Consider the following 144,179-nt stretch of genomic DNA (forward strand, 5'->3'; position numbering starts at 1 on the left):
ATTTTAATTGAGTTAATTTCTTAACATAATGATGTGATATCAGAATTTAGAAGCAAACAGGACATATAAGTCACATACTTGAATTCCATCCGCCCCTCGTTCAAGTTGAATATTTATAAGCCCTATGTATATTATTAGGGTATGCGTTGCATACACTTCTAGGCTAGTCGAAAGAGTGTTCGTGTGAGGGGGCGTAAATCATAATAGAATATCAAATATATTATGGAGATTCAACCATTAACTTGAACTTTTGATAGAGTTGATTCATCGACAATTATTAAAAACATAAACTATTTTGTGACAGAAAAAACACTCCTAAATGATTTTCTATTGACGATTGAAAATATTATTCATTTTCGACAAAACATGATCAATTGTGTGGCTAGCATGAAAATAAGGTTTTTTTATAGAAGTTTTCATGCAAATTTCTATGAAAATATTTCAATCTAAATTAATTAATTGTAATTTTTTGCTTCTATAAATTGATATTCAAAACAAAAAAAGCAGAAGAAAATAAAAAATGAGTATTGAAGATTATTTTGATGATGTAGTGGTTTGAACTTCAAATTTTCTTTTATCATCATATATGACTAAAAAATCATATAAAGCAAAAAATATTGATTATTTGGATCATTGTCGTTTATGTTATGTATATAAATGATATTGTGTTCAAGTCATAAGAAGCGTATTATTTAATCGTCTAAGCCTCCTTTAGACTATGATCATTCGATTAAAATTATTACGATATTAAACTATATAACATACTTTTCTTTCCCTTTGAATAGTAGCAAAGAAATTAAATTAGTCATTTTTAGTAAAAAGAGATTTTTTAGTAGTAAATAAAAAAAAAATTAATTGTATTGATCGATAAAATTAAAATTAAATTAAAATGTATAAATCAGATTAAAATTAAAAAAGCAGTGGACATTTGGGCAGAAAGAGTAACACTTAAGAACAAAAGTCTAGTTATATCAGTTCAACACACATTTTGAGTTGAGTGTTCGATTTATCTATATTAGTATTTTGAATTACTACTAAAAATAATATTTCTTTTTATTTTTAAATATTATTTTTATAAAAAATATTCATGAAAATTTACATGCTTACTGCTTAAGGATACTCATTCAAAACCAAGGAAGTACAATTAAATTGTCGGCTCTTCCTTTTTCGTGCCGTCTGCACCCAACCCTAAAGGCCTAAACTGATATGCTATAAAGTATTGTTAGGAAGTACTTCCTCCGTTCCATTATACTTGCTATATTTGACTTTTTATGCAATTTAATATGCTATTTTATTCATTTTATATGTTGACTTATGCACTTTTAAAAATTATAAAAAGTTAATATTATGAAAGTATACAATTAGACGATTCGAACAAGATCCCGCTTGACTATATTTATACTTACATATTAGCCACAATATACAAAATAAGCTTGAACGATGAATAGTGCCCGAAATGAAATGTAGCAAGTATTTCAGAACGGAAGAAGTATATAAGTGATGTACTATGCCTACCCTAAGGACTCCAACTAGCTGGTCTTCTGCTCATGGTTATTACTTTTTCCAATTTTAAATAATTGCTATAATTTTTATAGCAATTATTGTTTATTAATTGATTTTATTTGATATATATTTTTCCACGTATAATGTAAAACATAGACAAGAGGATCTTATTTGATTCGTCTTAATGTTCATAATATTATTTTTTAAAATTTTTTATCATATAAAATTAAAGATATTAAAAATTTATATAGTATATTAAATAGCGTGAAAAACAAAATACAACAACTATTAAAAACCAAAAAAAATATTTTTTTTCATAAACTTTTAAGTTTGCACCATTCACATACTTTAATAATCCCAAAATTAAAAGGTTTGTTATTATTGAAGAAATGACAAGTATGCATGTATCTCCCTTAAGCTATGACAAATATTTAGGGCCCCTCTTATGATGATCACTTTATTTTTCTTGCTGGAAACCATTCATTTATTCTTTTTTTTATTTATTTTTTTTTAATTTTTATTCTGGCTCAATTATATGAAATATTGAAATTGTAAGTGTACTATTACTCAAAAAAATAAAATAAAGTTGTAAGTGTATTAAGGTCTTAATAATCTTAGGAAAATATGGTTTAAAATTACGAACTTTATCTCATTTGCTTTTAAAGATTAGAAATTTTGTTTATTTCTTAAAGGCTTAAATTTTGGGGCCAGGTGCCCTCACTTTTAAAAGTTCTACCTGTTTTAGTAACATGGAATATGAAATTACCATCTCCTTAACCTGATTTTTCATCGGCTTCTTTCTTGGTCTACCTATGGAGTCCCAAGAACAAGTACTAAACTCACTACAAAAATCCCCAATTCTACTCCAATTTTAAACAATTCTTCCCTATAAAAATCTAATCAAATTCATCTCATAGAAGTCAACATCCTTCTAAAAATCACTTCTTTTTTAAAATCCTTAATTTTCAAAAGTTAGGTTTTTGAATTAAAATTTAAGGCCTTTCATATTTATTTGAATTAACCTCAGCATCAATGTTTAAAGTGAATTAACCCAGAAAAACAATGGTGTAGGATTACAATTTTAAAATATTAATTAATGTTAAACAAGATTAAAATGAGATTAGCAAAACATAAATAAAACCTAATGTAAAACTAAAGAAAACCCAAAAGAAACGTTTGTTGCCTAACTATTCTAATCAACTCTTTAAACAGTAGAAGTTCTGGAAATTCGCTCATCGAGGTGACATTGATTCAATTGATTAAAATAAACAAAAGTTCAAACCTTTAAAAGTAGATAAGCTTACAGCTTACATCTTTTCATCTATCACTTTTGTACAATTATAGAAACTATGACAACATTCATTAAAAAAGTAATCATGACGGATTTTGAAACGTAAATTAGAGCAGACGATTAAAATTATTATTCAAATTAATAGAAATAAGTGGTAAAAGTTTGAACTCTAAAACTATAATTTTAGCTATTAAAATTTAAACCATATCTTTCTATTATATTAGACAATAACAAAAGGAATAATTTGCATTCATATGACGAATCAAACTTTATTAGAGGTTCGGTCTGTTAAGGTTTACATGAAAATCAACCACTAAAAAGTAAAAGTACGAAGATTGATAAATTTCTTATTGAGCTTGTATACAACAAGATCCTTATAACACGAGAGTTAACTGCACACAAACACGATGAAGTTCAATCTTAAAACCAATTAACGATAGAAAAAGTAATCCATAAAGCTTATATATTAGTCAATATCTCTTTGCATCTTCAATATAAGATCATATATAAATTATTTTACCAACAGTGATAAATAATAACATTGGAGTATAAATCTATTGTAAGTATGTTTACGAGTTGAATTGATAATACGAGGTCGCTTAATATTATTGTTTGAATGACAATATTTGCTAAATTAATTAAAAAAAAAAAAAAAAACTACATTTACCTCAAAGAAAAGCTATTCATTGCTATGTTTTCACTATTGAAATACTGATAGACGTTCAATTAATCGAAAAGTTCAAATATAACAAACATTTTTTTTAATAAAAATTAAAATAAAGAGAGAATCTTCTATTGATAACGTTAATGTTAAGATACTTTAAAATAATTTATTTGGTGGGTTCAAGAGAAATTGACGATTGGATTATGATAACCTAACTGTCTCATGGAGTTACTCAATCATAGTTAATAAATCACTCATTTTTGATTGAGACTGTCTCACGATAAGACCATCTTTATTAGACTATTCCAATATATTTTTTGTCTTAAAATAATCATTTATAACGTTAAAGATATCAATTATAATTTTTATATAATTACTTTTTATAGTCTTAGAGTGATTACTTATAACTTTAAAACGATTATTTATGATCTTAAAGTAATCAATTGAAGAAATAGGCTATTATATGGATTCGTCTTATAGTGAGATGGTCTCATACAAGATGAGCTAATAATAAATATATGTAATTAAACTAACTTCATTAATTAGATGAACAATCTTTATACTCCTTTCGTCTCACAATATATATTAGTTACGTTTGATAGCTTACATTAAAAACTAAAAATAATTTTGAAATATTTTACAACATGTATTTCACATTGAAATTATAAATCTGAGATTAATTTTGTTGTGCGGTTGATTAATTTCTGATTTTTTTATAAACATTAATAAAGACCGTTAACATTCATGTAATCATTCATTGAATTAATGAGCTAATGAAATTATTTTATTCGTTTTCAACTCTTATATAATAGAAAAGATTCTAAATGTAAAAAAAAAAAAACACCCAAAATAAAATAAGTAATCAATATTGTGATTTTTGAAACAAAAGTAGTATATTATTATCATTAATTAAATATGAAATTAAGATGTACCTAGTCGACTTCTTACATTGTATAATAATAGTCAAACCCTCGACTTATCCGGCCCTAATTATATGGTGGGGTGCCTTGCTAGCTAGCTAATCAATTTTTTGAATTGGAAAGATACATGAACAAGATAGAGGAGAGGGTCTTTGCATGAGAAAGTTTGTTCACTTCCAGGATAAATTATCCACTTAAAATAATATTAAAGATATAAAGCTGATATATATTTATCATTCACCAATTATCTATCTAAATACATATTTAATTATCTATCAACTAATAATTAATTATTGTCACTTCACACGGATAAATTACTCGATGAATAGATGTGACTAAGCTTAGTTTTTGCAAGGAATAATAATTTGTAAACCTAATTAATATCTTGACTTTTGATCAAAATTTTACAAGAAAATTAGAGGTTTCGTTCTCACTTGTATTTTGAAGTATAATTTTAGAGTTCTAAGGGCAGTACATAAAGCAAAACTTTTGTATTTAATTTATATAATTTAATATATTATATTTACTTTGGAAACATAAACATTTAATTATACTTTATTATTTGACCATTTATTCTTTCTTGAGAAGCTAAAATCTTATATAAAATACTAATTATTTTCCAATTTCTAAATTAAATCTCTTAAAAATTTAAAATTATTAATAATAAAGAAAATTTGTTAATTTTTATATATAACCCTATTTAATAGTATTTGGAGTATTCATTTATTATTGACATACTATTTACCTCATACTAAAACATGACTTTTTAAATTTCACTTTATAGCTAACGTGTTATTATTGACATACTATTTCACCTTATTTCTTTTTTGTTTGTTTGTATAATTAAGGAGTTTGCATGACCTTTGTTAATATATTGTTAGCTCTAGTCCAATATGTTTCTATAATACGCCTCTTCCCGGCCCTTAAAATCTTACTATACATTACACTTAAAAAAACTCTTAATACAATTTACATAGAACAATAGGATTACACAAATTTGTTCAAATTAATATACCAAAGGTATTAAGTATGATTATTATTGTAATCCACACTTACTATAAAACTACGAACATTACTATATCTATTAACTAGGTAAACAATCAAACAACAACAATAATATATCATTAGCCCAGTATCATTAAGTGGCTCGCACCTAAAGTGTTGGGAGAATTGGATGTGCATAATTTTCCTTATTAATAATAAAACTAACAAAAAGGTTGTTTTCAATTCATACTTAATAGTGAATTTCATGTACTTCACATAGATAAAACAACATGATTTGATGAGTTATCTGACTTTAGCCCATTATAATCTGAAACAAAAACATTATACATTAATAAACAGTGAAATCTAATCCACCAATAACAAAGATATTTTATTTATCTATTACTATTAACTTAGTGAATATCTTACTCATCGAATCAACTAATTTTTTTTAGATAAACACATATATATTCTCCTTCCTCTTAATGAGTTATTGAAAAAAACAAGCAAAAACTAGTGGAAGTAGAAAGAGTGATGAAAGCATGAAATTATTATATAATTGCAACATGAATGTAGAGGATGAGGGTGCTTTCATTAGTAATACCTTCCTCACAGCATAGTTGGATGAGCCCTCTCATTATTGGGTGACGAATGCAAAAGTAAAACCATAATAATGGCTTATCACTTATATCAAAATTCACTTATGTATTAAGCCATTGGTTCACTAACATTATCATCCTATATGATGAAATAATTATTAATTATTAATTATCATTGCTTTAATCATTTCAATAAAAATATTAATAAATCTTTTATGGTAATAAGTACCCATTTATTCATTCATCAATCAAATGATAAAGTTGCCACAAATTAGCCACTAATGACATATTTAAATATAAATAAAACATTTTAAAATTTTTGAAAAATTCACAAGTGAAATTTAAATAAGGGATTTGTATTATTATGAAGGTGGAAGAGAGTATAGAATAGATTACTTCCAAGTTTAATAGAACTTTTATTATATTCAAATCAATGGCCGTGGTATAAGATATATGTTGGGAAAGAACTGGTGGATTTATGGCTACGATTTTTAGTTACTTTTTAAATATTTAAAATAAATTTTTTTATAGATTATATGTTATTTAGATATTAAGTAAAAAAATGTCAGACTGAAATCGCGAAAATGTTTTTAACAAAATTATTATATAATCTTGACCAGCAAATTAATAATGAGATTATTAAATCAATTTTTTTTCAAACTAATGACTAAACTCCACGACTTGTGAGGAGCTTTCGTAGCCATTGGCTAGCTAAGGGCATGGAACATATATGGACCCCTTAATTAATTCTATATTACATGTCATTTTCTTCATTAGTTTTACATTATTATTATATATATATACACTCCCTCACCCTAGTATTTTGTCATTTCAAAGGCTAAAAAAGTCATCCATTAAGATATAAATATAAGTAGATTTTAAAGAGTTATTGATCAGAAGAAATAATAATAATAATAATAATATAATGATATTTTGCCTAAATTCCAAAGACATGATGTTATGTTAGGTAATTTAATTAATACAACTATTCAACTAATATAATTAATGTTTATATGATTTAAAATTTAAAACAGTTTTTCACATTAGGTATATATATTTAGACAACAAAATTAATAACTATTTAGAATTTCATTTAGAATATTATTTAATTTAAAATACACCATATATTCTTATTTGGTATTTAAAATTAATTTATGTCATCATTAACAAATGTTTGTTATGTTCATTGGCAAAATCTTTCTTTGAGTCGCACTCTTTTAAAAAATGCATTTTTTTTAAAAAAATGTATTGCAATTTAGAAAATACCCAAAATTACTAAATAAAAAAAATTTAGAATGAACTTTTATCTTTGACTATAAGACATACTCTAACGGAGACGAAACTCAATTCTCATATACTTTTATTTAAATTGACATAACTATAGAGAAGTGGTATGAAAAAGAGCTAAACCTAATCACATCCTATTGTATATACCAATTAGCAATAGCTTGCTCCATTATTTCAACTATTAAGTGGAGTTTGATCAAATAATTATCCATATAATTAATTGTTATTAAGACTAAATAAGAGGTTGGATAAGCTTCTCATTAATTGATTTAGATTAGTAGTTAAGTTAGTTAACCATACATCATTACCACTATCAACAATCAATTCACAAATTACATCAAATAAATTAATTAGTCTTAATCGATCCCACCACTTTTCACTTGATCGAGTAACAATTTGTGGCTGATTGAAAACCCTCATAATTGACCTTGATTTGCCAATTGAAAGTAATTTATTAATGTCGAATTGAACTTATAAACTTTTTTTGTAAATAATTTATTCTATTTTTAATCTGAATTATAAATTCATACGTTTGTGATGCATTGCACCAAAGAAGAACAGCTATGTCTATTTATTTTAAAATTTGTTGTATGAGACGGTCTAACCGAAGGATTAAATAGTCCATCTAATACATATAATGAAAAAGACTCATTATTTAAGGTCATTTCACCCAGACTCGGTCTCTCACTACTCACTACAGTAGCTCATTTTCTTACATTATTTTTTAATTACAAGATCGACGAAGAGAAAGACAATACCCAATTCTGTATAAAAAATAAGAATCGAACTCAAAACCTTATAGAAAATGCTCCAACAAAGACAATACCCAATTTTGTATAAAAAATAAGAATCGAACTCAAAACCTTGTATAGAAAATGCTCCAACAAAGACAATACCCAATTCTCTATAAAAAAATAAAAATCGAACTCAAAACCTTGTATAGAAAATACTCCAACAAAGACAATACCCATTTCTGTATAGAAAATAAGAATCAAACTGAAAACCTTGTATAGAAAATGCTCCAACAAAGACAATACCCAATTCTGTATAAAAAATAAGAATCGAACTCAAAACCTTGTATAGAAAATGCTCCAACAAAGACAATACCCAATTCTGTATAAAAAATAAAAATCGAACTCAAAACCTTGTATAGAAAATGCTCCAACAAAGACAATACCCATTTCTGTATAAAAAAATAAGAATCAAACTGAAAACCTTGTATAGAAAATGCTCCAACAAAGACAATACCCAATTCTGTATAAAAAATAAGAATCGAACTCAAAACCTTGTATAGAAAATGCTCCAACAAAGACAATACCTAATTTTGAAAACTCCATCTACTTAATTATCCTTGATTGTAACTAATTACAAGTGCAAATCAACTAATTCTATATATGATTGTTTGGGAACAATCAAATCCAAATTTTCATTATTTACTATAACAATTTTGGTGAAATTTTATTAATTGTATTATCATTATCATCCAAAATAATCATAAGAAACAAAAAAAAATTTCAATTAAATTCTCAACCATAAATAGAGGAAACATCATTCATAAAATTTAAAATTTATAAAGACATATCTAAAACATAATATAATTAAAGTAAAAAACTTTATCAATAAAAAACTTAATAACTTATCGAACTTTTACATTTAATTTCTATACAAGACAATAATTGTATCAAACATTATTGATAAATCTGATATTAATTTTAACGTGTAGAGAAAACATTATTCATAAAATTTTAAATTTATGAAAACATATCTAAAACATAATTAAAGTAAAAAAACTTTATCAATAAAAAACTTATTAACTTATCGAACTTTTACATTTAATTTCTATACAAGACAATAATTGCATCAAACATCATTGATAAATCTGATATTAATTTTAAGGTGTTTAATTGAAGTGATCGAGTTATAATCATCTCCATCGCTTCAGAAGTAATGGATGGTCCATTACCTAATCTAAGGTTAGATTGTCGGATTGAGATAAATAAATGAAATTTTAAAATTTTATGTATGATATAAAAATAAATGTCAAAACCATAAAAAAATATTAGAGAAAAAGTAATGAAGATGATTCTAAATCTATATATATATTGACCGAAAAATTATCATCTAAATAAAAAATAAGTCCTTTCACATTCAAACCAACCAATAAAGGATTACATTGGATCATTAGTTTGCTACACTTATTATGCCATATCGTTCTCATTCTAGTCTCTCCTATTAGGCTCCTTTCTCTATCCTTGCAATTCAGACAAAAAGGACGCCTTAAACTGGGCAAATTATAATCTTTTCCACAATTTTATTTTTTATCATTACAAGTCAAATTTAGAGGGACCTTCTTAGTTGTAATATCAAATGGTCAAAACAATTGAAATTGACCATACAAAGCATGAGTTGTTCATTATCAATATTATTAATTTTTGTTTTCACCCAAAAAAGTATAAATTAATTTTTTCTCATTCAAAAACTTAGGATATAATATTCGATGAAAAAAATTATTAAATGCCATATTAAATGGTCAAAACAACGCGAGAATCATTTTACACTATTTTAGATTTATCCAGGAAAAATGAGATACAATGTGATTAAAGCTTGTAACAAAAAAGAAAAATAATTTAAGAGTATTTGAGAAGATACTTGAGTCATAGAATGCATGAATTTAGTAATTATTGCCATTGGAGTTGCAATATACAAGTATAAATGTACGATAACAACTAGAAATAGGTAATAAATATAGCGGGACAATGAAGCATGTGGGTTGTTTTTGGCCATTCAAAATAGTTGGGACTTCAGGCCTTCAGGGTGGTAGGCATACAATTTAATTGCCACTCGTGCAATTTCCTTTCATTACATCAAAATTCCCATCTGGTAAAGGGAAAATGACTTCTATATGATTGGGATAATAAGGATGAAATTCATTAATAAGTTGGATATATATATATATATATATATATATATATATATATATATATATATATATATATATATATATATATATATATATATATATATATATATATATATATATATATATATATATATATATATATATAATTTGTCATATGGTTTTATGATACCTATTATATTAAGTGGGCTTAAAAAATGCGAGTTAAAGTTAATAACAAAATCAACGTCGTATAATAAATAAAAATTTGCAATTTGTCAATTAATTTTCAGATTACTTTTTGTCTTTCTCGCCCTCTCCTTAAATCCTCTATCAATTTTCTTTTTTATCAGTTCGCTAATACTCCGCTTTGCAAATACCAAAACCATCTAATTCATATTTTCCACATCATTTGCGACTCCTTAGGCTAAACTCTTCATTGGATCTTCGTTTCGAATTCTATCTTTTAAGATACAACAACTCATTCACTAAAGCATTACATCTTTGTTCCCCTCCATTACTCACTATGATCTTTTATAAAAGACCGACATTTCAATCCATATAGTAGCGCTGATTTGCCCATTAGCTTTAATGGCACAATTCAACCACATATAATCTTGGTAGCTACTCTGTTTTCTATCACTCACTAATTTTATAAGTCACTTCTTATTAGATATCACCTTTAATGATATGAAATATGAACCAATGTACTTAAAGCATCTACTTGGACCAATAACATGAATTTAGTGCATCACTACATCTACCAGTAATTTGTTTTAGAATAAACCCATCTAACTTATGCATGATCACAAGTCACCATTTCTATCAATAAAAGGCGCAATAGGCTTTTAGAATTATAGTAATCAATATGAACTTTTAGATAAAAGGAAATTGAAGAAAAAAAAGGGATAAATTTAAAAGGATGAAGAATCGCTTTTTTGAATAATAAAATGAGAGGAAGAGAATTTAAAGGAATTAGATGGATGTTTTTTGTTAAGGTATTAATCTTTGAAAAATACTTTATTAAGACCGTTTCATCGTGAGACGGCTTAATATAGGCTAGCCTAAAAACTAAAACAGTTGATTACCTTTTCAGTTTCATTAATATTTTCTCAAAATTACATTTTAATTTTTGGAAAACTTGTATGGGCCCATCTCACGGTAAGATGGTCTCATACAAAACTTGCTAATAATCTTTTTAAAGTTGAAAAAATTTGAATGAAAAATTCTTATCTTCTTTTCTTTTCCTTTCCTTCCCTCCTAAATGAACAAGAGTTTTTTCCCTTTCAATTCTCTTCCCTCCCTTTCTCTTTTCTTTCTTTTCTCTCCAAAGTTGCTATCTAACCATAGTATTAAAATATAATTTTGGAGCAATATTAAAAAAAAAAAGTATTCCATTTTGGGGCTGAAATTAAAAGAATGATCCAATAATATGGAGTCATATCCAATTAAATGAAGATAGCAGAAAGCCAACTCACAACTCACAAGTGACAAACACACGAGTATGAGAAATCGTTCTATTCTGTATGTCACTTTCTAATTTCATAATGTAGATGAGCACTTGTAAGTTGTAATAATGATATGAAGCATTTTGTTTTTTGGACCAGTAATAATAATACACATCAATAAACATCAAGCTAGCTGCAAGACCATTCGAGAGAAAAAAAAAAGGAACAGAGAAGCATACATATAGACATCATACCAACTTTTGCATTGACATAACCATCGGGCCCTTTGTCCTTCTCATTTTACTTAACACTTAGTGCGCAAAATGAGTGAAATTCGTGGAAAGAAGTTAAAAAACAAGACAAAAAACAAGTGAAGAAAAAAAAATATAATTAAAACGAAGAAAAAGTATGATTTTGTAGATGATATTAAAAGGAAAGTTGGACAATTACCAAAAGGGAAATTATTACATAATTAGTGGAACAAACTAAAATAAAAAGTGGTGCAAAATGAGAACAATAAATAGAGTAATAAATTTAAATTTCCATTTAAATACATTGTTCATTACTTACTATTTCTACTCTGCAAATTTAGGCAATTCCACTTAGGCACTTACGCTTTTATAAAAAAAATTAGTGAGTGCCAATATAAGGAAATAGATAAGGTGATTTTCCCTATAGAGTTGAGAGGAAGTAAAAATTAACCTTCGTGGTGTAATCTAAGTTTCTATCACAAGGGTGGAAGGAAAAACATTCAACATTTTAACTATTAAAACAACCTATAAATTTCCTAAAGGCACGAACTATTAGTCAGCGCAGTTCATATTTCTTCGGTTTTCATTTGTTTTTCTCATTTACTTTTTTGCGAATCCCAATGTAAACTTAAAGGTCAAATAATTTAAATTATAAGTTTTTAAAAATTTTAAAAAGTTAGATATTTAGAAAGTATATATTGATATGAATCTATCAAGATTTCACATAAATATGTTTAGTCTTATATATCAATGAGAAATCATAGTCAAAGTTTAACACTAAAAGTTGAAAATTCGTAAATTGTATTGGACAAGAACATATAAAAACGAAGGGAGTACAATTTAGACCTATTCAACATAGATTCTATCTTCTCCAACAAACTCCCCACGCCAATCTTTTCTCCTTACTACGTCTAAACCTTACCCAGGCCCATCAATCTTCTAATATTAAGGCCTCAACCCTAAATACCTATGTTTCCTCATTCTATCTTCCCTTCCCTACAATCAAAACATGTCTCATCATCCTTTCCTTTGCAAAGTGCCAAAAGCACATGACCTATCCTCTCCCAACTTCCCTCAACTGGATCGTGATACTTGGACACGTATCAGTCTGTTAGTCACACACAATGCTCCATAATCTTAGTATCATTTTAGGTCGTCGCACCCATGATAATTCATACATCATACAAGTGACAACCAAACAAGTATCGCTTATTAATATATCATACATTGAAGAATGAAAAGTGTGGAATAAAAGTAGTTATCAATCTGATAACTGACATACTTGTGCAAATGTGAAAGTAATGGGCAAAATTGAACTAAATCGAAAATAAGTTGGATAGAACATGCCCTGATTGCAAAGTGGCACATAATATGGAATGAAGAGAGGTAAAGAATTATGTTTAAGTGGAAAAGGCAACAATCTATTTAAACCAAACAATCTACATTAATTAGCAGACTTGGAAGTACAAATTCACACAAAAGGCTTGGTTCCTAAGATGCTATAAACATCACATATAGGACTTGTTTGGTAAACAGATTTTGAGTGTGATTTTTTTGGTTGGTTTTTGGCTTTTGGCTTTTAGCTTGTTGACTAGTCAAAAAGCAAAAAAAAAACGTATTTGGTAAATGGCTTTTGGCCAGCTGAAAAGCTGGATTTTAAGCCCAAATGAATAGGCTAACTTTGTTGGCTTTTTTAAATGATGTTTTGCTTGTTATTTCACTTTTCCTCTAATTTTACCAAACATATCGCAAAACAATTGGTTTATTCAGCTAGCTTAATTACCAACAAAATTAGTCAATACTTTCAGTTGGTCAAACAAGCCAACTAAAAAGCCAACATCTAACAATCACTTGCCAAACAACCCCAAAACACAGTATATTGGACACAGGAGAGCAAGAAGAAAATTACTGTAAGCACCAAAAGTTTCTGTATGAACTGCAACAACCAATGACATCTTATACTTCAAATACTCGATTTTATGTATTGCATATCAATCTCGACCCCTGTCATAATAACCCCAATGTTGAGTCATCAATGCCCAAATCCATGATTGCTTTCGCAAGTACCAGTAATGCAACAAGAAGGGCAATACTTAGACTGTGATTTGAAAGTGGAATATACTCCGTCCCACATAAAGGCGAATGTGAAATCTTAGCTTGAGCCACCTTGTACTATCAATGAAGATATTGTAAAAAAAAAAAACAGGGACAGCATCTAGTAGAAACAGTTTGAGACTCCAAGCAGTAGACCTCAAGAGTTAAACAGCAAATGCGAGTACATAAATGTTATCTGTTAAAAAAAATTATAACACCATCCAGAATAATTTCAGGTTCCAAGCTGGCAATTATGTATGTTTTCTGAATTGAAACTTATGAAATAAGTATTACAAAATGTTCCCTCATATAAATTTTTTAAAAATTTGAGCCAAAAAGAAGAAAAAAAGGGTGATGCCCCTCAAGTAGAGGAGGCCGAATCTCAAAACTATAAAGCCTTACCCTTACAATAACAGAAACAATTTTTGTAATAACAATGTCAAAGCTTTAAACCCAACATACTTCATTGGAAAGCAATTCCAATGATCATCCACATATATAATTTTGCATCCCAATTTTCCATGTCATTCTTCCTTCGTCACCTAGAGCACATTCCGCCTATATTTCCTTGCACTAAGCTTCTCAAAATTTCAATTTTCACTTTCTAACTAATGAATTTTGTGGTCTTCTTATCAAGTGATAAAACCCACATAAATGGTTTTCTCTCATTTTGTCTTCAGCATTTGTGACTTCAAGATCCTTTCTAATGCCTTCATTTCAACTTAAAATTTAGAATTCATGCACTCTTTCATGTTAACAAAGATTCTAAATACATTCCATAAGAAGAATCTAACAAGCTAAGGTTAGACAAGATTTGCATCTTAGACTCTTAGCATCTCCAGTAAGACAACAATGCACCACTGGAACGAGACATGATGCCGTCCTCCAAAGGCTCAGGAAGCCTAAATTAATAGCTAGAAATAGCAGTAAAGCTAATTCTACAGCCAACTGTACCTGCACGGGCTGCACTATAAAAGATAAAGTGCTCTCCTTCTCAAGTGGCTAGACAACAAGCCAGTTTTAACAAGAAGATCACAGGGGTTGTGGATGATCAGGATTCAGGAGTAGATCATAGAGAATGTCAAAAGGCAGTTAACCCATATTAACATAAGGACAAGATGAAGCCTGAAAAGGAGCTAAGTTGAAAGTAGGAAGATGTTTAGAATGAAACAAATGTCCCACCACCCTTGTTCAGTCTACTAATCTTAGCAAGTGTACCAAGTACCAACTACATGCCATAGACTTGCAGAATCAGTGTATACAGATACAGTTACTTTAAGGCATTATATTTTGGAGGATGAAAAGCTAAAAGTGTAAAAGAAAACACATCCAAACAGATCATACAACAAAATGGTTCAAGAATTTTCAACTGAATTTAACTATTTAAGTTTCTGTAAAGACAGTAAAAGAAAGTTTTAGTACTTCTGATATAAAACTGATATTGTAGATTATGAATGAGTTATATAATTTGCAAATGAATGCTTTGATTGTTACAAACATAATCTGCACTCTGATGCAACTCATTTCAAGGATTACTAATTTAGCATCCTCGTGTCCTTCAATTAAAAGTTCTACTACTCCAAAATTGCATGTTTCATTTTATTTCTTGTGTAGATACATAAAGGAACAAAGGAAATGATGGATTCATCATGACCTTAATTTTGAAAAGCTTGCCTAGGCACACATATAACTAGCACCTTGGGCAGGAGATGGGTTGGCACCTGAAAATGGTGAAGCATGTGATTCCATAAGGCGAGCACCTTTTAGCGACTAAAGGCCAAAGGTCAGAGCCCCAAAGCGCCCTAGAGCGCTAATTGGTCTCAGCTTAGAAGATTATTTGATACGAACACCCGTATATTTCTCTTCTTTATTTCTCTTCTCTACTTATTTTATTACCCTTCTGTTTACGTTTTAGGATTTATTTGGGGCTTGATTTTTTTTTTTACTGAAATTTGAGCCGCCAAACATCTAAAAGCTAGCACCTTCGCCTAAAGCCTAGAACCTAGGCTCTATAAAACCCTTAGTGCCTTGCACCTTTTAAACTAAGATCATTATAAAAAAAACAGGGATCTTATATAACTTAATATAAATACTTACCTTTGCATAGTATTTTGCTAGGTTTTCCACACATCTTAAAGTTGTCAGAAGATCAAAAGCAAAAATTCCAGACGTCTCTTTCTTAACAGCAGCAAGGTGTACCATGCCTCTCCTGGTTATAATTCTTATGAGCATATCCTCATCAGTTCCCATTCTCTTCTCCCCAGCTTTATAGAGTCTCTCCATCATTCTATCAACTTGAAACCTTCACAGTGCTATATGCCTGCATATGCAAGCAAAAGCTGCAACAATGTGATAATATTATTTGACAGCATCATACAGTTAAACTTAATGTTTTGATCATAAGACATTGTAATTTCTATATCAACAGTTTGACACATAAGAGAGACGATACCTCCAGAAGCATGATTTTACTGATCATGCTCTTGATAGGACGGTAGGATCCAAACTTTACGAGGTCGATCTTCTTGCAGGTCAGTATCTGTGTAGATGTACGAGAACATATAGCTTCAATAACACCTCTGAGAATATTCACAAGCAATGCCATCCTCACAACAACAGCATCATGCTATGCCGAATCTTCATCCAGAGCAATACTGCATTCTCCACAGCATGTGCTTTAAGTTAAAATCCTTCCCAATGACAAATAGTAAAATCTCACTATAGACAGTGACAAGGGCCAGGTAGAGGTGAAGAAAGCATGGATAATGATAAAGCAAATCGATGGTCAATAAAATACAACTCGCCTCAATATTAGGTTGTACTGTAGAAGCATTTGTTGTGAATACAAACTTTAAATTATTTTCGAGAACAAAACTTGTTCATTAAAGATGTATAGTTCTTTGAATTCTGATTATGAAAGCAGCCTATTTATTATTGAAATGGTAAAGTTGAGTACATTCAACCCTCCAAATAGGCAAACACAATCTAAGTAGAATCCACCTAATGGCATGGCATTAAGGTAATAGAATGTAACCGAAAAACTCAAAAAAGAAGGACAATCTTGATTCAAAGCATATATCTGTTTTGCCAATGAGCTCCGTCTCAAAACATTTGAAAATATCTTCATTGTACATAGTTCTATATTCCTGTTAGAAGTTGCACTATGCATTGCATCACAATGACCATATACAGCAATCACAGTATAAACGTCGCAGATCACAATCAAATGCTGGTGAGATTTTCAGACTATATTTACCACAAAACAAAATAACGCAAACCTTCCTTCAGAATCTTAACAGACCCTTGTGCTTAAATACAATCATGATCTTACTACATTACATGGACTTTTCATTACTATTTTCCTTTGACATCGAACAAACCATATAAAACAATACACTCCTTCCGACTTTGCCATGAGAATCGGATTTTAGACGATGATAATAAGAAAACAAGTTAAAATAACAATATTTATCCTTATTTGATCGGGAATAAACAATCAAAATTTGTTTTTGTAACTAAAAGTATAATTTATTACTTGTTTATTCTCCTTTCATCTCAGTATCACCGAATAAGAGACCTTTTAAGTCAATTTCATCTGGAATATTATGTGATTTACTATAAAAATCAACTTTCTTACAAATCCTTGAACATATTTTCCTAAAACACATCCAATAAGCGATTTCCAAGAGTTCTTTTTTTAATAATTTAACCAATTAACAAATTTCAACAAAATTACAGAGGCAAATGTAAAAATATTGAAGTAATGAATCGAATAATTAAGAATTGAAATTAGTTCAAAAGGTGATTACTGATTAGTGCCTTGGGAAGACAGACAAAATTTCGTCTGGAGAAGAAATGGCTGGATATCGCTTCGTACACAGAATTTTTTAGTTTCTAAAAGTGTCGAGATACTATGGGTTTTCAATTACGAACCCTAATAGCGCACGGTGATGGATCGATTTGCGTGGGTGGCTGGGTTCACTATGGTAACAAACTTAAGTTACAATCGGAGTTTAATTCATTTGAAGTTATATCATTTCACAAATTGTCATTTAACAAGATTTTATCCTTTTAAAACATTAACTAACATAAAGTACTCTTTCCAAAAATTTTAACATTAATAGGTACTTTAATCTATTTTCAAAACATATTTGACATAAAATGTATTGAAAGATGTAGAAATGTTAAAAAAATTATTGTTAACTTCACCTTTAAATACAAGTTTTTAAACGCGTGAACGATGAGACTTGTGTTTGCATCTAGATTCAAATCCATATGTATTTGAACTTGGATTTTACAGATTTGGGCCCCGCATGGGATACTTAGCTAGGAGATCATCTCAAAATTTCGCAAAGATATAGTATTAAATGCATGAATGTGTTGAAACTGCGTATCTACAGTAGGAATATAGCTTGCGTGAAAGAATAAAGACATATTTTAGCTAACAAAGAGCTAGCTTGGATTGAGTATAAAATAGAAAGTAATGAAAAATTGATAAAAAAGCAATTAGTTATCTTATATTGGGGTATAAATTTACCATAGGGGAGGGGAGGAACTATTTTATCCCAAATTAGGGAAATCATTATTTTTTTTAGTTTACTCTCATCACATCTCTTTTACAATTACTTCATTTGCACCATTACTTATCTTTATTCCATTAATTTAACTTTTTACCCCCTTAAATATTTATATCTAATCCAAGCGAACCCAAAGTATGAAAACTTCCACAAAATGGGCAAAGAGTTAAGATTATATTAAATGCCCTATTACACATCTAATGAGAAGTTATCACGTCCGAAATCGATTGACTATACTCATAAATAAAAAAAAAGTGTACGGGACCACATACGACAAACCAACCATACACATGAAGGTCAAAAAGGACAATCTTTACTGATTTTGGATTTCCACCGCCCTATGTCAATCATGAGATATAAATACTATTATACCCACCATTGTCAAGGTATTTGAAATTAACCTCAACTCACTTATTGCTCTCGGTAATCTGACGTCAAGCATTCACTATCTTAGCATTTACTCACGTGGTAAATAACATCATGTAAAATCTCACGCTACAAAGAAACCTAACTTAGTTTCTCTTAAGATAAGGCCACAATGCACTAAGATTAAGTTTACTGGGTACTTTATTTTACATACTCTTTGACTTAAAAGCCAAAGTAGGTCGTTATTAAATACACAATTCAATTGGATACATCACAGTAAAATATAAGCCAAATCTATAAATAAGCCATAATGCACTTGGAATAATATCATGTTAATTGGACACACTAAAGTATAAAAATAAATTTATTAGACACGCTAAAAAATTAGAAAATAAGCCAAATTTATTAGTACGGACGACTATTACGTTCGGTTGGAGCTTGAAAACAGTCGGGAGTATTTCCAAACCCTATCATGTTAAGCATCGAGTCATTTTCCTAGTTTTCTTCAAGTCTTCAACCCAGAAAGTCTTTCCTGATTTTAACAAGCCATTGTTGCTAACTTGCCAACAATGGCTTTCATTCATCGAATCAAAGAATTGAAACCCATTAAATTCATCCACCATTTCAAAAGAAATTACTTTCACGTTCCCCCTTCTACATTAATCAACCAAACAACATCACGACCATTACAATATCATCATTTCCTCTCAACTACTCCCAAAATTCGAGGTCTTATTCAAAGTCAGGAAAATTTGTCATTTGTTAGGGTTCGGTTCTTTGCTGCTCCTGTTCAGGTTCTTCCCGTGCGATTAGTTTCCCGTAAGATATTTACGTATTTTTAATTAATTGGGATAATTGGGTTTTAATTGATTGTTTTGAATTTCGGGTTTTCTCAGTTTCAGCAGAAGAAAGAGGATGTGGTTAATCCTAGTAGACCAAGGCTTAATGATGAAATCCAAGCTCAATTTTTACGGCTTGTTACTGATGAAGGTATGAACTTGATTTGTATGGTTTTGATTGTCTTGTTGGGTTTTAATCTAATTTGCTGATTTTGGTGTTAGGAATGTGTTTTTCCTTAAGTTCTGATGATGTTGTGCGTTTGAGTCTCACATTTTGATGATTGTTGTGTATTCTCGATTGAAAACAATATCTTTGTTGCAGCAAGTAAAGTTGCCTACATGATCTAACCGTCATACCTTTCTCATTCTAGATTGGGCTAACGTCGTCAATGTATTGAGTTGATGTCGTTTCTATGTATTTATGTTGATATTCAAACATTTGTATTCTGGACTATAGAGAAAAATGTTTGGGTTTCTTTCGGATTAAAGCAAAATTACACAATAATTTGTTAAACGCCATTTATTTTGTACTTCTCAAAATTTTGGGCTAAAAACAAGTAATTAAACCTAAGCAAATTTAATCTATTATTATTTTTCGACCTCTGTCGGGCACCTTGTAATATTATATATAGTATTCGACAATCCCGTTATTTCCCCCCCCCCCAAAGGGTATATCTTTAGGCCTTGCCTAGAATTGAGATACCTATTACAGGGTTGTAATATTTAGTGGGAACGAAGGTGAATAAAACCATCAAGGACGGGAAGGAGTTATTATTAATTTTATGGTTATCACTTGTTTGGTACTAGTATGAAAAGGAGAGAGATTAAATGAATAATAAGAGGATAAAGAAAAGACAATTGGTGAGTTTAAAGGAGTGGAAAGAGAACTGTTAATTCAATTTAAAAGTGGGGTTTTAGTGATCCTCACCAAACGTAGACACTTATTCCACTCTCACGAAAAATAGTAAGTTGAATCTGATTTGAACACTTCAAAAATGGTTGCCAAATATAGGCTAGGGGGGATTTTTGTGACCTGGACTATGGAAAGGAGGAAAATAATTGGAAAGGAGTTGGGGTTTGAAGAAGAGAGGGTAATGGATAATCCATTATGGATTGCTTACTCGATCCTTCTTGGTTTGAAATGCTTACAAGTCCAGATCTCACTCTCAAGCACATGATTCAAACAGTCAAGCCTAAAATCTTACTTCCCTAACCCCCGCAATCCTTTATTGTGAACTTTTCAATGTTATCCTTGTTCTCCAATTTTGCTATTGTGTTCGCATTGCTATGTCCGTGACAAGTGCAGGTTTCGGGGGATCTTTGAATATTATAAATTATTGAACCAAACGTTATTATTTAATTATTCGTTTTCAGGCAAAAGCACTAAGAATTAAGGGATTGGAAGAATAAAATAACCCAAAGAGTTTTTGAGTATGGGTGGGACTTGGGAGGAAATGTTGTCTTTAGATGTTCAATAGAGTTAAAAATGAAAGGCTTATTAGTTTTCAACTTTTCGTGATGGTTGAGTTTTATTTGATGAACTTGCTTGCAGGACATTCTGTTGTTTCAAGAAAAGAAGCTTTGGAACGTGCAATGAAACTCGAACTCGACTTAGTTGAGGTAATGTTCTTATTAGTATCGTTTTACTTTTTGTTTAAACTATGAGGGAAAAACCATTGAAGATCCCGTAACGTGTTTCAAACCATTTATACTGAAACAATAATGAAACTCTATTCGAAACACTAAATTTACTTTTCCCGTTTCTCGTTTGCATTAAGATGGTGAGACTCGTCTTTTTTTTTTCTTTCCAATATTATCTTGTAATTTTGTGATACAAGACTTTGAGAAATGATTGGTGTAATGTTTATAAATCCTACTTATAATCAATGCATTTGGACAGCACCATGGCCCTATCTTAGCTTTTATTGGATGATATTTGGTTTCCTAAGTTTCGAAACATTAGATTAAGATTTCTCATTTCTTGTTTTGTTTCTCTTTTCAAATTGAATTTCGTGTAATATTGGGAAAAACAATAAAATGTTTAATGTAATGTGCATCATGTTTGATGGGGAAATTTTTTGGTGTAAACCTTTCTTTTGACGGGTATTTTGATTGTATCTCTAGTTTCTGACAGTATTTTAATAAGAAACAAAGCTAAATTTGTTATGACCATTCAACCACATGTTTTTTGCTTGTTGACACAAGTCACATGTATATTTATAATTCTCACAACTAGCTTCTGTTCTCTTGTTTTGACTTGTGGGTGTATCAAATTTTATGGGAAGACAGACAATCAATAACCATATAGTTGCTGCTTACATATGTGGGTTGCTTTACCCCAAAATCCCCAATTTTAAGTTATAGTGCCTTACTTTGATGAGGTGATTGTCTCATGCCTAGGCTCGAGGACGTCTATTACCTTATTGCACCTTACTAAACATTGCTCAAGAAAATGGTAAAACTTATAAAGCGGAGTGTTGAAAGTTTTAATTTTGTTTCGAATGCCTTTATTTTTTTTGGTCGGATTAATTGACAAAGTTCAATTTGAATTTTAGATATTGTTGTTAAAAAAGATTTATTATGTGTGAGTTCACAGGTCAATCGCGATGCAAAACCTCCTGTTTGCAAACTCATGAACTATAGCCGCGAAAAGTACAGGAAACAAGTTCAGGAAAAAGAGCGAGCTAAACAAAAGGTGGGGGATTCTTATTTGTGATGACATCTCCCTTCTATTCGTCCTTGCGTGTATTAGTACTGCTTTTGCTTAAGTAGGTTAAGTAAACTCTTAGATATTTTCATTTTTATTGTATGATGACTCTCGATTACAATTTTTTTTGTCACTCCGACTTTATCTCAAAAATATTTGTTGATCAGTTTTGTAATATTTGTATGCGCTTCTTATTTTGTAGGCAGCTGGGAGTCTTAAGAAAGCAGCCACTAAAGAAGTCCGTATATCGGCAAAGACGGTTAGTTGTCATCTAGAAAAGTGCTACTTACTAAAGCAAGTAGTATAAAAGCTCTTAATTTGGTTACTTATGTTGTTAATTGCTGCATAGGATTTAAAGGTTCTAATATAATTTGAGTCTTTTGACAGATGTCCAATATTGGCTCTTATACTTTAAGGGGCCTTTTGGTTAGTGGGTTGGAAAATGGAAGGATACAAGAGAGAAAGGAAAGGAAAGAGAAGTAAATCCCTCAAATTACCATTTTTTTTGGTTAGCTATGAGTAATGTTTACCTTTCTTTATGTCTGCTTAGCAGTTTATGCAAATCTTCATTCTCAATCAAACTTAAGCCACCAGTAACAACATCCATGCAGCCTCAGCTACAGTCAGTCTCGAGGCCCCACTATCACATTATATCTCTACTTCTCCCTTTAAACAAAAATTACTTCACCTTCATTTCAAGTACACTTTTTGTTTGACATCAACTGTCAAAGACATCCAATACTGTTGGGATTTAAGTTTTGGCGTTCTTGTTGTCGTTCTTTTGTGGACCAGTGGTGGGCTGGACTAGGCTGTAATTATTGATATGTGGGGTTATTTCATGGTGTTTGGTGCATTTTTTTTTTATGTTTGGCAGTTTTTTTTGATTAGTCAGATGTTATAGTTGTGGCGGGGGTTTTCCTGTTGGACTTTTGAGGGATGCTGGGGGGAATTTGGTTATGATTATTGGCATCCTTACCTCTTTGGTGACTGAAACTCAGGAGTGGTTGTTGTTTAGCTTCGTGATTGTGGCGTCAAATATGTAGTTGTTAGTGGTTAAGGTTTAGGTTAGACGGTGACACGGTGTTTATGGTTGTGGTCAGTGATGGGATGACATCTGTGATGTTATTTAATGTTGGTGTTTTTCGTTTTAATAAGCTTTCCTTATCTTGTAACCTTTGTACCAAACATCCCCCTAAATTCTGATTAGATTTCTTATTTCTTACTCATGAGCTTCTTGTTTTTCTTTCTCTAGGAATTGAAGGATCTCAAAATTAAGGTAGACGCAATAAAAAGATTGATGGAACGGGGTTACCGAGTAAAGGTAGTTCACTTCTTACCAAATTTATGCAATCTGGTGGTTAAGTTAGTGGTTCTTATATGTGCTGCTGCTCTCTACACTTGGCTTTCTACTTAGAAGATACTCCTATTAGATACCTGCTCAATTCTATGGTTCAAGACAAAATGCATAACCATTTTTTACTCGCTAAAATTGCGAAACTTTTGATCAACTTATGAAACACAACTTTTACATATATATTTGTCAGTCCTTGTTGAGATTGCCCTTTCTTGAAGACTTTAACTACTAATGTTTGATGAACTTTGAACTTCATGTTTAGAATTATTAAGTAATGTCATTATGAAGGTATCGGCGGATGGCATTGGGGTGATGGAGAGTGATAAAGGTATTGATGAATGAAAAGAATCATACTAAATTAAGTCAATTGTTTGTTGTGGCCTTTTTTTTATAAATCTCAATATTTTATTGCAGACTTTGTAACATCTAATAAACATGTTGAGAATTTCTAGCAGTAAAAGAACAACAATGTCAAAACTTTGATCCCAACTATATCGGGTTAGCATTAGCAATATTGAACTTCTAGCTTTTACTAGTGTATGCAAGTAAAATGAGCAGAACAAAGGAAAGAAAAAAGAAGTTACGTAGAAGAAAATGTAAGCAAAATAATGGGGAATTATAAATTGAAACTTTTTTGTGTTCGTTTAGCAATAAAGTTGACATGTTGACTAATTTGGTAGACATTCATAGATCTGTAATGAGCAACATTTTTAAGCTGGTTATAGGTACTATGCTATATATTTTGATACGAAATACATTATTGAGTTAATGTAGAACAAGATACATAACAAATAATTAAAATCAAGAAATCAGAGAGAGACAGAACTGAACCTTAAAGTTATTAACTCAAATAGGAAGCTGTGATTGTTATACTGGCTCTACAAATTTGGATGTGATGCCTTGAAAGCTAAAACTCAGTTGAATGAGTTGGATACTAGAGAAATGTTTGTCTTAGCTTTTTAGTTAGTGTTTAGATTTGAGTCAAAGCAACACTAAGAACTAATTCTATATAGTAGTATTCAATGAGTAGAGTTTTGTACGTTTTAGGTGGTGTTTGTAAAAGCTAATAAAACTAGCCATTCAAGTAGTGTTTTGTGAAGCAACTACAGTTACCTTTTAAAAAATACCTTAGTATTTTAATAAAAATTAGTTTCTCTGAACACTATACTTTAAGTAACAATTTTTAGAGCGAACTATGAACTTGTGATTCACTGCTACTCTCACATCTACTTCTCCAAAGGGACCCTATGCCTCTTGGTTTTATTCGTGAAGGGAGAGATATTGCTAGTGGGGAGGGCTGGAGACCGTTGCTAAGCTTTGTTCTCGACAGCATTTCATCACCCCCAAGCGCCATTCAGTGGTTGTTTTGGATTAACTCTTGATGGAAAAATTCTTCTGCAACCTCTCAATAAGAAGTGACATGATTTTAACGATTCATTTATGATTTATTATAGTTCCTTATAATCTAAAACCAAAGTACCTTAATTTTTTGACCAAGAATGAACTCTAAAGACAAATCATTGAGTATTAAATCATTACTTTGTAATGAAGTTATGAAGATTGTCGTTAAATATCAAATTACTCACGGGGCTGACAGCTTGGGGGCTCTGAAGTCTGAATCTTACTTGCACCGAAGTGAAGTGCTTGTAGGGAAGTTGTTTTCCTGCATCTGCATGTTGTTATTCACACATCTTTGTGTTTTTTTCTCTGAATTACTAACAGCTTTGCTGTTCTTAACCCTTATTCAGTGTACATTAACTGGTCGTGAAGCCCAAGATTTCAGTGGATTGATGTCACAGCTTTGTGAATTGGTATAGCACTTCTACGTTCTAGAATTAATCACTTTTGGTGTTCTGGTTTTCGGTTTTGTTTATTTTCTTATTCCTATGTCTGCTGAAATGATGCAGATAGAAGATGTTGCCCTTGTGGAGTTTGGACCAAAGTTTCAATCTAAGCAAGCACATTTAATTGTCCGACATATCAAATTTGGCACGGGGAAGAAAGGTGGAAAAAAGGACAAAACTGTTGCTAGCCCTAATATTGAAAATGCGGATAGTGCTCATGTTGACAGTCATGGCGAAGAACAGCACGATCAAGAGTCTGGCTCTGACGATGATGATGAAGTGGAAGCACCCTCACAGTCGGTCACTGCAGTTTCTAGTGAAGATAACTTTTATAGTGATATGAAGGGGAATAGCTTTGTTGCTAAACCAACTGCAAGCACAATCTTACAAGAAACTGAAAATAAATATGCTAGAAATGCGCCAAAGAATGCTTCAGCTGTGAGGAATCCGACGAGAACTCTTGACAGTGCAACCCAGATCTTAGGTCAACCTTACGCTATCCCCCAACCCCACCATAGTGTTCCTCCACGTAATGGTGAAGTGGAAGCACCCACACGATCAGTCGCTGCAATTTCTGACCCAAGCCAGAGCTTCAATAGCGATATGAAGGGAGCTAACTTCATTGCTAGTCCAACTGCAAGCGCAACCTCACAAGGCACTGAAAATAGATATGCTAGAAGTGCGCCTAATAATGCTTCAGCTGTGAGGAATCCGGTGAGAACTCTCGACAATGCACCCCAGATCTCAGGTCAACCTTTCGCTCACCCCTACAATTGGGTCCCTCCATGTAACTTCCCCCAACAAAATCACCCTAGTGTTCCTCCACCGAACAGTCATCAACAAGGTGTACGTCAAGGATCCCCACCAAGAAATCTTCCTTTTCCTCCATATGATATTCGTCAACCTAGGGGTGAGACTCCAACTCAATCAACTCAGGCCAATAGTAACATGTCAGGCTCCACAGGACACCGTCAGCCACCTGGTAATGCTGATGGTCTTGCATCACACTCGACAGTCTTCGGTATTTTTAGTAATAAGAAGGCTGAAAATATCAATCCAAATAGTGCCCGTTCTTCCGATGCTACAAGAATTTCCGGTCCTGTTGTGGCTCCTGATAACTTAAACCCGCCTACATCAAAATCTGATGGTCGTCAGGAAACAGAATCATCCCAGAAGAAATTTGGAATATTCAGTAGATAGAGCTCAAAATGGAGTTGTAGAAGAATACACAAGGTGAACAAAAGATTACGCGATCGATTCTCTGTTATTATGAGTGGTTTCATACACTGAGAGTATGATTAATTATTTTCTACTCATTTTCTTGTGGAATAACAAAATTTGTTGTTGAGATCAGTAGGAGAGTTACATACTTGTACTACTAGTACTTGTATTAGTATTATTCAAACACAGATGCAGCATTTTCTGTTTGTGCTGACTTTTGGATAAATTGGTTTCTCTGAAATCCATTTTTTGCTCTGGAGATTATCTAATTTGTGTTGGTTTAGCCAATAACAATTCAAAATTCTATTGAAAATGTAATCGTAATAATTTCTGCTGATAAATAATTATTCAATTTAAAAAAATTATTCTCGCCCATGTTTTTTTTTTATCCTATTGAGTTTTCTTGACAAGATTTGTAATGAGGTAATTAATAATTATTATCTTCTCCATAGTTTACAATGTTTTATTGAGGCAACACAAATTAGCATCAGAAGTTCAAAATGAGGTGAAATTTTTCCAGACGTTTTCAATGTGGAAAACAAAAAAATTGTTAAATAATTAATTGTATTATTTAATCCCGAGAATATTTTTCAACAATAAAAATTAATTTATTTTAATTGTACATGTCTGGATCTAAATTCCTAAAATAGGGCTCAAATCTTTCACTCATAGACTAAAGAGATCTTTATAAAATCTTCCAAGGGACAAAAGCAATAATACGTCATCTACTTTAATTCTTGGACTATGAAATACTTTTTTTTTTGCTGCGAAAACACAAAAGTCACCTCTAAAATGAGAAAAGTTATTATTTGTATTTATTGCACTTTGCACCGCAAATGAGGAATGGCCACATAAGAGGTGTATAGCTCTACAAGGAAACCCACCTCGATATGTTAAAGACAAATTTACAAGGACAAATCAGACATTCTCTTGTATGGTAATAGTCCTTTTGAAGTCATGTCAAATGATGAGATATTAATATTTTGAAAATTTAAAATTCCGACTAATTTAACTATTGAATTGAGAATTTCTCTAAGTTGTATTTACTGAGAACCAACTATACTTATTATGTTTAATCATCCTTACATTGAATATCAATATTAACTCTTGCAAGACTAGATGAATTACTTAGGCCTCACTATCATAAACAATCTCTGAAGTTATCACACACTTCTCATCAATTTCCATTCATATCTTTCATTACTCCTTTATCACATTGGAGTACTAGTGTTCAAATTCTTATATATTAAAAATATTATTTAATTCTCTTAAAAAACAAAATAAATAAATAAATAAATAAATAATACTTTATCCGTACTACCAATTTACTTCATCAATCATTTTAACCCACCACACAAGACTTGCTTTAGATTTATTTTTAGCCATAATCCACACTCTTTCCCTAATATCTAATGTATATTTAACTTATATTTTTCTTTTTTTCACATGTTTTTTTTTCATTTTTCTATAAAATACTCACTTTGTCCCCTCAATTTTCCACATTTTTGTTTTTGTCTGTCATCCATTTTGCATCATTTTACAAAATAACAGCGTGTCTTGTATGTGACCTTCTCACGGTGAAACGACCTCAAAACAAGAAGCCCATAAACTAAAAGTTCTATTATTGGGCTATTTAACCTAAATATGATACATATCACACGGTTAGACCTTCTCATACAAGAATTTGTGTTTTACAAATTGTAAGTGGACCCACCACTTTCTTTCAATCTATTCTATTCATTTTAATTCTTTTTTATCTTTATAATTCGATCTTTTTTTTATTTATTATCAACAATTTACATTTTCCTTATAAGTACTTCTTTTTCTATGTGATGCTAATTCAAAGAGATGAAGCAGTAAATCTTTTTAAACTTTTTTTTCTCACTTATATCAATTTGCTCACCAAATGAGTTTGAAACAAATTTTGTGGGACGAAAGAAATATACCATCAATTTTTTCCCCTTTTACCCTCTTTACATCCATCATCATCATCATCACCTAGTGTATTCCGCTCATAAGGATATGAGCAGAATCTAGGGAGGGAAAGAAGATGACAACCAATACTCATATAGGAGGAAGCGGTCAGAGAGTCCCTCGGCTCATAATAGGTACTTTGAAAAAGTTTTTCCTGCACCAAATCACAAGCCTGCATCTTACACCATAAGTTTGACCTCTCTCAATAAACAACAAGTTATATCTTCTATAAATCAAAAAGTATAAACATTATAACATATTTCTGGATTCCGATAAACACGATCTCTTAAAGTTAAATGACATTTAACTTTCCAAATTACCTTAACGACCCGTTTGGTTAGTGGTACTAAATGGTGGTAATGAGAATGATTTATAGTGTAAAATTTCATCAAAAGTTCCATATCATTTACATGGTAATCAAACTTTGATCAAATTTACAAATTTTCTTTACTACCTAAAACTAACTCTCTCAATGGTAATACATAGGAATAAATTTTATCAAGAAAATGAGATGATTGAAGTTGGACAAGCATGGCCATAAAGGTAGCCAAGAGATTTTTCAACCAAAATTATACTATTTTTTATTCCCATTATCATCGTTTATTACCGCACACCAAACGGACCGTAAATGTTTGGTTGAAGAGAAAATAGATATGAGAAGGTGATGTAAAATGATGAGAAGAAGATGAGTTAGAGAATAGAGATGACTAAGCGAATCTTGATTTGCTATTGTTAAAAATTGAAGGTTGGAGAAAGAATAGAGGACATTGTTATATATGGCTACCCCCATGAAATTATAAATTTGCCCCTGGACTTAAAATGATAATAATAATAATAATAATAATAATAATATTTTAAAATAATAATAATAATATTTTAAAAACAATTTAAAAAAAAAATTTTAAGGGGTGAGTCGTGGGTTTTATGCGGCTCGACCGAGGCTCAGTCGCACAAAACCCGCGACTCACCCCTTTAAATTTTATTTTTTAAAATTTTTTTAAATATTAAATTTTTTATTATTATTATTATTATTATTATTATTATTATTATAGTCTAGGGTCAAATTCGTAATTTTTTAAAGTCAACGAACAAATTCGTAATTTCAAGGGGGTGGCGACAAAATGAAAAGAGTGACGAAGTTTAAGGATTGTGAAAATAGAAGTGAGAAAGTGACGAGAAAAAATACATTAAAGTTAAAAGTCATTTTTATGGATCAAAGATAATTTTAGAAAGTCAAATGTCATTTTTTTATATGACACTTCTTAATTTATTGTAGCTATAATTTGTAAATATAAAATTTTGTATGTACCAACTACAAAAATTAAATAAATTTGTGTGTACAATTTATAATTGATTAATATCATAAAAAAACAAAAATTACTTAGAATAATCCAATTTTTTCATGATTATCCTACAATAATCCCACCTATTGATTAACCATGAATAATCCCAACTTTAGGGGCATTTGTCTAGAGTAAATTTGGGTAACCCGATAACCTGCTATAGTAGGTAATTCATCAAAAAAGTAAATTTAAAATTAGAGAAAAATTTTAAAAAATTTACATAAAATTCTAAATAATAAAAAAATCATAAATTTTTTATTTTTTAATAATTTTTTTCGACATTTTATTATAATTTATCTTTTTTAATAAAATAAAACTTGTTATAGCAAGTCATCCGGTTACCAGGTTTTCTTTAGGAAAATACCTCTCAAAATTGGGATTATTTATGGCAAATCAATAGATGAAATTATTGTAGGAAAATCATGAATTGGTTGGATTATTCTAGACAATTTTTCATTAAAAAAAAGAAAAGACAATATTTTATAATTGAATAAATAAAAACTTCACGAGTACTCCCTCCTATTCAGTGTAATTGTCCCATTTTCTTATTTGGCAAATTCATATCAATTGTCTCATTTCCTTCAACATCTCCCTTCCCTTCTCTCTTTTCTGGTGTTCGATTGAAACCGTAATACGTTTGGAGTTTTTTTAAATCTTGGTTTTTTTTTGTGTATGCTACTGGGTTTTCAAATATGGAGTCACCAAGTTCTTATATTTATTGGTTGTCTTCATCCCAAGACAGTGACCTATTTGGTCCTCCTAATCCTTTGTTTGACTTCTACAATCAAGCTCCTCCATCTCCTATGAGCTCTGTTGAAACAAATCTTAATTGGGGAAGAACTTTAACTTCTTAGGATGAAGAAACTAAGGGTTTATTTGATTTACAACTAAATCTTCAAGATCTTTATATTGAGAACTTGTTCTCTTCTTCAGATGAAGAATCACTGGATGATGATTTAGTGTCTGATTTTGATGTTGGAGAACCATTCTCTTATATGGATACATCTTTCCTTTTTGACTTATGATGATTTTTTGTTTGTGTTTTTAATGGTATGCATGTCTGTGTTGATGTTCTGATTTTTTTGCCATATGATTTTTTTGAGGGTAAACATTTGATTATAGCTCCAAAAACCCTAAATCAACTTATTTTGCCACCAATTTAGGGTTTTCAGTTCATGAGCCACCAAACATCATGTTTAGGAGGCTATGTTCTTACCAGATTCAGGAGGCAATCACTAAGATTTTTGGGGTATATATGATGAGAACAATTTTTTCTTTGAGTTTATGTTATTTTTCGATTTTGTTTTTGAAGTCATCAATAAATTTTTGAAGCTGCCATTTTCATTTAAATGTTTATGGTTAAACAACTTGATGATTTTTTTTGCTACATCATGTTTATACGTAAACATTTACCTAACATAGTTCATCCAAAAGTGAGTATAAACATGTAACCCAAAAGTATACTCATATATGTCGTATGTATATGCTACTTGTGTTCATGCTACTGTTGCTGGTTCTGTTGGTGTTGTTTTCTCTGTTATTGGTGTTGTTTCTATCTTGCTAGTGTTTCTGTTGGTGTTGTTGCTTCTGTTATTAATGGTGTTTCTGTTGTTGCTAGAGTTTCTGTTAGTGCTGAAGTTTCTGTTGTTGCTGGTGTTTTTGTTCTTAATGGTGTTGCTGTTGTTGCTGGAGTTTCTGTTTCTGTTGGTGATGACCATTCTATTGTTGCTGGTAATTCTATTTGTGCTGTTGGTAAATGATGTTGATGAAAAAATTGTTCATCTTTAATCCCCAAGTAAAATAAGATGACCTCAAACGTACTTTGACCCACCTTTGTGTCCAAATAACGAAGTGTTTCGTAAATATTTTCTTTCGTACCCCCAAGTGATCCTTACAAACTTCAATGCATTTGGTTGTAGACTCTCAAATGCTGCATTCACTGCCATAACCAACTGTGCATATTGTATGTTGATTTTTTATGCTGCAATGCTTGTACTGACCTAAAAAATCCTAAGTCTAACACATTCATATCTAGTGAGTTAGGAGGTTGTTGCACTAAGTGGAAACTAAATCCATCAAGTGTTGCTGCCTCTCTAAACACTATGTCATCGTCTAAAATGTGTGGCTCAGCATTGTCCTGTTGAATGTATATGTTTTGCTTAAATGTGCTGGCCCTTTACTTCTAATTGCTGGGAGTATCTTGTGCACAATCATATCTCTCGTGTGTATTTTAGTGATTGATTGTATGGGTTTGGTTTCTAGCTCTCCTCTCTTCTTGTTTTTTGAACTTCGTGTGTAAAAGAAAATATGTCTATCTTTCCATCAAAAATCAACTCACCTTTATTATAAAAGATTGGTCTAGCAACAACACACATAAACATGATCTTAGGCACAAATCGTTTTGATTGGATTTCTCTATGTGGCTCTACGTCCCCGGGTGTGAGATAATATGTCTGTTGTGTCTTTTTGATGTAAAATAACTTTTTATCTATGTGCACTACATTTGACATGTCATTAAACGAGAAGTTGCTTGTGTGCTCATCTAAAATGGCTTGTAAGACAAAAAATAAACCTGTCGAGTTTATTTTTGTCATTAAGCAATGGTTTGATTACATTGGTGTGCTTTCGAATGTATTTTTGTTTTTTCCATCTCCAAACTGTGCTTTGGCTAACTCCCATGGCCCTTGCAAGCAGTTTGACTTGTCTTTTTCGTCTTTTCAAGTTCCTTGAACTTTGTGTCATCAAAGGGAATCTCATTCCATGTCTTCTTGCCTTTCTTCTTATTGTTGACATTTATTGGAAATTGATTCTTTTGTTGTTGATCCTTTATTTGTCCCCATATCCTTCCTATTGTCTTCCTATTCACAACGTACTTCTTTGCCATGTCATTGATGATCCCGTGTGCTGACTTCCCTTTACTGTTGATTGACGATAAAAGTTCATGCATTATTTAATTCCTAGTAAAATTATCTAGCTCTTTTGTTTTTACCATGGTTGTACTTCAATTTTGGTTGATGTAAATTAATTAGTGGTGATGAATTCGTTATTTAAGGCTATTATTATATAGCTGCTACCTCTGAATTTTGTTACTTGGCACCAATCTGAAAAATTTGGGTTATTGTCTTTGATGTTACTGACTTGCTGTGTGGAATTGTTGTCTCTTTGTCTTTGATGTTACTGACTTGCTGTCTTTCAGTTGATTTGATGGCTTCGTTTTAAAATCAAAAAGTTCATATTTTTCGTAGCTAATTAATCAATTTTGAACACTTAACGCATACCGTGTTTGTTTGTTTGTTTTTTTTTTATTTATTTTTTTTAAATCTGAAGTCAATGAAAGATTTAAAATCCGCATGTGCATGTGGCGAGAGGGTTGTTCGTTTTCGATTGCCTTTCAAAAACGTCGAAGAAATCAGGGAAGAATTGAAAACTTAGTTTATTTTTTCAATTTGTAATGTGTAATTTAGTTTATGTAATTTTTTGTAATTTAAATTAAGTACTTTATGGTTTGTTAATTTAAAAACCCCAAAAATGTATTATTGTAAATTAATTTTATTGTAAATGTGAAATACAATTTTCCCTCCAAAATTCAATTTTATCTACTTTATTTAACAAAAAAGAGAGAATCATTAACAATTAATTCAATCAATTAAAAAATTCCAACTACTATCTTTTTGGTGGACCCATCCCGCTTTTAATATCTGTACCCAACCAAATAAGATTATTGGACAATTATTCTGAATAGGAGGGAATATGATTCATTTATAAATACACGACTTGTTATAACTTTTGTTTATTTTCATATGTTCTTGCTCTTCGCCTCCTTCGTTATCGCATCTCTCAAACCCTCTCTATTTAACTTTTGAGGTAATTATCTTCGCCATTGTTTTTCTTGATTTGTTTTCTAGCGATTTCCTATACACTTGTAAATATTTCAAACCCTAATTTTTTTCTCCTTTTTTTTATGCTGAAATTTGTATCACTTTTATTCAAAATTATTTTTGCCTAGGGTTTCAACTTTTATGTTCAACCAGGGTTTCAACTTCTATGTTGAATTACTGCATACATTGTACTTTTTGTTTTTGTTATTCCATTAGAATTTCTGAATCTTTATATTGTTTTTTTTGAAGTGATAATCTTCGTGTTATTAGATTTGCGTTTATTATTGAATTAATTGTGTTTATCAGTACCGAGTGAACTTATTGGTAATGAGTTTCACTTGATTTTTTAATGTCGACTTGTGTTTTTAATTTGCTAGTTCTGGGTTTGCTGTATTATTCAATTAGTATGAATCTTTGTTTTGAAATGAAATTAGTACAAATTTTCAAATATTGATCTTTATTTTGAAATGGAATTAGTACAAACTTTAAAATATGATTAATTCTGCGGAATTTAAGCTTTTTTTTTTTTTGAGAATTTTCTATATTGAATAAAAACTTCTTGTGGATGTGAGGATTAGGGGCATGTTATCGCAAAAAGTCTATGTTTAATGTCAGACATTGAAGGGAAAGCCAAGATAGCAAACCTCCTTGCTGGTAGTTTTTGGGTGGTTGTTGCAGAGGTCATAGCTACCTAAAAGAAAAGGGGAAACTAAGCCATGATTATCTTAGTAAAGCAATAGGTTTTATTGCTCTTTATTAGCTTAATCTATGACCCTATTTGAGATTTCTAGGTTTTACTCAACTGTAATATGCAAGTTTAGGTTTTCATTTATCCTAGGTGTTCATAATGCATTGATTTTTTTTTTTGTGTGAGCTATTTAAACGTGTTTTACTTATGGAGCCTGAGGTTTATTTTTAATGCTATATTTGATAATTTATTAATGTCTATATTTAGCTATTTCATTACGTTTACATTTTAGAAGTTGAAGTTCATTATAAGCTAAAGCTAACCCTGTTTGTTTTTGGCTGGACAGGTTTTGGTTGCATTGCTTTGAAGAGTGAGAATCATGGATTTTGATGAGTATGAATATTTAGAGAAGACGGTAGAAAATCCCGAGGTTGAGAAAATAAAGGAAGCTGTTAACGGTGGTGATGAACCGGTAAAATCAGGGGAAAAGGATCGCAGCCGAAGCTCTCGGCGTAGGGGTGAAGATGATGATGGAGATCGAAAATCTAGGCGCACTAGGTCGGGAGATGATGGGCGAGATCGTGATCAGGACAATCATAGAGAGAAAGGTTCATCCAGACATCGATCTCGATCTAGAGAAAGAGAAAGAGATAGAGAAAAAGAAAGGATTGATAAGGATGGGGAGAGGCGTAGAAGTAGCCACAAGGATAGAATTAGAGAAAGTGAGAGGGAGGAGAGAAATGGGAGGGATCGTGACCGAGATAAGGATAGGGAGAAGGAAAGAGAACGAGAAGGAGATCGTGATAGTGGAAGGAAAGAACGTGATCGTGAGAAGGAGAGCGAGAGAAGTAGAAGTGAGCGTGATCGACGTAGCCGGAGTCATTCAATTAGGCACCGGGAGGATGGAGAGAGGACTCGGGACAAGGAGTACAGGGAAAGAAGCCGGGACAGGGAACTTATTGAGAGGAGTAGGGACAGAGAACATAGAGAAAGGAGTTATGATAGAGATTTACGTGAAAAAGAAAGCAGGTATCATTTTTCAAAAAATAATCGACTATTAAGAGTTTATTTTGCTGCTTTTAGTGGTAATTGAAATATCTATTTTGACGTATGCACATATATATTTTTCAGTCAGATGCACATATATATTTTTCAATCAGATGGCCTACTTCTGATTATTTTTTGGTTCTTGCTAGTAACTTTTCATCAAGTTATTTCTCTATGTAATATATTTTTTGGCCAACATTTCAGCAAGTTCTACATTCCAATTATGCTGTTTGTTATGTCAGACTAATCCAATGAACTTTTTGCCTTTATGTAGTGATGTATGTATGCTACTTTTTGTAGAAAAAAAAAACTATTTCATGAGTTAGGTATAACTCGGTACATTTGTTTATGCTCATCAATTGGTGATTCTTTTTTGAGTTTGTTACTTGTTCTATTGCTTTTTTAACTGTCACTTCTCTTCTTAGCTCCTCATCATATCATTCAGTGAGGGTTCATGGTATTTTTTTTCTCTACTTGGTGCACTGCTGTATTCTTGAGGCTCCCACGCCCCTCTAGTTGGACCTTTTGCTTTTGTTCTCTCCCAGTTGAACTTGCAAAAGGTGCTGCAGCCATATTTACGTGAATGTACCTCTATAACAGTTGGATTTTTTTGTTATGACTTATGTGCATTTGATGGTAAGTATATTTCTGGTATTGAAAGCTAGATTCTGGGAACTGCAGATATGCTAAAGCAGTCTTCAGATGGTCATTCTGGCAAATGAGCCAGGCTCTGGATATCAAGCTATGGGTTTTAATGAACTTCCTAAACTCCCAGGGATTTTGTGAGAAGTCTTGCTGTTGGGATTCTGTATTGGAGGCTTTAGGATGATGTTTTATTAAGAATATTTCTATCCTCCACCTCTCGCCACAGTTGCTTAATTACATTTATTGTGTTGCAGACATGCTGTTAAGGGAGTGATGGGCTTTGCTTAGGAGAAGCACTTCTGTTTCCTTGGGGATTAGCAGTATTCACTTGGATGACTGATCAAATAATTTTGCAGGAATTTTAAGTTCAATTAAATGTTTAATGACTTAACATCAATCCTTGGGCTATAGAATACGTGTTTTTCTTATGTGTAGTCTCTTCGATTTAGGTAGTCCAAAGATTTCCCTGTTCAATCCACAATGACTCACTTAATAGTGGCGTTTCTGTCACCTGCTGGGTGTTTCCATGGGCATATTGACAATACTTATATTCTTCTGGTTGGACCGCCATACTCACTGTTTCCCCTGTGAATCTTTATTATCTTTCTCTTATATGTATTTTGTGAAGCTTGTCTTTCACCCCTTATGTTTGCTGATTGATTTTCAATAGTTAAAAATTGTGGCAGATTTGTTGCTGCTTGTTTAAATTGTCTGGGGGAACATTTTTCTGTGTTACATATGGATTAGAAATGCAATGGATTGTTTCTTGGCCCTCTCCTGCCCGAAAATTTTTTTCTTTACAAAAAAGCTGCCTCCAGCAGTCATGTTTTCTAGCAATTTATTTTTAAATTTCTTCTTTTGTAATGCTGTTGATAATCCCTATGTTTTTACAGGTTTGTCAAATTTTGTTCTACCTCAGCATGATATTAGTAGTAGTTTTGATTATTTGCAAATTTTGTTACCTCCAATAACTTGCTGCAGTTCGCTGCAGGGCATGGTTCGACTTTAATGCAAGTAGTGGATCACAATGCTGCTATTTCAAGATCTCTTAATTGCTATAATAGTTTTAAACATCCATGCTGGTCTGATGGTTTTTTATGTTACAAAGATCATTTGGATTAGGACTTGACTCTTTCTTATTAGGTTTTGACCCAATTAAGTGTTGGTCTCGGTTTCTGCTCCTTTTTTTTTTTTTTCTGGCTTTTCATTGATGAAATTAGTTTATTTTTTCTGCAGACGTCACAAGGTAAAGAGGGAGGAAGCAGAAGAACCAGAGGTTGACCCTGAACGAGATCAGAGGACAGTTTTTGCTTATCAGGCACATTATTTCTCATAAATATTTTATTTTTCATGTTTTTGCTCGTATTTTTACTTGGTTACTTTCATATATTTGACAGTTTCTTCATGTAATTTCTTGCTGAATGTACTGAATGTTACCTGCAGCTTCCGCTAAGGGCAGATGAAAGGGACATTTTTGAATTTTTCTCCAGAGCCGGCAAGGTGGGAAATTAAATTATGTTCTACTTGTTTGTCAGTACTCATAATTGAATTGCTGTTGAATTGGCAATTGTTTAATTGTCGGTATTCTGCATATATATTTTGCTTCTTCAGTTTTTGTACATTTTGCTTTTGCATTGAATATGTGGAATTGTCGATATGGTTCATAGTGTCTAGTGTCTGGGGTCAATGTCTCCAAAATTATGAAAGAACAGCAATTTAATCTCAGCATTAAAAAACGTCTTGGTCCTGTTTGATTTGGCTCTATACTTTCGAATTGAACTGCTGTAGCCTTTGTGCTTCTGTAACTTGGTCTCTTATTGTAGCATTTGAATATGGTTCTTGTTTTTTGATGTGTTAAAAAAAATGTAAAAATGTAAAAATGTCTGATGCTCTGAAATTTAGCAACCTTTTATATGATAGCATGTTTTTGTATCTCACTGATATATGAGGAAAAATATGGTCAAAGGAGGGATGTGAATAGTGAAGAGTCTTTGTGCAACAGCTAAAAGCGGACCAAGGGAGTGTTTATTTTTATGGAATGAGGAAGTGTTCAATTGATCATTTAAACTTTTTACACCAACAAATAATGGTCTTATGCTGGATTAACCACATGCCACTACCCTAATTCTAAATTTAGAGTTCTATTCTATTTTATCTTTATTTATGTTTAATTAATTAAATAAATTTTTGAGTTAATGACGATGATATGCAGGTTCGCGATGTACGACTCATTATGGATCGAAATTCTCGACGTTCCAAGGGAGTTGGGTAAGCGTACAAGCATGTTTAACATATATGCCTATTATTAATCTTAGTTTGATGTTATTGAATACTTTTTTTTTTACCAAGTTTTTCTTTATATTTTCTCCATGAAAGTTTTAGTTATGTTCGCTTGTAGTTTAGTCTGCAGACTGTAGTTTCTATAATTTAATCCCCTTAACCCTTAATTAGCCTTGCTGTTTCAGTTTTATGAGTCAACATATTGAAAGCTAAAATGTTCATATCAGATTTGGAAATTAGTCTTCTAGTAGAGGCTGTTTCTGTTTTATTCATTTTAGAAACTATTGAATAGTGCTGGATAATCAGTTTGGCCTCTGGATGTTTCTTCAACCCAAAACTTCTTTGTGATCTGCAATTCGAAATTTTGAGGATTAGTAAAATAAGAATGGAGATGAGGTTGAGGATGTTGTGGAAGTGTGATTCCCTTGATCACAACCACTCTGCTACATCTGCTACCTCGGTTGTTTCTGAGTAAAAGTTCTGAAATTGTCAAAAACTTGAGATTATAACTGGTATCAATCGAGGAGGATTTTAATATCAAAGAAATATTTGATTTACCTCTAGTCCTAGAGCATTGATGACATCAAAATTGGGGAGATACGACATAATTATTTCCTATCCCAACTCCAAGCTACCAAAATAGCACCCTACAATAAGATGCACAAGATTTTCCCAAGTTCATGCTATTTATAAAAGTATAGAGCTGGACGTATTATATTGATGTTGATATTTGGTCAAGTTCTGTTATAATTTGGTGTTAGAGTAAACGTGCATCCATTCTCTTGGGTGCATGGAAAAAGGGTTAACATGAAGTATTTTACCTGTCTCTACATGTATATGTGTGACCAGAGTTTCACATGAAAGGGCTATTAAGGCTTTTCATGAAAATAACAAGAACCTGTGAAGCTGAACTGGAGTGATCAATAACAGTAGCAACGAACAGGACTTATTAATAACTTTTGTGAGGATTATAAGTTAAAACCAACAGGACCAAGATCAAGTAACCATTAGAAAGGATATTTGCATAGAATATTTGTTTAGTTTATGTGCTCAGCTTTGATCATGGTTTTTCCTCTATTGCGGTTATTCAGCAAGAACCTCTTGGGATTTATCCAAAAACTTGTTAAATAGAATACAAGAGCTGTATATGAAAGCAACAATGCCTGCATGGTATCAGTTTTGTTACATTGATAGCATTTCAGTCAATATCCATATTTACTATTTTATTCCTACTTAAATCATTCTATCTCTTAAATTCCTTGCTATCTCTAATCATTTTTAGGTTATTGTGTCCGATAGGAACTTAAGATGCTTATTTCGCAGATTGTTTTCTTCGAAAATGCAGTAATTTATACACTTTTTTTTGTTATGGACTTGTCTAATCGAAGCAAAAGCTGTACAGAGAACATAGGCATGATCTTTTGTACACTCCAAACTATCCAGTTTGAATTGATAAGGGATAGATACATTAATTATCTTTTATGTAGGCATTTTACTTCTAGATTATAATCATCTTTCTGCAGTCTGCTGCAATCCCCCTGCCCTCACAATTTTGCACAGCAACAATATATCTGCATCCGTTAAACGATACATTCATCAATTGTAATGTTCTATTTAGTTGAAAATAATGTGTGCATGTGTGTGTATCATTATTCTGGTTCTGTGTTATACTGTTATGGCATGGAATGAAGAGGTGTTGATTGCTATGGTAGTTCGTTTGATGAATGCTTTCTTTTATTTATATCAAATTACGTACCCCTGCAGGTATATTGAGTTTTATGATGTGATGTCAGTTCCAATGGCTATTGCACTCTCTGGGCAACTTATTCGTGGACAGCCAGTCATGGTTAAGCCCTCTGAAGCTGAGAAAAACTTGGTCCAGTCAACCTCTACTACAGCTGCAGGTCTCACTGCTTCAGGAGCTGCAAGGAGGCTATATGTAGGCAATTTAGTCCCCAACATTACTGAGGATCAGCTCCGTGTGGTAAGAAAATGTTCATTTTATATACGTTGCTATCAATTGAAATTTTTTGTCCTGGTTGTGCATCGTGTTGTGTGGATGTAGTCATGTAGGTTTTTTCTCGTTTAATATAAGTTCTCTGCTGAAAATTTTGGTCATCTACGTCATATTTTGCTTCCTTCCCCCTTTTTATTTGCGACATTTCTCCTAAAAGTGAGAGAAATTGGGAGAAATATGGCAAGTAATAATGACTAAAGAAGTATCTAAAACAGATACTGATTTGTTGATTTGGGTTGTGGAAATACACTGCACTAGTACAGCTATTGAGTAGGCCATGAATACATTATTGGCTTCAGTCTTGGAGATATTGGCTAGAGATTGACCATAGCAGGTAGACATTTAGAAATAGAAAAAAGATTCATGGGAATAAAGGTTTGAAAGAGAAAACTGGATTTGAGTCAATCTAGCAAAAGTTTCCAGGATTCATCATTCATGGTGCAAGTTTGTATAATATAAAAAATGCCGTTTCAAAATTTTCTCTCTAAGATAAAGGGATGGAATTGGCTAGTTTGCTGGTGCCAACTCTGACATCAGTGTTGGACTTGAGAAATGAGTGAAATAACTTCTAGCACATGTAAACATTCTTTTAGATTTCTGCCGTCCAATTTCACCACAGATCCCCCTATCCTTTATTTAACCTCAATATTCTCTGTTCCCACCAAATTTTAGTACTCCTCCTATTCTTCCTATTAGTCCCATTTGCTTTTGGGTTACTGTTCACTTATCATCACTCTTAATATTCTTAATCTAAAAGTTAAACATAGTCGTGTGAGATCTTATTTGATTCGTTTCAATGCAAGGATTTTTAATATCAAAATTTTATAATTTTTAATTAAGCATAATTAGAGATATTAAGAGTTAAAATGTTGCCTCGGCAAATAAAAGTAAATGGGACTTGTAGGTTGAATATGAGCGAGTATCAAGTTAGTGAACCTAATTCTGGGACTGAATAACTAAAGTGTGAGTTGCTGGTGACTCTGTAAAAACCTGAGAATTGCAGCATTTGTATTGTTTTGAAAAAAAACCTGGAAATCAGCCATGAGCCAGAGCATCCCAGTGATAGAAGTTTTTATGCAATCTAGGAAAGTTTCTCCCACTGCAGAGTACTTTGAATTGGTTACTCATCTGTTTCTTTGGATTCCTAACCTTTTTTATGAGGTCAACATGAACTAGGATGGGATCTGTGTAAGTTGAAACTAGTATGACACTGGCAAAGCAGCATACTGTCCATTTAGGTTATATTGAAGAGGGAGGGAGGGAGGGAGGGAGAGACAAGATAGAAGATAGAGAATCTAGAATTCTGAGAATAAATGATTTGTTTGGGTAATTCATGTAAATAGGTGATAAAACAATTGTTTGTTTGATTCCAGTATATGATAAATTTGAATTTTCTTTCATGATTTTGATGGGCTGTGTAAATCAATTTGTTGGGTTTATGCCTCGAGTAATTATCCCAGAATATCATTTGAGTTAACTGGTTTATTGTAGACTTCACTTGTATTACTTTGTTTGAGTCATATTCGTATATTATATACTTCTAGACCTTTTGGGATGCTGTAACTGGCAAAATTAGTATTGGGTTACGGCATATCGGTGGGGAGCAAAGTTGTGTATCTTTTTTCATTTGATTTTACTGTTGTGGCTTTGTACTTGATATGACTCAGCATCCCAAAGTTAGCTCTCAGTCAGAAATCTTCAAGTTGGAAAGTAGGAGTGATACAATTCAAGTGATTTTTTGTTATCAAAGCTCTTCTGCTTTTCATAATTATAAATTTCTTATTGATTCTCATTAATGTACAACTTGTGTAGTTGTTTGGTTCATTGTTGTAAATATTATATTTGTGGTGTGCCTTTTGGCTGATGATATAGTTTGTTGTAGCCTTTTGCTTTTTAAATGCAGACCTTTCATTTATCTACCTGTTATATTATGTATTTTTGGTTCCTTGCCAGGTATTTGAAGCTTTTGGGACTATAGAGTTGGTGCAGTTACCTCGTGATGAAGCAGGTCTTTGCAAAGGTTTTGCTTTTATCCAGGTAACTACATCACAGTGCTGACAAAGTCGATCTCTTTTACGTTCATTCAAATTTTTTATTTGAGCATTCAACTAATAATTAGCCTCTTTTGGGGAGAAAGATGTAAAACTTGGCTGTATGGTGAAAGGCTTTGGAGTTAAGCTTTGGCATTGTATTTTTTGTATGGTGAAGGTAAATCATATAGTGTTTAGTGATAACAAATGATATACAGTGATGATTTTCTTTGAATCATGGTTCCTTTATGTATTACACTCACGATGACTGCTATTCATTTTTTCCTCATGTTCAAGGGCTGAGAATCATCAGAACATTGCACTCTTTCCCCATCCTTGCCACCTTCTTACTGGATGTTGACATAGATGATATTATGCCTAACTGCTCCACTTGTTATCTGCTTGAAGTGTTAAACTGCTGCCTTGGCCTTTTCTTCGTCATTACTCATTAAGTTTCCGTTCTTGTTTCATGGTGATTTTTAACACAGTTTGCACGTCTTGAAGATGCTAAAGCAGCTCAGTCTCTCAACGGACAATTGGATATTGGTGGTCGGGTTATGAAGGTGATTGTGATATTTCTTTGCGACTTATGCTGGCTCTGAATGATCTACTGTTTCTGTTTACAATTCTTGTTGAATGGTGTGGTGTGTGCTTTTACTTGTGCCTATATCTGCGGTGTAAATTGTTTTTTCATCAAGGTTTTTTTAAACGATATTGAGTTTATTTCCTTTGATTTTGCAAGATTTACTATCTGAATGTCTTGCTCTTTTTTTAAACAGGTTTCAGCTGTTACTGACCAACCTGGAATGCAAGATGCTGGGGCAACTACTGGTGATTTAGATGATGATGAAGGCGGTGGCTTTGTGAGTACCTGCCTTATTTTGCTTTCCTCTCTATTATAAACTAATCTCTTCTATGTGAAGTTTTTGATGCCTTTTAGAAGTAGGGATTGAGAGCAGGTTCTTCTGTAATCTGTATGATGTCACTTGGAAGTTACTTTAACTGTGAAATTATTGAAAAATTACCAAGGGTTTTAATGCTTGTTGTGGACCAATTATTATAAACACATCAACTGTTGCTGTTTTGACTTCTCTTTAGTCTTTTGCACTGCTTGCATTGCATGTTTATATTTCCCTTTCGTTTTAATTGGATAATCATTCTCCTATGTGGAAAATAAAGCAAAACCTGTTTTTTCTTTAGGTACTGAATGCAATTATTTGCCTCCTTTGAAAATAAAGAAAAAATGGCCTTACTTATCTGCTACAGTTTTGAAATTAGAACCACTATTTATTTGATGCATTTTTGTACAATTTCCAAAGGCTTTAAATGCAAGCTCCCGACAACAGCTCATGCTAAAGCTGGATCGTAGTGGCAATGTTACAAGGTAAGAAGTTTCTTCCAAATTTATTTTGGTGGGCCTATAGTCTATCTCATTGTGACTTGAGTTCATAGCTAGAAAATAAGTTTTGTTGATTGGGCTTGTGTTTTGTTGATATGTTGGGTTAAAAATTCCAAATTCCATCATAATCTTTTGTTTCTTTAACATGTTGGAAGCGGAAACTAGTCACCTAAAGAATCCATTATTATACTTTGAGTTTTACAAAAATATTCTCCTATCATATTTTTTTGAATATTTTGGTTTCATGGTTTTTCATCATCATTATACCCAATGTATCCTGCCCATATTAAATTATGAACAGGGCCTGGGAAGGGAATGAAGGTGGCAATTCATACCCATATAAGCTTCTATGTACACCTGTTTTCAGTTTTCACTACATTAATTGGTTCACATGCATGTGAAAATCAAATTAAAGTGTTGAAAACTGAAAATGGGTGTACATAAAAGGTCAGATGATGTATATATTTGGGTGGCAATTTAATTGGGCATTTACCAAAAGGTGTACATATATGTTTAAAAGGTGTATATATTCAGTTGACATTTCTCTAAATAATATGTATTTTTTCCTTTATATAGGGTCAAATTCCAGTGAGAGTCAAACTTATATGAGAACCGTGAGAACCATTCTACATGATAAAAAGCTTCTACTTTTTTATAGAAAATGTGTTACTTTTAGACAAAAAAGTGAAAATTGTTACTTTTTTTTAAAAAAAATTGTTACTTTTTAGTGAAAAAGTGTTATTGTCAGAAAAATTTTCAAAAATCAAATTATACAAAGTAACACATTTTTTTCTGAGAAGCAACACTTTTTATGTAAAAAGTAACACCTTTTTGTGAGTTTTGTTCAGAATTTTTTTTAAAGCTAACACTTTTTTGTCGAAAAGTATCATCTTTTTTTAACAAAAAAAGTAACACTTTTTTTGCTTAAAAGTAACACCTTTGTGATATAAAAGTAACACTTTTTTGTCAAATAGATTGGTTCTTCCTGTTCTCAAATAAGGATGGTTCTCACTGGAACTTCTTCATATATATATATATATATATATATAAATATATATGGCCAATTTTCACTACGTTCTTGGGATGATTTTAATTATCTTAGGTAATGAGTTGAAGTGTTGAACAGTTCTAGAGCATGTTATTTTGGGGTTGAAAATGTTTACTCTAACCCTAACACATTGTGGGTTGAGTACTACTCCACTGTTTTTGTGTTAGGTGTTGGTTCAATTAGGTCAGCCCATGAGAAGACTAGCCAATTAAGTTTGAATGATCACTATTCTTGGTATCTTTTTGATTGGTATTTCTGTTTTTGGCAAATGTTATGATGCAGTGTACCTGGTTCACTTGCTTCCTCAGCTGCTGATAGCACTAGTGTTTCAATGCCATCAATGTTGGTGCCTGGGGCTGCTCCTGGAGTTTCTCCTATCGTGCAACCTGCTGTCTCTGCTTTTGGAGGAATTCCTCCTCCAGCTGCTGATACTGTGGGGGTTCCCAGTGAATGCTTATTGTTGAAAAACATGTTTGATCCCAAGCTGGAGGTATTTAAGACCATCTTATTTGGTGTTTCTCTGAAGTGTTTGTTACTTTTTTGTGCTTACATCTGTTCTTTTTCTCTCCCAGACTGAACCTGATTTTGATTTGGACATTAAAGAGGATGTGCAGGAAGAGTGTGCAAAATATGGTGCGGTGAGGCACATCTTTGTTGACAAGTAAGAACTTGCAGCTTTCAGATTTTGTTAAATGTTTGATACCCCTACTGAATAGTGTGTTCTGTTACCTTCTATTGTTTTGAGTTAATCCAGATTTAGTTTTTAAAAGTGCGCCTAGGCGTGCGTCCAAGAGAGGCACCAGAAAATAGCTTCTTAGTCTGGGCTCAGTGAGATACTTAAGCCGCATAACGATTTTTGCAATATTTGCACTTTTTTCGTTTGGCGCTTTGGGTGTAAACCTTTTTAATTCTATCGTAGAACAACTAGACAAAAATAGTTTTTTCTTATTCGAATAACAAGAATGGTAGAGCCTTAATCCCAAAAGATTGGGATCGAAGAGAGGAAAAGTAGTAAATAAAAAGGATTTTCTTCTTGTTTTCAAAGAGAGGCAAAAAGGAGGGAAATAAGGATTTGCTTGGAGTCTTAAAGTAAGCGAATTTCTCTCAGTTTCTCCACTGCCACTAGGTAAAAAGGGTTTTTGTCTTGTTTTTATAGAGACAAAAAGGAGGGAAATAAGGATTTTCTGTGAGTCTAAAAAGTAAGCGAATTTCTCGGTGCTTCTGCATCTTTTGTTGATATCATCTTTTTTTTCTTTTTTCTAGAAAGTAAGGAGACAAAATGTGTGGTTCGCTTGTCAAAAGCTTGCGCTGGCACCTTGTGCTTAGGCTCCAACACCCTTTAGTGCCTCCATGTGCCTTTTGCCTTTTAAAACTGAGATTCCACGTTTAGGAACAGTCTTGTTCTCTTGACCAGTCATTTAAAATCCAATTTCTCTGACACTCAAAATACACTCAATAGATATATTTGTACCCTTTTTGTCAATTTTTATCTGAAAAGGAAATGAAACAATTGGTGTCTGATCAAATTAGACTGGGTGAGATGGTGTGGCAACAACGATGCCAAACATTAATCTCAGCATGATGCGATAGTGAATGGAGAGGGAACTCACTTGACTTTGAGCTATTCATGAGGATTGTTAGGGTATACACTTTTATTATACAACCTGAAAGTTGTACAAAATTGGCACGAACACACACCAATAATAAGCTTGTTGGTGATATACTTGATTCTTCACCTTGACCGTAGACTTAACGTGCTTGAACCACCACTTATTGCTAAATAGATGAATGATCACAAACTGAGCTTGCAGAAGATGATAATCGGAAACTTAGATTACATACAACTACAAGGCATACAAAAACCACTTTTCTTATGTGTTTAATGACATATGTGCCTAGATGACTTCACGAATTACATTGAAGAGTTACAATGTAATCACACATTCCTTTGGCAAGAGAAAGATAAATGAAAGATTTGCGATTTTGTAAACAAGGTTTAGAAGCTTTTGTATTCCTATGATTGAGGAAGGCTCAATAGGATTCATTTTTAGCGTTCGGCGAATCAAAAAATTTAAATTTGGATTTGAGTCAGTTCAACCCTTATACAAAAATAGTTCAAGTTGAGAATTTTAGAATGAATTACTTGTTTGTTCGTGATTTTGTTGAAGTCTTATGATATTATAATTGAATCATATAATGTATGATTTTATAATTGAAATCTATTATTGAAAATGAAATACTTGTTCTCAAAAACAACTCCACTTGTGAGTGCTTCAGAAAAAATTCTGTGTTATTTCTTAATTTGCTTGATGAAAAACATCTAATTAAGTGCATAATTAATTTAACTTCCGATCAATTTTTCTCTCAACAAATAACTTTCCGCCATGTGCGTATTGTAGTCATACGTTCAAGACATGTAGGCAACAAACTGCTGAAGAGAACACAGCAAAGAAATTAACGAAAACCGTCAGGTTGTAAGTCACGAGTTATCGCCTGGGACTTTTGTCCAGAGACAACCCTTGGCAGATTCACCAACAACTCATTGGTCCTACCTCCTAATCGCAAGATTTCTTTGAATTTAGTCCATAACCATGAACCACCAATTATTCATTGGTACTTCTGGTGAACATTTAGTACTTTTAAAACCATAAAGTGTGGATCTCTTATGTCTTGCTTTTTAGTCAAAGTTGATTACTCATCCTGGAAATGCTTGGAGTTACAACCAGTAGGGATCGTTGACATGTTAATTTATGTACCAGGCTCCATCCTTATGAGAAAAACTAAAATCTTTTTTGGGCACTGCTATTCATCACCACCTTTTTTATTATGCCGTCACATTTTTTATATTGAAATTCCAAAACTGCCCCCAACTTATTTCTCTTTGCTTTCTGTACACTCAAATTCAACACTGAAACGATATGGAAGGAGAATTCAACATCGAAAATGTCGAGATAACTAATGTTATGCAAAAGTTCGGAAATTTTCTTAAACGTAACGATTTTTTTAAAATTGGTTATAGCTTTAAGTACCCACTTCGCAGATGTTTGAGGGCGGGATTCTGATGTCATTGTAACATAATTTATAGAATTTTTACTCAATATTATCTTAAATTTATACGATTGATTCCTCCTCCCCTACATTTTCCCATCTATGGGCTGAATCTGACATATTGCTAGCCCACAGCCCATAGCCCATGTTACTTGTCTCTTGACTCACCCTTCTCTGATGATCCTTCATATTACCTTATGTCCATGTTGGATACTCTGTTCTGGCATGGATGTTGATGCTTGACTCCTCGCATAGACTAAGAGTATGGGTTCATTTTTTTTTATCCGAATCTGACACTTGGACATGTGCCCATGGCCAATTATGGTAGTTGAATCTTTGTAACAATTACATACACCGATACCTCTACCAATCTTCCCTTCCCCTGACCGTACTCTGTTGATTGCTTCTAGCTCTGATAGCCACCATCCTCTCTAGCGCTCATCGCACTGCCTTACCCTACATTTTCTTTATCCTTCCTGTTTTCTTTTTTCATCCTGTTAACCTAATTGAGGCCTTTGTGGGGTTTTTAAAGTACATTTTTTAGGAGTAGCAATGTCAATTTCCTTCTCTTTAGGTATTAAAAGTCTAAATTAAGGAGCTCCTATGGTTCATAACTTCTACAATCTTTATTGGCTTTGAATTCCCTTATTTTATACTTACAAGTACTCTGCTTATACATCATACTGATCAGTGTTGACAGTTATCTCTTTGAAGTGTCTTGTCTCTTGCTATCATCGTATTTCAGATTCGTTCTCAAATATATTTTTCACCCGAATTCTTTTTCCTGGGAACAGGGACAGTGAAGGATTTGTTTACTTGACATTTGAGAACACCCAAGCTGCTATGAATGCGCAACGTGCACTACATGGCAGATGGTTTGCAGGAAAGATGATTAGTGCATTATACATGGTGAGTGCACATATTTCTTCATTCATATTTCCGATGTAAAATTTATGGAATAAAATCTTTCATCATTGAGTCATGTTCTCTATGCAGCTCCCTCAAAACTATGAAGCAAAATTCCCGGAAAGCAGATGAACCAATAAATTGAGTTTCCCGATTGGAACTCAGATTTTTGGAAGATGATTGAAGTGGCATACTAAAAAAACAAAAAACAATACATGGAGAGAAGACAGATTTTGATAGTTTTGTTGTATTGTTATGTCTTGATTGGCCTAGTAGCGTTTGATAGTGTAAGAACTTTCACTATTTTCTTAAAAATAGTGCTCATGGCTTGTGTTAGCAGTTTATTATCCCAAAAAGTTTTATTCCAACATTTGGTGTATTATTTGCACTTGTTAGGTACTGAATATTTGTAATTTTATTATATCCTAAATTTTTGGATTATTATGCTTTGCCAATGTTTTTTTTTCTGGGTGCTGCATACTTTCATGGTAAAATCTTTATCACTACTAAATTTGTTTTTCTTATGTTTTTCTAAAAATAGCTCTCACAAGAGAAGGAAAATGCGAATTTGAAAATAGAGTACTTCTAATTTCTTTTGGGGGTGAATAATAGCTCTTATATCGGTACTTGAGAATGCTTGATGAAATTTGCAAACAACTACATTAACACATTTAGTACAAAATAAGTATATAAATGATTATGTATTCAAGAAGATTATAAAATCAGAAAAATAATACGAAGAGTTTATAAAGGTCTTTGAGTATTCAAGTGAGAGAAAGAACAAGAATTTCAGAAATTTTGGAGATCAAAGAGCAAAATGAATGTTTATCAATCTTCATGTAACCTTCATTAATTTATAATGGTTGACGCACTTTCATCCCATTAATTCATTTTATAACTGATTTCGTGAATAAACATAATGCTAAATAACCAACATAATTGATACAATTATCAAATTTTACAAAAATTTGCAACTGTACAAAGGTGCTTGAATGAGTATAATTAACGCTTGAATGAGCATTTGTCAAAACAATTTTTAATAACTTTAGAAAAGTTTTTTTTTTTTTAAAATCATGTATTCGAACTAGCGTTTTAGCTTGTGAGCTCTATTTTAGCTTTGTTCATTACGTACTATTAAGATTTATACTCATTGCTCCCTCTAATACATAATATATAGAGAATATCGTAACTTGCTCTAAATATCAACATTGTTGGCTATTAGAAATAACCATAACAACAATATTGGTGAAATAAGAGTCTAAAATCATAGGTTGGTAATAGTTTAGTAGTCGAAGACTTTTTCTTTCTTCGAGTTTGATTCTCATCAACTTGTGAAAGGATTAGTTTTAGGCTTGTAGGGTGTTTTCCTTCTTATTAGTTGTATTTGTTATGTTGTTTGTTAGCTCAAAACCATATTGAGCAACTATCAATTGAAGTATCGCATTTGATTGTCACATCCTCAGCAAATTCATGTGCTCTTTCTTCACCAAAGAGGAATAATGAACCTGATTTGGTATGGGAAGGGAGGGAAATTATTTTTCTTCATTTAATTTTTAGTTTAAATTTAATAATCATTTAAAATATAGAAGAAGAAAAAAAAAATTAACAAAGTAAGTCTTTTATCTATTTTATCAGCTAACATGAAAAAAAATTTATTAGATGAAAAATAATTTTAAAGTTTGTCTTAATTGATGTAGTTTTTGAAGTTCGAACCTAATAAATTTTTTTGGCTAAAGTTCGGCTTGTCTTGTTCAGTTTTCTTTTTGATATTTGATAAGTAATTTTAACGACTAATTAAATTTCACTTCAAAAAAATACAATGTAAATATATGAGTATTAGTGTACTTTAATTGATTAGAAATGATTTCTTTTACTTTTGAAAAAAAAAATTTATTTTGAGAATTGGAATTTATCTCAATTTGGATTTGATAATGTCTAGAACTCGATTCTCAAATCGCTATCCTTTTTCCTCAGCCAATCCCATTATCAAAATAAGGGTTTTATCTTAAGTTTAATTAGTTTGATGTCAAATTCATTCTTTTGTTGCAAGGTATCCTGGGGAAAGGGAGAAGACTAGCTGGAAATCGACCTCAGATATTTTCTTAAAGTAATACTTACTCTCTAATTAAGATGACACTTGATTATAGATTTCAATTTCATTTAAATAAAAGAGTTTAATAGTTTTATTAAGGTCAATCAACTATATTGAGTTGAGTGTATGTATTATTTACTCCCTCCTATTCAGCTTATGTGTCTAATTTCTTTTTATGGTCAAGTCACCTTAATTGTCCCATTTTTATTTTTGGTATGAGTTTTTGACTTTTATGCCCTTAGTAGCTTTATCCTATTTTCAATTATACCCTCAATTACCCATACTAATTTTCCTCTCTTACATTAAAAATCCATAATATCACTATCTTTCCTACCCTTAGGATCCCACTTTTGACTCTCTTTAAAATCTGTGAAAAGTCAAATGAGACAACTAAGGTGGATAGGAGGGAGTATTACATTTAGTTTTTATTTGTCAATTCATAGAATTGATATGTAATGACATCATAATATCGAGTTAGGTAAAAAAAAAATCTTTGGGATTACGATTCTAATTTAAAATACATATATCTATATTCCATATTGATTGGTTCAACTTGATCATTAAATTATGGTAGTCTAATTCAAAAACTACCCAATAGAGAATGTTTCTATATATAGTTAGAATTAGTAAAAAGGATAAGCACACATCGCCCTATATTTTACTTCGCTTCTATGTTCCATTTTGACGTTGTCTTGTTCTTTATTGCCGTTTCATAGTAAGTATTCAACACTCAATATCTATTAATATATTTTATAAAAAATAGCATATATAATATATGGTTGGACACCTTATATATTATTGCGATATATTATATTATTGTGCAAATATCTCATAGGATTTGGTTAAGGTAATTTAGGAATATTTCCTAATTTATCTTTTTGCCTAGTTTGTCTTTTATGAGTCTTCCTTGTATCATATATAGAGATGCAATGCATAATAAACGTCAGACACTTTTTCGGATGCAATTAATTTCTACATGGTATCAGAGCCAATAACCTAAATTTTTTAACTATTTCATTTAATGTATATTGTTCGCTAAGACGAATCTAATAAAATTTTATATTAGATTTTAAATTTTATGATCTGAAATAAAATATTTTTTGAAACATCAAATGAGAATATTGTGAAATTTGCAACTTAGACTTTTTTTTTTGGAATTATTTGCAACCTAGACTTATTTATAAGTTATATAACCTAATATAAATAATACTCCTATGCATGCAGAATGATATTATTAATGGTTATTTTCCAAGCAAGATAACTATGTCTTGTGAGATCTATTACATTGTGACTTGTGAGATATTTTCTAAGAAGTTAGAAACAATTGTTCCTCTTATTTATTTTAGGTGTCCTATTTACTTTTAGGACACTATTCATTTATCACTCTTAAATTGTATTTTATTATTAATTTATAAGTTAAAACATAGTCACGTAGGATCTTGTTTGATTCGATGTAAATTTTATTAATATCAACTTTTTAAATTTTTAATTATGCATAATTAGATATATTGAGGATTGAATAAGTACATTAGATAGAGTGCATAAAGTAGATTAGACACTTAAGATAAATAGGAGGGAGTAATTGTAAAGTTGCGGATTGGAGGCGGCACCTTGTGATGTTACAATTCATTTTGCGGATATGGCAATGACAATAATTGATTTAAAAAAAATTATTTTATTACTGTAATTCAAAATTTTAGAACATATATTGGTTGAACATTTAGAGTATATAGACCTAAATTTGTATATACTACATATTTAGTATAGTAGTGGGACTAAATAAATATATTATAAGTCCAATTAAATACCTCAACGAATATGATGAAACATTATAAGCTTTGCTTGGGGAAACACTTTTGTTTCAATGGAGGTATTGTTTGATGCATAGCTCTATAAATAGAGGTTGTAAGCCAAGGGACATTCAATCCCATTTCCATATCATTTTTTAATTCTGTCTTAAGAATACTCTTATTCTTGTTCTTCGTTTCATGAGATAATATTGAGAGAGTAATTAACTCTCAATATCATCAAAGTTCTTAATTCACCACAACATTTGTATTTACTATTGCAATTTCATTGTGTTAGGATTTTGTTGTGTAGATTGTATCTCATTGTGAATTTCATTTTATATCCCAAGCACCTTTGTGAGAGAAATATCACAATAGGAAAGTGCATGAACGCCTTCTACTCATATCAAGTTTCCAAGCGACTTCTTTGATCGTTGCAACCTTATCTTCATGTTGTCCATTTGGTGATCTACAAAGTAAGGAGTTCTATTGCCATCTACACAAAGGAAAATACAAATCGGTTTGTTTTATTTGTATTTGCATTATGTCTAATAATATTTAAATTAAAAGTTATATTATAAACATTTAAAAATACTATATATTTTATAAAAAATTATAATGGCTAATACAGTGTGTTAGACCAATATGTTATAATGATTGTTACTTGTTAGACATTGATTTTAAGACATAGGATACATAACAGAGGTTTGCAAATCAAAAACTCATAATCTATTATTAAGCGGTCATAATGTAATGAAAAACCTTATTTTTATTATATTGTCTTATGTATAAATTTTTAAAAATAGACATCTTAAGGTGGAAATACATGGAAAAAATCAACTATTGACATTTAATTTTCACATTTTGGCTGAAAATTGAAATCAAAATGTCAATGTTTACTTTTATTTTTTTAGTCATTCCGGTCCAGATTGTCCATATTAGAAAATTGCACATTAAATCTTATTCCCTCCTCTCATTTTGAAGTCTATATATTTTTAAAATATTTTATACAAAAAGAAAGAAATTAACTTGTTTTTTTATAAATATATAAAAGTTAAAACATATCTTATTAGATTTCTTCTGGTATTTATAAATATCAAAGCTCAAATTATACTTGAAAGCTTCGCAAAAAGTCATCAAATATAACTAATATGGTGAGATGGAGTGAATATCTAAAAAAAATAACATTATAGAGGTTATATAAGTTGGACAAATTTTTTATTAAGGGTGTCTTATGATGAGACGGTCTACTAGCCCAATTCTTCTTTTCTTAAAATATTAATTAAAATCATAATTTTTATTTATTTTTTTAAAATATAAATAATTTGAGTTGCTAGTATGAGTCCATTTCACCGTGAGACGGTCTCATATGAGGGTTGCTAATAAGTTGACACATTAAATTCTTCTTGACGTCATGTTGCAATATTTATATTGGTATAAGTAGTCAATTTTATGAACTTTCCATACCAAATACATTATATATATATATATATATATATATATATATATATATATATATATATATATATATATATAATGATACGTTGGTTTTTACACCAAAAACTTGACAATAAAGCAAATGGAACCAAATGAAAACATAGTCATAGTAGGTGGCGGTATAGCAGGGCTTTCTGTGGCATTAGCTCTTCACAGGTAATTACCCAATTATCTCTTTCTATTTTGATCCATATATTTGTTGAAAAATCAGCTCAACTAAAAATTTTAAGTTAACGGTTTAATTATAGTCTCAAAATATATTATATATATATACTTTATTGATTAGATTCATTATTAAAATAATTTATTTGAACATTTAAAATATTTTCTTAGATGATTTTCTACTAAATTTATATATATATATATATATATATATATATATATATATATATATATATATTTTTTTTTTTTTTTCAGGTTAGGGTTAAAGAGTATAGTGTTGGAATCATCAGATAGTTTAAGAGTAAGTGGTACAGCGTTTGTTACATGGCCTAATGCGTGGAAGGCACTTGATGCTCTTGGCGTAGGTCACCTGCTTCGTCCACAATATTCTCGACTTTTCAGGTACTTTATATTGAATAATTAATTATTTTACGTATCTGCGGTTAACATCATATTAAGTTTTTGGTTTTAAGTTTTTAATTTAGTGTGTTATTTACATAATATAAAAGGTCAACGTGACTAAAATTTATGGATTTAAATCTCGTTTACAAATCATTATTTCAAGTAGAATATTTAACGATATGTATTAGGAGATCAACATACACGTGATGTATCTACACTTCTAGCTCAAATGATTCTGGTGAGGGAGCATTATAGTGTATACTATAACATATTATAGGATTATACCCATTAATTTGAACCTTTAATTGAGTTAGCCATATACCATAATTTAAATAAAGTTTGCCGACTTAGAGCTACAAAACAAATTTGGATATGTGTAAGGTGTTCACCATATATATATATCTCTAAGTAAAATAACGGGTCTTTAATACACTTAATTTCTACTTCTATATGATTTGTGAAATAAATAGAAAAAGAAAAATCAATGTGAATAACTATTAAAACTGATAAATAATTAAGTAAATGATCTTAATTTCTAGAAATTAAAAGTCTAAAATTATTATTGTTGGGTTTATTATTTTTAAGTATTTCAATGAAGTACTTATGAGATAAAGGTGTTTCTTAAGCCTTAGAAGAGTATTCATTTTAAAGAAGTTGCCAAAAAATGTTGCAGGATTGTAACATTAGATACAGAATCAGGTATTCCAACTGCAGAACTTTTATAGTAAGTACTACACTTAAGTATACTATTATTTGTATGATTATCTTTAATTATTAGGCCTAAAATAAAACTCCATTTATCCCTTATAATTACTTATGCATTCTAATTTAACTTAAAAATACCTGATGGCTTATAAATGAGATTGGTTCTAGCTTTCTAAAGTCAATGAAAATATATATTATTAGTCAAATAATGTATCGAATAGCGAGAGTGAATTTAAAATACTAATATAAATTAAGTTGAATATTTTTCTGTGTTCACGTAATTTAATTTTTAGAAATTTGGTACAATAAGTAAATGTGGATTGGCATCTAAAATAATTTATGTTTGGAAATACAGTAGAGAACATGAAGTAAGATGTCTTAAAAGAAGGTTCTTATTAGAAACTCTAGCAAAGGAGTTACCAGAAGGTACGATAAGGTTCTCTTCTAAGGTGGTTAGCATTCAAAAATCAGGCTATTTGAAAGAGCTCATCCTCATTGATGGTTCAATCCTAAAGACCAAGGTATTATTTTGACATCTATAACTTTACACTCTCGTATCTTTTAGTTTGCTATATTTATTATTGTTATGAATGGTATCACATGTGTGACTTGAGTGCACAATTGAAGTGTGTATTCATGTATGTGACTCTTGGTTGTAGAATCCAAAAGGGTGTAATTATGTGAAGAGTATTCATGAGAATTATTGGTGTTAATGAAGTTTAATGAAGAAGTAGAAAGAACTTGTTTTTGATAGCTCGATCAGAATTTTGACAGAGGAATCAAAATGGTCGCTCGACCTACCCGCTCGACCGAGCGAGCTTTATTGGTTGGTCGAGCGGTCAGACAGAATGTATCCAAAAATGTGTCTGATGCTCGCTCGACCGAGCGAGCTCCCTGTTCCAGTCGAGCGATTTCTCTGATGTGCATGGGATGCGGTTTTTCGACCTTTCAAGTTCTTGGAGTTATTTCATATTATTCATTACTCTATATTAATATTATATTCAAGTGAGCTATTGACATTCATGTACCTAGTACTATATATAGAGTTCTCATACTCACACATCAAACACAACCCCTAAGCCAAATACATAGCCTTTTGTTTTTATCTCTTACTCAATTGTAATTCTTCATTTGTAAGTGTTGTTTATACTCATTTAATATAATAAAAACAGAAACTACACACCACGAAGGACGTAGCCATCATTGGGTGAACCTCCTTAAATCCTTGTGTCTCTTTTGATTAGTTTACATTGTCAAACGTTGTTTTGTTCATTGTTGTTTGTATCGTTCTTAGTATCGTAACGGTTTTGGCAAACATTTTCAATTATTATTGTCCATCTCATTTAATTTGATTCCACAATTTTATAAATTTAAATTTAATATTTTTCCTAATTATTTTAATATTAACCGCACAATTTCAACTTTTTGTCCAATTTGGCCAATAATCAAACTATTTTCAATATTTATGTTGAAGTCCCTGGTAGTAAACTCGCGAGACGCAGTCGTTAATAAAAGTTAGGATGACACTAAAAAATACAAAAGGATGATGGCACATGACCTCGTCATTTTGTCACTGTAATTTAAAATGGATATTAGAAATGGTGACGAGCTGGACCAATTCAGCCGTCGCCTTTTGGCAGAAAAAAAGCAAAGAGCGACGAATATGTGTCGTTGCCCGACTCATTGAAAAAGTCAAAACTAGATATCCAGTTTGGCGACGGAAGGGCAACCAACTCTGTGTCGTTGCTCACTTTCGCCATCGCCTTTCTATCGCCTTTAGCGACGAGTACGTGGCCGTCGCGTTTTAAGTACGCACCAAAAATGCATTTTTTTAGTGTGAATCACCTTTATGAGGAATATACATACTTATTGCACATTTTGAAGGTTTTAATTGGATGTGATGGAGTAAACTCAATAGTAGCAAAATGGCTTACATTCAATCCGCCGTCATTCACGAAGAGATCGTCCATAAGAGGTTACGTTGATTTGAAGGAAGGTCATGGTCTAAACCCTGAATTTTTGCAGTTCACTGGTCATGGTTTTCGATATGGAATCGTTCCTTGTGATGATACCAGCATTTACTGGTTTTTCATGCTGTCTCCTTTTTACAATAAAGGTATAATACTATATTAATATTTCTTTACAACTTTTTTGGTTCCGGTCATTTTAGAATTAAAAGATGTACAGGGTGTTTGGCAAATTAGTTTATTGAGCAATTTTAGCTTGTTTTGATATAATTAGAGGGTTGGGTGGTCAAACCGGTTAATGCTAGTATTTGGTGAACTAGCTGGTTGAAACAACTTATTGATATGAATAAGATGTTTTTGAACAAGCTGCTCATAGCAGCGAGTTTCAAAATCAGCTGGTCAAACCAGTTAATAAAACCAGTTAGTCAAATCAGTCATTATAATCAGTTATCAGCTACCGGCTATTAACCGTTTGTAAACACCTTCATACTCCTATAAAGCTTTCAATTTAAGGTCTAGTTTGGCTACTTTTTGGTGGTTCGAGTAAAAAGACTTACTCTATAAGTTAGTTTTCCGCTCACTTAAAAGTATTTTATTATATTTTTTCAAGACTGTTTAATCTACTAAAAAGACAAAAATCAAAAGGCAAAAAATCGAAACTCAACCAAAAAGCCAACAAAAAATACTTGCCAAACACACCTATGCTATGTCTCTAGCGTGCTATACTTTCATATTTAATTTGTCCCATATAATTTACTACTATTTTATTTTCTATTATGACCCATACCTTTCTTTTGTTTTCATCTATACATTTTTTTTTGATTAAATCCTAGCGTTTCTCTAACTCCTCATAAGTACATATTTTTCCTCTAACCGTGAAAACTCACTTATTTTGTATTAGTAGCAATATTTTTTGAAACAGAGTGAGAGTTCATCTAAAATTTGGTTGTTCCTATAAAAGATTCTATTATATCATAAATACATCACCTATGTGCATAGATAAAAGTTTTGTAAATATTCGATCTATACTATTTTCGCGTGCACAAACTTAATAATAACAGAATTTCTAAATAATTGTATTTGTCGAGTAAAAATACATACTATTTAATACTTTTTAAAATTTGTGCACATAGTTAACTAAAAAGGTATCTTACAATACATTAATATTATATTCCCATTTTAACACATAGATGAAGAAATAAAGAAATACCCCAAGAAGATGAAACAATTTGTGCTAAGCAATTTGGGACAAGTCAAAGACAATATAAAATCCATTATAGAAAAGACAGCAGAGGAAGACATTATTTGTTCTCCCCTAACATTCAGGCCTCCATGGGAGTTAATATATGGTAATATAACCAAACACAATGTATGTGTTGCTGGTGATGCGTTTCATCCAATGACTCCAGACATCGGCCAAGGTGCTTGTTCGAGTCTCGAAGACGCCATTGTTCTTTCAAGATGCCTTGCTCAAGCATTTTCAATGAGTGCACCAAAACAAGAACACTTGCATGAAAACATTGGAACGTGCTTGAAGATGTATGCTAAAGATAGGAAATGGAGATGTATTGATCTTATTAGTGTTGCTTATGTTGTGGGTTTTGTGCAGCAAACTGAGGGCAAAGTATGGAATTTTTTGAGGGATAAATTGTTGGCTCCTTTTTTGGCTAATTTGATGTTGAATAAGTCTGATTTTGATTGTGGACTTCTAAGGATTTCATGATATGAATATTGTCACTTTGCTTTTAGGATGTATCTCTATTCTCATGTATAGCATGCTTACTCTTTACTATTCAGTGTGTTTATTATCCTCCTAATATGTTGTTACGAATGGTATGTGTGACTTGAGTGCACAAATTAATATGTGTAATCATGTGTGTGACTCTTGGTTTGTGGAATGTAAATGAATGTAATTATATGGTGAGTATTCATGATGAATTATGGGTGTTAATGAAGATTAACGAAGAAGAAGAAGGGACTTGATTTATGGTAGCTCGATCGAATTCTGACAGAAGGATCAGAAAGGCCGCTCGACCTACCCGCTCGACCGAGCGAGACATTTTGGTAGGTCGAGCGGCCAGACAGAATGCTCTAGAATGCTGCTGATCCTCGCTCGACCGAGCGAGCTCCCTGTTTCGGTCGAGCGGATCTTCTGATATGCATGGGATGTTAGTTTTCGACCTTTCAAGTTCTTGGAGTTATTTCATATTATTCATTACTCAATATTAACTATGTATTCAAGTGAGCTATTGATATTCTAGTATCTAGTACTATATATAGGACTCTCATACTCACACATCAAACACATCAAACACAACCCCTAAGCCAAACACATAGCCTTTTTGTTTTTATCTCTTGCTCAATTGTAATTCTTCTTTGAGAAGTGTTGTTTATACTCATTCTTAATATAATATAAACAGAAACTACACACCACGGAGGACGTAGCCATCATTGGGTGAACCTCCTTAAATCCTTGTGTCCTTTTGATTAGCTTACATTGTCAAACGTTGTTTTGTTCATTGTTGTTTGTATTGTTCTTAGCATCGTATCGGTTTTGGCAAACGTTTTCATATGTTATTATCAATAGCAATTTTAAAGAAATTGACAGATGAATACATTATTAAAAATTTTAATGATTGGCTTAAAGGCCAACTATAACAAATAGATAAAATTTATCATTATTTACCTTATTTATAAGTTATCTTAATTTGATTAAGATTTTAATTTTACTAAAACAAATTTAAGAACAGCTATGAGCTAAGAGAAGATGGATTAGAGAGTCTAATCTTGTTTCAATTAAAGTAATTAAATATTACTTTCTCCAAATAAAATTTTAAATTTGATTTTTACTTTTTAGTTCGCTCAAATACCAAGATGGGTAATAGAAGTAACACAAATATTGTCATTGTTGGAGCTGGAATATCAGGTCTTGCTACCGCCTTAGCACTTCACCGGTATGCATCAAATTCTTCAATTTTATAATTTTTTTTTTGTTACTTAATTAATGTCTTTTCATGATCAATGATTCTTGATATCATGAGCGCTTCTATCTATTTATTATGTGAAGTTGTAGATATGATGAATACGCTATCAGAGTCAATCGAAAACAACTTTATAGTAATTTTATTAAGATAAAGTTGCGTACATCGGCCTCAACGGCCCAACCTCGCCTAGGTGGAAAGCCATCAATAGTATTGAAATAATAAAATATTATTATAATCATCAATTAGATCCCTTCTAACATCAATCAATCCGCAAAGTAAGAGTTAGTTAACGGCTTTGTGATAATAAAATGTTAAAATGATATATTTATTTAAATTGTATTTTATAATTATCTCGTATTTGGGTGTGCTTTTTGAGGTTGCGGATAAGAAGTTTGGTGTTGGAATCATCGGATATCAGATATCTTAAGAGCTGCTGGAATTGCTTTCACAACTTGGACTAATGCTTGGAGAGCTTTGGATGCTCTTGGAATTGCCCATTCACTTAGGCAACATCATGGCCAACTATTTGGGTGATTATTTATCTTTAAACAATGTTTTAATCTTAATTTTATATTATCTAAACTCGTAACTTTATCTCAACTTATCTTGATTGCACTTTGTAGATCCTCGAAACTCTATAAGGGAATAGATAGACCCTTTATATATTTTGCGTCTTGGACAAGTTCTCGAGTCCAAGTAACATATAAGTTATTTAACTTATGTTATTTTTCTTGTTAACATAAATTAACATAGGTGAAGAAGTTGGAAACTTCACCTCTGATTTTCTGGGTTGAACTATTCAACACTTGGTTGGTTAAATTGTTGTTTTTTACAGGCTAGGGTCATGAACCGGTGATTCGCCCTCTATAGATTCCACCGATACCAAACAAAGAAAAAAAAACACAAGATATCAAAATCATTGTTCATCTAACCATGTTTCTTTGATAAATATGATTGCAGGATTTCTTCTTTATGCACAATTACATGTTATGAGACTTCATATGTCTCATTTACAACCAAAGGAAAATAGTAAGTGAATTAATTACTCCTACATCTTACTTTCTCTTTATTATACTAGTAAAACAACAATGGGTGACAAAAAAAACTTAAAATTTAAGCCGCACAATATAATGTATGGAAAAGCCCAAAATTCTCTTTCATGTAGTATATAATTTTCTTGTTTGGCTTAATGAAGAGTTAATAAAATGCAGTGGAGATCATGAGGTTCGGTGTGTAAGACGGAAAGATCTACTAGAAGCACTTGCAAAAGAATTACCAAGTGGTACAATAAGGTACTCTTCCAAGGTGGTTTCCATTGAGGACTCGGGCTTGTCTAAGCTTGTGCACCTCGCCGATGGCTCCATACTTGAGACCAAGGTACCAAGTTCGTCGACATTTGTAACTATACTTGATAGGGAGATTATTATTTTCACTTATACAACATTTATTTGTAACATTCCTGGCTAATAGAGCTTGACCGAGCATCATAGTGGGATACACACAATGAATTTGGTGAAGGCTCGCTCGATATGAGTGAAATGCGTGCTCGATTGAGCAATTTGTCAAAACCTTATTTTTAGTAAGTGTGCACACAGTGATTTCTCTTGAGTGTGGTTACCTTAAGGAACCACTAAACACTCATTCATGCTTGTTTTGCCTTTGTATATGTTTTATGTGTGGTGCAATGTGAAATAAGTTGTATAATCATGTACGTGTAAAATTCAGAAAGACAAGTTACAAGTGTAAGATTGAGTATATTCAAATATTCAAACTCTGTCTAGGTGGGAGTCTATGTTGAAGTAACTTAACGTGAAACTGACATCTAAGTCATGTATTTGTCCGGTGACTCAAAGGTTATTCTAATATTTGTTTTGCATCAACAGTTGCTAATAGGGTGTGATGGGGTGAATTCAGTGGTGGGGAAGTGGCTAGGAATCAATCAACCATCACTGACGGGACGATCGGCTATAAACGGTTGTGTATATTACAAAGATGGCCATGATTTGGAGCCAAATTTTTGCTACATGTAGGAATTGGAGTTAGATATGGTATCATTCCCTGTGATCACACTACTGTTTACTGGGTTTTCACCTGGACTCCTTCCGCACCAGGTACTATCGTCTTGCCTTTTGCTTGCAATATTTTTCCATAGAGAAAACAAATCGGAAGATATGTACAATTTCGATGGAAAAAAAAATTTACAGTTTTTTGGTTTTGAATTGTATATTTATGTGATTTTGCATATAATTTTTGTATTAGGGATGAATCAAGTATAACCTTTGTTACTACAAGAATAATGTACAAACATTTAAGAGTGTATAGTAATGTAACAGAAAACAGAACACTCCAAGAAGCGGATCAACTAAAAATGAAGCAATTTGTGTTGAGTAAACTTGGGAAGCTATCTGAGCAAGCGAGGGCAGGATTAGAAGACACAAAAACAGAAGAAATTTTACGTTCACCGTTCTGATATACACCTCCATGGCAAGTTCTGTTTGGAAATATAAGCAAAGACAATGTATGTGTAGCAGGCGATGGATTCCATGCTATGACACCAGACCTTGGCCAAGGAGGGTGCTCGGCGTTAGAAGATGGGGTCATTCTAGCAAGATGTCTCGCTGAAGCCATGGTAGATAACTCGAGTGTGACGAGAAAGAATAGTGAAGATGAGGTTGAGTATGATAGGATAAAGAGTGGGCTGAAAAACTATGCAAAGAGTGGGTTGGATACAATGAGTCTGAATGGATTGGAATGAGGTTTCTAAGAGTGAAGTTTCTTGCTGCATATCTTACTGAGTTTTTCATTAAGAAGGCTGATGTTGATCCAAAACAACTGATTCTCGAAGGTTGATGTTTGTCGAGGAGAGTTATTTAGTGGCCGGCTTTTATAATTTTCTTTTAATGTTCTATGTCGTAACAGAAAAACTTGGTTCATTTCAACGTATCAAGTCACCGAGAATGATATGAACGGATCAAGCTTCAGAATTTAACTACATTAGGCAAATGCAATTATAAAGTAAAGTATATTTAAGAAAAAATGACAAATCATACAAAATCCAATAGCATGCCTAGTTCAGTTTAGATAACTTTTCCCTAGTCCGTCATGAAGAACAAACTCACAGATTCAGGCCATTCGTTGAAAAAAGCATCATGCTGATAAATTTTGTAGCTAACTCCTTCAGCATGGAACACGGATTTTGTTGATTCCGACAGAAAGGCTTAACAAATTCCTGAAGGATAATGCAAATTCACCCAGATGAGCCCAATCCAAAAGACTTGACAATGTTGCTGACGCTTACAGCAAATGTTCGTGAGGTTATCTTTTTACCGGGTATGTGGAAAGGATTTGATACTGCATCCACATAAGCTGAATGGAATTTTCTGAAGAACTGTTTACACCAAAACACAAAGAAATACATGGTCAGCTTTCGAAAATCAGTTTTATTCAATTAAGAAGGCACAGAGGAAAACATCAAATGCAGATAAATTCATCAGCAACTTTAATGTTGTTTGGTACACTGGTTGACAAAAAAATAAAAAACAAATTGAACTTCCAAGGAACTCTAAATATGTGTTCTAGTTGCTGGAAAGTACAATTTCCAAACAAATGAAGATGATTTGTTCTTATTCACCCTAGAGTAACAGAAAAAATTATATCAAACCAAACAAATTTTGACAATTTTCAGGAAAATGACTCTCTAAGCATTTTAACTGGGGAGGAAGTATCACAGTTCGCATCCCACATTTAACTAATTGACCAAAACAATTCCATAACTTTCTGATTTGAAGGGCAATGTCATTCTAATGCACATTGAAATCATCATTTGAACTAGGCATCGCAGAAGAATCAGTCCACAACAAAAGGGACAAAAGGCACAATCCATAGCAGGCGTAGAAATATTTTGCAAAGAATATATAAGCTTATCTTAAATGTATTATACTTACATTCCTAACATCAGCGTCTCTAACATCCAGATCAGTGGTCACCAAAATGAATTTCACCTTAGTATTAGTCAAATAGCCGTACCTACAAGCAACAGAACCTGTTACATTAGTATCTTATTTGTCAGGCTGCCGATGTCACTTTTAAGAAATATGACGAGAGAATATAAGAGGAATGAAGCTTACACTTTGTAGTTCTCTGTTGGGTACAGCAAACCTAAAAACGTTTCATTTAGCATCGGCCCAGATTTTTTGGGATTGTTCACTGAGACGCAAGACATATAACATGAGTTTCAAGCAATCCATCAGGCATGAAATAGCACAATTACTGGTACATATTACAATAACTCCATACATTATGAAGATACCCAGCAGTAAAGAGTAAATTACTATTTGTGAATAGGTGATACCCAATATCAACCTATTCTCAATTTATCATCACACACAATCTAAGTGTAATCACATTTATGGAAATTTGATCATTAGGAGGTTAACAAACAAAAAAATGTCACATTTCTCCTCTAGGATTTTAAACAATTATAAGAGAAAAGAGCAGGGTCAAAGATGCACGAGATAGCCTCACACCATGAAACCAATAATTTGTGACCCATCTACATGACTGTGTAGCGTACTATCTCAAAACAATAGCTCTTCTTCACTCAGCCATGAATTCAAAGCCTATGGCCCTATTCCAACTAATCTGTTGGTTCAAAAAGAGACTCTTCATTGAAAAAAATATATTTCTAGGTTTACATAAGTGATCCTTCTTATTCAGGCTTTCACTATGGGCTTTTATATAGTTTTAACCCTTTAGTTCAAAGGCCACTATTCAAGCTTCGAATTATAAATTGATGTTTGTCATATTCTTTCAAGCTTAGGGGTAAGAGATCAATTTCGGTTTAATGTCTATCATTTCCTTTCAAGATAGAATAGTACCTAGCTCAAGCAAACATGTGCAATGAATAAGATATGTAAGAACTTACAAAAAACACATATATGCTACATCAGATACAATCTTTGTCACATTGTAAGATACACACGCATTTGCGCAACAAAAGATGTTTTCATAAGGGATCTTGGATTCTTTTTCTTTTTGTTGCTTCGCAAACCTCCAAATAGACCTACCACTCCTTAGAGTTTGGGTGAATTTTGTTTTATGATCCTGCGGAACACAGGAAAGTTGGTAGCCTTATTTTGCATCTTGCATAAATCAGATATTGAATAAGACTTAGGTTGTTTGAAGTTTTAAAATTCTAAAGTACAAATAGGAAGACACACACGTCGGAGAAAGAGTGAGAGAACAGAGCTTCACTAATAATCTTGGCATAACAAATGTGGAGCCTTCATTACTGGAAAACAAAAGGAAAACTGGTGACTAAGAAAGTTAAAGGACGTAGAAAGACACATAATAAAGAGATAAATAGGGGCTCGTGAGGAGAATGATTAATAGTGTAATATTAGTCATCAATTTGTAATTCCAGCTAAGTCTCGCGTAGGCATTCGCAAAGCAATAAATACGTGGGCACACTATCCCTGTATCCACACTCTAATACTCTATAACTTGAGTCTCTAATTACTCTTGATATATCTGTGATCAACATGTACTGCACACTTGAAATGACTACAAATACTTAGACAAGCTCTTTGAATTATCATAACAGGAAAAACATAGAAAAACCTTCCGTGTCTGGATCAGATATTTTTCAGGTGTCCCAACCCTTCCAATCATCCAAGCAACAAAGAATTTATATTACTTCTGAGCCAAAATATTTTTTTCATCTATGGAACCGTAGGAGGCTAGGAGCTAATAAAAGCTATCAATAAACACTATTTAAAATAGTAAGTGTTGGATAGTGCCAATATGTATCATTCATCACAATTCAAATTACAACTAAAAGTAGACTCAATATGCTATCCGCTATATCGACATAATAAATTAATAGTATCACAGGCACTTTTCTCGCTAAAGAAACCCAAGTACTCGGTATTTCATTTAATAATCAACCCATAACTAAATGAATCAAAGCCTTATCCCCAAATGAATTGAGATAGATGGCTACACCCTACACTAACCAAAATTGCTCGATGAATACTCATGTAAATTCTTCAACTCTACCCACCCAATGCCAAAGCAGTATGATTCTATAGTTCATTTCCTATCTATTTCATCCATCCTAGTCGCTTCTCGATATCCTTGACTTCTTATACTTCACAATATTCAAACTTCTCAGCATCTCGTCCTCCATCATAACGCCTCCTAATGTAGACATTGGAGTTTTCCCAATAGCATTTAATGATCACTACCCGGAATTTTAAAAACTTATTGCATCATTTATCTCAATCACAGCTTTTGGGAACATTCCATAGACTGATTGACACTAAAAATAAGGTAGATTTTTAAATTTTAACAACTCCTTTTACGTTGAAATATACAAATTTCCACAAACCAAACAGCAATTAGGTTCAATCACATGCCTATAGTCCCTGGCATTGCAGCTCCTCAATCCTTATACAACATGTCAACTCTTGCGTAATTCATCAATGAGGGTATTACGTCAATAAGAATCTCCATTAACATCACAGTTGAACCACAAAAGCCTCGAAGAACGCTACTTCCAATGAAATTTTAACTACATGAAAAGAAAAGCACCAAATACTCTTTAACCTAAGCAAAGTCACAAATAATCTATAAAATGATAGAAAGTAAGGTGGAATGGAATGAGTTACCTCGTTCGTCAATGACATCCAAGGAGCAGTGAACAATGTGATGAAGTTTAAGGGCATCATCAGCTTCGGTAAAACTCTGTATGTAAAGTGGATTATTCTGCAAAAAGCATAGATATTATGTTTTAAATGATTCTCAATTGTCCATAAATTTGGTACAAGAAAAAATGGGTGCTCAAAATGATCAAAATTTTTAAAAAGAGACGGACCTGGTGACCCACAACTGCAATACAGACGATCATCTCCACAAAATCTTCCCAAATCGGCGATCCAATTAAATTAAGTTGTCACTTCTGCGAGCTGTAACAAATATAACAAATTGAATCAAACACTCCTGAATCATACAATGAAAATTTCTAAAGACTTGGATTTATTACCGACTTCAAATCAAATAATCATTAGCAATTACAAACACGAAAATAAAAACAAAAACAATCAAAAGGAGAATAAAAAATCAAGTTGACAGTATCTTCAACATACAAATCGGTAATGCTAATACAATTCTTATCTCCAAAGAGCAAATGTAAAACAACCAAATGCAATAGAAAATGAGTGGCAAAGAGATAATTTGACCTTCGTAAAAGAAAATCAAGATCTTACAAAAGAATACTGGCAATGATTGATTAGCACGCAAGATTAACAAAATTCAGATGATCTGAACGCAGTTGAAATAAGATGTAGGGTTTTTAGAATTTACCGACTCTGAGGAACAAAAGCTGATGTAGATAAATGAAGTACCAGACTTGTGCTGTTGGTTTGCACCAGAATTGGTACTTTGACAAGGATCACCGAAGATAATTAATTTATGATGAGATTATAAATGTAAGAAAATATAGGGCAAATTTTCAAATGAGGCATTTTACATTAGATTATAAATTATTGGACTGAATTATTGCATATTTAAAATAATTATTTATAATTTTAAAGTGATTAATTAAAAAATTAATTAATTATATGAGTTTATTTCATGATGAGACGGCCTCATCTAAAAGAGTCCATGGTTAAAGGGTAAAATATTCTATAGTTGAGGAGAAGAAAATAGATGGAGAAATCTCAAAGCAATCAAGGTATTCGGTAGTTCGTTATGAAAATTGAAATATTTTTAACAACAAATAAGTTGAAAGTTGAAATATTTAAATGATAAATTAAAGTTAAAACCCTTAAATTAAATAAAATATTTAAAAGATAAATCAAATTAAAACCTTTATTGGTTATATTTTTTCATTCAGAAAAAATTATGTTTAAAATTTATATATGCGTCTATGAAATATTTCAAAAGTAATGCAATATAAAATGGAGTCAGTGAAAAAAATATTACATCCGGGCGGCCCGACGGGCTCGACCCGTAGGTTATATTAGTTCGGTTAAAGCCGTTGTCTCTCGAGGCATGGTCGGTTAAAAACAGAAGACGGCGATAAAACAAATTTCACTTGCGAAAAACCCTAATTTCCTCTGCTCCCTATAGCAACTTTCGCGATCATCTTTTTCGTTAATTTTCTCCTCCTCCCATTTCATTCATATAGGTATTAGCTCTTGTCTTTTCGATATTCAATCTGTTTTCCAAGTTTCAGTTTTTCTGTTTAATAAATAAATTGTATTAGGGTTTGCATTTTGCTGCACATAATAATTATCTGAACAATTTTGTGCGTCATAAATAAAATCCGATTGGTTTGAGACATTAAGAAGCATTGAGTTGGCGGATGTAGTTAAATTGGATTATGGATTGTTTTATTTTTATATCTGTTGATTTGTTCGTTGCTTACTGATTGGTGTTTTTGGTTATGTTGGAGATTAGTTGAAATATATCGGAATATCAGAACAATATGGATACAAATGGATTGTCACCCCAACCTCAAGAACCTGATCAGGCTGGTCTTGATGAACACAATGATTCCAAATCCCAGGTATTAAGTTAAGTGTTTTTTAATTTATTTGGAACTTATGCTGACCCTATATGAATGGGAAGGTTTATGTTTCCAATTTCAAGGCTTATTGAATAACTTTTAGCATGAATCTTTATTGCATTATCAATTTTTAATGTTGCTTGCAAAACTTGTTTAAATGAATATTAACTAGAGTTTAATGGCTTGTTACTTGATGTTTGATGCTTGCCGACGAAGTCTAGATTAATTGCAGATATTCGTTTGCAAATTGATAACAAGACACATAAATAGTGACATGCTAAAGTAAGACAATTTAGCCTTTTCACTTTTCAGTGTCCTGTTGTCATCATGCAAATCAATATCTGGTCTAAACTTTGATATTTTCGCACATGTAAGGGTTCAAATAAACATCTTTCATAATTTTGAAGTTTTCTATATGAATTTCATATCCATTGTTTTGTTCCACGCTTTGACATTGTTCTATTAAAAAAGGCTTTGTGCACTCTCTTTTAAGAGTATGCATTTCATAATGTGCTATTACTCTCTTTTTTATTGTTACGTTGAATAGAGAATTCAAGTAATTAATGGGATTAACTAAATCTTGACAAAGAGTATTTGTACCATCACTTAAATAGCACTTAGCAGTACATTACATTACCCCATTGCCATTAAGTGGTTGCCACCTAGTGTGGGGTTTAGAGAAATCGGATGTACGCAACTTTACCCTTGTTAGTTACCCTTGTTAGTGATAACACTAGCTTTGATGTTGTCAATTTCATGCTAACATTGATGCTTTATGCAGCATTATTCTCGTGATCGTGAAAGGGAATCTTCAAGAAGTAGAGAAATGGACATAGAGAAAAGTCGAGAAAAGGATCGGGAAAGAGACAAGGAAAGAGATAGAGACAAGGATAGGGATAAGGATAGGGAAAGGGATAAAGGTAAAGAGAGGGATAGAGATCAAGATAGGGAACGAGACAGAGACAAAGAGAGGTCTCGTGATAGAGATCGTGATCATCATAGAGATAGACACAGGGATAGGAGTGATAGAGGTGATCACCATCGTTATCGAGAGGAAGATGATGACTACTATAGAAGCAGAAGCAAAGATCGTGACAGGTAATCTAATTAATCTATCCTTTTTTCCTACCAATCTTTCCTTGCTTCTGCTTCATTTTCTTGTGTCTTAGTTATTGTTTTGAAGTTTATCAAGCTTTATGATGTTTTTCAACATTTCATCCATATTAAAACTCCATAAATGGCAAAGCATCTAAATGTTTGTTATGATTATGTTACATTTTTTCCTTGATGACCAACTAGAAGATTGTCAGAAATAAGATGTTGGGGCTTTGGAATGTTGGATAACATGTTCAAGACAATCCTATCTTTTACAAATTGGGGCAATTGGATGGGATTTTGCTCACTTTAATTGGTTCTTGATATTTCAGTTAACTATTTTTTGTAGCCTTTTATTTAGGGCAGATATCTGTTTTTTTGGCTTTTATTGATTGATTCACTAGATTTCTCTACCTTGTAGGTGGGAAATCTCTTGGGGCTTTGTTGTATCTTGTATAAGTGTGTTTTTTGGTACTTGGTGATGAATTGTGTGTTACAGAGAACTTTGGTAATTGAAAAATAGAGAGTAGAGCACATGCTTAACATTTCTAAACATGTTTGCCATATAAGATGCTCTACTCGTCATTAGGTACATGCTTCATTAAAGTCCATTAATGTTGTACTACTGAAAGAATCATTTTGATTTTTCTCTCCGTTTCTTATGTGGATAATATAGCTTTCTTTACTTTGTCTGATTGGGTCCAACATTTATCTGTTCAAAGCACTTTTTCATCAGTTTGGCCTTGATACCTTTTCTAAGGTTTACATTAAAAAGGAAATCTTTCCGCCTTGGTATTTGTTGGTGATTAACTATCTTATCCTCTATTTTAGCTTATGAACCATGAAATTTAATGCTACCACTTGGATATTATCGCTTCAATTCAACTTCTTTTTTGAGATCTTATTCTTTTAGATGTTATCACACTTGTGTTTCAACCTTTTACATCTTTAGTTTGTTTGTGGTGCTATTGATTGACATGGCTTGTTTAGGCGGAGAGATTACAGTCATGATAGAGATGAGAGACGTAGACACAGATCTCGTTCAAGGGGAAGATCGGAGCATAGGTCAAGGTCTCGATCTCGTTCTCGCTCAAAGAGGTTGGTTAAATGTTTATTTTTTAAAAACTGTTGTACCATTTTTATTGCATCACTACTTCTTTGTAAATGCTATTGTGTGTAAATATTTTACGTCTTATCTTTTTTGGCATAAACATGAATTATGGACTACTAAATTAATAAGAGTATGGCATGAGTAGTCTGCATAAAAGAAAAAAGTAAAGAACATTTGAATTTTGGACGAACAATTTTCTGGATTTAATTATTTGATATAGTTTATCTGACAAGATGTTTCTATTTTTACTCGGAGTAGATTTATATGTTAGAAATCAGTCATGAGTAGTTAGAATGATAAAGTTTTGTATCCTGGTCATGTTTCCCCTTTTTGCATTTCTGAAAAATATTCAATGGGCATAAATGAACTCAGAGATTCGTGATTCGAACTTTTTGGAGATGTGGTGATGAGATTCATTTTTCTTTGACCATGCAGTAACTGAGTGATTGTGGAATATTGTCAATCATAAATAATAATTAGCCTTGGTGGTAGCTCTGATGAGAATTATTTTTATAAATCATAAGCCATTATAGTACACATCATTTTTTTGGTTTGTAAGTTGTGTTTGATGAATTTCCCTTTTCCACTAATTTTACCACTTCCTATAAATATCTTCTGTCTGCTTTACGATTCTGGGGGCAAATATTAGGCTGTTCTATCTTCAAAGAATTGTTATTTGGAAGTTTTTTCTGGCATGTTGCTATTTTCCTCCAGGTGTCTGTAGCTTTTAAATTGTAATGCTCAAGTGCAGCAGCTGCACTTGTTTGTTTTTGTAGTTCAAATTCCATTATGCTTGAATTGTATGTCGGCCATTGGCATACACACACGTGTTCCTTTGTCAATTTACTTGATTAAATCTCTACCTTATTTCAAGTTATGTGATGTATATGTGTATGCAGTATACTATGTATCAGTTTTTCTTAATCCAGATTTCTGAAAGACATTGCATTTCTGTGGCTGCCTGTATATGCACTTGTCCCCCATCCCCCTTTATAAGGATTTTTCTTGAGATATTTGTCTACCACTTTTTATGCACTTCTTATTATTTGATAGGTTGAGAAGTGTCAGACCAGAAACCCCATTTAAGACTGTGAATCTGTTTCATCTGCTGGTTCTTCTTTCTTCTATCATTTACTTATTTATTTTTGTCGTTGTGGTGTATTTCGCCAAGTGGTTATTACATTTTCTGCAATCATATTGGACCTGCTTATACTAACTTCTGTTGTTGTTACAGCAAAAGAATAAGCGGGTTTGACATGGCACCTCCTGCTTCTGCAATGTTAACTACAGCTACAGGTACATTCTATGGTCTGACTGATAACGTTTAGCCATTTCTTTCAATTATGTGCTCCATATGCCTTTCTTTTCTCTTCTCCCCATCCTCCTTGTAAGATTTTCCCTAAACGTTTGTGGTTCTCTACCATTTATTGATCAAGTAGATGGTTTCATTTTTGGTAAGATTTACTTGATTGTCATTTTCTCTAAGACGTGTTGTTCAACTGTATTTTTCTTTTATTTTTTCTTTTTGGTGAAATAATTCTGGAACTGAGAAACATTTTTGGTTTGTTGTTTGTGTTTGTTGTTTGTTTTTGGTGTCTTTTTTTTTTGCATAAGAAGGCAATGTTGGGTTTTTCCCCCACTCTGCTGACATTGGGTGTGAGCCGACTTCTGTAGCTTATATATACAACGAGGATTCAGTGCACAAGTTCGTCTTCAACCGGCAACTATTGCCTGTTTTGGTAGTCTTGCAATTTACTCCAGCGTTTGCATATAATTTATTTTACTCATCTCTCAAATAGTAAATGTTATTGTAAATGTTATTGCAAGAACTAAGGAAACACCTATGATTACTGAGTAGCTTTTAATGTTTTAACATACAAGTGTACCCAATAATATAATATATAGGGAGCGTAAAGTAAATTTTTTTTTTGTCTTCTTAATCGCTGCACCAGAATATGCACTTACTAATGGTTTATTTGTTTGATTAGCCTTTACAGGCCAGATTCCTGGAACAGCTCCAGCAATCCCTGGAATGTTCCCAAACATGTTACAGCTGACTCCTGGACAGGTTTTTCCCTGCTTCATCCTTAATTATGCTTATGGGGATAGATAGATAAGAATTTACTTGAATGATTAATCTTATTAATCGTATTGAATGCAGCCATTAGGAGCTATTCCTGTTATGCCTGTGCAGGCTATGACTCAGCAGGTTGGCTGAGATGATATTTCTTCTTTTTGCTTATTCTTTTTTTTTTGAAATTTCTTTTATAACTAATTCTTTTCTTGCGTTCTGTGGCAGGCTACTCGGCATGCTCGCCGAATATATGTTGGTGGACTTCCTCCTACAGCAAACGAGCAGGTTTCTATAGTCACCTCATTACTGATTTTCAAAATAGGTCTTGTCTAGTTTTGCATGTGTAATCTTCGTCTTCATCTACTTTTTGTGGAGATGATCTTTCTGTGTTCTTTCACATTTGAGAGAAGGATATAACTAGATAGATGGTTAAATCGATTCTTTTTATTTGAAATGACCTTGACTGTCTTGAATCTATATTATTGATGGAGCAAAAAAAAGTTTAGTTCTTTGGTTTGGGATAGAATGGACTACAATAAATTGCTCAATAAATTATGTGATGCTTTTTATGTGAAGTTGTCAATGATGTTGCTATCAAGATTCAATAGTCAATTGAAAGCAACTTTTCTGTTGTTACATGGATAAGGTTGTGTACATTTAACCGCCAAACCCACCTTAGGTGTGAGACACTTAATGGCATTAGGGTATTGGTATGTTATGTTACTGAGAGCTATTAGAAAAAAAAAATTCAAGTTTAGCTTTCATTTTGTATTGGTTTTTTGCACTAGGTTATTTCTTTTTCCTTTACCAGCATACTGATTTGCTACTGCTAGTGTGTTCACTACAATATTTATTTTACCTTTTTACAGTCTGTGGCTACCTTTTTTAGCCATGTTATGGCTGCTATTGGGGGAAATACTGCTGGACCAGGTTTGTCAAGTTATTGCACTTATATATATAATATAATGTAATATATTTTTACATGCTATGGGTTCTGATTTTGATTTTTATTTTGTGGTTTGTAGGTGATGCCGTTGTAAATGTTTATATAAATCATGAAAAGAAGTTTGCTTTTGTGGAGATGAGGTCTGTGGAGGAAGCTAGCAATGGTATGGCATTGGATGGCATCATATTTGAGGTAAGTATGTTTCTTCTTGATGCAGAATCATATTTGAACCTGTAATGTAGCTTTTCTTTCCCTCTGATTGCTGATTATATAAATGTCCTCTTGATTTTGTACCGTTTGAACTTTGAAGGATGCTTAAGTGCTATAACTTAGTACTCTCTTAGTCTCTAACAGATAGTTTCATGATCTGATTTATACTTTTGTTTGTGTCCTTGTATCTCCTTGATACTCAATAGAAGACATTTTATGTACTTCTTAGATCAAGCTTAGTGGATCTTTTTTGTTTGTTTAGTGTGGTTGGGATGGAAGGTGCATCTGAAATATTAAATGTTGTGACTTTCTTGAGAATGAGGGAAGACGCTTCCTAATTAAAATATGCACTATTGAGTAATTACCTTTATAGACCTTTGGTTTTTTATTTGATTACTTATTTGTACTCTCTAGTCTCTACCTATCTTAATATGTTTTTTTCCCATCACATGCACTTGTATAGGGTACACCAGTTAAGGTGAGAAGGCCAAGTGACTACAATCCATCTCTTGCTGCAACTCTTGGTCCCAGTCAACCCAGCCCAAATCTGAATCTTGCTGCTGTTGGACTAACACCAGGGTCAGCTGGCGGACTCGAGGGCCCTGATCGTATTTTTGTTGGTGGGCTACCTTACTACTTAACTGAAGCACAGATTCGAGAGTTGCTAGAATCTTTTGGACCCCTTCGAGGTTTTGATCTGGTGAAGGACAGAGAAACTGGGAACTCTAAGGGCTATGCTTTTTGTGTTTACAATGATCCCTCAGTCACTGATGTAGCCTGTGCAGCTCTGAATGGAATTAAGATGGGTGATAAAACACTCACAGTTAGACGTGCTAATCAAGGAACTGTGCAACCCAAGCCTGAGCAAGAGATTGTCTTGCAGCATGCTCAACAACAGATAATGTTGCAGGTATGAGTTTCTTATTCATATATGTGATCAACAGATTGTGATCTTTTGCATATATACTTGCAAAGGGCATAGGATTGGGTCTGAATTCTAGAATGCGAGAGAAGTTTTTTTTTTTAAAAAAAAATTAGTTGTGAATTGTGTACAATTACAGATGCTTCTCTGTCTGAAGCCAAAATATAGATAATAATGCTGATTTGAAAAGCATGCTCGAATTATTAGAACTTTTAATCTGAAAGAATTGCTCTCATTTGGATTGGGATCAAATTGTTGATAGTTCTTTCTGAATAATGATCCAATTTTCATATTGTCTTGGATTTGTGACTTGCCTAATGCCTTTTGCGTACATGTCGGATTGTTAAATAACATAAAGAAACTGCCTGCAGAGAATGTTTTCACATAACTTTTTTGTGTGTCCTTCTGGTCGTTGTATAAGCGGAACTAAATGTCATGTAGTTGGGATTAAGGCTTTGGCATTGTTGTGGGTTTATTTTGACTACTCTAGATCCATGTTTTATGAGCCACGCTAAATTTTTTTTTCCGGCTGTCAAGATCACCATAATTAAGTTGGTGCTGACTTTCTTTGACTTGTCTCATGTGTGTAGAATGTAGATACTTTAGCACATTTTCGCGTTTATCAGAGAACTTCCTCAACATGCTCAGTAAGCTTGCATATCTTATGTGGCTTCCAATACCAACTAAAAAGGATTCTTGTCGCCCGTTATAACACCTTTATGGCTCTCTTTGAAAAAGAGACACATATTATGTGGTAATTGTTCTAGGTTATAGGAGTTACACAAAGATTTTGGGTTCTATCAATTCATTTACGCTATATTTTGGGATTCTATACAATTAATTATCTCATATTGATTCATGTTTTTGTACAGATAATTTTATTTGAAGTTGTAAATGACATTTACCAAAAGAGTCAATTGGAAACACTCTGTTTTTATAAGGTTAAGATTGCATACGTCTGATCCCCCCTCCAAATCCCGTCTAGGTGTTACTAGGTGTAAGACACATAATGAGAGTAGGATAATGGAAAGTTGGATTATATTTGTGTGATCCTTACAAGTTATTATCACTTTCCATGTCCATATTTTATCTATTTTCTCATGCTTTTATAGCGTTACTATCATCTCTATTAAGTTATCTTCTAGTTCCTATTTTCACTCATCATTTTCGTGTTCATTCCACTGGTGTAAGAATGATTTGTTGCACTTTTCTCTCACTACGAGTAATCGAGTTTTAAATCTTTTGGATTTGCCATTTGCCTTTAAGTTTCCACTTACAATTACATGGTTCGCATCCTATATTCTTTATCCTCTTATTGTCCGGACAAATACAATTAGATAGACATTACACTTTGCATCAACTGGTGTGTACATTGGTTGCAATTTATTTCTGTTCTTGAATCACAGAAGATGATGTTTCAACCTGGAGCACTTCCCACGAATGTTGTATGCTTAACTGAAGTGGTCACTGCGGATGATCTTAGAGATGATGAGGAGTATCAAGATATAATGGTTGACATGCAAGAAGAGGCTGAAAAGTTTGGTATGTATATGCTAAGATGTCATGTTTCTTTTCTTTGGATTCTATCTATTGATATTCTGTCGTTGATTCTCTGTTTTAAAGCAACATTTCAAAACCTCCATTTCTGCTATGAAGAAGCTGCCTTTGTATAGAGACAAGTTTCTTCTTCACTTTGATTTGTTATCGGTTTATTTTAGTCTAATTTTTTGTTGTCCTTAGGTTCTTTGGTGAAGGTTGTCATCCCAAGACCAGGATCAAACGGCGAACTTGGACCTGGAGTTGGAAAGGTACACTTAAGAAATCTTTTTTTTTTTTTTTCGCAAAAAAACGTTGGAGGTGTTAAACTTTTTCAATTGTTACTCAAACCTTTATGAAGTTATAATTCTGATTCTGTGGTACATTTCAGGTGTTTTTGGAATATGCCGATACAGAGAGTTCCTCTAGAGCACGAGCAGGAATGAACGGAAGGAAATTTGGTGGAAACCAGGTGGTCGCAGTGTTTTATCCTGAAAATAAATTTGCTGAAGGTGCATATGATGGGTAGAAATCGCCTGTCCATCCTGTCCTTACTAGTACCGTGTACTCTTAATAGGAAAGTAGGCTCGTTGTATAATTTTTTCTCATTAGAGTTGAGGACATTCACGATTTTGGGTACGTGACCTGTAGATTGGAAAATCGATAAATGTTTTAGTTTGCTATTTTATTTAACATGTTTATTATTAATCATAGTACTATATTGTCTTTGATTGTTTTATAGTACTAATTCAATCTCAAAATCTGGATGATAGTGCTGAAACATTAATACATTTGTGCAAGAGATAGTGTCGACAAAAGGCGAGTTGTTGAATGGAAAATTAGGGCACTTGTGCCTATAAATTAGCTATCAAGGGACCATGTTCTCATCCCTTCATGAGGCATGTTGCTTTATACTTATGTGGACTCCGTTTAGTAGATTTTGCCTTAAATTTAGATTTTATATTTACTAATATTGTCCATTTAGAAATGTTATAATCCAAAAGTGACAACAGCTCATCTTGTATGAGATCGTCTCATCATGAGACGGGTCCATATAATAGCTTATTTGTTCAATTGTTTACTTTAAAATCATAAGTAATCGTTGTAAGGTTATAACTTATAAGTAATCACTCTAAGACTAGACTACAAAAAGTAATTATAATAAAATTATAAGTGATTATTTTAACGTTATAAGTAATCATTTTAAGACAAATAATGTATATTGGGTCAGTCCAATAAAAATAATTTCACCGTGAGATCGTCTTATTTAAAAATTAGTGTATTGATAAAGCTCTTAAGTTATTCTTCGTATTTCTTTGATTTTGTTACTATTATACTAAAATCTTAGTTCCAAAAGATTCAGATCGGCTACATGAATTAATAGATTATTATTTTGATTGTCTACATGAATTTTTCTACTTTATGTATTTTTTTTTTTTTTACCATTTTAACCTTTTAACTCCAAATATTTTATATAGTGCACAAGTAGAATTAGATGAATTGCATTAAGGTGCTACTAGTAGACAAAGTTTACTTAAAATGAACTAATGCAAGTTGCAACTAATTTTGACGGTTTAAAGAAGAATACATGACAACTAATTTGAGATACATTAAATATTATATATAGTGTGTGATTTATTAGTTGTCTGACATGATTAAATGGCGAATTTACATGATCGAATAAAACTAATATTAATCAAGAAAACAATAAATTGTGTTTACAAAATTTCTATTTTTTCTTATGTTTTAATTTCATCTCTAAAATTTGTTAAATTATTTGAAATACACCTCATATTAATCAAAATTATTATTAGTAAGTATTATCAATTTGATCATTATCTTGAAATCTTTGTTAAAATTTGTTAAGAAAACAATAAATTTTATCTTGGATTATCAAGAAAATTGAGATTAGAGAAACAAATTAGTCATAAGCCAAAATTTAGTGACTAGAATGGATTATCCAGATTACTTGTCCTACCAAACAAGCCTTCCTAATACTTATCCTCATCCTAAAATATTCCTTCTCCCCTTCATAATCTCAAGTAGGCACACATACACCAATTTCTTTGCTTCAACAACAGAATATATATTTTTTTATATGCTTACGCATCGAGTCATATAAAAAAAAAACATAACATTTATAAACCATAATAATATTATACTCTCTTTGAGCTACCAATTCTAAGAGGGAATTTATGAATTTTAAATTAGGATGAAGAATGATTCTTTTTAAATAATTGCAAATAACATCCCACCCATATCTTATCATTTTTATTATTTTTTTTTTCTTGATATAAACAATCTAACTAACCGATGAACGGCTGTGATTTAATTGAAAATCAACATATAGAACTTAAGTTAACTTAGAAGTATGTCTTTTGAGAATATGTACCCCTACATGGGCAACTCTAAATAAAGGGGTAATTATGTGTTTTGATGTTGAAAATTGGTGTATAAAAGTCATGAGAAATTAATTAGAATTGAAACTCAAATTTAAAATTTAATATTAAGTTGGAATGAAATTGGTCTAGTGAAATTAATTAGAGTTGTGTACTTCATTAGTTAAATTATACTCCATGTAGTGGGTTTACTCCTATATTTTTTCGATTTTACTAGATCGTGAAAATCAAAGTGAAAACTTTTTGTATAGCAAAATCAAAGAATCGTTAAAAAAATATAGTCCTAAATAATAATGCTTTGTTTACCACACAAAATATAAGATTAGTACAATAATCATGCTTTAAACTTAAATTTTGAACATGTTTCATTTTTTAGCAGTTGGTTGTTGATTCTTAATTGTAGATTTAAGCTACTCCTAGTTGTATAGATGTTGACTACAATTAATAATTAATTGTTAGTTGTTAATTAGAGAGCTTAAAGACTATTATCAGATAATTTTTACTGTTTGACTAATTAATTATCAAAACTATTGGTCAATTCGTTCAATAGCCCATTAACAACCACTGAGATTTAGTATTCCCTCTATTTCTCTATTAAAATTTTATTAGATTCAGCACCATAGCAAATGCATTTATAGAATTCTTAATTTCTTTAATTATATATAATAAAAATTTATAAAAATAAAATATTAATAAAATATCACTTAATTACACTTTAAATTTTATTTATTACAAGATATGTTGAAGGAAAAAAAGACTAAATAGAGATAGAACCTAGAACATTAACTAATTCACACATATATCAAATAAAATTAAAATCTCAATTATATTTTTACTTTCTCATTTAAAAATAATACTATTATATGAATTTATTGATAGATGGTATGAAAAAGTAATCCACACATATATTTCTTTCCTTTCATTCCAACACACAAGATTATAATTTATAGCTATATACTCTACTTGCATTTCATGCCCTAAAATATTCTTCTCTTGACTTGTTGGGGTAAATTTGGACAAAAGTATAATCTATAACAACCCTAAAAATTAACGTTTTGAGCTTCTTTCAAGTCATTCCATTTTCTTCCATATAAAACCTTATTTCTCTCTCTTTTCGTCTCTCTTAAATTTGTACCACCGATCAAGAATTTGAACCAACCAAAAGCCGTTCATTCCAACGTATTATTTTTGGTTTTTGATTGCACCAGTTTACCTCTTTTTATTGTATCTTTTCCTTTTTGTTCATCCTAACATTTGATTTTCTTGATTTCGATTCCTCAGGTAATCCTGTCTTTCTTCATTATTTGATTGATTGGTTCAAATGATATTATCTTTTAATATATCAATATATGAATATTCTTCTAATATGCGTGACTTTTTCTTGTGTTAATGTGATGAATTTAATTGGTTGTATCATATTGAATTATTTAGCATCAGATTTTTAATGGCGGTTTAAAAGTGTTTGATCTTTGAGCTGGTTTTATATCGGTTTTCATGGCTGGTTAAAGTTTATATTGATGATATTTATCCGTATATAAAAAAATAAATTATTGGGTTTTGTTTGTTCTTAGTTTGGAAATGGTATATGCTATAATATCTCTTGTTGATTGTCATTCATATTTATAGGATTGTCATTGTGTTAGAGCTAGATAATGAGTTGGGTTTGAGGTTGGTGTTTATATTTTGAAAGATTGACTTAGGTTTTGTTCAAAGGATGTAATTTGCCCACCAACTTTATGTTTCTCAGTTCTCATGAAGCTTTAGTGTTTGGGTTTTGAGTAGGGCATTGCCAACTTGTCATTGCCCCAATGTCATTAGTTGTTTTCGTCTGGGCAAGGTTGGGGTGTTTGATGCACATATTCTTGCCTTTGAAATAACAGATAAGTCGTTTCTGGTTGACACTTGATTAAATTACAATTTATGATCAATGGGTTATTTTAAAATTTTGAGTGTCTTAAAGGTTTATAAAAATAGTCTTATCATGTTATTTGCTTGTTTCTTAGATGAAAACTGATGAGCATGATGCCTTTAATGATGTTGAAGGCACCATAAGTGTAAGTGGAGGCTCTTTCTTAGAAGGTGGTGTTAATATGGAAGTTAGTTCTGATCTTGATACTAAAACTGATGGAAATTCTCTTATAGTTGATATTCGAAATGACAAACAAGTATATAGACAAGATGTTGTGAGGCGTAATGATGGAAGTATGATTGGGGTTGTGACTGAAGTTGCTGGTGAATCAGATTCTGATAGCGATATAACCGATGATGAGGATGATTCCGATGAAGATGAAAAGGATGAAGAGGAAGGCGAGGACGAAGGAGGGGAGGGAAAGGATGAGGATGAAAATGTTGAGAATGAGGGAGTTGATGACAATGAGAGCAGTGATGACGATGAATCTGCCGGTGATCACAAAAGGGATCCCCTTACTGGAGACCAGGTTCGTGTGTTGTGGATGGATGATTCAGAGACCATGCACCGTCCAAATGAACTGACTGTTGTCGATAGAGGTTTTTTACATGGTGATTATGTTGCCTCTGCCCTGGACCCCACTGGGCAGGTTGGCCTAGTGGTGGATGTAAATATAACTGTTGATTTGTTATCCTCTGATGGCTCTGTTATTAAAGATGTGTCGTCCAGGGATTTGAAGCGTGTAAGGGATATTGTTGTTGGTGATTATGTAGTTTCTGGTCCTTGGCTCGGTAGAGTTGACGATGTTCTTGATAATGTGACTGTTTTATTTAATGATGGTTCTGTATGTAAAGTAGCGAGAGCTGAACCATTGCAGCTCAGACCAATTGCAAAGAACTTGCTTGAAGATGGGCATTGTCCTTATCATCCTGGTCAACGTGTTAAGGCAAGTTCCTCCTCAGTTTTCAAGAATGCGCGGTGGCTATCAGGTACATGGAAAAAAAGCCGGCTTGAAGGCACTGTCATAAAGGTCACAGTAGGGTCAGCTTATGTTCATTGGATAGCTTCTGCAGGCTATGGACCTGATTCTTCTATTTCTCCACCAGAAGAACAGAATCCGAAAAACTTGAAATTGTTATCTTGTTTCACTCATGCTAATTGGCAGCTGGGTGACTGGTGTCTTCATCCAACCCTTGCGCAGTCTTCCTCTATATCTTTGGATAAAGGTTTGTCTAAGTTGCAACTTAATGAATCTAAGCCTGATCACCAAGAGAGTGATGCGGATGAAGCCATACCCGAAGAACCCAATGGACAAGTTGAATTGATAGATCTTGATGGGACCGGCACTTCAGAGAGTGCTGAGGGAAATGTTCAAAATAATATCCCACTAAAATCAAGTTCTTGTTGTAGTTCATTGTCGATTTCAAAGAACACGGACACGGACACAGGCAATGACAAGTGGAATATTCATCGAAAGAAACTTCGTAGAGTTGTAGTTAAGAGGGATAAGAAAACTCGGAAAAAAGAAGAGAACTATGAAAGAGCTCTGTTGATTGTTAATACTAAGACTAGAGCTGATGTTGCATGGCAAGATGGGACTGTACAGAGGGGACTAGACTCCACATTGCTGATTCCAATTGAAAGTCCAGGTGATCATGACTTTGTTGCTGAACAATATGTAGTAGAAAAAGCTGCTGATAATGGTGAAGAGACCAATGAAGTCAGACGTGTCGGGGTTGTCAAAAGTGTTGACGCTAAGGAGAAGACGGCTTGTGTGAAATGGTTAAAACAGGTTTCTCGGCCAGAAGAACTTAGGGAATTTGATAAAGAGGAAGTTGTTAGTGTTTATGAACTTGAAGGGCATCCTGATTATGATTATTGCTATGGGGATGTAGTCGTTCGCTTGTCCCCAGTTTTTATGGCTGCAGAGGTGGCATCTATTGACCCCGGAGAAAAACACTGGTTATCAAATGGCCCAAATTTTGGCAAGGGGGAGCCTAACAAGGAAGACGATGTGCCTGATGAGGCAGCTCGTAATGATATCTCGAATCTCTCCTGCGTTGGAAATATCACTGGCTTAAGGAATGGTGATATTGAAGTAACATGGGCTGATGGAATGGTTTCTACGGTACTGAATCCCACTGAACACTTCTCAAATGCTTATTTCTAAGTTCTAATGCTAGAAATGTTTTTGATTTGCAAATATTTTTTGTATGAGACTATGGGTCTGTCATTTAACTTCGTATTGTATTGTTAGCTTTTTGGTTCTTGATTTACAGTAGTCTAGTTTGGTATTAGGTTGGCCCTCAAGCAGTGTATGTTGTTGGTCGAGATGATGATGAATCTATTGTTGCTGGGAGTGAAATTAGCGGTGATGCTGCAAGCTGGGAAACAGTTGACGATGATGAAAGGGATGCCCTTGATAACACAGAGAAGGTTCGGCTTCCTTTTATCGAATACCAGTTGTGTGTTGTAGCACTGTGATTGACTTTCCTCTTAATTTTCAATTCAATTACCCTTATTTCTGTGTCCAATCCTAATTAAACCCTCTAGAAAAACTAATTTGGGACGGAAGGAGTAGATTGTTGTATTATTTTCATTAGCAAATTGATGTCAGCATATATCTTTGATCAGGAATCATCTGCACCAATCACAGAAGTCAATCCTGATGCAGGAGAAGACATTGTAATTACAGATAATGGTGTGGGAAATGGGCCATTGGCTTTTCCTCGTGCTGCTTTAGGATTTGTTTCCAGAATTGCATCTGGTATATTCTCTCGAGGACGTAGGGATGGAGAATCGTTTGGCTCAGACGAGTCTTTGGAAACCAGTGGGCAACCAGAGGACACAATGCGTAAATCTATCGATAGTGGTTCTCGCAATGTGTCTAACTCTCAAGATCCTTGTGTTATTGACATTGGTGGTGGACAAACAAACTCAAACAACAGCGAGCTACATAGTGAAGCTGATTCTGCAATATTGCCGGATATGCCTGAAACCCTGGGTAATTCAAGGTCCAAAGACCCATGTGCTGCAGTATGCACTGCTGACAACGGCTGCAGCTTTAAGCGCTTTGATTTTGCCCAAGATCCGGATGATCACTTTTTCCTTGGTGCTAACGTTCTCGTAAGTCCTACACTCCACTGTATTATTTTAACAGCATTTTCACTTTTCATCATCTGAAGATCCAATGAAGTTTGCTGCTATATACTAGTATACTTTGTTGGCTTGGCTTTTAGATGCCCGTTTCTCTTATTATGGTTTCGTCAGGGCATACTTTGGGGGAATAGGTGCGGAGTTGGAGTGTAGGGCCAAAGGTAAAGTAAAGAAGAGGTCATGAGAATGATTTTGAGTGTTGGACTAGTTTTAGGTCTCATTTTTCTGGCTTAGCTTGCTTGCATTTTAAAGTATCGGTTGTATATCAAACTATGTTACTCGGACTCTTCATTTTGTTTCACATACCTGTGTCCTTGATGCTCGGACATTGGTAGCGCATTTAGACACTTCATTTTAGGCGTAAAATTAAATATTTAGACATATCCGACACGTAGAGACGTACTAGTATCTGTCATCAGTACCCGAGTCCAAGTAACATAGATATCAAATATATAATTTTTTTTAACTATCAAGTTGCTTAGCTATTTCTGTTGGCAATCACTCCAGAGCAATAATGGTAGAAAATGGCTCAAGAAGGTGCAGCGAGATTGGAACATTCTGCAAAACAACCTCCCAGGTTTTTGGCCTACCCGTGGTTAGTTCTCGCTATCTTCTAGATTGATCAATCTTTTAAAAGATAACCTCATGTTCTTGCAGATAGCATTTACGTACGAGTATACGAGGACCGAATGGATCTGTTGAGAGCAGTAATTGTAGGGGCTTATGGAACACCTTATCAAGATGGTCTCTTCTTCTTTGATTTCCATCTTCCTCCAGAGTATCCTGATGTTCCTCCGGTGGGTATAAATATTTAAATGTAAAAGTGAGGTTGTGTTGAAGTTAATTCGTCGCTACTGTAGTAAGAAACATCAATACGTAAATTTTTTGAAGTTCTTTTCTTTTGCAGTCAGCACATTATCATTCAGGTGGCTGGCGTATAAACCCGAATTTATACGAGGAGGGCAAGGTGTGCCTTAGTCTTCTGAATACCTGGACAGGTCGAGGAAATGAAGTATGGGATCCACAATCCTCAAGCATCCTTCAAGTTTTGGTTTCACTTCAAGGATTAGTTTTGAATTCGAGGCCTTATTTTAATGAAGCTGGATACGATAAGCAAATCGGGACAGCTGAAGGCGAGAAAAATTCATTGTCCTACAATGAGAATACCTTTTTGCTTAGTTGCAAAACGATAATGTATCTTATACGGAAACCTCCGAAGGTAATGTAATAATCTTGTTGTCTAAGGCTTTACTCTATGTTACTCAAACTCTTCATTTTGCTTCACGTACCCATGTCTAACACTTGATACTCGGGCATTGGTATGGCTCTTAAACACTGCACTTTAGGCGTAAAATTGAAAATTTAGACGTATTCGACACTTATTCACGTACTGGTATCCAACATCAGTACCGAGTCCAAGTAACATAGGCTTTATTGTATGTCATCAATCAATTGTCACTCTAATGCCTGGTTATATACGAATTTCTTTGCATTTTCGCTGATCTGGTTCACTCTCGATGGAGCCAAAGTTTTATAGTTCTTAGATTTCAGATTATAGTGGATCGTAATAGATGAATCATCAAATCATGAGCACTTGTTATTTATAAGAAGTTGCAAATGATATTTGCTATCCCGGGTCCATAACTATTTCTTTGTAATTACAAGGGTAACGTTGCGTGTATCTGACCCCCAAAAAACCCGGCCTAGGCTGAAGCCATTTAATAGTGTATATATCTCGATCATCTAGATTAACATCTAGATTTTATTTTTTGTAATATTCAGGACTTTGAAGATCTCGTAAAAGAGCATTTTAAGCAGCGTGGTTATTATATCTTGAAAGCTTGTGATGCGTACATGAAAGGTTATCTGATCGGTTCCTTAGCAAAGGATGCTTCTTTAACGGAAAGAAGTGAAGCGAATGCCACATCTGTTGGTTTCAAGCTGATGCTGGCTAAGATTGTGCCCAAACTTATTACAGCTTTGCATTCAATAGGAGCTGAATGTCACGAGTTTAAACACTTGCTGCAGTCATAGTTCGCACTTCGCACATTCAACAGCCTATCTGTACTGTCGATTTAATCCTCCAACTGGTTAGGGCTCTATTTCCCTTCAAATATGACATGCTGTTTATTCATGAATCATTCGACCAAATTCTTTCTGCTTTATAGTGTAAAAACAAGGCCGCATCATATCATGTCGTCCTTGTTGTAATGGTTTTTAAAAACAATGAACCGATATTTCCTTTGTTGTAAATGTGTAAAACAATCGTGTTTTAGACTATATCAAGGGATATTTTAAGGTTTCAGCCGATATTTAAGCGTTATGCTAATTACATCACTGTTCTATTACCAAGATCGCAATCATCACCTCTGCTCGTTATGCAAGTATCTTTCAAAACACTATTTGAATTGTTTTGACCACCCTTATCTTACGTGCTCCTTTTCTCTCAGGAATCAGCTCAAAGGCTCGGGCTAATATGCTGAACGACATACCTTGATTCTTTTGCATTAGAAAGACAACGAGATAGGTAGAAATCAACTTGTCTCTTTGCTTTTTTGATTTTCGGTTAGAAATCAGAAACTCCCAACCCTTCTCATTGAAGGCAGAAAGCTTATCAAACCCTCTTTTTGGTTGTTGTTTGGGGTTTATATACTTCATACCATTTTATACTGTTTATTTATAAATTTCTGGGAAGAAATTTGCAAAAGAAATGTTATTCGCTTTCATTGTACAATTATAGTCGCACATCGCCAAGAATCACCCGAAAACAAAACAATATATATAGCGAGAAAGCTGAAAATGAAGGTCGGGTACTTGTGTAGATTTTATGTGGTTCTTGTACAAATAAATCATTAGCCTAATTACCTACTCGAAGTTGTGTAATATCAGCTCATTGCTTCAGAATTCAAGAAATTATCAAAAAATCTTGATTCTTGTTAGTTTAATAGTTTACTTCCTTTATTTTTAGTGCTTGCGTTATTTGACTTAAGATCTCACATTTTTTTGTCAAATGGAATAAACGTGGAACAAATAAAGTATATTTCATCTGTTGCAATGAGAATAAGTATTTGGAAAGAAAATAACAGTATTAGTATACAAATGCAAAGTGTTTATAGTAGTGATAATCTGTTGATAACGCTCAATTAAACTCAATTTGGGTTATAGAAGTATAATTGGTATACCAATACAAGAAGGGTACAAATTATTCCTCTGGGTAGGAGATACTTTATTATAAAAAAAGTAAGTTCTATTAAATTGTGCGAATAAGATTAAAAGTGAGAGAAAATAAGATTCAATCACTATGCAGTTACAGTATGCACAACAATAAACTACTACTCTTCCTACCGCTATTTCATCCTTCTTCGGATCCCCTCATGTCTGAACAAGGAATAAAGTTCAAAACGATGAACATCAAAGGATGAACCTCTACACAGAAGTGTGAATAGCATAAGATACACCATCTATTGAGCAATTCATCAAGGTATATATATATATATATATATATATATATATATATATATATATATATATATATAATCGACATATGCATCCCAAACTCACTTGATACTAGGCATATCACCAAGCAAACCTCACGGAGTAGACACAATATAGGTCTCACAAAATAAGAGCTACAGAAGGGATGTTTGAATCAAAGTGCAAAAATACATCATCCTTCATCATATGGCCTTCAATAAGTTATTATAACAAAAAGTTAACTGAGCAAAGCAAAAACGAGAAGTTAGCAGGGATCAGGAACTCCAGAGTCCAGATTCAAGTGTCAACTAATCTTCTACTTCTACCAAAGACAAAGTAACCCACTGGAAGGAGAAGACCAATTGCAAGTAAAACTATAAAGCGACTAATGCACTTACAAACACCTACCAGGCACATCATCAATCATTCATAAGCAAGTTCCTTCATTATCCAGCTCCAAACTAGCGAGTCATATCGAAAATCACGCATCTTGCATTATCATCACTTTCTCAGAAACGAAGGTGCTAATCTAATTAACCTATAACACTACTTGACAAACTAATACAAGGTGCAGTAATAAACTCCATCAATATAACAAAATCTCAGAATGTATCCCCTTCCAAATTTAGCACATTCTTAGAACATTCGACTTCCTCAATGCCTAAAATGCCTAAAATGCCAGTACCAATTCCTGCATACAAAGTTAATCTTCCAAACTCCCATCCCCCTCAGCCTCAGTCACAACATCACCCCAACACTGGGAAAATTAACCAAATTCTCAGAAATAATTCACATCATCAACATGAAAATCAATAATATACCAGCAGAAAAATAATCATGCATGAAGTACATCACACATATTACACAAATGAGCAAAAAATCAACTTATAGACTAAAGCAACGTCAAAGTGGATGAACTATAGTAACTCTAATCTGATATCTGAGCAAATCAATATCAAAACACATACCAATTTTTTATTCGCAAATCAACATCATACCAATTACACAAATTAATCAAGCTACCAAAAATTATTTTCTTTATCTTTATTAATAAAAGATAAAAATTGGAAGAATGTGTAGTAAAAGTAACACGGACACAAAAAAAACAATAAAAGTTCCTTCCCCATTTATCAGAGCATAAACTCACTAAAAACCTAAGATCAAGAGTATACAGACGATCAATCAACCAATCATACACTAGTTCTAATAATATTACGACGAGCCAAAAACCTAGCAATAGGAGGAGTAAGAGCGAGAGTAATCGGAACCCTTATTGGAAACAAAGCTTTGTTGCATAAAATCGCAAGAGCAAATGCGCCGCCACTAGAAGCCGCGAGTTCGGCCGTACGATTCCTCTTCTTCTCTAATGGCGGAGATGAATAATCAGAGATGTTTTCAGCGTCGTTTTGTTGATCTTGATGGGTGTTTGAATCAACGCTTCCAATGCCGACTTTTTGGAGGACAGATTCAACATCGACGTTGTTTTTAATCGCGACATAAAGACCAGTAATGGTAACACCTGAGACTGTGAAGTGAACGCCTAAACCTACTTTGCCGTATTTCTTCAGGATATGGCGGAATTTGTCCATGGTGGTTGTCATTGATAGAGGAAGAAATTCAGGGGTTTTCTAGGGTTTTTGATTTACGGTTGATGGAAAATTAGGGGTTTTCTTTTGATGGTGATTTCTCGAGATTACTTGCGCAAGCAAATTAAAATTGACGGAGAGAATAACGGTACAGCACGTGAATCATGACCAGTTGAAATCGGGCGGGTCGATCCAATGGGTTATTTTTAAATGGTTCATTAACAAGTTGGGTTATTTATAGACTTAACGGCCCGTTTGGTAAGTAGTATTAAACGGTGGTAATGGATGAGAATGAAAACTAGAGTAATTTTGGTTGAAAAATCTCTTGGCTACCTTGATAGTTATATTTGCCCAACTCCAATCATCTCATTTTTTCTTCATAAAATTCATTTCAATACATTACCATTGGGAGATGTGGTTTTAGGTGGTAATGGAAATTTGTATGTAAAAAAACTTTTTAATGATCAAAGTTTCATCACCGTGGGAATAACATGAAACTTTTGATAAAATTTTACACTATAATTTATTCTCATTACCACCATTTAGTATCACTAACAAAACGGGCTGTAAATGTTAAGGGTCGCGTTGAGGGGTAGGGTTATTATTGTGTTTGATAGCCATAAAAATCTGCTCACTTTTTTATTTTAAAAAAGTTTCTAATGAAATTGTCTCATGGTAAAATTATTTTTATTGGTTTGATCCAATATTATAAGTGATCACTTAAACTTTTAAAATGTTTACTTTTTATGGTTTTAAAACAATCTCTTATAACCTTAGAGTAATATTTACAAGAACTTGTCATACAATAATAGCATAAAAAATAAAATATGTTATGGGGTCAAATAAATAAACCCGTAATTTATTTAGTCAAACCCTAACCACCCAACTCGGTTCAATAACTTCTTAAAATAACTACCCACTACTCATCATAACCTACCACTCACCTATCATACCTATGATTCCCACATTAACTCACCATCCAACCTCCATTCTACCATTATAAATACATGTCGCGTACATCATTTGCACCGGACTAAGCTTTTATATTGTTGTCGTTACACCACAATAAATATTCACCCTCCTACGTACAATCTATACTGAACCAAATATTCCTTCAATTGATCTGAACTCATCCTACAATTCGTTAATCTTGTATTCATTCATTATCATATATTCATTACTTTCTGTCTCCTGATCTGACTTGAGCGTCGGAGGGGTTTTCCGGAAAATCACCCCCGGACAAGGCTAACGTTGTATTGCAGGATTTGAGGTCTCATCAGCGGAACGATCATAAACATTTTCAGCATATTGATGGTTGTACCCGATTACACCTATCTCCAGGTATTTTAAGTGTCTTTTGCACTTCCTCGTTTCATCACCGAAACAAAATATAAATTCTTAAATATTTTAGATCCCGAGTTAAAGTAGTTTTGTGTCTAGTGAGGATAACATATTTAGTAAATGATTTTTTATTTATTTTTTTTTTTACTTTTAGATTTTGGTTTTTTAATTAGGCAAATGGTAAAAAGTAATTATTTAACCATTCAAAGAAAATTCCACATAACTATATTATATAGCTTATAAATTAAAAATATAATGCAAGTTAAGAATAATTGATAGATAATATTAAAAGGCAAATAAAACCATTATGATGAATAGGAGAGACTATTTTTTGGAGTATAGAATTAGGTTTAGCACTAGCTTGCTAATTCTTGCTACAATGTAGCACCCCTACCTATGAGGGGCAATTCGGTAGCACATCATCTAGCTAAGGAAGCATAAATATGGAATGTAAAAACCAATAGATCATTGGGATTTCAATTTTGAATTTTTTTATTAATTAACTGTGCTATCACCTTTATTTTATATATATTATGCATCTATTAAACTTGTCTCGTACTTTTTTATCAAGATATAGGATATAATAGTATACTTAAAAGAGATCTAATTTGATATGTTTAATGTTCATAAAATCAACTTCTTATCTTTATTTATAACCGTATATTTTAAATTAAAGAAATGAATCAGATAACTTACAATCAAAAAATTATTACTCCTATTACAAGTAAATAAATTCAATATAGTATAATAATCATTCCCATCATTATAGAAGTATGAGGATTATTTAAATATGTCAATTAGTTCAAACTACTCCCAAAACTTAACTTTTTTTGACTTGATACTTTGTCAAATGTCAATACATATTTGAACAAGTCTAGACATTGTCAACTACATATGATATGAGGCATGATTATAATTTTTGTTCCACATAAGTCACATTATTTTATTATTTTCTTTTTGTTCCGGTTAAAAATCAAAACAATTTAATAAATGAGTACCTTAGGGTGGATGTGGTGGTCAAACGGTGGTTGATCGAAAAACCATTGAATACCTGAAAATAAACACCAACAACTCAGGGTGGTCCCCCGGGGCGATGCCTCCGACCCCAAGTTAGCACTTTAATGAGTAAAATTACCTAATAGGTCATTCTGAGTGCACAGTGACAGCAAGGTGGATTACTACTTAGGACTTTAACTTGATGTGAGGTCTTTGAAGCTACTATAATGTATAGTCATATTTTAAGAGAGATAAAGTCTTTTGTCTAAATTGTAAGTAAATATCAATTTTTCCAACCCCTTAACTTACCTCTTAAGAGGTATATATATAAAGGCTCTTAGTGCGCTTATTTTAGTTGTGGGTTTGGTCCATATCAAAGTGGGCTTATATACAAACACTTTTAGATCATAATATTTATTAGGGATAATAATAAGGCTTTTAAAATTACTATCATTTAATATTTTCAACCACCCAATATTCTCCATTTATATATAGATCGTTCATTGAATAGAAAGGTGAGTAACAGAAGATAATGGGTACAATTATTATTACATCCACGTCTTGCAAAAATCAGTTGAATCTCATGATACAACTATTTTATATTGCTATATTATTCTTTACCATAGCCAAATCTGAAGTTATTACAGTTGGTGGGGATGAGAACAGGTGGACTGATAGCTTCAACTATGTTTCCTGGGCTCAGAATTTTAATTTTAGTGTTGGTGATGTTCTTGGTATGTATCATCTTCTTTAATTTGATCTTACAATTTTAAACTATCATGTATGTTGATGCCCATGTTTTGTTTAATGTTTGTTGTTAATTTTTTATAAAATTCATTCATACTCATGAACCAAAAGTCAAATCCAAGATGAAATCAAACTAAGTTTGAGGTAGGTTACTTAATTTTAATTATAGTAGTGAATCGGGTATTGTTTCGGATTTTTAGTTGAATTATTGTAACTTTTTGTAGAAGAAATATGAATTTGATTGTCGATGTTTTTTTTTTCCTAACTCTTTCTTTCCCCGCCTCCACGAAGAAAAATTTAATTATAGTTGACTTATACTATATATGTTCTAATAATAATGTAAAAAAGAAAGGAAGGAGAAACAGACGGAAGGAAAGGAGAATGGATTCTCTTGTTTGTTTAGAAGGAAATGGTCAGAAGAGTAAGATAACAAATTAATTTCTTTTAAATTTTTTACTTTTGAAGAGATTTATTTATTAACAAAATGAATGAACAAAATGTCGTTAATTCCCATCTTTTTAATCTTTGTCCTATAAAATTGTTATCCAAACAATGAAAAATGCATCCCTTTAAATCCATCTCTTTTCTTTCCTTTAAATATATCAAACCAAACATAGTGTAAATATCCAAAATTATTGTTTTTAATGTAATCCTTACATATCTATGAAAATACTACTTCGTTTATCCTTCTCAGTTACTACACTTTTCATTTTAGTTTATTCAATTGATTTCGCATCTTTTTTTTTTGCAATGGTCTATTTGTAATTTTTATAATCTCAATTACTAACTTATTATCTTTTTTTCATTTTAACCCTTAAGTTTTGTTATCTTTTTAATTTTTTTTATCTTATATTCTAACTTAAATCTCTATTCCATTAATTCTAAAAAAAATATAGATACAAATAAGATGTACAACCAAAGAACTTTGTAAAGTAATTAACAACTTTTAAACACATCTTAGATGTATTCATGTATTATGTGTAGTTGACTAACTGTTGATTGGTGGAAAAAGTACAACAATATGCTTTTTGCTATTTTTTTTTTAAATTTAATAACTATATCATGTAAGAGCTTTATTGGTCAAATATTACATTACATTTAAAAAACAAGGAAAATATCTTAATCTCACACATTGCATAGGTGACTTCTTCTCCTAATAACTTTATATATTTTTAGTCCTATTGAAATTGTAACATTATTTCGTAAAAGCATTTATATAGGAAAATAAAATGTTGCAAACTCAATTAAAAAGAAAACGACTAATTATTTTTGTTGTTCTTGAGGTGATGGGTTATTAATTCCACCTAATGAAATTTTTTTGAAAGAAATCCTAATGAAATTGATCATGAATGAATAAGGTCTTTGAAACTTGTTGAATGTGTGATTATAAATTTCAAATTATAGAAAGTATTTAAGTTTTGGTTATTTTAATATTGTGTAGGATATTGAAATATTTTTGTTATTTTAATTTTATTGTTTTAGTGTTTAATTACGCTCAGAAAGCACATAATGTGTACGATGTAACAAAAGAAACATTTCGAACTTGCAATACAAGCAATGGAGTGAATACTATGTATACAAGTGGCGATGATCATGTTGAACTAAAAGAGGCCAAGCAATATTGGTTTATTTGCACTGTGGACTCCCATTGTGAATTTGGGATGAGATTCAGCATCAATGTTACTGGCAACTTATCTTCATTAATTCCTTTAAATCATGGTAATTTTGCATTTAGGAACCAATTTGTTTCATGGGTTTGCCTTCTTCTAGGAATTTTGTATATTTTAATCATCATTGTTTAATTTATACTTTTACATTTTGGTGAGGTTTTTTTTATTACTTTTTTTAATTTTGGATTATTTACTATACTTTGTTTTAAAGAAAAGGGGCGAAAAAAGAAAAGAAAAGTTGAGGGATATTGGATGTAAGAGTTTTGTGTACTTGTAATTATGATAATCTTATCTTGAAAAGGGAAATGTTGTATTGGGTTTTTATCATTTGTTTAAAAATTTACTTGTTTGTTCAGTTGTGGCTTCCTTGTGATTTAATATTAAGTTTAACTAAAAGTATAAGTTGATGGGTTGAAGTTTTATGATATGTTATATATTTTATTATACTCTTTTATATAAGAGCTCTTTAGGTTAAATGTTTGAATGCAACACATGTCTATAAATTAACTTACTAGAAATTTAAGTTAGTTACCTTTTAAGCTAAAATGAAAAAAAAAGACTAACTTAATTGATTTTTTCATTGATATTTGACTTATTGACCTATTTTTTCTTTAATAAACAACCAACAAATAATACATAATTTTACCAAATACATCCTCCAATTTTTTATAGTTGCTACAGTTCTTATAGCAACTAATGTTCATCAACTGATCTTATTAGTATATATTTCTCAATATATAATGTAAAATATATTCAAGTAGGGATCTTGTTTGATTCGTCTTAATGCATATTTTCATAATATTAACTTTTTAGAATTTTTATCTTATGAAAATAAAGATATTAAAAATTAAAATCGTGCATTACATAACATGAAAAACAGAAGTGTAACAACTATTAAAAACGAGAGGAAGTATCTTCTTAGATAGTTGAAAAATCCAACTAATTTAAAAGTCAACAATAAAAGCCAACATTAACAATTAGTCAAACAAATCAATTAAAAAAAACAACCAACATCCAAACACCCACCCTGGTCTATAAATTCAAAGTTATTACATGGAGTATGAGTGAACGCACATGTTTTCATTAAATTATGGTAGATGGAAATGAAAATTGTGAGACTTAAGATAAAACTTTACGTGAGACTTTAAAAAAAATATATGTTATGTCTTTGTTTTATAAGTAATGAGAATAAATTGAAAAGTAGTTTATAAATACAATAAAAATACGAATTTACCCTTATTTATTAATCTAGATAATTGATTTTATTAATGGCAAATTGGTCATTTTGTGTAAATTCTGAGTCCCAACCCCAATGTCCTTCTCCCTTAAACATAAAATGTAGCACTCGGAGGGGATGAGACTCAAAATCTCATGTCCCTTAGCCACAACCAAACAAGGAATATTATAGTCTCCCAAAAAAATTCTCATTCCCACCCACAATTCCCACTAAACAAACACCTTTTTAGGGTCAATTTAATTTTTATAAGGTAAATTATTAATAATAAATTATTTGTTATTTGATCCGCTAAAAATAACTTATATATTATTTATCTTCAAATAAATCCATCTATTAGTTATATTTGAAAATTGAACCGACATATTATTTATAACAATCTTCAGAGCCTATTTGTAAAAAAAATTTGTAAATAAATAATAATTAAGTTTATTTTCATTAATTATGTCAAATAGATAAATTTATTTAAAAATAAATATTAATTGAATATTAATTTACTTTTTACAGTTTACCCATTTTTTTAACACAAAAAATTGGTCGAGATGGTCTCATTATGAGACCGTCAATTTGGGCCGGTCTAATTCGCACGAATAATAACATTTTAATTTTCTGGACATTTATCAATTTTGGCCTTGAAGGCATCAATTTTGTATCTTTAAGGTCAAAATTGATACCTTTAAGATCAAATTGTAAAATGCCCAAAAAATTTTTAAAAAATACCCAAGTTATTACAACGCAAATTGGGCTGGTTCAAATTGACAGTCTCATTTTAGACCAGTATTTTTTCTTAAGCTATTTAAAGGCAAAAATGCTGTTTACAACTTTACATTAGAAGATACTTAGGAGTATAGAGTATTTTACTCTTCGTTTTCCTCTTTTTTTAACGCGTTGAAAACCATTCTTAATAATTATTCCTCTTGATTTTACTGATCGCAAAAATCTTTAGCTTTTACGACTTTTAATTGAGAATCATCGGTGCGTACGATTCCCGACTCCTTTCAATTGTCCTTAGTATGATCTATTTAGTCGATTTTAAAATCGATTTCTTCTTTCTTTAGTACGAATTAATTGTTTATCAGTAATTGGTTTCGTATATTTAAAATCTGCTTAAACCCTAAATCTGTTGGAGTTTTTGGACTTTTAGGTTTCAGAGGAATTTTAAACGATGGGGGGACAAAGAGGAGTTCACCCAGATTGTAGAAATGCATCAAACCCTTATCACGAATGCGTGGATTTTTGCTTCAGGGTCATTGCCGAAGCAAAAGCGCGTTCAGCCGCCCAAAGCAATACAGGTATTGCTTCGCTGCTTTGCTTATCTAATTTTGTTTTTAAATACTACTCTCGAAGTGATGAATCATGAACTGTTGTTTTATTCAATGGTCATAAGATAATCGATTTTTTGTGTCGTTTCTAATTCGTGTTGAAAGATGTTTCTTGGATTGAATTCCATGCAAATTGTTTATTGACATATTTCATCATTTTATATTAATGAAATCAGATGTAACTCTGAACAAAAGGAAATTGTATGTTAGACATTTGGGATTGTCATTTGTCGTTATATTGATTGAGTGAGTCACACTATCTTTAAAAATTAAGTCAAGCAAGTTTAGGAGTGTTCGGAAAATCTTAGTATGCCAACTAAACATTAAGCCTTTCATTATGGATATTGTGTGCGGTATTATTCTATGAACAACCCGTCTTGTATGAGATGATCATCTCACAGTGAGGTGACCTCAAAACAAGAAGCCCATAAGCTAAAAGTTTCTATTACTGGGCTATTTAACCCAAGTACGAGGTATGTCTCACGAGACCTTCTATGAATATAATACCGTATTGTATGGTTGAACGGTGAAACGTTGAAAATTTTGGATTGCGTTGAACACCATGGAAAAATAATTGTTATCTTTACGTATGATGATTTAAATTGTAAAAAGTTTTGATAAAAGTTATAGGTATATAATTATAGTTATATGTTTCATTACAATCTATGTATACCTTATTATGATTATGAAAAGCATTTTTTGAGTAGAAAATAAAACTACAATCTTGTGAATTGTACATTAGACATGTACTTGAAACAAACATAAAGCTAATGGGATTAAGCGTTGTTATGTACAACTCACAAGATTGTACAATTCACAAGTACATCCTTAATGTACATGCCTAGGGGTTTATGGTCTAAGGAGGTTGGTTACATTGAGAACAGAAAAATATTTTGAAATGGGTATTTAATCCTTTGTCATTCATGTTTTCAAGTTTCACTCTTGTGAGTATTTCTAGTCATAGAAAATTATAAAAGGCTTCCCTCAGTTTGTTTAATGTGTTTTTTTCAAGAATATTACCATTGTAAGTTCCAGATATCTTGTGGATGTGCATTTGAATTGAAAAGTTGAGCAGCAATGTTGATGCATTTGAATTGTGGCGGATAATCAAAGTTGAACATTTAAAAAAACATTTTAAAGAAAGGTTGATACTTCTGCTGTTTTTGTTTTGAACATTTAATGGGGAAGTTGTATACTTATTTTAGAACTCATCGACTCATCGTAATGCATCACCTGTCTGAAATGTTTATGTTTGGAAGAGGAACTCTGCCTGTTAGCTATGAATTTTTGAGTGGTGATAATTTGTACTATAGAGTCTTTAACTTATCGGAGATTATGAATTGGAGATGAGAAGGTTCCTTACTAAGTTGTATTTTCTTTGAGGAACATTATTACTTGCTATTTTTATTCCCTATGTTCTAATTTTGAGTGACTATTAATTGCAGCTTTGCTGGAAATATTTTGATAAGTTCTAAAGACTGAAGACATAAATATAGTTAAGTATATTAAGGATAAAGACAATAACATTATAGTGTAGCATTTAGAGTCTGTAACTAACATTTTTTTTGGTAACAATGTTAGAAAACATTTTCTTTTATATTTTACAAAGTACAGTCACAGGCTTAGGTTAAAAAAGCGTTAATTTTTCACATTTTAGCGCATAAATTTTTTAATGAGGCTTGTATTGATTTGATAAATATAAGGTTAAATATGTTAAAGATAAATAATTATATGTTAATTTGAGAGTGAAATCAAAGAGTTTTAAAATGTTTTAAACTTGGGTGGTAAGCACTGAAATTTTCTGGTTGTGTTATTGGATGTTTTCAGAGATCAGTGGAGTGGTTAGGAGTCGATCTAAGATTGATGCAGCTTTAGCGAAAGATGATGAGAATGCTGATGATAATCCTGTTGATGATGCTCAGAATGCTGATGATAATTCACCTGAAGTTACTATTGAAGCCGACTTGTCCAATCTTACCGGGAGACAAAGGAAGTTATATGAATTAAGGCTTAAGATGGTGAGTATGCGGGAGTTCTGAAGCTTGAGTGCCTCTTTGCATATGTTGGTATATAGATATTTATCTTTATATAATGCGGGTGTTGTTTTTTGACTTTTTTCATTTCTTATCTTTGATTGTATTTGTGCAAAATGCAGCCAAAAAGGCCAATCAAACAGCTATGTTGGCAAAGCAGACAAGAATGGAACCTCCTACCAAGTCGAGGGGTGTGTCCAAATAAAAATGGCTTGAAGACAGGAAGAAAAAAGTTGGTAGACTTCTTGATGCTAATGGTTTGGACATGACTAAGGCGTACATGTTGGATACGCAGGAGGCAGCTGAAGCAAAATACAAAAAGTGGGAGAAAGATCCTGCCCCAGCTGGCTGGGATGGTAAGTTCTGGGCTACAATTTTTTGCTTATATTGAAGTGTTGTGACTTCACTACTTAACTAGTAGAATGGTTGGGGTAGTTCCCTATGCAAGGAAAAGGGTGTTTTTTTAATTGTAAATTTAGAATTTTTGGGGACTTGATTTGTGGATAACTTCACTTTCCAGAATTTAGCTAGTGTTAGATTGAGAACTTCAAATCACTTCAAATTTTCTCCTTCCAGTTTTCAAAATTTATTTACATGGAGATCAAAACTTGCTTTCTATATCAAAGTTGCCTTATGTCAGAGACCTTTCAATGTATATGCAAGTCACTGTTGCTAATGACCTTTTAATGCTAATGTAAGGAACACAAAGCCTATGCAGTCATGCAGATATATTGTACTATAGTGTTTCTGTATGAACTAGTAAGTATGCATTGCATGAGTAAGTATAATCTTTTCATGGTAGTTACTGATAACAATCTACATAGTTTGGTTTGCAAAATTAATAATTTGCTATTCAGCGTAAGCTTAAGCCTTTCTGCAAAAGTTTGTTTCTTTTGGATTCTTATAAAAGAAATCTTTTAGTTGGGGAGGGTGTTATGTGATTTTTGGTTATCCTACACCTTACTATTTCGAGAAGGTGCGGGAGAAACACGTTCCTTTTCTTTTATTGAGTTATTATTTCATACTTTGTTGCAATATTTGGTTGAGTTATAAGCAACCATGTTCTGACCATGAAATGAACTTTTTATTGACTTCTTGTCTGAACACTTCAAATATGGATTGAACGCTAGTGATCAGATTTTATTTGACATGTTTATTCAACACGTGATCTGAGTTTTATAAAGCTCACCCAGGAGGGTCCAAGGATAGCGCCTTGATGAGATTAGGCAAGGCAAATCCGTTAGGCTGGCGCTTCAGAGTGCCTTATAGTGCCTAAAGGCAAGCACCTCAGAATGCTTTAGAGCACCTTTTGTTTACCCTCGGAAGCCCATCTGATGAACACACTTGTCACATGTGATCTCTTGTCCTGATCTTTATTTCTCTTCTAATGTTTATATTAAATTTTTCGTGTTTATTTAATTCTCTTCTTGAATTTTTTGTTCGTTTTTTTGAAGGTTTTTAATTTCTTTTTTTCCCTGGCTTTTAAGGTGTCTCACACCCAAATACTAGCCTTTTCGCTTGGCGCCTAGAGCCTAGGCTCTGGGGACCCTTCATGCCTTATGGACCCTTGCGCTTTATAAAACTAAGAACATGAATTATTGATGTAGTTTTTAATCAACGAACATTATACAATGCATACAAAAAGCGCACAAAAAATATAGATGTTGACCTTGAAGAATACAACACGTTGAAAGAAGAGGAGCCTGAATTTAACCGAGAAGCTTCCAGCCTTCAATATGTAAAGTTATGTATTGTGGAATTGTGATGTCACAATCATTTTGTTGCTTGATAATCGAAGGTTGATGTAGCTGTTGCTTCTTCATGATATTTGTTTCTTTTTTGGTTATGTAGGCTCCAAAGACTTCCGAAGACAAAATTGATAGATTGGTGAAGGAGCTCAAGGATAGAGACGAAAAGCGTAGAGCTTTCAGTAGGAGGAGGAAATTTCGTGAAGAGAAGGATATTGACTCTATCAATGACCGTAACGAACACTTCAACAAGAAAATTGAACGGGCATTTGGTAATTATACCTTGGAGATTAAGAACTATTTGGAAAGGGGAACTGCTTTGCCTGACTGAGGTACACTAGCAATTGTTGTTCAAGCAATATTTTCTGGCTGTTTACATTTTAATCTTATCATTTTCTGAATTGTTTATCTGCTTCTGGTAAAGGTGTTCTGTTAGGAACCAATTTGTAATCATTTTATAAAACGATTGAATTAAAAAAAAAATCATCAACTTGTGCTTAGGAAAAGGGATGGAGAGCATGAAATCCAAGATTAGTTGGCAGAGGATTTAAAAAATTACAGTTACTGCTGCTTTTTTCATTAAGTGATAGACTGCATAGTATGAGCTAAAGGACTAGAGGAAATGTAATTTTGAAATATAGTAGTGATGTGTAAATCTGAAATTATCTTTCTGAATGCCCAAAATATTCCGTGGACATTTGTTGGAGAAGCAAATTTGGTTAAATTTTTTACTGAATCCTTTTTCTTTAAAATCTTGCGGAGAATTTGGGTTCAAAACTTACTGATTTCATAGCCAATATGATGTAGTTTTGATGTTCTTGTATCCTGGAACCAACTATTGAATATTTTTGGCTTTGTGACCTAGGTGTTGTAAAGGTTAACGAGTATGGTTCGCTGATGTGATATGTAGTCTGTAAATACGATGCTTCCTTTTCTGTTTAAGACATGCAATGTAGGAGATCAATAATGTTGGATGAGATGAAGAACTTGTACATATGGTGGCTTTCATTTGGATTTTTAGTATCCTTTCCATTTAAGGGTTTTGTAAAGGTGGAGAAACCCAGTACTTTCCGTTTTAAAAATGAGCTCAGAATGTTTATTTTCTGAAACTCCTAGTCTTAATCATGGAGATGGTAATCTCATTGTGTCTGGCTGTTCTGGTGACATTCTCTTACTTGTCAGCAGGTTTAATCTCCCGTTTCCAGAATCTGATCATATTGATTGTGGACAAGGGTGTGGGGCTGTGATATCCTTCTCTTTGGAAGAGTCGCCCCAGTAAAAATCTTCATGAGGGACCAGCCTTTTGTAATTTTGGCGTTCAGTACAAACTGCATTGGATGTACTCTCTCCATTCCCTGTAAGTTTGTTAACACTCCTCAAAAGCTCTCACATGGGATAACTTTATGTAATGAATTCAATGGGACAAATGGAGTAAGATAAGATATGCCATTTCGACTTTCTCAATTCTGTTTGCAAATCACTCCTCAATGGATCGAGAGATTTGATGTATTTTACTAGAGTAGATTATTTGTCATACTATGGCCTTTGTGCAGTATATACTGAAGAGTTAGTCTATTTTCCAAATTGTTTAATTACCAACGAGAATACGTTGATGATACCCGTAGTACGTAATTCAGTGCTATATTAAAGAGCTTTTCAAAGAGCTAAGCATTGTCTTGATTTTGCGGTTACATTCTTTGCTTGTTGATCCATCTTTTGCATTTCACGCGACTAAACTATGAATGTGGGCTTATGAGTTATGACTCCAACTATGTTTCTAACGTTAAGATGCCCCATTAATACTATGTCATTGTGATTTGAGTCATTGTTAGATTGGTTTTGAGGATTTCGTTTCGTATGGATCAGGGCTGTTGTTAGGATCATCGGACTTGGCATCTTCTGCGAACTTTGACCGGTAAGCTCGTCATCTTTAATTTATCTTGCTCATATGTATGGTCAAACAACTCCGTTAAACTTGCTACAAATTTTTGCCACTCAACTCTATTCTCCTATGTGTCAACTACCTCTTCTTTCACTAGTCAATCTGCAGATTTTTTTGGTTTAGGGGTTGGCTAGATAATCTGTATAAGTAACAGGGTGAGGGAACTATCCTTCCTATAGGTGGTGAGAATCAACCCTACCCTATAGGTGAAAGGAAAAGTCGTCAGCCTATTAGACAAACCCATGATTCTCAAAATCCATGAATTTAGGTCATAAGTTTGGGTTGTGATGAATCAAGCTTTAGGTTAAACTTCAACTTTAATCAAAGAGCACGGTCTTTAAAATTAGAATTATCTTATTACTGGTTTGGTAGTTTTTTAAAAAAAAGATGTTGAATTCTTGAAATATATGGATTTTTATATTGTTTAACTGTTTTGGTCTTTTAAAGAAAATACCGAATAATAGAAGCAGTAATATATTTGAGCTTTCAAGTCTTGAGAGGAGCTTACGTTTGGATTGAGTGTAAATATTTAAAGGGGTTAAAAAGTCAAATTGATGAAGTAAAGGTAACTAGAGATGCAAATAAAATAATTGTGAAAGAGGTAGAATGAGAGTAAGCTAAAAAAGATGAATAAAAAATGAGGATGATTTTCCTTATTTGGAAGAAAAGTTTATACTAAAAAATGAGAGAATTAATTGCTATTTAATTCATCTTTCATTACTTTTCTCTCTAATAATCAAATTCCTTTAATCATCTATCTAATTTTATTTTTCTAAGTTGATTTTTATTTATCTTTTAAATACTTACTCTCAATCTAAAGCAAACGTATAACTAAATTGAGCTCACAAGGTATTAGCTTTGGATGAGTTGAACTTTGACAGGTATCGAGTCGACTCTCCTTAATATATATTTCCTTATCAGCATTTGTCCCCAAATTCTTGCTAGCAGCCTAATGTCGTATACTTTAATGTAATTTAGAGATCAAATATGCAATTTATAAGAGATATTATCAATGGTACCTCTGTGTTTTTGCACTTTATTATTGATACCTTTGTGTTTTTCCGATTATTAATGATACTCCCAGCATCTAATGCTAATTGCAACCGTGATATTAATGATGTTTTTGCCGTTATCTTGCCGTTAAATTCGTTTAAAACCAATTAACCATGGTCACATTGGTTGACCTGGTTGCTTCCTTCTTCATCATCAAGGACCTGTTATTCTTCCTCCATTGTTGAAGCTCTAATTATTACACTAATGGTGCGTTTAATATCATATCCTTGTAATCAACTAGGTGTTCAATATCAATTTTTCTTATTTGGATTCTTTTCAATATCAATTTTTCTCATTTGGGTTTTTTTTAATTTGTGGGTTTTTGTTCTTATAGAAGCAATTTCTACATTATATTCAACTAGGTGTTGCTCGAAATTTAATTTTTTTTGATTTAGGTTTTGTGGGTCAGCTTCAAACTAGTTAAGTTTGTTTAAAGTTGCTAAATTTTAGGAATTTCTAGTGAAAATTAAATTAGTTGTTTTTTTACTTCTGCATTAAAGGTAAAATTTAGTTGCAATTTCCCAAACATTTCAAAACCCCTTTTGGGGAAGGTTTTTTTGCTATTGTTGTTAGTTGAAGAATTGAGGTTTTCAGTTTATTGATGAAATGAGAAGGAATTATTGTGTTTGGGATGGTGAAGCTCCAAAAGATGCATATAAAAGATGTGGGACTTTTAATGATGTTTGTTCTTTTGCTTTGCTCTTTCTTGGGGATGCATTAAAGGAGTACCATGAAGAGGAAGCAATGTATGGAGAGGAAGAGCAAAATCAAAAGGGGAGAAAAAGAAAGGTTCAGAAATTAGGGAAGAAAGATGGTGGGTTGGTTTATAAGGGAAGAAAAATTAACCATGATTAGCTAAATTTCAAAATAAACAGATAAATAACGGCAAAATCATCATTAATGTCACGGTTATAATTAGCATTAAATTCTAGGGGTACCATTGATAATCGAAAAAACACAGGGGTGCCAATGATTAAGTGCAAAAATACAGGGATATCATTGATAATTTCTCATTGATAAAACATTATAGGAGTATTATATTTTTCATGTTGTGGTTGCCTTATTTGTTTGTGTTTTACACTGACTTAATGTTTTATTCTTTTACCAAACACAAGCCATACAAACTTTCTCTAAATTTAATCAAGTATTAGACTAAAAAAATAACTCAAAAATTACACGTATTATTTTTTGAAGTGTAAATTATAAGTCACATGGATCGTTCTTCTTTTACCATATGATTTGGTAAAAAGAGTTTGGCAGTTGGACAGCACACCTACCTTTATTGACACCCTCAACATTTTGCTTCTTCTCGAGGCTTTATTATATGGCACAGTAATTTTTCTATTGATTACGTACCCGATATTCCTATTTCTTTATGCTTTTTTTACCGTAGCTTGTCAGCTTCCAACAAAATTACCCTCTGTACAATGAGGGGTGGTAAAAGAGCACCCTATGAAAGATGGGTCCCTCACTCCCTCTATTAATGACCTTCTGTGTTGCACGTGACTTAAAGTCATTTTTCCTAGAATTCATTCTAATACATTATCATTAGAAGATGTGGTATTAGGTGTTAATGTAAATGTGTAAAAAAGAAACTTTTGTGATTAAAGTTTTATTACCATGAGAATGATATGGAACTTTTGATGAAATTTTGCATTATAAATCATTCTCATTACCACCATTTAGTATCACTAACTAAACGGGCCGTTAGAGTTTAGATGATTAATAAACGTAAGGTGTGTTTGACAAAGTAGTTTATTGGACGATTTTGGTTTATTTTGGCACAAATATAGGGTTGGGTGATCAAGACATCTAATTTTGGTATTTGGTAGATTATTTGGTTTAAGCTGCTTATTGTTATGAATAAACTATATTTGAACAAACTGCTGGTTCAAAGTCAACTGGAGTCGGTTGTTCTAATATGCCATTAAACACACTCATAGATTATTTTATTTTATAGAATATAGAGTATACTTTTGTTTTTTACTCAATTTTTTTGTTAAAAGAAATCCTGCGAAACATCAGGAAAATTAAAGGTAAACATGAATAAATAAAATGAAGTAAAAGATGGGGGGAGAATACTATAATAGTCTTGACATCGGTACTTTTGTTATCTCCCCTTTCTTGTTAAGAAGAAAAGCTGGTCTTTACAAGTTGGAATTTGTAAAATTGGACCATTTCTTTTTGTTTAAAGGATCCAAGGCATAATCTAATCTTATCTATCCGTGTGACCTGTGACTTGTGATTTTGACAACTATGAGCAATTCTCTAGAATTTGCTCATTTTTAGCTTGAGTTTCCACACTTTTGGTGTTGTTTCTTTGCTAGCTTTTGGCTTGCTTTTCTTTGTTTTTAACATATAGTAGTATTTAAATATCCATGAAATTTTAAAGCAACGTAACACTTTTGATTTTTCCATCAGAAAATCGCCTTATACAACTATTTTGATTTTCATATCCAAATTAATATTACTTTATTTTAAAGTTCAGAGTCATGCGATATTGTAATCAAAATTAACAAGCAAATAGATAAAAATTGAGATTAAATAATAATCTAAATTAATAAAATATACCATCGTTGTAGTTGCTATTGGACATTTTTTCATATTTTTCACATCATTGTTTGATAAACTATTTTTGCTTTAAAGTACCTTTGTTTTGATTTTACTTTTAATATTGACAAAGAAAATTGTAGGTTTGAAGGGAGGGAGAGGGAAATAGTACATAGAATAGAGATGACTATGGATAAATTATTCCTTTGAAGCTTTAATCATTGTTACGATGTTGTAACATACTTTTCAAATCCAACGTCAATGTAACTTTTTTTTTTTTTCATGTGAGTGCATTTTTAAACAAATAAGCTATTCTACATCTATATAAACGAAAAAATGAATTTGTATTTGCGAAATTGAAACCTTCCCTCACCCATTATCAAAATGACAATTTACTCTCCGTCCTTTTAAATTTGCTATTAAAAATGATGTTTATCATCATTATATGTTATTTTTGACGACAAATTTTAAAGAATATATTCAGTCTGTTTTATTTCAAATGTCTAATTTGCTTTTTGTATGCTTGTTAATGCACTAATTCAATACTTAATAGCAATTATTGTGTATAATTAATAATTATAAAAATTAGATATTAATAAACTTTATGTTGAGACGAATCAAACACGATTTCATTTGACTATGCTTTAATGGTTGAAATAAGAATATAATACAAACTAAAAGTGATTAATACATAGTAATTAAAAAGCAAATGAGACATTTGACTAGAAACGGAGTGAGTATTAGTTATTCTTTTATCTTATCTCTTATTGAATCACATAAGTAGGTCCCAACGTTGCCCAGGCTAACCCCATCCCACATGAAATCTACCAAATCCATTGTGGTTGACAACACATAATTGAAATCAATCTAGTGCTCACATTCTATTAAATGAATTTCTTTCCTTTTTTGTTTTATATTTTTTGATTTTTTTAATTTGAAGTCGAGTCAAAAAGTAGCTAAAATTTCAGCAGCTTTTCATTCAACTTAAAACCCACCACCCATGTTTTGGTTTAAAACAGTTAAGAATATGTCCCCATAACATGTTGACACGCGTCGTAATTTGCACGGTCTTCAATACGATTTTAACGGGTAAATTCTGACGCATCCAATGAACTAATGACAAGTGTAGTGAGATTGCGTGTGTTGTACGCATATGTCATTGAGTTAATTCAGCAGATGGGTTTGCTGTGAGTGTCGATTACTCAATTTAATGATTATAATGGTTCAATAGAGGAAAATATGAGAAATTTTAAGATATTTTTATTGCTTAAGATGTAATAGAGAGTCTATTACTTAATCTAATAGTTATAGTAATTGTTTGATAGAGGAAAATATGGGAGATTTTAAGATTTTATTTTTTTCTAAAATAGGTGTCAAAATCTTAGCAAGAATAATATAGAAAAGTAATGAAAAGGATCTTGATCCCTCATTTACGGTGTTAGGATTCTCTCCATTAGTTAAAATGTAATGGAGGGTCTAATACTCAATTTAATGATTATAATTGCTTAATGGATTTTTAATAGGGGGAATTTTAATATTTTATTTTTTATTCTAAAATAGGTGTCAAAATCAACTTACTGCTCTGTTTGTTTTTCACTGTTTCAAAATCAAACATCAAATCCTATAGGGGGGATTTTTTATTTTTTTTCTATGAGTGCTTAGAGTAAGGATCCTCATTTCTTTCACTTTTTTCATAAAATATCACTTTGTTTGTTTTTCTTAATTTTTCATGTCAATTGCCTTTGGGGCAAAATTGTTGGGACATAGGGAGAATAGATTGTGTGGAAGCACTCAAATAAGGTTTTATATGAATAATATTAAAAGAAATTGATAGTTTATTGTCCAAAAATAAAATGATGTAAAATGAATGAAATATATATCAAATTGACAAATATTACTGAAGTAGTGGGATGAAGGAAGTATTTTGAAATTTGAGTTTTTTTGTTCAACTAATCTTTGCCATAGTGTTACTACTCACTCGAAACCCTAGCTTGGAAAAAAGCTTTCCTGATTATATTACTTTTGGATAGTATTACTATAACTACATCATTTTAACTTTTGTATTCATTAATATAATATAATTTGATCTTAAATGAATTATCTATATATTAAATTATAACAATGAAATTTTAGAAGATTTTTACTCTAAAACGATTAAAAATATTTATGATGAGAACACATGTGACATGGTTATCAAGAAATTATAAAAAAATTGAACTTATTATAATTTGTTCTCTTAAAAGTTGGAACTTTTTTACTGTGGGTGTTTAGAGATTGAATTGCATAAAAATTAAATACATAGAAAATATAACTCAAATTAGTTAAATGAACAAATAATTTAGATGATAATCCACATAAAAGGATTTAATGTTTATTCCCATTGATGAAAAAATCAATTGTATAGACAAAAGGAGGAATGTTTAGAAGGTATTTGTACTTCTACTTATTAATGGATTATGGAATTGAACGTAAGTACATAAGCAAAGAGATATAATGTTAGTATCCTGTGGGCTTGTAGGCAATAAAACTAATGCATTGGACTTGACGTATATTATCGAATCCAATTATACGGATAAAGGCGTTGGGGTACGCTTTCTTAGCTTCTTCTAACTCGGCCACCACCTGGATGGGGTCAGTGCACCCGTACATGGGTAACTTCCACATGGTCCAATAACGACCATCTTGGTATCCAGGCGACCTGTGATTCTCACGATACACAAATTCATGCTATGACAAATAAGCAAAAATAAGTTAGCGAACACACATACCCCTTACTATAGTCAAATAGCTACTAATTGTTGGGATAATACTTACTTCTAACTCAAATTCAATGCAAGGAATCCATCCCTTATTGAGAAGGTATTGTACTTGAGCCAATAGTTGATCAGGGGTGAGAGGTGGGAGGTACGATAGTGTCTCAAACTTCTTCTTCCCAACTGGTGGCCACACCTAAGCAAATTTCACACTTTTACTGTAAAAGGACGTTCTATTAATTTGTTACATTTGCTATAAAAAATTCTTACTTTGAAAAGGCAAAATATAGCAAATTGAATGAAAACTAAAAATATATTTTTGTGTTGAATTAGAGGTCTTATTAATATATGTTATACCTGCATGCATTGGACTATTCCACCTTTACTAGGGGGGGTGGAAAGGTAGTTGCTAGACTTGTTGGTGACGGGGAAGGCTGCAAAAGATTTCAACCCATTGAAGGGTGCCACCATGCTAGCTTGAGCACTGGTGTTGCGGCTAACATTGGTGGTTGCGACCGCAGCGTTGGAGAGCATAGATGAAGCCATTTTCTTTGTTGATTATTTTTTAACACTTGCGGTGAGAGACCTAGGCAACACTTTGGGTGTAAGTTATAGAATCATACCATCCTTATCTTTGTAATAATTCATTGGTCATGAATTTAGTAATAATGGGTATTGGATGTTTATGGCTTTTCAATCGTATTTGTGTGGGCGTCACTAGTTTGGTACATAAATACAAGCTTTCTTATCCCTCTTTGAACCTTCTTTGATGTAAAACATCTTCTATGATGTTATATTATTTTGGCCTTATCGTTGAAAATATACTAGTATCTTTTTTCGTTTTATATAAAATCTTAAGTTGCTAATACTTTTTTCACGTGGTAGGCCGAGAGAAGGGAAGAGTTAAGAAAAATTAAATTTAAGTTACTCTTGAACAAAATGATATATGCTTGTACAACTGAAATAAAATTTGATTCTTGAAATAACTAGCTTTTGAGTCTGAATTAATAGGCTAAAACCATTCTTTAGTTAAAGACTGTAAAAATTTAGAGCAACTTAGGAGAATAGTATGATCTTATTTCTGTATTTCACGTTTTCTTGTTATTTAGTATTTTGCGTCTTTGAATTAATATTAAAGAAAAATAGTGTTTTTAAGAAATAGAAAGAAAATAATTGGTAATGAAGAGATGTGTGGATGATTTGTGTAATAAATAAAAAGAGATGTGCATATTTGGTAATGAATAAAAAGAAACAATAATTTGTGTGGATGAAATCAAAACAAAGGATAATTGAAATAAACTAAATAACAAATGACTCGAAGTACATTGTAGATGTCCTACAACATTTTTATTGAAGAATCATTAGATGTGTTTAAAAAAAACTACTCTTCATCTCATTGAATTTATAGTATTTGTCATTTTGATTCGTTCTATTTAATTGGCATCATTTTTATTTTGAGATAATAACCCACCACTTTTTTAATATCATCCATACATTTTAACTCTCTCTTTTAATTTCATCCTCACAATTCATTTTCTTTTTTCATTTATTAACCATTATCTATATTTTTTCTTTATAAACATCTAAGATGGGTGATTACTGATAAGTGCTTTTTGCTTGTAGAAACTTAGGTTTTGGGTTGTCTTACAAGGCATTTTAAAAAGCGTGGCAAAATCTTATTTGGAAGACATGCAAAAACTTTCACTCCACTCTTAAAACTTATTAGTTGGTACTTCAACATTGGTATTAATTCATATTTCAATTCATATTGTTAAGTTTTTTTAAAAAAATTCTGCAAAAACAGATAGAAAATGCAAGGAGATGCCAAGAAGGAATAATGGGGTCCACTGTCCAGTATTAAGCATGAGACAAAAGAAGCAATAATAATAATAATAATAATAATAATAATAATAGTCCATACACATTGATTCTAGAACTCAATAATTTACTTCATATCCAAGAATTACAATAGTAGTGAATAAAAATTCCAAAAAGAAAAAAAAACTGAAGCTAAGAGAAGGGAGAGAGAGAGAGAGAGAGAGAGAGAGAGAACATAAACACTGCACACCAAAAAAAAAACAAATCAATATGTTTTTTCTTCTTCTCTTGTTTTGTTTAGAAATCCTGATAAAACAAACCATATTTTGAAGAAGTGTGTTCTTAGTTGGTTGGGTTGCTTCTGAATGATCCCAATGCTTTAATTGCTGCTGCTCTCAAGATGTACTGATGATATGCTGCTGCTGCCAATGCTCCCACAAATGGTCCAACCCAGAATATCCACTGCCCATCACATTTCAATTTTATTACATTAATCCCCTACTTATTTTATATATTTAATCTAAATTATAGACTAATCAACTATTTAAAATGACCAAAATGCCCCTTTGAGTGAATTACCAAGATTACTAAATTTGGTTTAACAAACAAATTCCCAACCAAAATCACTCAAACAAAATACCTAAAAGATGTTTTTATTTAGAATAATTCAAAAAAAATTCAAACCTATCTAGCTAGAACAATAATAATAATAATAATAATAATAATAATAATAATAATAAAGGGGTTATTTCCTATTTGCTGTGTTAGCTAAACATTATTGTAATTTCATATGATTAACCAAGATCGAAATCACCATAACCCACCAAAGATAGATCCTTAAATAGTATATATTTCAAGATTTTGAAATCGAACCATAACAATATGACCAAAATACCCTTAATTAAGAAAAAAAAAAAAAAAAACTTACATGGTCATCCCAGGCCTTGTTGGAGTTAATAATAACAGCAGCACCAAAACTTCTAGCAGGGTTAATACCAGTTCCAGTGATGGGAATAGTAGCCAAATGAACCATAAAAACAGCAAACCCAATAGGTAGAGGAGCAAGTATAGGCACGTGTGAGTCACGTGCACTCCTTTTAGGGTCAGTAGCTGAGAAAACTGTGTATACAAGTACAAATGTTCCAATAATCTCAGCTCCAAGGGCAGTTCCAGTGTTATATCCATCTGCAACAGTGTTAGCTCCTCCTCCATATTTGTTGTACGAACTCTTCATAAAGGCTTTCACTAACCCTACACCACAGATTGCTCCTGCACATTGAGCTACCATATACATGAATGCCCTTAGTAAGGACACTTTTCTTGCTAGGAACAATCCAAAGGTCACTGCTGGGTTTATATGCCCACCTGTTTACACAGTAAAGCACAAGAAAAATTTGTCTTTAGACCCAAAACATGAAAACTTTGTCAAATAACCAACCGAATCAAATGATATACACTATTACGTCTCTCATACGAGATCTGTTGAGCTAGTTGTGTGAATGCAACATAAACTCGTTATACTAAGGCTTAATATTTAAAATGAGAGGCTAATGAAATTTAAGCGAAATTTGAGCTCTAATACATGTTAAGAATACTAGTAAGTCGTTGTAGCTCTAATATAGGAGTATATTATACACTATATTAAGTATTCTAATTATATTAGCAATTTAGGCTCTTTGACATAATTATATATGGATTTACCAAAAAATCATGTACTCCCTTTGTTTTTAAAGGTTTTTCCAATTCACTTTGAAAACTTTAAAATTAAATAATGTTAATTGATTTTTTAAAAATTCTAAAAAGTTAATATTTAGTACATCAAGATCGCACCTAAATATATTTTTTCTTATGGATCGATAATAAATCATAGTTAAAGTTTAATACTAAAATTCGTAATTCAATAAGATATGAAAAGAGAGAGAGCAATTAAAGAAAAAAAAACTAATTTTGACCTCTAAACATGCAAGCCTTTCAAGAATGTTCAAATACAACCAATTTAGACACTTTTTTCATGTAAAATAACCGGGCACTATACAACTCTTTCATGGTTGCTTACTTTTGTACAAGAAAACACCCCAAAAAAAAAAAGCTCAAAGCAAGACAGAAAAAGGGTGAGAATGAAGACTAACCAGAGATACCAGCAGTGCAGTAAACAAGGATAAAAATCATGCCACCAAAAGCCCAAGCAATACCAAGAAAACCAACAGTAGCACAAGCATCAGCTTCCTTTTTGTAACCAATAACAGTAGCAACTGTTATGTATAGAAACAGTAAAGTAGCAACAAACTCTGCTATACATGCTCTCCAGAATGACCACAGTTTGAGTTCACCAGCATCAAACAATGGTGCTGGTGGTGGATCAACATAGTCTTTTCCATGCTGGTGGTGAACTTGTCCTTCTTCACTCACTTCCTTAGACATTCTTTTTTTTTTTGAAATTTCTCTGTTTTTGTTTCTCTCTCTTGGGTTAGTTTGTTTCTCTCTCTAGGATTTTTCTAGAGGATTTTGGATTTGAGATGATTGGAATGGAGAAGTGGGTGGTGGGGAGGTTTATAAAGAGAGAATTGGGACACAAGAAAATAAAGATGTTAATGGAATTATGGATAAGCTTATGTTATGGTGTTGTATTTAAGAGAATTTTAATGCTATATTGTATTATGATTATTTTTTAATATGATTATGTGTGGGGTCATGTAATATCATTGATTTTTAAGAGGTTTAATTATTAGTGTTATGGCTTCTTTATTGCTTGAAAATGGGAAGATATGCAAATTTTTTTAAAAAAAAATATATTTTAATTCATTTTAAATGATAAATTTTTAATTATGAAATTATAAATGAGCAATTTAAGAATTAAAACGTTTGGATGGTCTAATTATAATTGAGGAATTAAAAAAGCAAAAGTAGTGAAAATATTTAAAATAAAAATAAGGCAAATATAGAGAAAATATAAAGTAAAAGTAATGAAATTATATTTAAAAAATATTTTAAATTAAATTAAGTATTATCTCAATTTAAGCATGTACTACCTTTCTAGGATAGACATGGATTTGATTATCGTTCTCCCTCTAACCCTCCATTCTCGGCCTATTATTATGCTAAAAAAAGATAATGCTTTAGAAAAAAAGCGATTGAATTGATAAAATAATAAAATAGAGGAAAAATTACTTAGAATAATTCAATTTATTTGTGATTTTTTACAATAATTTCACCTATCGATTAACTATGAATAATCCCAACTTTGAGGGATTTTTTTTCTAGAGTAAACCCGATGACTGGATGACTTGTTATAGCAAGTTTTATTTTTTAAAAAAAAGATGAATTAAAATAAAATGTCGAAAAAAATGTTAAAAAAATATTTAAAAATTTATGATTTGTTTTTATTATTTAGAATTTTATGTAAAATTTCAAAATTTTTCTCTAATTTTAAATTAATTTTCAGTTTACTTTTTCGGTGAATTACCTACTATAGCAGGTTATCGAGTTACTCAAGTTTACTCTAGCCAAATACCCTTAAAGTTGGGATTATTTATTGTAACACCCGAATTTCCTCCCGTCCTTTACGTTTTTTGTTTCGTTAAAGGGTCGGAAATTCGGGTGTTACATTTATAGTTAATCAATAGATGAGATTATTGTAGGAAAATTAAGAATAAGTTGGATTATTCTAGGTAAAATTTCATAAAATACAAAAGTATAATTAATTAAGATATTAAAAACCAACTAAGCAGAGAACTCAACTAAGCTATTTAATAATACCAAATAGAGCTGTCCTTTAATTAAAAATAATTATAAATTAACCCTGAATTATTTATTAAAATTTATCTAGTTGAAAAGAACCAACAAAAATGCTTAAACATACTATCTTTCCTTAAAGTTGTTTCTTTTTGTCATTTTAGTTTGCTTTATTTGTTGTTTTCATTTAAAAAATTTCTATCTATATCATAAATATTGCACATAATTAATCTTTTTCATTCTCGTTTTAATATTATAACAATGCTTATGGTTCTCATATATTTATTTTAACTTCTAAAATTTTTATATTACTTACGATATTTTTATGTTTTCTATTAACTTTATTAAAATATTTTTCTGATAATTGTGGTTTATATTTGTTTTCACAAACTTTATTTTTATATTTTTTAATGCTTATGATTTCTATTTTTCTGTCATCAAACTTATTATTCAATTAAATAACATATTTACCATATAAAAGATTTTATTTTTCTTAATTTCTACGAATATTCCTTGTGGAATAACTTTAAAGAGCAGAGGGGTAGTATATATTTTTTATATAGAGTATGTTTCATTATATTTCCTTCATTCTAAAATACTCGCATCCGATTGTTAAATATTGCGTGAAAAAATATCACTATAAGTAACAAGTATAAGGTAACAGAGGAACTAAATACTTTTATAATCTTTTGTTTTTGACTTTCTCATTAGAGTTTTAACTTCTGAATTTTTCACTTTTTAAAGTAACTTCCTAAATACTTTTATTATAAATTAACAAGTGATTTAACAACTAGTAAATACTAATAATATTTTGGATTGGTTAAACCAATCAACAATTATTTGTGAAACACAAACACAAATGCACAATAATCCAATGAACAAACCTGAGCTAGAAATTAGAAAAAGCTAATAATAGTAATAGTAGCAGACTTAGCAGTAGATTGCAATAGTAGGCACAAAAAGGAGGAATGGAAAGTGGGACCAAAGTGACAAAGAAACCATGTGAGGCTTAATCATGCTCTAATTCACTATTCTCTTTCATGTGTTACCGTTAAAGTTTAACCTCCATCCAAACAATACCGTCTTCTTTCCCTTCTCCAACGGCTATTTTTGTTGTCACTCTCTCCATTTCTCTTTTTCTTTTTACTCATATCAATATGCTTACTTTTTTGTTGTTCTTCTCTTAATCTTTAACCATCAACAAATCATTTTAATTGAAATTTATTTTTAATTTTTTTTATTATTTATAACAAATTGAGATATTAAAATACGTATAGAAAGATATAAAGTACAAATCTAGAACAACGGTGGATCTATATAGTATTAATAATTAATACTCCCTTTAATTCATATAAAATGGAACGTTTGCTTTTTTTACACTATCCAATGTACTTATTCAATGCTTAATATCTCTTATTATACATAACGAAATATTATAAAAAGTGGATATTAATAATCTTTGCATTGAATCGAATCAAATAAGATCTCAAAACTAAATGCAAATTATAAATTAAGAATAAAATACAAAAGTAATAAGTGAATAGTGTCAAAAACTAAATGTTCCTTTTTCTATGAATATTAACTAGCTAGATTAACAATCAACAAACCCAACCTAAATTTGGAAACTTCTGAAGTTACAATTAGGTTACCAATCCGCCTATTAGTTGTTACAGCTCAAAGCCATTGAGCCAAGACTAAGAGCAACATGAAATAGGTGATCGAGCAATTGTACTACTCTTATACGAACAAGAGAGGATAATAATAATTATTACTTAGAATTGGCTCTTGTTATCTCAGTTAGAGTAAGTATCGTCTTTTCTAAATAAGATTTTGTGTGATCGAATCTCACATAGTCTTCCCAACCTTCCATATAATGTAAAATAAAGGTAAATCAAAAAAGGACGTGGGTCAAATTAAAATAGAATTTATGACTTTTTTAACAATTGAACCACATACATTCGTATATTTTACACCTGCTCATAATGGCCTTCATACATTCAATTCGATTAATCTTTGAAGAGTGTACGTAAGTAAGCATGGCTTCAACGACTACTATGCTTCCTCCCACCGTCCACGGCCATAACATCATGCAAGTAACATAAAAGGACAATCAGAGTAGTTAATGTCTCTTTTTCTAAATTCATTGCACTACTTTAACATGACATTGTACTTGCGGTGAAAGAATTCTCTTAGACTCTTAACTTTGTAGTTTGTACAAGTATATATTCGCATTGACGTATTTAGAAAAATCATCAAGTATATATTGGCATTGACGTATTTAGAAAAATCATTATCCTTCGTTCTTTTGATTTAGCATTAAAGAGAAGATAGAATACTGTTTTTTTTTTTAAAAGAATATGAATATTTGATAATAAATAATAAAAAAGATTGAATTTTGTGAAAAAAATAAAAAATAAATAAAAAGTACGGATAAAATTAAAAGAAAGTAATGACTTCATTATAAAAATAAAAAAGATGCAAAATAAGAAGGACAACCCAAAATGAAAATAATGTTAAATGAAAGGAACGAAAAGAATACATAAGATTCAAATAATCAATTTTGAAAACATTTTATCTTTTCTCAATGGTATTTAAAACAAACACAGTCACATATTTAATAGTTTTCCAACCTTGAGAAGAAAATGTCTAAAAAATATTCTTTATTACTATTGAAATGATATTTAGCAACAAAACTTTATAAAAGTTTTACTACATTAAATTATGAATTAAGACGAATTTAACGATATATTTTTTATTTAAGATATCCCTCAAATACGTAATTTAAACATTTTTTTCCTAAAGTGTAAAACTTTTAAGTGGATAAACAAAAAGAGTAATTTTTAATTATGTTCAATAAGAAATATAACAATTAAAATAATACATTGACATATATAAAAAACAAAAGGGAAATGATAGTGGGATAAAAGAGTATTATAAACTCAAAGGCTAGTGATTACTTTTATTTTCATTAAATTCCATACCAATTATATATTACCTATGTCCCTAAGTTTATGCAATATTTTTTTTCACCAATTCAATTGTCAATAACTTTAATTATATAATAATAAAAAATTATGGATCAATTACTAACAACAGTAATTGAAAAGGGGTATAGAAAGGTTAGGAAAAAGGGTATATAAAACTAGTTTCTAAAAATTTTCTTCAATTGTCATCCGAAATCAAAAGAAAGCATTGATGCTTGAATTTGATCAATTTACATCACAAAATCAAACCGATCAAAATACGAATGAAGTTTTAGGTACATTGTGCTCATTTCGAAATACAATATTGTTTTACGTCATGTATAAAGAGAATATGTGTTGTAAAATGCGAAGGACGACTCTCGTATATAAGAAGACGTGTATAGTTTCAATAAACACCTTTTAACACTTAAACGAAAAAAATGTGAAATAGAAGATTTATCTCAAGTGAGCATAAATAAAATGAACCTTTATCAATTCTTTTGCTGTCATTTACTATTAATATAAAATAAGTTCCTTCAAGCAACGAATATCAATTATCACCTAATTATTAGTGAGTGATTGTTAAAGGCCATTGACTTGCAATTAACATAATAATAATAATAATAATAATAATAATAATAATAATAATAATAATAATAATAATAAATGGTATAAATCACATTTTAGAAACAATATCTTAATAAATTAATCACAGTAGAATAAAATAAAGGGTACCTCGTGTTTTCTGGCATGCAAATCAGAGAATTACACAAATTGGAGCAAGAGTAAGTAGGCAACATCGTGACATTCTCTGATTTTCATCGTAAAACATGGCAATTTTGGTAAACCTCACATGCCTATTTTCCTCCAACTTATTGTAATATTGATTATTGTGTGTCTCGATCCAAAAATTAATTATATAATTGTATATTGCACAAAGATAAAGAAATTGTAAGTAGAACTAAAATAAACGAATAAAAATAAAAGAAAGTGATGAAGACATTTTCATAAAAGGAAATTATAACAAAATAAAAAGGACGGACAAAAAAGAATAATGTGATATCTATTTAGGACAAAGGAAGTATTATATCCTCGTATCCCAATCATGAATTAGTCTAGTGATTAAGATTTCTCTCTTTCATCCTCATGAGAATGATTCAACTTTCATCACCTATAAAAACACTTAATTCGTTTTTCCTCCTGTATATATAAGGATTCTGATTTTGTTTTATTTACTCCACTATGAATGTTAATTATAATAAATATGCTAGTCAAAATTAAATCTGAATCAATTTATTATTTTATCTACAAATTCAATTTTCATTTTATATCATCTATATATTTTTTCACTAATTTGATTGTTTGTCATATTATTTCATTTAAAGTCTTTTAAATTTTAATGTTTAAAAATACTAAAATGGTGTAGAAAATAACAAAAAGAGGATAATGTTATCATTTTGTAATATTTGTAGTTACAAAATTAAGATGTATTTGCTCTCCTATCAACATTTAAAAAAATCATGGCAGCTAATCCAAATTTCACGTGTAGTTTAGTTGGCAATTCTATCACAATTTGTTCATTAACTCACTTTGGGCCTTAATTGGGGGGTCCATTTTAACTCTTTTCATCATGAACAAACAAAATTGCTCAATCACTTTCTTATATGGTCATTGAAGATTTTGGAACGAATCCTATTTTATCACAATTTTCAACTTCAATTGAAGCTTAATTAATGTATTTATCACAAAATGATACTCTAAATATCCCAAAGAAATCGACCCAAGATAAAAAGGGGCAAAAATAAAGTTTAATGAGTAAAGATGATTAAAGTTATATTTATAAAAAATGAGAAAAATAAGTAAATAAGCTGAAAAAATAAGTTGAATATGTGGATGATCAGAATTAAATAAATAATGTGGATCATGACCAAAAATTAACAGTCAACGAAATGTTAAAAAAGAAAACGAGGCTAATACTTTCAATAGAGCGAGTATGTTAATATAACAAGTAAAAATTTCGAGAATTATTTGTAACGTAGAAAGGGGTAATCTCTACCTTTTTCTTAAATTTAATGTAATGTACATTTAATCAACATTTACCAAGAGTATTGTGGGTTAATCAGTTAGCCTAGTGATTGTGTGTTCTCGCTTTCACTTTAGTTATAATGGTTTGATTCTCATTAGCTATATGTAAATTTAGATTCCTCTATTCTTTATATGTGACTATAGAAATTCTTTAATTTACTTTTATTTAAAGGGTCATAATATTTACAACCCTAAGGATTGTGCATAAGAAGTGGTAAAAACAAATAATTAATGGTTTTTTTGTTCATTTTCAAGAGAATTCAAGTATAACTAAAAACCCATTAAATAACAAAGTATTAAATGATTAATAAATGCTAAGAGCTCATTACACACTATTGTTGTTTTTTAAAAAAACAATTAATGCTAGTAAAAATTACTTTAGTTTAGAATGATAAAAATTAGTCAATACATCATTCTTTCAAAAAAGCAAAATAACATTAGAGATACATAGATACTATTAGACTTATAGTATTGACGTCCAACAAAAATGCCAAAATGTTCTCACTTGATGCATTCTTTGTCAAAAATTAATACTCCCTCCGAATCAATTTAGTTGTCCCATTTCCTTATTTAACAAAGTCTTTTTAGTTGTCCCATTTCTATTTTTGTTAATCTTTTTTTACCTAAATATCCTTAGTTCACACAAGTAATTACGAATATACCCCCATATACCTTACTTACCCAACTACCCTTCACTACTTACCCTTCATTACTTATCCTTTTTAATGGACCCACACCATCCTTAATAATTGTGCCCAAACAAATGGGACATCTAAATTGATTCGGATGGAGTATTTCTTAGCCATAAACACTGAGAGTACCTATCAAAATAAGAAAAAAAAAATCTTTGAGTATAAAAAAAATGGAATACACTTTTTCAAAATATGAAATACAGAATAAAAAAAATATGTGAAGTTTTACCTAAATCTTCATTGAAAAGGTGAGATTGAGTCCTAAATCATCCGATGTTTGTTTTTGCTTCTTATTTGATATAAATGACGAATTTGTTTTGAGAGGACATAAATGATATTCCTTCGTCAACAATATTCAAGTTGAAAATATTTTCTTTGTTAGGACAAGTAGGTTTAGTGTAACCGGGTTGTTTACATATGGAGCAACACTTCCTCTTCTTTACTCCCAATTCTTTTCCACCCTGTACTCGCCAATTTTTCGGACGACCTTTTGTTTTAATCTTTTTCATTCTCGTTTTAATATTATAACAATGCTTATGGTTCTCATATATTTATTTTAACTTCTAAAATTTTTATATTACTTACGATATTTTTATGTTTTCTATTAACTTTATTAAAATATTTTTCTGATAATTGTGGTTTATATTTGTTTTCACAAACTTTATTTTTATATTTTTTAATGCTTATGATTTCTATTTTTCTGTCATCAAACTTATTATTCAATTAAATAACATATTTACCATATAAAAGATTTTATTTTTCTTAATTTCTACGAATATTCCTTGTGGAATAACTTTAAAGAGCAGAGGGGTAGTATATATTTTTTATATAGAGTATGTTTCATTATATTTCCTTCATTCTAAAATACTCGCATCCGATTGTTAAATATTGCGTGAAAAAATATCACTATAAGTAACAAGTATAAGGTAACAGAGGAACTAAATACTTTTATAATCTTTTGTTTTTGACTTTCTCATTAGAGTTTTAACTTCTGAATTTTTCACTTTTTAAAGTAACTTCCTAAATACTTTTATTATAAATTAACAAGTGATTTAACAACTAGTAAATACTAATAATATTTTGGATTGGTTAAACCAATCAACAATTATTTGTGAAACACAAACACAAATGCACAATAATCCAATGAACAAACCTGAGCTAGAAATTAGAAAAAGCTAATAATAGTAATAGTAGCAGACTTAGCAGTAGATTGCAATAGTAGGCACAAAAAGGAGGAATGGAAAGTGGGACCAAAGTGACAAAGAAACCATGTGAGGCTTAATCATGCTCTAATTCACTATTCTCTTTCATGTGTTACCGTTAAAGTTTAACCTCCATCCAAACAATACCGTCTTCTTTCCCTTCTCCAACGGCTATTTTTGTTGTCACTCTCTCCATTTCTCTTTTTCTTTTTACTCATATCAATATGCTTACTTTTTTGTTGTTCTTCTCTTAATCTTTAACCATCAACAAATCATTTTAATTGAAATTTATTTTTAATTTTTTTTATTATTTATAACAAATTGAGATATTAAAATACGTATAGAAAGATATAAAGTACAAATCTAGAACAACGGTGGATCTATATAGTATTAATAATTAATACTCCCTTTAATTCATATAAAATGGAACGTTTGCTTTTTTTACACTATCCAATGTACTTATTCAATGCTTAATATCTCTTATTATACATAACGAAATATTATAAAAAGTGGATATTAATAATCTTTGCATTGAATCGAATCAAATAAGATCTCAAAACTAAATGCAAATTATAAATTAAGAATAAAATACAAAAGTAATAAGTGAATAGTGTCAAAAACTAAATGTTCCTTTTTCTATGAATATTAACTAGCTAGATTAACAATCAACAAACCCAACCTAAATTTGGAAACTTCTGAAGTTACAATTAGGTTACCAATCCGCCTATTAGTTGTTACAGCTCAAAGCCATTGAGCCAAGACTAAGAGCAACATGAAATAGGTGATCGAGCAATTGTACTACTCTTATACGAACAAGAGAGGATAATAATAATTATTACTTAGAATTGGCTCTTGTTATCTCAGTTAGAGTAAGTATCGTCTTTTCTAAATAAGATTTTGTGTGATCGAATCTCACATAGTCTTCCCAACCTTCCATATAATGTAAAATAAAGGTAAATCAAAAAAGGACGTGGGTCAAATTAAAATAGAATTTATGACTTTTTTAACAATTGAACCACATACATTCGTATATTTTACACCTGCTCATAATGGCCTTCATACATTCAATTCGATTAATCTTTGAAGAGTGTACGTAAGTAAGCATGGCTTCAACGACTACTATGCTTCCTCCCACCGTCCACGGCCATAACATCATGCAAGTAACATAAAAGGACAATCAGAGTAGTTAATGTCTCTTTTTCTAAATTCATTGCACTACTTTAACATGACATTGTACTTGCGGTGAAAGAATTCTCTTAGACTCTTAACTTTGTAGTTTGTACAAGTATATATTCGCATTGACGTATTTAGAAAAATCATCAAGTATATATTGGCATTGACGTATTTAGAAAAATCATTATCCTTCGTTCTTTTGATTTAGCATTAAAGAGAAGATAGAATACTGTTTTTTTTTTTAAAAGAATATGAATATTTGATAATAAATAATAAAAAAGATTGAATTTTGTGAAAAAAATAAAAAATAAATAAAAAGTACGGATAAAATTAAAAGAAAGTAATGACTTCATTATAAAAATAAAAAAGATGCAAAATAAGAAGGACAACCCAAAATGAAAATAATGTTAAATGAAAGGAACGAAAAGAATACATAAGATTCAAATAATCAATTTTGAAAACATTTTATCTTTTCTCAATGGTATTTAAAACAAACACAGTCACATATTTAATAGTTTTCCAACCTTGAGAAGAAAATGTCTAAAAAATATTCTTTATTACTATTGAAATGATATTTAGCAACAAAACTTTATAAAAGTTTTACTACATTAAATTATGAATTAAGACGAATTTAACGATATATTTTTTATTTAAGATATCCCTCAAATACGTAATTTAAACATTTTTTTCCTAAAGTGTAAAACTTTTAAGTGGATAAACAAAAAGAGTAATTTTTAATTATGTTCAATAAGAAATATAACAATTAAAATAATACATTGACATATATAAAAAACAAAAGGGAAATGATAGTGGGATAAAAGAGTATTATAAACTCAAAGGCTAGTGATTACTTTTATTTTCATTAAATTCCATACCAATTATATATTACCTATGTCCCTAAGTTTATGCAATATTTTTTTTCACCAATTCAATTGTCAATAACTTTAATTATATAATAATAAAAAATTATGGATCAATTACTAACAACAGTAATTGAAAAGGGGTATAGAAAGGTTAGGAAAAAGGGTATATAAAACTAGTTTCTAAAAATTTTCTTCAATTGTCATCCGAAATCAAAAGAAAGCATTGATGCTTGAATTTGATCAATTTACATCACAAAATCAAACCGATCAAAATACGAATGAAGTTTTAGGTACATTGTGCTCATTTCGAAATACAATATTGTTTTACGTCATGTATAAAGAGAATATGTGTTGTAAAATGCGAAGGACGACTCTCGTATATAAGAAGACGTGTATAGTTTCAATAAACACCTTTTAACACTTAAACGAAAAAAATGTGAAATAGAAGATTTATCTCAAGTGAGCATAAATAAAATGAACCTTTATCAATTCTTTTGCTGTCATTTACTATTAATATAAAATAAGTTCCTTCAAGCAACGAATATCAATTATCACCTAATTATTAGTGAGTGATTGTTAAAGGCCATTGACTTGCAATTAACATAATAATAATAATAATAATAATAATAATAATAATAATAATAATAATAATAATAAATGGTATAAATCACATTTTAGAAACAATATCTTAATAAATTAATCACAGTAGAATAAAATAAAGGGTACCTCGTGTTTTCTGGCATGCAAATCAGAGAATTACACAAATTGGAGCAAGAGTAAGTAGGCAACATCGTGACATTCTCTGATTTTCATCGTAAAACATGGCAATTTTGGTAAACCTCACATGCCTATTTTCCTCCAACTTATTGTAATATTGATTATTGTGTGTCTCGATCCAAAAATTAATTATATAATTGTATATTGCACAAAGATAAAGAAATTGTAAGTAGAACTAAAATAAACGAATAAAAATAAAAGAAAGTGATGAAGACATTTTCATAAAAGGAAATTATAACAAAATAAAAAGGACGGACAAAAAAGAATAATGTGATATCTATTTAGGACAAAGGAAGTATTATATCCTCGTATCCCAATCATGAATTAGTCTAGTGATTAAGATTTCTCTCTTTCATCCTCATGAGAATGATTCAACTTTCATCACCTATAAAAACACTTAATTCGTTTTTCCTCCTGTATATATAAGGATTCTGATTTTGTTTTATTTACTCCACTATGAATGTTAATTATAATAAATATGCTAGTCAAAATTAAATCTGAATCAATTTATTATTTTATCTACAAATTCAATTTTCATTTTATATCATCTATATATTTTTTCACTAATTTGATTGTTTGTCATATTATTTCATTTAAAGTCTTTTAAATTTTAATGTTTAAAAATACTAAAATGGTGTAGAAAATAACAAAAAGAGGATAATGTTATCATTTTGTAATATTTGTAGTTACAAAATTAAGATGTATTTGCTCTCCTATCAACATTTAAAAAAATCATGGCAGCTAATCCAAATTTCACGTGTAGTTTAGTTGGCAATTCTATCACAATTTGTTCATTAACTCACTTTGGGCCTTAATTGGGGGGTCCATTTTAACTCTTTTCATCATGAACAAACAAAATTGCTCAATCACTTTCTTATATGGTCATTGAAGATTTTGGAACGAATCCTATTTTATCACAATTTTCAACTTCAATTGAAGCTTAATTAATGTATTTATCACAAAATGATACTCTAAATATCCCAAAGAAATCGACCCAAGATAAAAAGGGGCAAAAATAAAGTTTAATGAGTAAAGATGATTAAAGTTATATTTATAAAAAATGAGAAAAATAAGTAAATAAGCTGAAAAAATAAGTTGAATATGTGGATGATCAGAATTAAATAAATAATGTGGATCATGACCAAAAATTAACAGTCAACGAAATGTTAAAAAAGAAAACGAGGCTAATACTTTCAATAGAGCGAGTATGTTAATATAACAAGTAAAAATTTCGAGAATTATTTGTAACGTAGAAAGGGGTAATCTCTACCTTTTTCTTAAATTTAATGTAATGTACATTTAATCAACATTTACCAAGAGTATTGTGGGTTAATCAGTTAGCCTAGTGATTGTGTGTTCTCGCTTTCACTTTAGTTATAATGGTTTGATTCTCATTAGCTATATGTAAATTTAGATTCCTCTATTCTTTATATGTGACTATAGAAATTCTTTAATTTACTTTTATTTAAAGGGTCATAATATTTACAACCCTAAGGATTGTGCATAAGAAGTGGTAAAAACAAATAATTAATGGTTTTTTTGTTCATTTTCAAGAGAATTCAAGTATAACTAAAAACCCATTAAATAACAAAGTATTAAATGATTAATAAATGCTAAGAGCTCATTACACACTATTGTTGTTTTTTAAAAAAACAATTAATGCTAGTAAAAATTACTTTAGTTTAGAATGATAAAAATTAGTCAATACATCATTCTTTCAAAAAAGCAAAATAACATTAGAGATACATAGATACTATTAGACTTATAGTATTGACGTCCAACAAAAATGCCAAAATGTTCTCACTTGATGCATTCTTTGTCAAAAATTAATACTCCCTCCGAATCAATTTAGTTGTCCCATTTCCTTATTTAACAAAGTCTTTTTAGTTGTCCCATTTCTATTTTTGTTAATCTTTTTTTACCTAAATATCCTTAGTTCACACAAGTAATTACGAATATACCCCCATATACCTTACTTACCCAACTACCCTTCACTACTTACCCTTCATTACTTATCCTTTTTAATGGACCCACACCATCCTTAATAATTGTGCCCAAACAAATGGGACATCTAAATTGATTCGGATGGAGTATTTCTTAGCCATAAACACTGAGAGTACCTATCAAAATAAGAAAAAAAAAATCTTTGAGTATAAAAAAAATGGAATACACTTTTTCAAAATATGAAATACAGAATAAAAAAAATATGTGAAGTTTTACCTAAATCTTCATTGAAAAGGTGAGATTGAGTCCTAAATCATCCGATGTTTGTTTTTGCTTCTTATTTGATATAAATGACGAATTTGTTTTGAGAGGACATAAATGATATTCCTTCGTCAACAATATTCAAGTTGAAAATATTTTCTTTGTTAGGACAAGTAGGTTTAGTGTAACCGGGTTGTTTACATATGGAGCAACACTTCCTCTTCTTTACTCCCAATTCTTTTCCACCCTGTACTCGCCAATTTTTCGGACGACCTTTTGTTTTTGATTGTGGTGGACACAGTACTATTTCTCCATCTCTAAGTTCATTGCTCTTAAGATTGCATTCTTCTTCAAATGATGTATCATCATGCCCTTCTTGAACATCATGAGTAGACTCCAATGCATCACAATGCCATCGTGTAGGAAAATACAAAAGCTGTGCTTTGTAGTTGGCATTTTAGATGATATTGCTTCATACATCCAGGGATCTTGATCAGTTATGATGGTCTTTGGTGGTTTGTTCATAAAGTTTACAAATGCCTAATATTTGAAACAAATAAATTAGTGAAGTAAACAAATCAATACAAAGAGATGATAAACCTCGGCTATCACTTAGTAAATTAGATTACTAAGTATAATAAATTACAAAATAACAAATACATGGAGTACAAAGCATACATACCTTCATTAACCACATGAAAGTATTCGTTGTTTCATTTTCTAAGGAGTGCACACCCGAACAAAATTGTTTTTCCATAATTATCAACACCAATAAAAATCGCACGGGGCATATCATATGAGTTCAAAAACAACTACATCACCATATTTTTGGTACCATTCAAAACTTTGAGCATGACACCAAAACAAATTTTCTAGTCTCCCCTCTTCATCCAAAGTAAATGTATATTAAAACATTTTATTCTCTTCCTTTATAGATTTTAGATACTCTTTCAAATTATTTGCATCCTCAATTCTGAGCAATTTTTTAACTTTACCATAAAAATTACGAATGTCTCTTTTAAGAATGGGCAGCTCAACATGTTTGAGATTCTTTTCAAATTTCATCATCCTAATTATTTGCCTACTTAAAATCTTGCTTCTTTATATAATAAAATGTTTTTCTCGTCGTAGTTCTTCATGTGACAACATGGGATGATTATGTTGTTTGACCAGTACAGTCACATGCCATTCCTGTGGAAATATATCAAAACTCTGCTTTAGAGTGATACGCAAAACGAGCACAACAACCACACTTTGTGTAGTGTCTGTACGATCCGTCACTATTACGAAACCATGATTTTTTGCATAATTGTTATAGAAGATTAATGCTTCTTCCCGAGTCTGAAAAGTTTGGCCTACAAAAGGTGCATCCTCATCCTCTTCAATTACAGGTTCATTTAAGTCAAAATCAATCATTTTAATCTATAAAACTGACCAAATTATTCAATGACCAAATTAAAATCCATAAAAGACTCTTCTTTCTGAAATTGAAATGAAGTAGTAGAAGTGTAATAGAATTGGTGAAATAAGTGAGATTAGAGTTATAAGGAAGAAGATGATGAATAAAAATAATGAAGAATAAAAAGCAACTAATAAATGGTCAAATAGAATAAAAAGAATATGCCAGAAACATTCGTCAAGTCCCAAGAAAGTCTTGTTTAGCAACCTTAAATGGTAATTAATGATGATTACTAAAACATATATTGTAATAAAAATATTCCCCCTTAGAGCTGTGTTTATCATTTGCCTGTTAAATTAAAAATAAAATAAGGGAGACTGGCATAAACAATTTTCATGTATTTTATACGTCCGACAATTTATACATGCAGAATATGATGATGTATTAGAGTACAGAAAACAGGTAGACTTTTCGAAACGTTTCTTTTTTCCAGCCGTTGTAGATCTTCATTCGGCCTTTACTTCGCTGTTAACGGTCGCATAATTATAAATTTGTGTGGCCTCAATTTTAGGGAAAAAAAAGCTTCTTTTTAACATCAAACAAACTTCAAATTTGATTAAATATGTTGGCCCACCGTCGTCATCTATAATAAATGCATATCTTTATTTTCTAGCCTTGGGTTTGGATCTTAGCATCTTAGGGACTGTTTTTTAATATAAAATAATCATTTGTAAATTACTGTCATAAAATTTAACACTTTTACGAAATATAACTTTAATGTTTATTTTTTGTAAATTACAGTTACTAAAGTATCAAAATTTACAGGTTCAGGCCAAAATATAAAATTCCGATTATTTTAGTGGTTGGAATTTTAGGTTAAGTGGTCGTAGTTCTGTGTTTTGGGTTGAACCTAAAAGCCTTGATACTTTAGGGACTGAAATTCGAAAAAAATAAACATTGAGATTGTAATTCGTAAAAGTGTTAAACTTTAATGTTGTAATCCGCAAATTATTTTTTAATATACCACCATATCTTCAAATATCTTTCGTGTATCTTTTTTAAATTGATCGATCTCATTATTAATTTGTTAAATTTATAATGACAACTCATTTCAAAACACATATTCGAGTACTTACTTGACATTATATATATGATTTTTTGAAAAACTACAAGTTAGAAGTTTGTCTTACAGAAAATCAGCGTCAAAGAATTTTGAATCATCTACTTTCGATATCAAAACACACAATATCCAACAAAAAGACTACGCGGATTTTAAATATCATTTGTTTACTATACCACCCACCCATACTGAAAAAATTAAAAAAAAAAAGATAATAATCCTATTTAATACCAAAATAGTGCATATGATATTAGATATACTATATTTTGTTTGAATAACTACGAAATCTGGATATATTCCTTATATGTTTTTCATACTATACAAGTATACAACTAAGAAATTATGTGCAGTATGCTTCGCTTATTTCAATTGGATTGTCCATGTGATTAGATTTGCTTGTGTTGTGTTGATGTATTAGAATATCATATGGACAGAACATTTCTATTGGCTTTTGATCAATAGAATCAAAATCCTCCTTGCGATCTATTGTATATGGGTGCTTATCTGTCTCATTTAATTGGTCAAATTTCATATTTTGCATTTTGATATAAATTTTTTTTACATAAATATTTCCAAATGAGTAAAATTTATTAAGACCTAATAAATAAGACAAACCAATAATATTTTGCCAACTACTACTAATACGTGGACAGTGGCGGATGTAATTTTGTTCAATGGTGTTAATCGACAACATTGACTTATATCTCTAAAGTTGCAAATAATTGTATTGGTTAGGTTGGTTAAAATATTAGCATGTAATAGAGTTATTCTAGGTTCAAGCATTACTATAAACAATTTTTAAAAATAATAATTAATACAATGATATCATTTGATTTTGTTTTGGATTTACTCCGTGGATATATCGTAGTATCACTACAACATAAAATGCTTTTAGTGAGATATATTTAGTGATATTTAATTTAAAGGAAAATTCACGTGGTAACCAAAATTTTTAAAAAATTCACGCGGTAACCCTGTGGTTTACGGAATTGTTCCACCTTGACCTTATTTCACATAAAACGTTAGCAAACGTTAATTTCGAAGCTTTAAGACTGTTATATGCCTATTTATGTAACTCACTATTTCAAATGCCATCAGTTTCAACATTTTCCCCCAAAACATAAACCCTGACTCTACCATCTTTCATCTAAATTATTTCCCCCCCAAATCCAAAGATGGTAGAGTTAGGATATATGTTTTGGGGAAAAGGTTGAAACTGATGGCATTTGAAACGGTGAGTAGCATAAATAGGCATACAGTAGCCTTAAAGTTTCGAAATTAACGTTTGCTAATGTTTTATGTGCAAAAAGGTCAAGGTAGAACAATTTGGTGAACCTCAGGGTTACCGCGTGAATTTTGTAAAAGTTTTGGTTACCACATGGAAAACCCACAACCTTTGGATTACCACGTGGAATTTTCCTTTAAATTAAATATCACTAAATATATCTCACTAAAAGCATGTTATGTTGTAGTCATACTACGATATATCCACGGAGTAAATCCAAAATAAAATCAAATGATATCATTGTATTAATTATTATTTTTAAAAATTATTAACAGTAATGCTCGAAATTAACAATTTATGTGCATGGATTTTTTTAAAGTTTTGGTTACCATGTGAAAAATCCAAAACATCAGGATTATCACGTGGAATTTTCCTAATTTAAATGTCAACACTTTAAATTTCTAATAGTATATATAGTGGATTTAGTGACATTTACTAAACCCTTTAGCAGCATAATAAAAAATTATACTAAAGTATTCGCGACATACAATCAATTGACATTCTTATAAATGACACTGTAAATCATTGTAACAATTATATATGTCACCAAAAGCCTAATAAAACGTCACTACATTACTTTATATTAAAACTTAAAATAAAAATCATTAATTATTACATTAAAAGTATAAATTGGCGACACTTTTTTAATGTCGTTGAATCTTTTTATATGTTGAAAAGGTTAATTTTATTGTACAATATATAGTGCATGATATTGACATAATACCAGCCCCTACCATAGCCATAGAAAATAGCAGACCATAACGATGACTATCTTCTCCAGACTCCAGAGTCCAGGCCATAAGGCTGAGGTGTGGTAGTCTTAATTATTAGTATTCCTAACGGAATAAAAGGGCTTTTCAATGATCATATCAGAAAATGATGAGACCTTTAGACTACACTATTGCATGCCTGGATTGGATTGGCCTGTTTACAGGAAAGTTCCTACTCTCATGATTTTTTATTTATTTATTTATTTTTATTATTTTTTTTTTCTAATTATTGATTATTGAATTAATGATTTACCCCACCTTTGTCCCATTACACTTATCAACTCTCAAGTACTCCTATTATCACCTAGGACTATCATCCTACTAATAGGGCTACTTTTTGTATTTTAAAGAAATAGTCTCAAGTATAGATATTTTGAAAATCAGAAAACTAAATAAAAATGATAAGAAAGAATATTTATTATTAAAAGGTGGAAAAAATGTGAGAATGAGAGTTACGGACAGAATGTGAGTTATGATCAAAAATAAAAATAGGTATTGAAAATCAAATCCCTAATTATCGACATATGATTATCTTATTTTTTTTTCAATGTTTTGGCATAAACTTGTATATATTTGCTTTAATTCTAAGTCTCAAGTAATTATCAAGTGCCTAGCACTACAAAAAAAAAGAAGCAATTTTTCGACTGCCCAAAACTGTCGGAATTTAGTCGGTATAGGGCTATATCGACTAAATTCCAACTGACTCCATCCAGTCGGCTCAGAATGGTCAAAAATGCTGATTAGTCGGAATTCCAACTAAAAAAATGATTGTAGGACATTAGTCGGAATTACGACAAAAATTGTTGGTAGGCATTTGGTGTAACACCCCGGCCCCTCGAACCGCTGGTGACTACTCTTGAAGACTGTAAACTAGCCCCACAAACCAACACAAGTCTTTCCAGCGCACTTTGGCCTCACTCGTGCACACCCGGGAAAACTTCCCAGGAGGTCACCCATCCTAAGATTGCTCTCCACCAAGTACGCTTAACTGTGGAGTTCTTAGCAAATGGGCTCCCTAGAAAAGAAGATGCACCTTGTTGATATGAGTAGTTTATCAATCCTTTTTCAAGCTAAATCTGGGGTATTACATTTGGTCGGAATTTCCGACTGATCTCCTACTATTTTTCAGTCGAAAATTTTCGACAAGCGGTTAGTCGGAAATTAGTTGGCAGTTCAGAAAATCAAAAATTCTCTTGATTTTTCGGAAAATTGGGTATTAAAATAATAATTTAATTTTCCGACTAAAGAATAGTAGAAATTTGTTGGAAACGTCAAACTGCAAAATTGACTTGATCACAATGAGGTAGCAAATGATGATGTGTATCAGGAAAATTACTCACTGCTACATCGTACACCATTTGTGCATACGAATTTTGAACTGTGTTCTGTTGTTGCTCTATCGGATAGAGCAACACATTAATTGCTGTACCTTCAGAACATTTGTGCAGGTACCAATCGTAATAGTTTTCAACAAAGTCCTTCTTTAACAAATGATCTCTAACGACTTCTGGAGCAAACAATCTACGATTATCACACCGCTTACACGAACATCTAACCTCATCTGGATTTTTTTATTTGCAAATTGTATAAATTCTTCGACACCTTCTAAATATCTAATATATAAACTCTTTTACAATTTTGCTTATACATCCAACTTTTTTCACTACGTAAGTCCATTACTCTGCGAAATAAGTAGCATGTATAATATTAAAACAAAAAAAAAACTGACAAGTGTAGCAGTAGCTTTTTAGAATACCGACTAATCAGCGACTAAAAGCATCTTTCACTGAATTTCAAAATCTGAAATTCAAAATTCCGACTAACTGGCGACTAAACAATGGTCGAAATCTAGTCCATATATCCTTTACAAAAAAAAAATTTAATAAGCTTTTAGGACGGCCATTTTTTCGTAAAAATTTAAAGTACTAAATAGAAATAGTAGTTTTTCTTAAATATATCCTCGTATATATTATAAAAAAGTGGAAATGTTACATATATGTTTCTCAAATTTAACGAAATTCAGCATCGTAAATTTTACTTATTGGTTTGGTTGCAACATCAAATTTTACTATGAATAATTTACGGGAGCTTTAAAATTCCACACTAGTGCGAATTACAACCTTAAAAAATAAACATATAGGCCGTAATTAGCATCAGTGCGGAATTTAAAAGCTCCAACTCGCAAATAATTTTTTTACTAATTTTAGTAAGATTTAATTGTTGCAACTTAATGTAATTAAATAATACGATGCTTAATTTCATTAAATTTGAGGAACATATTTCACTCATTTCTAACACATTTTTATAGTACATACAAGAATAGTTAAGAAAAACTACTATTTTGGATAAGTACTTATAATTATTACAAAAAAATGCCTCACCTAAAGGCTTATTAATTTTTTTTTTTTCAAATTAAATACAACATACATCATAACAAAACAAATAGTGCATATAACTAAAATTAAATTAATGAAAATATAACTAAAATTAATGAAACGATAAATAATGTAATTAACAAAAAAAACATACTTAAATAGTGTTAAGAATACTTGTTAATTTTGAGAGATAATGTAAATATAATAATTTTATATGAAAGAAATTAAAGTATTTAAGAGAAAGAAAGTTTTATAGAGAGTGAGATGTGAAAGGAGTAAAGAAAAATTGTTTCGTTGGTTGAGGGTATTTATCGAAGGAATACGATTTCTTCCGACTAATCACCGATGACCCTTCGACAAACTGCTCCTCTCCATATATTCTGACTAATGTCGCTGTCGGAATTTCATCGACTAACTTTTGGTTGGGAATAAGTCGGAAGTTCCTACCATGCAACGGTTGGTAGGAAATTAGTCGAATTTTCCGACTGTTTATGGTCAGTTGATTAATTAGTCGAAAAATGCCGATTGATTGCGGATAGTCGGTATTGTTAGTGGGAACTTTGCTTTTTTTTTTTTTGTAGTGTAGCTTGCAAAAGTAAAAATGAAAAGTAGAAAGTTTGATGAAGTTGTTTATCTTAAAAGAAGCTTACTTCTAAGTATGCTCCTAAGTAGAAAAAGAAATAATCTAGAGCAAGTTGCATTTTTCTTAATAGTATGAATCAACAGAAACAAAAGTTTATTATTGTATTATTAATCTTATATGGTTTTTAATCTTTTTGTATAACATCGTACGTACTAATTTAGTCAATATTTACTATTTATTTTAGTAATAATTTTCTTAAAAGTAGATAGCAAAAAATAAAATCAAATAAATGTCATTTTTGTTTTTCATAATTCATTTTTAATGGCTACTAATAATTTTATATCGATTATTACAAAAGAGAGTTTGTTTGAAGAAAATATGCTCAATAATAAGCTTTTACTGAAGTACACATGTTTAGTAGTAAAAGAAGCCAATTTTCTCTTTCATGATTTGTTGTTAATGCCCAAGTCCATTCTAAAATGAACACCAAACTTTGGACTTGGTTATGATATTGGACCACAATCTTGCTGGACCTTATTACATGAAAATTTGAAAAGAAAAAATTATTAATAACTTTATTCAAAAAACAAGCTTCCTTCAAATTTTATTTCCAAAAGAAGCGTCCTTGTCTCCAAACCTAGGCTTGGTGTATACTCGCACTTACTAACAGCGAAATGAAAGAAATGGTCAAAAATTTAGTCCAGGGTCAAGTCTCTGATACTAACAGCGACTTAATGGTTGACTGGTCAAACTATTAAGTCGTTGTTACTAACAGCGACATATCCCTTGACCTGATTTGACTTTTGTTGATCTTTTTGTATGATTTGAACTAACCGTTGTAAAATTGAAAAATGACCGTTATGAAGTTGAAAATAGCCGTTGTTATTATGTTTTATAAATAACTCCATCATCTCCCTACTTTATTGTATCCAAACTTCATCATTCTTGTTCTAGTTAATCGATTTTGAAGGTAACATAAAGTATTATGTTAGTATTATTCTCAATTTATAAATATTAATATTATTTTTGAATGTTTACTTATGTTATTATATCATATGTGTTCCGAGGACCCATCACCATAGTCGGGGCACGTTAAGTCTACCTCCTCAAGATGAATATTAACATTTATAGTAACATAAGTAAACATTCAAAAATAATATTAACATTTATAAATTGAGAATAATACTAACATAATATTTTATGTTACCTTCAAAATCAATTAACTTGAACAAGAATGATGGAGTTTGGATACAATGAAGTAGGGAGATGATGGAGTTATTTATAGAACATAATAACAACGGCTATTTTCAACTTCATAACGACTATTTTTCAATTTTACAACGATTAGTTTAAATCATACAAAAAGATCAACAAAAGTCAAACCAGATCAAGGGATATGTCGCTGTTAGTAACAACGACTTAATAGTTTCACCAGTCAACCATTAAGTCGCTGTTAGTAACAGCAACTTGACCCTGGACTAAATTTTTGACCATTTCTTTCATTTCGCTGTTAGTAAGTGCGAGTATACACCAAGCCTAGGTTTGGAGACAAGAACGCTTATTTTGGGAATAAAGTTTGAACGAAGCTTTTTTTTTGAATAAAATTGTTAAATAATCTTTTTTTTTCAAATTTTCTTATTACATTATGTAATTGTTATATTAGATCCAATGATATTTCTGTGCAAATTCTTCTAGTGAAAGTCTGAAAGATAAGTTACATTAAATTTAAGTAATTACTCCATCCCATAAAAAATGTAAAAGTAGCAAATTCAATAAGATAAAAAGTTATAAAAGTAGCCCATTTTTAATTAGTCCTCCATTTTACTTGTTTCTACATTTTCACATTTAACAATATATAGAAGAATCTGGTTAAAATAGTGAATTACATTTTAATAGTATACATTAAAATATATAATCTATACCCCTTATTTTAAATGGATAATCCAAAAGCAAAATGTTTTCTTTACTAGTACACATTAAGCTCCTACTTATTCACATAGATTTGTATTTCTTTCTTCCTAGTACCACTTGTATTGTGACAGGTAGTATATATTGTATGTTCTCTCGGTCTCTTTGAATTTTCAACATATGACTCACATACGTGAAATTTTTATGAGTTATATGCTGTAAACTCAAGGAACGGAGGGTGTATATTGTTTTTATTCATTTTTTTGCCCTAAGATGTCATCAAATCAAATATTAAGTGATAAGATACTGGAAATGATCTATCATTATGTATGAACGAAAGTATCAGGGTCGAAGCAACAGGCAACATGAATTGATTTGGAAGAGTCAATTGACTTGAAAATGCGTTATTTAGACCGAATTTTAAGCACAAACCTTATGTTTGTGAGTAGATTTATAGAAAAGAACTTCATTAGAGTGGGTTTTCAAATGTAAATGAGTGTTGATTACAAGATCTTTCTCGAGTAGTCCTTTTGTGATCTTACAAGAACCTCGTATTTAACTTTAGTTGATGACTACAGTAGTTCAATCCATCTCTTAAAACAATAAGGAGCAAGTTAAGGACGTATGAAATGAATTCATTTCCTAACTCGAGCCTCAGTTTAATAAGAAAAAACAAGACCATAAGAACAGATAAGGGGACTGAACTTTGAAGTAGCGCAAAATGAGTACCTACATAATCTTCTAGCAAGCAATCTTCCTTGGTGGGCATGAGTCATTAGTCTTTAGTGCTGACATGTTAGGGAACTAATTTAACTAAAAGCTTAAGTTAATGGTTGAAACCTCAAAATACGTTATATATACTCTAACATCACAATTTGCAAAGTATCAAGAGTGAAAGACTATGAAAATATTGCATATAGGAATTGTTTAATCTAAGGGTGACGACTGCTCTCTGTTCTCTTGAAAAGAAGGAAAGTTGTTCATTATTTAAGTTGACCATTTGCTCATCTTCGGAGACAATTCAAACATATTTTTGTGGTGAAAGAAACCTTTAATGCAAGTTCGCTATCAAGGATTTAGGAGAGGTGGATATTTTCATGGATAAATCATTAGAAGCTAGTAGCAAGAAATGTCAAAGAGTCATCATTATCATCCTACCTAGTACATCCCGCGCATAGAAGACTAAGGCCAGAGTCTGGGGAGGGAAAGACGGCGGCAACTCATACCCATAAAGGAGAGCGCGACCAAAAGAGTCCCCTGGCTCGAGGAAGATAAAAAGACGTGATTACATGTGCAAGATAACTTAAAGGCCTAAAAAAGGAGAGCTACTATAGAGGAAAACACAGAACTAAAAGAAAGGAAATGATAAGAGCATGATGTTACGGGCACTAAACGGAAAACTAAGCAAACATCAAAAGTCTAGGACATCGATATGTCGTCTCCAACTGCTCCTATCCCTAATCAGGTCCGTAGAGAGGTTTAACTCATGCAAGTCAACTTTTATTTGTTCATCCCAAGTTCTCTTGGGTCTTCCTCGACTCCTCTTACCCTCTACTATAATGCTTTTTACGCTCCTCACAGGGGCGTCGAAAGTCTTTTTCTGCACATGACAAAACCACCTCAATCTGTGTTCGCGCATTTTTCCAGATATAGGGGCTACCCCTAGTCTGTCCCTAAACTCTTGGTTCCTAATTCGATCCATCAAAGTGCGCCCACACATCCACCTCAGCATACGCATTTCTGTAACTTCCATCTTATGTTCGAAAATTTTATTTATAGGCCAATATTCGGTCCCATATAGCAGAGCAGGTCTGATTGCCGCCAGGTAGAATTTTCCTTTTAACTTGCTTGGGATTTCCTATCACATAACACTCCGGTGGCTGTTCGCTACTTGAGCCAACCCGCCTGTATACGATGATTTGCATCCCCGTCAATCTCCCCATCACTTTGGATGATCGATTCCAAATACTTGTACTTGGTTGTACTCTTAACAGCAGTTCCATCTATGAACACCTCTGATTCACCTACCGGTGATGTCCCACAAAAGTCACAACGCAGATACTCGGTCTTTGTACGGTTAATGCGCAAACCTTTACCTTCTAAAGCTTCCCTCCACTCATCCAATTTGTCACTAACCTCCTTTCTGGTTTCTCCTACCAGCACTATGTTGTCCGCGAATATCATGCACCACGGTGCCGTCTCTCAAATAGATTTAGAAATCTCTTCCATTATGACAGTAAAGATGAAAGGGCTTAGAGCCGATCCCTGTTGTAGCCCTACTTTAACCGGAAAAGGCTCTGTTTCCCCCACCGGTGTTTGAATGCTAGTCGAAACTTTGGCATACATATCCCGTATGGCCTCAATGTACACTGAAGAAATACCTCTAGCCTTCAGGCTTTCCCAGATGACTCGTCGTGGTATGCTATCATACGCTTTCTCCAAGTCAATGAACACCATATGCAGATCTTTTTTTCGCTCCCTATATCTCTCCATCAGTCTCCTCAAAACATGAATTGCCTCAATGGTTGATCTTCCTGGCATAAATCCGAATTGGTTCTCTTTAATCACTATTTCCTGTCTAATTCTCCCCTCTATCACTCTTTCCCACAATTTCATTGTGTGGCTTAGAAGTTTGATACCTCTATAGTTTCCACATAACATAATTTGGGGCTTAAAATAATAGCTAATTTTTGATTTAGTTAATTTCTTGACAAAATGATTAAGGGATTCTTCTAACACATTTTGGAAGATGCAAATATAATAAACTGTAAAGAAAGCAAATTTCATTTCCTAGAAGGCATCAATGATCAAACTAGATCTCCATTGAATAAGGTGAACTAATGAATGAACCTTAATTTCAAGAGTCAGTTTATGTGTATTCTCATAGGAATTAAGCCCTTCATGTCATTCACTAAAAAGGGACAAAAGATTTGGTTTGTTTTACTCATCATAATATCACATGCTCATGGAAGGATATTAACTTTTCATGAGACGAAATAGTCTAAAAAATTTCTAATGTATTAACTTTTTCAAAATTCAACCGAAGAAAATAGGGGTATCAAATATGACCAACCGGATCAAAAACAACATTATACTTCTCTTTCACCACCAGCCACAACAGTCTACCAAACAATCCATTTTAAAATCACTCGATAACGCAACATCAATTACAAATAAATAGGGAAGTCTAGGTACGTCCATTATTCTTAAATTTGACGCATAAAATAGAAAAAAAAAAAAAAAAAAAAAAAAAAAAAAAAAAAAAAAAACTGATGTACGAAGATAGAAGAGCAAAGCATAAAAAACAGAATCATAAACATAAAAATAACATTTAAATGAACTTAGAATTCTATAGAAGAATTAATTATAGAATCCATTACAACCAAAACTGAGGAATAACCTAAATAGGAGTATGTTAAAATGTAGTTCAATAATAATAAGAATAAATAATAATCGTTAACAATAGAAGTAATGATTATATACAGATCTATTAATTATCGTGTAATTATTATGTACGAACAATATCTCATCCGTCATAAGTCCGCGGTTAGCATAACTAGGTTGGCATTGATAGACCTGCTGTAAAACTATTCGCCTTTAGATCATGCTTGTATTGATGGACCTCTTGCTGTAAAACTATTATCCATAAATATTAACCCCTAATACAAGCAAACACTTAAGCTAATTCTTTCTCCGGAAACCACAAAATTGTCATGAGGGATCTTCATGCCAATGATCCAATGACCAGGAAACAAGACCCTGTTTTGGATCACCAGAGCTGAAACAGCTTTTTTGGGTTTTACTGTGGCAATATAGCTCACAAGTGAAAATGGTACCATACGAAGCTTCAAAGAATTATTTGTAAGCCTCTAATAAGAGGATCAATTTCAATTGATCGCCATTCCATCCTTCCTTATCTTTGTGCAGAATGTATACGTCAGCACCTGTATAAATTTCCTGATAATTTAGGATTAATCGTGAAGGAAATAGACAGGCATGTATATGGTTTGAATTATGATTTCGTTTTTCTTTGATATATGGGTAAAATGAAGTATCAACCATCAGGTGTACAGTCGTGTAAAATGGCTGTAGACCAGCAGTTTCTCAAATCCGTATCTTAAGACAATTTATATTTCGTAAGAGTTGTATCAAATTTGATAGATGAATCAGAAGCTAACCATGAAGAGCGAGGAAGCGACTCGGTAGAATAAACATCATTGTGAGACGAAGCAGTTTATCACCAAGCGAATCTGTCAAACATCGAAGTAAACGATCAGACAAATAACTTGAAAAGCGTCATTTTCTTCCCTGGGTATTTCATTTTTTCAAAATTGTTAAGGATTTTGCAGAACTTACAAGATTATTATCAGGTGTTCTCCAATAGAAACCTTGGAGCACAATAATAGCTAAATTTGAAGTTAACAAAACAAAAATGCTCAAGGCATGAACTCCCATCCACTCCAATGCAACAGTAAGCCACCTGTATCCCCACACATCTACCTACAAAACAGCAGTAAACAATGTATATGCTTGTAAGAATGCCTACACATAAGGTTCAAAATAAGAAGAGATCGGACAAAAATATTTCTGCGTGTGCAACCTACCAATAAATAAAATGTGCAAAATATGAAGCCTGCAATAGCTGAAGTTACAAGTACATAACTGACTGTAAACAGTGATTTATTCAAGGGGACTCCTGAAATGAAGGAAAACATCAAAGTTAGAAGATCATTCAACCTACAACATTGAGTTATCTCTTTCAAAAATAAACACCAAAACTAAAATATCTAATATAACCAAACCTTAAAAAGCTATTCTCACAAAATTTGACTCGACTAGCAAACATTCTCGATTTCCACGAGCTTCTAAGCCACGTCAAATTTTATCTATAATACTAAGGTTCGCATGCAGCTGAATTAAAACAAAATTCTAGCAATTGTGATTGCAGCTTACCTGTGAATGTGAGATACAATCCAAGAATAAAAGTGAAAAGTGAAAGTAAGGACCATCTGTGCAGTCGCTCCTTGTGATCCTGAGAAAACTTCAGTTAGTGTCACATAGTTCATATATCCTATGAATCATGATCATCATTTTAATTTACTGATACAATATCTTAAATTCCCAGAGGATTACCTCAACCTCTCATACCCCAAAATGTGTTAAAAAAAATGACTATAAATACTTGAGCAGCTGAACTCGGTAAACAATATAGTCGATGGAAGCAAAAATAAGCTTATTTTATTGTAATACAATTCAATGCATGATTGAACTCAAGTCCCCCTCCTCTCACCTTTGCAAAATATACAAGATAGTTTCGAGCAAAGAAAGAAGAAACAAAATGTGTTTTAGACTTTGCACATTTGTTAATCTCTAGAAGAAGAAACAAAATGTTCAGTGCATGTGTGCTTTGTGCGGGGAAGGGAATGGGGGGTATATAGCAAAAGATGCAGTCTACCTCTTTTTGTACGAGAATGTGACCAAACTGAAGTCCAATAATGCAGATCACGGCAGCAGTTAGAGAGCTGTCATAACAAGTAAATAGTATGAGACACTAACTCAACGAAATCAAACACTAAACAGCACTAGTATGAAGTTTCTTCAGTGAGGAAAATGAGGATAAAAAACACAAATAACTGAAAACAAACCCCATACGTGTTACTGCCTAATATCTACACAAATTTTATTTATTATTTAAAACAAAAAGAAATTATTGTCTGTAGCCTGAACTATAGTTTCATATATAAACATTATTAGGAGAGGGAGAAGGTGGAGAAGAAAACATGAAGTTAAAGATGCAAATTGAATCTGAATTCCTATAACAACAATAATTGATTTTAACTTTATTAGTTACTTCTATCAGGAAGACCTCAATATTTCACATGAATAACCAAGTTACTTCAGGGATTCGCATAATGATAGGTTACACAACAGAGAGGCCTCATTTATACTCCGTGATAAGAAGTTAAAATAAGGAGGAGTCAAGAATAACCAAGAAATATTGACCACAATTATAATTTATGCCATATAAAAGTCAGCAGACAACAAGGTTATTCTTCTATCACAATTCAAGAACAACAAAGTCACTACTAATTAAAAGGAATATGTGGAGGTAAGGTAGCAAAAGTAGGAATTCCATATTTACCCTAAAATTCCTTCTGGATCAAAAGGAGCATGGCACCATGAAGGAGAATCCTCGGGCATCAGTCCATCCTTAGATTTATTACATACCTGTGATGAGGTATAATGTAGAATAAGGTCAAACAGCTTTTCAACTTAACAAATCGTGACTAGGAGAGCTACAAGAATTTCAGGAGATACCTTCAGGTTTTTATAAGCAGGCTTCATATACAGGTGATCGACACCTAGAATATACCGGTCAATCATTCCAGCTGAATTGCAGGCAGGACTAATGTTACCTCTAGTTCCACATTTCACCTGAAAAAATTTTGAAAAGGAAAGGAGCTGAGTCCAATTGCAATGTTCTGTAAGTAATCATAAATAGAGTAAAAACGCATACTAAAACTAAAGCTTTTTATGGTAGTTGATCACAGTAGTGAAAACTCTTTTATAGCTGTGGATGGTATCGGTAAATTTCAATATAACAAAAGCAAAAGACTAGCAATGATGTATAATCACCATTCCTAGATTTTTAGCCTCTAAAATAAATAAATATTCCAAATTGAGATGTGCAACATTTTACATGCATTCTTAAAGTTTTGAAGTTACAAATAGACTAGCAACTCAATCCTTCTTTTTTTTGTATTTTCACTAAGAGAGCTCTTAAAGACAAAAATAAAAAATAAAAATTAAATAATAAATAAAAAAAAAAGGGAAAGTTGCAAAACTCACCTTGTAGATATTGGTACCATTTGCTGCAGGCAAAGATAAACCCGAGTTTGACATATTGATTTCCCAATCAGGAACATGTAAGCCATACAGAAGTCCAATATATATAGAGGACAAAAGCAAAGCAAGACACCTACATGACAAAACTGCATCAGCATAAACGGCACACTGAGAGTTATGCATTCAATTTGATGAACCATAGCTGCTCAACTTAATTTCAGAAACAAATTTTCTCCAAATTATTAAATCATTTATATTTTAACTCTAAATTTTAACAACGATGAATTCTAGAATAGATGTGACAACAAAATTTTTTGATACACTGCAACAAGATAATTACAAAGTCTTCCCCTTTGTAACAAATAAACAAGTACTGCATGCTTGGTGGCATGATACTCATGATAACCAATATTCACACCTTACTTTTTTAATATGAAATATACTTTTAAAAACACAACGAAGAAAAGGAAAATCCAAAAAATAACCATTCATAAGAGTGCCTCCAAAGTCGAATACTTCTATGGATGATTACTTTTATATTATAGGTCTAAGCTCTAATCTAACCAAGTCAAAATTTTTCTTGATTAAACTTTTATTAATACTTAAAAACTTTGAAATAGAAGACAATGTGCAACATGCAACAAACAAAGCCTAAAGAAAAATGAAGAACAACCTTGGAATCTCAAAATGAACTGACAAACAAACCAGTTCAAAATTAGCTACATCCACGACAGCAATGTCATGCAGCATCCGATCCCCAAACGTATATCAGCTTTTAATTTCTAATGAAAGAAAACAGAAAAGTCTATCTTACCACTGCCAAAAGTAGCTTCTTATAATGCTGAACTTCTTCCGTTTTTGACATGGAAGCCAAATCTCACATAAAGCAGCAACTAAGTATGCGATGGATATCCGCTGCACACATTACAAAAAGCACCATCAATGCCATCCTAGGAAGTTAAATTTGCAATACACGGAACAATGATAAGACGAATTCAAAAGATGAAAATACTCAAAAAGCAAATTCACATATCCTGTCTAAAAAATCCAACAAGTTTGGATGAAATGGTAATTTGACTAAATTACAAAAACGATGCCCTCATAGATAGAAAACAATAAAAGATTATTAATCATATAATACACGAACACAACAAATGCCTTTCATTTACGGGTCCGCTTCATTCGTAAGAAACAACCAGAATCAACTATCCCTGTTTCCACTTTATGTTACACACTTTCAAGTTTCAACCTTATACTCCAGCA

At 31.6% G+C, this 144,179-nt stretch overlaps 12 protein-coding genes and 2 pseudogenes across 29 annotated transcripts in view; 8 read left to right on the forward strand and 6 right to left on the reverse strand.

Annotated features, from left to right (window-relative positions):
- Positions 1-10,327: 10,327 nt before the first annotated feature.
- On the reverse strand, positions 10,328-17,943 carry LOC130798542 (uncharacterized). Of its 5 annotated transcripts, none has more exons than XR_009039074.1 (4): positions 17,747-17,943; positions 16,390-16,591; positions 16,035-16,276; positions 10,328-14,133 (listed from the first exon to the last, which is right to left on the reverse strand). XR_009039074.1 is itself a non-coding variant. In XM_057661590.1 (4 exons), exons 3-4 carry the CDS (start codon positions 16,221-16,223, stop codon positions 14,727-14,729), a joined length of 402 nt encoding a protein of 133 aa, XP_057517573.1. In that variant the 5' UTR covers positions 16,224-16,257; positions 16,390-16,591; positions 17,747-17,943; the 3' UTR covers positions 14,140-14,726. The 5 variants fall into 5 exon arrangements, 2 of the variants coding, with proteins under 2 accessions (XP_057517573.1, XP_057517566.1); XR_009039072.1 differs by lacking the exon at positions 10,328-14,133 and adding an exon at positions 14,140-15,658; XM_057661590.1 differs by lacking the exon at positions 10,328-14,133 and adding an exon at positions 14,140-14,939 and having other exon boundaries at positions 16,035-16,257.
- A 1,364-nt stretch (positions 17,944-19,307) lies between these two features.
- On the forward strand, positions 19,308-27,109 carry LOC130798567 (translation initiation factor IF3-1, mitochondrial). 2 transcript variants are annotated; one of them, XM_057661610.1, is made up of 8 exons: positions 19,308-19,674; positions 19,777-19,870; positions 21,272-21,339; positions 22,316-22,414; positions 22,629-22,685; positions 23,679-23,747; positions 25,529-25,591; positions 25,688-27,109. In XM_057661610.1, the coding sequence occupies exons 1-8, from the start codon at positions 19,450-19,452 to the stop codon at positions 26,822-26,824; spliced, it is 1,812 nt and encodes a 603-aa protein (XP_057517593.1). In that variant the 5' UTR covers positions 19,308-19,449; the 3' UTR covers positions 26,825-27,109. The 2 variants fall into 2 exon arrangements, with proteins under 2 accessions (XP_057517593.1, XP_057517602.1); XM_057661619.1 differs by having other exon boundaries at positions 19,532-19,699.
- A 6,817-nt stretch (positions 27,110-33,926) lies between these two features.
- LOC130798581 (uncharacterized) lies at positions 33,927-49,603 on the forward strand. The gene is made up of 14 exons (XM_057661632.1): positions 33,927-34,026; positions 35,075-35,757; positions 37,657-37,738; positions 37,864-37,920; positions 38,633-38,688; positions 40,465-40,684; positions 42,671-42,754; positions 43,236-43,310; positions 43,527-43,610; positions 44,067-44,131; positions 45,477-45,684; positions 45,767-45,855; positions 49,037-49,151; positions 49,239-49,603. The coding sequence occupies exons 2-14, from the start codon at positions 35,108-35,110 to the stop codon at positions 49,278-49,280; spliced, it is 1,827 nt and encodes a 608-aa protein (XP_057517615.1). The 5' UTR covers positions 33,927-34,026; positions 35,075-35,107; the 3' UTR covers positions 49,281-49,603.
- A 4,987-nt stretch (positions 49,604-54,590) lies between these two features.
- On the forward strand, positions 54,591-59,568 carry LOC130798588 (monooxygenase 2-like). Of its 2 annotated transcripts, XM_057661641.1 has the most exons (6): positions 54,591-54,680; positions 54,942-55,088; positions 55,762-55,812; positions 56,149-56,314; positions 57,678-57,909; positions 58,951-59,568. In XM_057661641.1, exons 1-6 carry the CDS (start codon positions 54,607-54,609, stop codon positions 59,481-59,483), a joined length of 1,203 nt encoding a protein of 400 aa, XP_057517624.1. In that variant the 5' UTR covers positions 54,591-54,606; the 3' UTR covers positions 59,484-59,568. The 2 variants fall into 2 exon arrangements, with proteins under 2 accessions (XP_057517624.1, XP_057517632.1); XM_057661649.1 differs by lacking the exon at positions 55,762-55,812.
- Positions 59,569-60,634: 1,066 nt separating this feature from the next.
- Positions 60,635-63,611, forward strand: LOC130796809 (monooxygenase 2-like; annotated as a pseudogene).
- Positions 63,612-63,715: 104 nt separating this feature from the next.
- LOC130798600 (uncharacterized) lies at positions 63,716-68,236 on the reverse strand. Of its 4 annotated transcripts, XM_057661681.1 has the most exons (7): positions 68,107-68,236; positions 67,619-67,709; positions 67,413-67,509; positions 64,872-64,950; positions 64,689-64,770; positions 64,072-64,132; positions 63,716-63,973 (listed from the first exon to the last, which is right to left on the reverse strand). In XM_057661681.1, exons 2-7 carry the CDS (start codon positions 67,649-67,651, stop codon positions 63,963-63,965), a joined length of 363 nt encoding a protein of 120 aa, XP_057517664.1. In that variant the 5' UTR covers positions 67,652-67,709; positions 68,107-68,236; the 3' UTR covers positions 63,716-63,962. The 4 variants fall into 4 exon arrangements, with proteins under 4 accessions (XP_057517664.1, XP_057517644.1, XP_057517650.1 ...); XM_057661661.1 differs by having other exon boundaries at positions 63,716-64,132; XM_057661667.1 differs by having other exon boundaries at positions 63,716-64,132; positions 68,010-68,236.
- A 503-nt stretch (positions 68,237-68,739) lies between these two features.
- On the forward strand, positions 68,740-77,938 carry LOC130798627 (splicing factor U2af large subunit B-like). Of its 6 annotated transcripts, none has more exons than XM_057661692.1 (14): positions 68,740-68,932; positions 69,205-69,313; positions 70,095-70,411; positions 71,399-71,506; positions 72,754-72,815; positions 73,508-73,587; positions 73,681-73,728; positions 73,819-73,878; positions 74,463-74,523; positions 74,619-74,731; positions 75,213-75,659; positions 77,078-77,213; positions 77,412-77,479; positions 77,599-77,938. In XM_057661692.1, the coding sequence occupies exons 2-14, from the start codon at positions 69,233-69,235 to the stop codon at positions 77,734-77,736; spliced, it is 1,719 nt and encodes a 572-aa protein (XP_057517675.1). In that variant the 5' UTR covers positions 68,740-68,932; positions 69,205-69,232; the 3' UTR covers positions 77,737-77,938. The 6 variants fall into 6 exon arrangements, with proteins under 6 accessions (XP_057517675.1, XP_057517690.1, XP_057517696.1 ...); XM_057661707.1 differs by having other exon boundaries at positions 68,780-68,932; positions 77,081-77,213; XM_057661713.1 differs by having other exon boundaries at positions 68,780-68,932; positions 73,517-73,587.
- Positions 77,939-80,544: 2,606 nt separating this feature from the next.
- Positions 80,545-87,632, forward strand: LOC130798658 (probable ubiquitin-conjugating enzyme E2 23). Of its 4 annotated transcripts, none has more exons than XR_009039087.1 (9): positions 80,545-80,887; positions 81,610-83,643; positions 83,814-83,951; positions 84,150-84,641; positions 85,179-85,248; positions 85,329-85,468; positions 85,579-85,890; positions 86,454-86,761; positions 87,122-87,632. XR_009039087.1 is itself a non-coding variant. In XM_057661740.1 (8 exons), the coding sequence occupies exons 2-8, from the start codon at positions 81,610-81,612 to the stop codon at positions 86,703-86,705; spliced, it is 3,438 nt and encodes a 1,145-aa protein (XP_057517723.1). In that variant the 5' UTR covers positions 80,643-80,887; the 3' UTR covers positions 86,706-86,983. The 4 variants fall into 4 exon arrangements, 1 of the variants encoding a protein (XP_057517723.1); XR_009039088.1 differs by having other exon boundaries at positions 81,650-83,643; XR_009039089.1 differs by having other exon boundaries at positions 80,644-80,887; positions 81,749-83,643.
- Positions 87,633-88,219: 587 nt separating this feature from the next.
- Positions 88,220-89,920, reverse strand: LOC130798669 (uncharacterized). The gene has a single exon (XM_057661762.1). The coding sequence runs from the start codon at positions 89,744-89,746 to the stop codon at positions 89,336-89,338; it is 411 nt and encodes a 136-aa protein (XP_057517745.1). The 5' UTR covers positions 89,747-89,920; the 3' UTR covers positions 88,220-89,335.
- A 2,610-nt stretch (positions 89,921-92,530) lies between these two features.
- Positions 92,531-94,984, forward strand: LOC130798677 (basic blue protein-like). Its single transcript, XM_057661774.1, has 2 exons — positions 92,531-92,802; positions 94,298-94,984. Exons 1-2 carry the CDS (start codon positions 92,601-92,603, stop codon positions 94,615-94,617), a joined length of 522 nt encoding a protein of 173 aa, XP_057517757.1. The 5' UTR covers positions 92,531-92,600; the 3' UTR covers positions 94,618-94,984.
- A 1,576-nt stretch (positions 94,985-96,560) lies between these two features.
- LOC130798711 (uncharacterized) lies at positions 96,561-108,717 on the forward strand (annotated as a pseudogene).
- Positions 108,711-110,871, reverse strand: LOC130798702 (ribulose bisphosphate carboxylase small subunit, chloroplastic 1-like). Its single transcript, XM_057661807.1, has 3 exons — positions 109,478-110,871; positions 109,182-109,316; positions 108,711-109,094 (listed from the first exon to the last, which is right to left on the reverse strand). Exons 1-3 carry the CDS (start codon positions 109,664-109,666, stop codon positions 108,864-108,866), a joined length of 555 nt encoding a protein of 184 aa, XP_057517790.1. The 5' UTR covers positions 109,667-110,871; the 3' UTR covers positions 108,711-108,863.
- Positions 110,872-111,004: 133 nt separating this feature from the next.
- On the reverse strand, positions 111,005-113,652 carry LOC130798693 (aquaporin PIP-type-like). Its single transcript, XM_057661796.1, has 3 exons — positions 113,068-113,652; positions 111,867-112,303; positions 111,005-111,400 (listed from the first exon to the last, which is right to left on the reverse strand). The coding sequence occupies exons 1-3, from the start codon at positions 113,357-113,359 to the stop codon at positions 111,281-111,283; spliced, it is 849 nt and encodes a 282-aa protein (XP_057517779.1). The 5' UTR covers positions 113,360-113,652; the 3' UTR covers positions 111,005-111,280.
- Positions 113,653-139,395: 25,743 nt separating this feature from the next.
- The window catches only part of LOC130798685 (uncharacterized), a 6,947-nt gene continuing 2,163 nt past the window's right edge, over positions 139,396-144,179 (reverse strand). Inside the window, exons 5-14 of the mRNA XM_057661784.1 lie at positions 143,731-143,831; positions 142,920-143,049; positions 142,389-142,505; positions 142,213-142,298; positions 141,526-141,592; positions 141,024-141,102; positions 140,671-140,766; positions 140,427-140,566; positions 140,249-140,320; positions 139,396-140,014 (exon numbers count right to left, since the gene is read on the reverse strand). Coding sequence (XP_057517767.1) covers positions 140,285-140,320; positions 140,427-140,566; positions 140,671-140,766; positions 141,024-141,102; positions 141,526-141,592; positions 142,213-142,298; positions 142,389-142,505; positions 142,920-143,049; positions 143,731-143,831 — 852 coding nt within the window. The 3' untranslated portion in view covers positions 139,396-140,014; positions 140,249-140,284. The remainder of the gene's footprint in view (positions 140,015-140,248; positions 140,321-140,426; positions 140,567-140,670; positions 140,767-141,023; positions 141,103-141,525; positions 141,593-142,212; positions 142,299-142,388; positions 142,506-142,919; positions 143,050-143,730; positions 143,832-144,179) is intronic.

The sequence above is a fragment of the Amaranthus tricolor genome, chromosome 1 (assembly GCF_026212465.1).
Source record: "Amaranthus tricolor cultivar Red isolate AtriRed21 chromosome 1, ASM2621246v1, whole genome shotgun sequence".
NCBI classification, from domain to species: Eukaryota; Viridiplantae; Streptophyta; class Magnoliopsida; order Caryophyllales; family Amaranthaceae; genus Amaranthus; species Amaranthus tricolor.

Excerpts from the sequence above, each read along its gene's own strand:
- LOC130798588 (XM_057661641.1), top strand. The coding sequence starts at position 54,607 with ATGGAACCAAATGAAAACATAGTCATAGTAGGTGGCGGTATAGCAGGG. Across the intron at positions 55,813-56,148 it reads CCAACTGCAGAACTTTTATA|TAGAGAACATGAAGTAAGAT; the intron begins GTAAGTACTACA and ends TTGGAAATACAG. Across the intron at positions 56,315-57,677 it reads GTTCAATCCTAAAGACCAAG|GTTTTAATTGGATGTGATGG; the intron begins GTATTATTTTGA and ends CACATTTTGAAG.
- LOC130798567 (XM_057661610.1), top strand. The coding sequence starts at position 19,450 with ATGGCTTTCATTCATCGAATCAAAGAATTGAAACCCATTAAATTCATC. Across the intron at positions 21,340-22,315 it reads TCGAACTCGACTTAGTTGAG|GTCAATCGCGATGCAAAACC; the intron begins GTAATGTTCTTA and ends GTGAGTTCACAG. Across the intron at positions 23,748-25,528 it reads AACGGGGTTACCGAGTAAAG|TGTACATTAACTGGTCGTGA; the intron begins GTAGTTCACTTC and ends ACCCTTATTCAG.
- LOC130798542 (XM_057661590.1), bottom strand. The coding sequence starts at position 16,223 with ATGATGGAGAGACTCTATAAAGCTGGGGAGAAGAGAATGGGAACTGAT. Across the intron at positions 14,940-16,034 it reads TAGCAAAATACTATGCAAAG|CCACTTGAGAAGGAGAGCAC; the intron begins GTAAGTATTTAT and ends CTTGTTGTCTAG.
- LOC130798677 (XM_057661774.1), top strand. The coding sequence starts at position 92,601 with ATGGGTACAATTATTATTACATCCACGTCTTGCAAAAATCAGTTGAAT. Across the intron at positions 92,803-94,297 it reads TAGTGTTGGTGATGTTCTTG|TGTTTAATTACGCTCAGAAA; the intron begins GTATGTATCATC and ends TTATTGTTTTAG.
- LOC130798581 (XM_057661632.1), top strand. The coding sequence starts at position 35,108 with ATGGATTTTGATGAGTATGAATATTTAGAGAAGACGGTAGAAAATCCC. Across the intron at positions 37,739-37,863 it reads GGACAGTTTTTGCTTATCAG|CTTCCGCTAAGGGCAGATGA; the intron begins GCACATTATTTC and ends TGTTACCTGCAG. Across the intron at positions 45,685-45,766 it reads TGTTTGATCCCAAGCTGGAG|ACTGAACCTGATTTTGATTT; the intron begins GTATTTAAGACC and ends TTTCTCTCCCAG.
- LOC130798693 (XM_057661796.1), bottom strand. The coding sequence starts at position 113,359 with ATGTCTAAGGAAGTGAGTGAAGAAGGACAAGTTCACCACCAGCATGGA. Across the intron at positions 112,304-113,067 it reads CTGCACTGCTGGTATCTCTG|GTGGGCATATAAACCCAGCA; the intron begins GTTAGTCTTCAT and ends CTGTGTAAACAG. Across the intron at positions 111,401-111,866 it reads ACAAGGCCTGGGATGACCAT|TGGATATTCTGGGTTGGACC; the intron begins GTAAGTTTTTTT and ends TGTGATGGGCAG.
- LOC130798669 (XM_057661762.1), bottom strand. The coding sequence starts at position 89,746 with ATGACAACCACCATGGACAAATTCCGCCATATCCTGAAGAAATACGGC.
- LOC130798627 (XM_057661692.1), top strand. The coding sequence starts at position 69,233 with ATGGATACAAATGGATTGTCACCCCAACCTCAAGAACCTGATCAGGCT. Across the intron at positions 73,879-74,462 it reads CTCCTACAGCAAACGAGCAG|TCTGTGGCTACCTTTTTTAG; the intron begins GTTTCTATAGTC and ends ACCTTTTTACAG. Across the intron at positions 74,732-75,212 it reads TGGATGGCATCATATTTGAG|GGTACACCAGTTAAGGTGAG; the intron begins GTAAGTATGTTT and ends GCACTTGTATAG.
- LOC130798658 (XM_057661740.1), top strand. The coding sequence starts at position 81,610 with ATGAAAACTGATGAGCATGATGCCTTTAATGATGTTGAAGGCACCATA. Across the intron at positions 83,952-84,149 it reads CCCTTGATAACACAGAGAAG|GAATCATCTGCACCAATCAC; the intron begins GTTCGGCTTCCT and ends ATCTTTGATCAG. Across the intron at positions 85,891-86,453 it reads TTATACGGAAACCTCCGAAG|GACTTTGAAGATCTCGTAAA; the intron begins GTAATGTAATAA and ends TGTAATATTCAG.
- LOC130798702 (XM_057661807.1), bottom strand. The coding sequence starts at position 109,666 with ATGGCTTCATCTATGCTCTCCAACGCTGCGGTCGCAACCACCAATGTT. Across the intron at positions 109,317-109,477 it reads GAATAGTCCAATGCATGCAG|GTGTGGCCACCAGTTGGGAA; the intron begins GTATAACATATA and ends AAATTTGCTTAG. Across the intron at positions 109,095-109,181 it reads GCATTGAATTTGAGTTAGAA|CATGAATTTGTGTATCGTGA; the intron begins GTAAGTATTATC and ends TATTTGTCATAG.
- LOC130798600 (XM_057661661.1), bottom strand. The coding sequence starts at position 67,651 with ATGATCGTCTGTATTGCAGTTGTGGGTCACCAG. Across the intron at positions 67,510-67,618 it reads TTGCAGTTGTGGGTCACCAG|AATAATCCACTTTACATACA; the intron begins GTCCGTCTCTTT and ends TGCTTTTTGCAG. Across the intron at positions 64,771-64,871 it reads CCAACAGAGAACTACAAAGT|GTACGGCTATTTGACTAATA; the intron begins GTAAGCTTCATT and ends TGTTGCTTGTAG.